The 144,179-nt window shown below is 37.8% G+C and overlaps 4 protein-coding genes across 7 annotated transcripts; 1 reads left to right on the top strand and 3 right to left on the bottom strand.

Annotated features, from left to right (window-relative positions):
• The first annotated feature begins 46,711 nt into the window (after positions 1-46,711).
• ppp1r3c2a (protein phosphatase 1 regulatory subunit 3C2, duplicate a) lies at positions 46,712-48,905 on the top strand. 2 transcript variants are annotated; one of them, XM_082157596.1, is made up of 3 exons: positions 46,712-46,878; positions 47,090-47,152; positions 47,503-48,905. In XM_082157596.1, exons 2-3 carry the CDS (start codon positions 47,139-47,141, stop codon positions 48,482-48,484), a joined length of 996 nt encoding a protein of 331 aa, XP_082013722.1. In that variant the 5' UTR covers positions 46,712-46,878; positions 47,090-47,138; the 3' UTR covers positions 48,485-48,905. The 2 variants fall into 2 exon arrangements, with proteins under 2 accessions (XP_082013722.1, XP_082013721.1); XM_082157595.1 differs by having other exon boundaries at positions 47,087-47,152.
• A 12,223-nt stretch (positions 48,906-61,128) lies between these two features.
• On the bottom strand, positions 61,129-67,666 carry prkab1a (protein kinase, AMP-activated, beta 1 non-catalytic subunit, a). The gene is made up of 8 exons (XM_082158749.1): positions 67,510-67,666; positions 66,321-66,526; positions 66,061-66,230; positions 65,583-65,676; positions 65,379-65,493; positions 65,126-65,259; positions 63,524-63,592; positions 61,129-63,433 (listed from the first exon to the last, which is right to left on the bottom strand). Exons 2-8 carry the CDS (start codon positions 66,465-66,467, stop codon positions 63,356-63,358), a joined length of 807 nt encoding a protein of 268 aa, XP_082014875.1. The 5' UTR covers positions 66,468-66,526; positions 67,510-67,666; the 3' UTR covers positions 61,129-63,355.
• Positions 67,667-74,253: 6,587 nt separating this feature from the next.
• Positions 74,254-112,881, bottom strand: phf24 (PHD finger protein 24). Of its 3 annotated transcripts, XR_014202452.1 has the most exons (10): positions 112,518-112,881; positions 99,819-100,246; positions 92,372-92,557; positions 84,422-84,500; positions 84,035-84,237; positions 83,320-83,486; positions 81,859-81,894; positions 80,857-80,946; positions 75,795-75,953; positions 74,254-75,231 (listed from the first exon to the last, which is right to left on the bottom strand). XR_014202452.1 is itself a non-coding variant. In XM_082158425.1 (9 exons), the coding sequence occupies exons 2-9, from the start codon at positions 100,242-100,244 to the stop codon at positions 75,857-75,859; spliced, it is 1,284 nt and encodes a 427-aa protein (XP_082014551.1). In that variant the 5' UTR covers positions 100,245-100,246; positions 112,518-112,881; the 3' UTR covers positions 75,309-75,856. The 3 variants fall into 3 exon arrangements, 2 of the variants coding, with proteins under 2 accessions (XP_082014551.1, XP_082014552.1); XM_082158425.1 differs by lacking the exon at positions 74,254-75,231 and having other exon boundaries at positions 75,309-75,953; XM_082158426.1 differs by lacking the exons at positions 74,254-75,231; positions 81,859-81,894 and having other exon boundaries at positions 75,309-75,953.
• A 23,373-nt stretch (positions 112,882-136,254) lies between these two features.
• Positions 136,255-137,413, bottom strand: ccl19b (chemokine (C-C motif) ligand 19b). The gene is made up of 4 exons (XM_082158177.1): positions 137,255-137,413; positions 136,864-136,981; positions 136,656-136,765; positions 136,255-136,457 (listed from the first exon to the last, which is right to left on the bottom strand). The coding sequence occupies exons 1-4, from the start codon at positions 137,331-137,333 to the stop codon at positions 136,435-136,437; spliced, it is 330 nt and encodes a 109-aa protein (XP_082014303.1). The 5' UTR covers positions 137,334-137,413; the 3' UTR covers positions 136,255-136,434.
• Positions 137,414-144,179: the final 6,766 nt, after the last annotated feature.

Here is a 144,179-nt window from a genome sequence, read left to right as displayed (position 1 = left end):
TTTGGTCTCACATTAAACTCAAAAGAACTAGGAGATATTTTACAACAACTCATAATAATAATAATAATAATAATAATAATAATACATTTTATTTGTATTGCACTTTACATTTGGGTGTGAGCACAAAATCTGTGGGAATGAGTAAAATGATGCGCAATACGCACAATCCCATGCCGAAATTCAAGCCCTGTTACAGCAACAATATTCATCTGGAGCAAATGAAACGAGTGAGTGAGAGGAGGCGGGTGTGTGTGTGTGTCAACTCGCTGTCGGAGATGAGTGAGCGAGAAAGCGCAGCTGCTATCGTATATTCTGTGGGAAATGAGTTTTGGAAGCGTTTCAGATATTTCAGTATCAATATATTTCACTACATATGAAATATTCAGTATCGATATTATAACACTACCTTGCACTTAGTTCATTTTTTCAGATGCCTTTTTAAAAGACTACAATTGAAAAGAGTATATATTCTACATAAAATTCAACCCGCCAAAGTGGCCAGTAGGAGTGACTGTGTTACACGCCATTGCTGAAATCCACCTGGCGGGTGTTAATGTCAAGCCCTGGTTAAGACCATTAAAAAAAAAACTAAATATTTAAATATTATATATCAGTGTTTGTCAGAATCAACAGTACATCTGAAATTGTCATGGTTTTTAATGCATCATACACAGAGGGGTCCATCTGGTCCTTGATTTGAATGGCAGGTGATCCCTGCATGCTCCTTCCCCTCCCATATGGATGTGGTTGTGGCTCTTTGAGAGAGTTCACACAGGGCTTTGGCTCATGTGACGTTGCTTTGGAGAGAATGGCATCTCTCGAGGACTCAACTTGACAAGCTTGTTTTGTTTGCCATCAGAGAGACCATTAATGAGATGGAAGCCACAGAAAGGCTTGAGATCATGCATTTTGTGGATAAGAATTTACAGCATCACCCCAATGGATTGAGAATGTGTGCAATGCATGATTGCATATGAACGTGTGTGTGTGTGTGTGTGTGTGTGTGTGTGTGTGTGTGTGTGTGTGTGTGTGTGTGTGTGTGTGTGTGTGTGTGTGTGTGTGTGTGTGTGTTCACTCTTATATGCCGCCCAGTAAAGGCCTTTTTTGCAGAGTCAGACCCCAGTCAATTCACCTCCAATTACTGACAGTCTTTACCCTTTGCAAGGAAAATGTCACAGTATTGACTCAACATTGTTTCTCCCTTGTGGGTTGCCGGGCAGATTTTCAAATGCACTTTCATTTTTCTTCCCCCCTTTTAAAAGATACATAGCATTTATTAAAGTTATGAAAGATAAATCAGTATGGCTATTCCAAATGGATTTTATATGTTTTTTTTTTAATAATATGCGTCCTGCAGTAACCGGTTAGGACACATAGAGCCCCATCGGTCATTAATAACAGTTATTTGGTCACAGTAACTGTGCACATCACTTAATGCTAGAGGAAGTTTGGGTAGTACATCTTTGTGTCACTAAACTGTAACATAACCGCAATAATTAAATCATCCAGATGCACATACAGTATTATTTCCATTCTTTCATCTCTCTCCAACTATTTTTATTTCTCTCTCCATTGTTCTGTCATAAAGTCCATTTGACAGCCCTCTAAGAGCCCTCCAAAAGATATCACTGACAAAAGCACTACTAAAACATTATTAAATATTTCATTTATTCAGTCAGAATACACTTCTGTTTTTCAATGGCTGTTAACGGGATAATCCACACTCAAATTGAAAATCGTTCATTAATTACTCACACTTGTGTCGTTCCAAACCCACTTTCGTACATCTTCAGAACACAAATGAAGATCTTTTTGATGAAATCTGAGACCTTTATGTCCCTCCAGCTAACAGCTATGCAACTACCACTTTGAAGCTTAAAAAATGTCATAAAGAGATCGTAAAACTCATCCATATAAATTGAGTGAATTAGTCCAACATTTTCTGAAGAGACACAATCACTTAATATGATGAACAGATTGAATTTAGGCTTTTATTCACATATAAACATTCATCAGCTCACACATGTTGTGGTAAACGGAAGCTCAAGTGTGTTCCCTTGATGTGCGAGAACCAATTAGGTTAATTCTCGTGTTACGTAAAACGTTTGAGCTTCAGAAGTTCATTCTCATGTTACGCAGCACCTTTGAGCTTCTGCAAGAACCAATGAAGTTCATTCTCGTGTTACGCAGCATGTTTGAGCTTCAGCAAGAACCAATGAGGTTCTTTCTCATGTTACGCAGCACGTTTGAGCTTCTGCAAGAACCAATGACGTTCATTCTTGTGTTATGTAGCATCTTTATATAAACTTTAATATAAATAATATAACGTCGCTGTCGGGCGGAAACCTCGTATGTCCAAATTTGGTCAATTTCATATTTTTTCACAAATCGATGCTATTGGTCAGTCCCCACGTGGTTTTGTTATTTTTACAAATAATTAACCAATCTAAAGTGTTGAAAATAGCTTGAGAGCAAATCTCGTAACTCCATTGGACACTTCAACTGTCTGAGAATCCTCGTAACTCCACCTCTTCTTAACTCCGCGGCGGGAGCCTCGCGGCATTTTGTCTCCTCAGGATGAAACTCGCAACGATTAAGAAACCCTCGTCGAGCAACACGTAAAGCAAGCCTTAACTCTGATTTTATCTGTGTTAAACTATGATATCAGTTATTGATGTATTTTAAATGTCTACATATTACTAGGTTTATTATTAGGCTTATTATACTTGTGCATTGAAGTTTTAAAATGTATCTAATATAATACTTGAATTGAATTAAATGTTTTGGATACCAGCTTTAAATTATTGTTTTTATTATTATTTTACTGACTCGAAGTTGGCACTGTGCATATTAAATACCCCAAGTTTTATTTATGGGAGAAACAGGGTCTGTCTACTGGTGCCAGTAAGTTAAGCCTATTTTTGCATAACTCTGTCTGTTTTTTAAACAATAACGAGTGAAAATAGTTAGGTTAGATACATTTGAGTAGGCTTGTTTTGTTACAAATCGATAGCTGTAATGCTTCGGTGCAGAAGGAAGCCCGTGAGCCACGGAGGTAAGTTTGCGTGCAGATTAGGCAAATTTCCACCTAGACAATGTTAGTCAGCTCATCATTTTTTGTTCTGCTTCACTTATAGCTCTTAAACCTTTAAAATGGAGTTTAGGAAGATGTATGTAACCACAGTTGTTAGCTTTGGTTAACTATTGAAGCCTTTTCTCTTGTCAAAAGGCTCAACGCGACCGCCGATTTTGTTTGCGTGCAGATTAATTTCCGCCTATTTTAGACAGCCTAATATTTTGGTATTGCATCACTCATATCTCTTAAACGTTTAAAATGGAGTTTAGGAAGATGTATGTAACCACAATCATTAGATTTGAATAGCTCTTAAAGCCTTATTATCAAAAGGCTGAACGCGACCGCAGACTGTGATAAACACTGCTGGCAGCAGCGCCGTCAGTGTCTGTTCCATTCTAATCAATGACAGCGTAACCTCGTATCTCCCCGCTCCCAAGTCATAAATCTCGTATCTCCGATTAAACATAATTTTAGGGAAATGTTGTGTTAATGTTGGTATACAACAGTATATGATAGCAATATAAGGTATAATACCAACTTTAACGATACAATGTTTAATAACTAAAAAAATATGCAGTTTTTTTCATTTCCTGAAAAATAATGGTTTTGGAGATACGAGGATTCCGCCCGACAGCGACGATAAGATGCTTTTTCCCTAATGGTGTAGTTATACGGCATCTCCCAGCAGGGGCTAACTGGAACAGGAGGGCAGGTGGCTAGAGGGGACACTCTCATTCTAGAGCAGTGGTTCTTAACCTTGACTCAAAGATCCACATCCCACCCCTGTGGTCCAACATACAGTAATATTCAAAGTCCTCATGAATATTTTAAAGTATTTCCAGTTTTTAACATAAAAAAATGACCCACATCACCATCACCCTAAGTTGACATTTTTGTGATGTTTTCTAAAGTTTCCAACTATTTACCACTGTAAACACTGTATCACTGTATTATGTTTCACAGATAAGTGCATTGGTTTTGTGATTTTCAAGTGTTCTGAGTGCTGTCTGTCAGTGGACTGTGGACTTGTAGCACACTAAAGCGTGAGGACGACTGACCTGAAGCTCTAACCAAAAGTACAAAAGTTCACCAATCGAGTGCACTTGTTCATCTTCACCCCAGGAATATTTATGACATTGGCTGCTCTCTTGGTTCTCACACTTTGTAGATTTTACTTGGCAACAGTAAAGTCTAAAGTGATTCTGTCTGCATGTTTGCGCGATGACAGGAGCACTGGAGCCAAACAAAACATGCCCTCTCATGATTCAGAGCTGTAAAAAGTGAACAATTTACGACAAATGCTCTGAGCCACTGCGATCTTGTTAACATGCACCATCTACTTAGTCCAGTAACGATTCCGGCCTGGTTAATTCGTCACTCTAAAAGGAGAGGAGAGAGGAAAAAGACACAATGATGAGGGGTGGGTGGGTGGGGGGGTATCTCACTGGAGATGTGACCCAAGATGAGGAGACAGGTCACGACTGCTCTTAGTAACCTTGGACAAATTGGGAAGGACAGAGGACGGTTGTCCTTCTGAAGAATCCTGAAAGACATAGGCTTTTAGTTTCTCTAATAGTCCTCTTCCATTTAAAGTGCACAGTATTTGAGGCCATCTAAATGCTAATATACTTCTAAATGTTAATTTGGCATTGATGACTCATCCTGCACTCATTTTTTTTTTCCAATAACATGTTCCCTCTTCTTATACTACCTGCCAGCAACAACAATAGCAAGTATCAAATAAGGGTAAATATAAAAAACTAAATGCATAATTACACTGTAACACGGACACATTAAAATAAAGTAGTACATGACAACAAATTCAAGGTGTCAAAGTTTCAGTTTGCCCCTGCAATTTTCTCCATTGATTTAAAAGTGGTTGCATATTACAGCCAAATATTTGTTACATTCATATTTATATTTCAGTGAGTGAACTAGTGTTGTCACGATACTAGAATTTCTAACTTCGATACGATACCTTGAAAAATATCGATATTCGATACTATTTTCGATACCACGGAGAAAAAAACTGCCACAATATTAAGGGGGTATTTATTTTATTTAAAGCTAAATATAACAAGTCTAGAACATGACAATGAGGTATATTTTACATGAACAAAAATGTCCTGAGGTAGTGCACTTGTTCAAAAGCATAAATGCTGGTTAATACATTAACGTTATTTGATGAACAGATTTAAACGCAAACGTGCATCACACGCAAAAACACTGCTCACTGGATCGACATGAAGTCAAGTCACCTTTATTTATATAGTGCTTTTAACAATACAGATTGTGTCAAAGCACTTAACTATCAAATTGGAGGATAGAGTGTCAGTAATGTACAATAATAAGATTAAACATTACATTTTCAGTTAAAGGCATTTCATTATTGAATTCAGAGATGTCATTGTCTAGCTAAGTTTAGTTTAATTAGTATCTGTGTAATCAAATTGATGATAATCGCTAATGAAGGCAAATTGCAGAATTAAATAATACTTTTTTTGAATAAAGTTAAATAAGCACAAGTTAATTTACATTTTACCACAGTTAAAATATTTACTTGTCTAAGATTCCTCAGTCAGATTATATTAACTTTAAGAATTACGGTGAAAAAACGAGACAACATACACTCATATCAACAACAATACTTGGCAATCTTGGTTAATGTTTCAGAAATGTTAAAATGAGAAGAGTTACCAACCTCTCAAAATGATTTATAGATCCGGGTGTCGGCCTTTCAGGTGCTTTGCTATATTAGGCCCCGATCACACCTAACGCGTTTTTCAGGTTTGAATGATGATGCATTTAGAAAAGATGCACTTACCATCACACAGAATGAGCAGTGCCCTGCGTTTTTTATGTTGCTAGGCAACCACTGAAACAGCAGTCCTGTCAGTCACGTAAACATCACATCAGCCTTTTATTAACTTTATTTACTTTCTGTTAACATTGTGGTAGTGACGGTTCGTGAAGTCGTTAAGCTCCTGATAACCCGCGAGAGCACCACAAGTTTATCCTCCATCATCGCACTCTCCGGGCATTCAAGCAACTAGCTTTCATCACTAAAACGGAAGGCCCGCCTCTCCATTCAATCGATTGGACAGTGGAAAAAACGCGATGACGTCGGGTGCTTTTTCCGCTCGGAGTTGCTTTTATTTTCAACTTCAAAAACGCGAGGCGCAGCACGCGCATAAACAGCGCGCAGAACGCTCGCTGCCATAGGAAACCAATTGAAAATAGGCGCCTCTCACTGCAAAAAACGCGTCAGGTGTGATCGGCCCCATTCACTTCACTTTTTCTATTTAACCAGAGCGAATTAGACGAGTGCGCGTGTGGTGTTTGTCAAGAGAAGTGAAAGTGACAGCTCGGCTAGTATCGGTGTATCGATACTTCGGGAAATTAGTATTGGTACCGTTCAGATATTTCAGTATCGATATTTATCGAAATATCGATATTTTTGACAACACTAGAGTGAACCCATCTAATATTTCAATTAACTCCAGGAGCATAAGCAGCCACTCACCTCCACCTCCCTAACTCCACCAACATAATTTAGGCATCTTGCTACCATACTCATTTTCCAAGGTATAACTCGAGTAAGCTGTTTCAAGCTCCTCTACTGCGGACAGCAAGCCAAATACATTTAACCTTAATATCTTAAAGAATATATGGGCAAACAAACTCTTGAATTATAAATGTTTTATAATTTTTCCTGTATACTGCCTTTGACATCACAACTCTAAAAACGTTTTGTAGTTGCCATCAGCATTGTCATGACATCATCTTGTAGCACTAAAATGATTAGTCACATGACATTTACTGTAGAGTTGTTTGGCAAAAAATACATAAATTGAATAAAAGGTACACTATGTAACTTTTTGCCCTTTAGAGGTTAAGAACAAAACTGCATGCATTGTGCAGAAGAACATTGTTTTGGTTGTGCTTCAGCTCTGCTTGTGCAGATGAATATGGGTTTTCTCATAACTAAAAAACAAAGAGTATCCTACTGCTCAGAAAACATTCACCACTACAGTAGGCTTAAGAGATATAACTAGTTTAGATTGAAAGGATTTCAAGCTGACTAGCTGAAGACATTCCTGTATCTATACCAATTAACAGACATGGTACTTCTGTCAGGAATTCTGAACGAGAGAGGGCCCAAATGCAGAGATGAGCGAAGACAATTTATTGACAGGACAAACAGTTGGTAAGGGCACACAATAGGAAAACTGGCTGGTCGGGGTTAGATTTAAAAAAAATGAGACAACCAGTGATGGAGACAAGGCAGCAGCTCCAGAGGCTTGACAGTTGGTGATGAGACTTGATGTAGCACCAGACTAACTGCCAGGCCAGGAGAGTCAATGACCAGGTTGGAACAGGACGCAGGGCAGGGCCCCGAACCAACACTCGACAAGACCACAAGAGATAAACAGAAACAAGAGCAAAATAATAATAAAAAAGGCAAAACTGACAAGAGAAAATGCAAATCAACTATTAAGCTTGAAATTGAAAAGGTAAAAAAATGCAATGAACCAGAAAAGACATGAAGGAAAGGAGCACAATATAAGGGAGCAGAGCACATGAGGAACAGGTGAACACAATTAGGCCAAGACAAGGCCTAAACAAGGGGGTGTGGTAAATAATGGCTACAACAACCATTATAGTATGACCCTTCACAATAGATAATGCTTTAAAATGAACTCTGTTAGAGAGCTACTATGTTATGTTATGCTAATTTATGTTCAATTAAATACCATACTCACCTGTTGATTAATATATAAAAAAAACATTTCCACGTCGCTTTTACAACATTTCAAAACGGTTAGTTCTCGCCAATCTCCAAAAAGCCATGCTCATGTTGATTCTTGTTTTATTACGAGCTCTGTCGCATTCTCATTTTGCCAACAGACTCTCCTCTGTTCACCGTTTTTTAAACGGGTGATTCTCCAGAGGTTTAAGATTTAGTGTGCTCCATGTCAACCTTTCTCGCTCGTTGTGACAACCTATGCCCCCACACCATACACGTGTCAAAGTAGCGAGAACAACTTTTCTCTAATTACAGATATGAAGATCCATGCATGGGCGAGTGACGTTTGTATGCAATTTCTCACAAAAACCATTCCGACAGGTCTAAAATATTTTTGTCTGGGTAAGACAAAAACACGTTTTGGAAGAAGGATTGATGATGTATTGTTCATTTTGAACAAAAGTACTGTACTTCCTTATCCTCCTAGTAATAGGACAAACTTGAGAAGGACAGGAAAGGACAGTTGTCTTTCTGAATCCTGGCAGACATAGGCTGTTAACTTCTAGTTCTATGTAAAGTATGCAGGTTTTTTGAGGTCGTGGCCTAACAGACAATGATTAATGACCTGGTGCTGTGTTTGTGAGAGGATTTTCAGTCAGCTCTACTCCTCTCTGTCTCTCTTGCACGCTCTTTCACTCTTTGTCCATCAATCTGTCTGAGCTCTTTGCATGCACAGTCTGACTAAAACTTAGCTAAAGGTCTGAAAGAACAAGACAGTGGCCTCGGTAACTGTTCTCAAAGGTGACAGTTCCGTAAAGATCAGTTTCCACAGTGTCTTTCTCGCCCTAGGTTTCTGATTTAGTGCGGGGATTCTTAAAGTTTGCTTCAAATAAAAATGTACTTTGTTAGTGCGCATTACTAATCTTGTGGTAAACATTTAATCAGTCCAAGTTAATCCACAGAAAAAGAAAAAAAAATGTTTGTCTTTATAATCTTTAGTCAGAATCTGAAAATGTTCTTCCTCCAGAAATGGCGTACCTTATCTGATGACGTCAGTTTGAGCTTGTGCAAAAAAAACATTAACAGCTTGCCCTCTATTCAATGTTCTCTTTCACTTTGAAATGTGTCACAATTCTGAAGTAAAGTCACAACTTCCAGTACATATCAACTCATATTTAACTCATATTAAAGGGTTAGTTCACCCAAAATGAAATTTCTGTCAGTAATTACCCTCATGTTGTTCCAACCCCATAAGACTTTCGTTCATCTTCGGAACACAAATTAAGATATTTTTTGATGAAATCTGAGAGCTGGCTCACTCCTCCATAGGCTGCTAGGTAATTGATATCTGCCAGCCCAGAAAAGTTAGTAAAGACATCGTAAAAATAGTCCAAGTGACTACAGTGGCTCAACCTTAAGTTTATCAGCAAAAAAAAATAAAAAAAAATAACGACTTTGAACTCACTCAGAGGCCCACACAGAAGAAAATTAATAGTTGAATAAAGTCGTTATATTTGGGGGGGTTTGTGCACAAAAAGTATTCTCGCGCTTGATCAACTCAAGGTTGAGCCACTGTAGTCACTTGGACTATTTTAACGATGTCTTTACAAATTTTTCTGGGCTGGCAGATATCAATTACCTTGCAGCCTATGAAGCAGTGAGCCAGCTCTCAGATTTCATCAAAAATATCTTAATTTGTGTTCCGAAGATGAACGAAAGTCTTACGGGGTTGGAACAACATGAGGGTGAGTAATTACTGACAGAATTTTCATTTTTGGGCGAACTAACCCTTTAAACTCAACTTGGGCCCCAAAATGACATGTGCGACTCACATTTTATGCAGTTTGCTTTAAAAAAAAACAACAAAAAAACACAATAGACACATTCTTTCTTTCACATATTAAGCATGAAATGAAAAATAAATATCTGAAAACATGTATAACAAATAATATTGATAAATTAGCATCCTAGCAAGCTAGCCATTGCCTTTTTTCCATGACTTTACCATAAAATAAAATAAATCACAGATTTGTACACACAAGATCGCATTGAATGTTTGTAACTGGCATGCCCTACTTTGACAGACAGTTCTCACTATTTCTGGCAGTTTTGATAAAAGCGAGAGAAAGAAACTTTGCTCGTTTACTGGTGTAAGTGGGAATGATAACCTGAGCCTCTTCAGCAGCTCACAGCGTCTCAGATGATTGTGATATCTGACTCTTCGCATAACACTCATCACTAACACAAACAGCAATTCAAAGATGATGTAGCGGAGTGATCTCATAAAAGAGCCAAAATGCTCTTCTGATAGATTGCACTACTCAGTCCCACTTGGTTCTGTGAGTCAGTCACAGTCGCATAAACTATGCCAAAAAGTGGACTTAACAGAAAATGGTTTTATTTTAACCACTTCAGTTTTTCTAACTAAGGGAGTCATTTCTCATTTAATTCAAGTATATCAAAACCTCAATAATCTGTATAATGATCGCTGACTGTCAAGATCAACTGCAGTTTTTCATGGCAGTCCTCTTGGACTACTGGTGGCATGGAGGCAGCATCATAAGGTTTTTGGGTACTAGTACCTTTGTTTTTAAAGGGGTGGTATAATGCCCTTTTCACAAGATGTAAAATGAGTCTCTGATGTCCCCGGAGTGTGTATGTATTTTAAAGTTGTCACTTTTTCAGGGTGAGCAAAAACGAACCGTTTTTGTGTCTGTCCCTTTAAATGCAAATGAGCTGCTGCTCCCGACACAGAGGGCGGAGCTTCAAGAGCTTATGTCCTTTTTTCTCACACAGACATGCACTGAAAATGTTTAAAACTTTTAGCCTTTTATGTTCAAACCGGAGTCAGAAAGATGGAGAAACTCAAGAAGTGACAACATGTAGACAACATTTCTGAATGCTTAGTTGGTGAATTTATGTATCTTATGTGTAGCCTAGTTATCTTCTAGTCATTAATTAGCATATTCTGTCTTGATAATCTATAAATTGTGTTCCGGAGGCAGGGATTATGTAAATTTTAGGGTTAGTGATGTCACTAACTCGGGAGGAATGTTGTGTAGTTCCTACCAGCCGTTTGTTGTATTAAAAAGCTATTTCTTTAAAAGAAAATGTCTCCCTTTGCTTTGAACTTTGAGCATTGTAACTTTGCAGATGTTGTTAATGCTCAAAAAGCAACATTGCACACTAACTAAAGTTAGAAAAGTGAAATCATAATCATCCACCCTTTTAAATGTAATTTTAAAAGCAAATCTTGACTTGACTTTAAATTTACATTAAGCCATGATCAATTTATTTAATGAGCAAAAGGGCCAAAAACAGGGCGATTTAGCTATTTACTGAAATAAAGCTAGAAGAATTTGACATGTCTGCTAAAAACTGCTTTGACTTGTGTCTTCATCTCAGGGGAACCCAAGTGACATATGGGGCCCTATCTTGCACCCAGCGCAATTGACTTTGTACACCGACGCATGTATTCAGCATCTTTTTTCAGTGTGAACACATCACTTTTTGTTACTAGGTAAAGGTCGCGATTGAGTGCGTCGTCGAATTAATTCATAAACCGTGATTTTCTTCTTTACACTCTTTTACAAACGAACACTTTCATTTTTACAGCGTGTGAACATATCTGGAATACTATTCTATTTAAAAACAATCGGATTGCTTTGATATCGCTACTTATATCCAACTTTCCGAACTTCCGCTACTAGCCTTAGCCCGCTAGCATTACACGCGTGGCCGCGCCTATCGATCGTCTTTTTTACACCTGTATCACTTAAAGCTATAATTCGCCATTATAGCACATCTGCTATAATGGCGAATATATCGGATGTGTGTCTAACGTTACCTTTGAGTGCAGGTGAGGACACGTTCGAGCTGCATTCTGTGCAGTTAGAGTTGGACTCGGTGGAAAAGCAGATCCGCGACCTACTAGAGAGACAAGCCGAGCTGCGAGATCGGCGATCAGCGCTTGAATACATCACGCGCCGATGCTCACAAGTCAGTGGTTAGTAACCTTTTGACTCCGACCTCGTCTACTCCGTGTGTTTCTCTGCACAGGACGCGAGCAACCAGGACGCGATCATCCCTGGTTTCATTCACTCCGGCACCGACACAACACCACGGACCCTGGGTGATTCCACAGCGGAAGACGCGAGCCAGGACCAGAGCAAGGACCTCTCCGCCCCTCCCGGCCTTCGAGATCTCCACCCGGAACCGCTTCTCCCCTCTTCGCGAGACGGGACGCGACGCTGTGATCATCGGCACTTCCATCGTCCGGCATGTACACGCTACCTCAGGTAAAGGTAAGGTGCGCACTCACTGCTTTCCTGGTGCTCGTGTTCTCGATGTGGCTGCGCAGGTCCCCGAGATCCTGAATGGTGACGAGCGCATCGGAGCTGTCGTGCTGCACGCGGGAACGAACGACATCAGGCTGCGCCAGACGGAGGTTCTGAAGAAGGACTACAGGAGCCTGATCGAGACGGTACGCAGCACATCGCCTGAAACAACGATCATCGTGTCTGGACCGCTTCCCACGTACTGACTAGGACATGAAAGGTTCAGTAGATTATTTGCTCTAAATGAATGGTTAATGTCATGGTGTAACGAACAGAGACTGCTCTTTGTAAATAATTGGAATCTGTTCTAGGAGCGACCTAGGCTCTTCCGTGCTGATGGACTTCACCCCAGCAGAATCGGAGCGGCTCTTCTGTCGGACAACATCTCCAAGGCGTTGCACACCATATGACTAGTAAGTCAAAGTCCAAATCACACTCTTTGCTGTCCAAACTTAATTGATATAAGTACCAATGTAGAACATTATATTGAAACTGTGTCTATTCCTCGTTTAGTGAGGTCAAACATTAAATCTACTGTAGGATCTAGGAAAAATCTAATTGTGATTAAACCAGAAAATCTCAATATTAGTGAACGAAAACAATTTATAAAGCTAGGTCTTCTATACATTAGATCGCTCACACCTAAGGCAGTTATTGTAAATGAAATGGTCACAGATAATAGTTTCGATGTACTTTGCCTTACTGAAACCTGGCTTAAACCAACTGATTATTTCGGTAATAATGAGTCTACTCCTCCTGGATACTGTTATAAGCATGAGCCCCGTCTGATTGGTCGTGGTGGCGGTGTTGCAACAATCTATAGAGACATTCTTAATGTTACTTAATGTTAAAACTTACTTAATGTTAAAACAGGTCACAGGTTTAATTCGTTTGAAGTACTTGTACTAAATGTAACACTCTTAGATGTAAGAAATAAATCCCTATTATCTCTAGCCTTGGCTACCGTATATAGACCGCCTGGGCCTTACGTTGATTTCCTAAAAGAGTTTGCAGATTTTCTATCAGACCTATTAGTCAATGTCGATAAAGCATTAATTGTTGGAGATTTTAACATACACGTAGATAATCCAAATGATGCGTTAGGGGCTGCGTTTACAGATTTATTAAACTCCTTTGGGGTCAAGCAAAACGTCACTGGTCCCACTCATCGTCTTAATCATACGCTAGATTTAATTATATCACATGGAACCAATCCAAGCGATATAGATATTATACCGCAAAGTGATGATGTCACTGATCATTACATGGTAACTTGCATACTACGTACTGCTGAAATTTGTCATGTTGCGCCACGTTATCGACCAGGCAGAACAATCCTTCCAACCACTATAGATAGATTCTCAAATAGCTTACCTGATCTATCTCAGCTGCTCAGTGAACCCAAACAAACGGATGAACTAGAGGAAATGACTAGCACTATGAGCACCATTTTCTCTAGTAGTTAGACATCGTTGCACCAATTAGATTAAAAAAGGTTAGAGAGAAAACTAAAGCGCCATGGTATAACAGTGCTACGCATTTTATCAAGAGAGAAACTCGAAATTTAGAGCGTAAATGGAAACAAACTAATTTAGAGGTCTTTAGAATCGCGTGGAAAGACAGTATGTCACATTATAAAAAGGCCCTAAAAGCAGCCAGGGCTGAGCATCTCCGCAAACTAATCGAAAATAACCAAAATAATCCAAGGTTTTTATTTAACACCGTGGCTAGACTAACAAATAAACAGACATCACCTGAGCAAAATATACCGTTACAGTTCAGTAGTAATGATTTCATGAACTTCTTCACTGAGAAAATAGAAAGCATCAGAAACACAATTGTAAATGTATAATCTTTAATGGTGTCTTATGATTCAGCCTCAATTATCGCCCCTCAAGAACAACTACACCGCTTTACAACTATAGGACAGGAAGAGCTAAATAAACGTATCATTGCATCTAAACCAACAACATGTTTATTAGACCCAATACCCACTAAACTACTGAAAGAAGTGTTACCTGTAGTGGAAGAGCCAGATCTTCTCAATATTATTAACTCATCTTTATTTTTAGGTCATGTTCCGAGAATATTCAAGTTGGCAGTTATAAAACCTCTTATTAAGAAACCGCAATTAGATCATAATAACCTAGCAAATTATAGACCCATTTCAAATCTACCATTTATGTCTAAAATACTAGAAAAAGTTGTGTCCGCTCAATTGTGCTCTTTCTTGCAAGAAAATGATATCTATGAAAAATTTCAGTCAGGATTCAGACCGCATCATAGCACAGAAACTGCGCTCGTTAAAATTACAAATGATTTACTTCTAGCTTCTGACCAAGGCTGTATCTCAATACTAGTTTTACTCGATCTTAGCGCTGCGTTCGACACTATAGATCACAAAATACTCTTAGATCGACTACAAAACTACACTGGTGTTCATGGACAGGCATTAAGCTGGTTTAGATCGTACTTATCAGACCGCTACCATTTTGTCTGTTTAAATGGGGAAAAATCGAAGATAACGTCAGTAAACTATGGAGTGCCGCAAGGATCTGTGTTAGGCCCTCTGCTATTCTCAATATATATGCTGCCGCTTGGTAATATTATAAGAAAACATGGAATTAATTTCCACTGTTATGCTGATGACACTCAATTATATATTTCATCACGACCGGATGAAAACAATAAATTATCTAAATTGACAGAGTGTGTTAAAGATATAAAATACTGGATGACGTGTAATTTTCTGCTATTAAATTCAGATAAAACGGAGGTATTACTTATGGGTCCAAAAAACTGCCCACAAAACCTCTTACAATGCAACTTCAATTTAGAAGGATGTCCTATTACTTTATCCACTACAGTAAAATCGCCCTACAATCCATCGCTCTCTTTAAGATCACTAAATTCGAGGCTTCTGGTCATTCCTAGGATATCTAAGACCACTAAAGGAGGGAGGGCATTTTCACATTTAGCTCCTAAACTCTGGAATGGCCTTCCTGATATTGTTCGAGGCTCAGATTCACTGTCCCAGTTTAAAACTAGATTAAAGACGCATCTCTTTAGCCAAGCATTCACATAATACTTACCTTTTATACTACAGTTGAATCAGATTGAATGCATTAATATTATGAACAGCAGCTACGCTAATTATTTCCCATCTGCTTTTCTGTTGTTATCTCGGGAGTTCGTCAGCTCCAGTTTGTATCCAGCCTCTCATGGAAACTTCAGATGCCCCAACACCCATGCAGAGACGACTCGAAGCCCGTGAGGAGACGACTCGACGCCGGCGATATGTTATGCCCTAAATTAATGCATGATTAACTAACTGTATTTTTCAATGTACATTTCTGAAATGCACTTTCTGTAAAGCTGCTTTGAGACAATATGTATTGTGAAAAGCGCTATACAAATAAATTTGAATTGAATTGAATTGAATGTATCATTCCTATTTTGCACCCGCGCACAGCGGACTTTTCCCTCCACAGAAGCACGTCGGTTAACTAAGAATACACTTGCGCTCCCGGGGGCGGTTCAGCGCAAAGAGGAGGCGTGTTCCGGCGCAAACGTTCCCTCATGCTATTTTACAGGTTTAGAAAACAATTTCGCCACTAACCAGGAAAAAAACTAGTTTAAAGTCAGTGGCGCGTTGCGCATGTTATTCAGATGCTATTTTAAGGGTGCATGCTTGGCCATAATCATTGTGCACAACGCGCATACACTTTGATTCTCTCATCTACACAGAAGCAGCAGTTTTCATTTTTGCAAATCATACATTATTACGAACGATAGATAGATAGATAGATAGATAGATAGATAGATAGATAGATAGATAGATAGATAGATAGATAGATAGATAGATAGATAGATAGATAGATAGATAGATAGATAGATAGATAGATAGATAGATAGATAGATAGATAGATAGACAGACAGACAGACAGACAGACAGACAGACAGACAGATAGATAGATAGATAGATTATTATAAAAGCATACATCTAGCTTACACATTTACCCAAATTATCATACACCTGTTTAACCGAAGTTAATTTGGGTGGGTTTCTCCATCCCCAATGTCACTTCTCTGTGTTTTACGGCCCTGACGAGAACGTCGGTCTCCTCGGCTGTGAACCGCTCCTGGCGCGAGCCTGGCAAATCCACCGTTACAATAGGAATCCGCTTTAGAACAAGCGCGCCTGCTCTTAAAGGGAATGTGAGATGTCGTTCTGATTGGTTTATTTCACGTTACGCCCAAACCACACCTATGAATAATGAAGCTACTTCAGACCAACCCATTTTAGATTTGCGTCGGGCGCAAGAGTAATTTATCCCGCCGGTATAATAGCAACAGCGCCCAAGACCCGCCCACAAAGTTACTTGCGCTTCGCGCTTGATACTTGTGTTTCAGATCGTTAAAATAGGGCCCACGGTATCAATTTTATTATCTTATAATTTATTTGAAAAAGGTTTCATTTGTAAAATTTCTACACAATTTAATATTTTTATTTTTATTTATTTATTTTTTACTTATTATTATTTATTTTATTTTTAATTTTTTTGGTCATGCCTTAACTTTCATTGGACACTAAGTGTGCCTGGACTGCCCCTGGTGCTTCTTCAAAAATCACAGGTGCTCCTGAGTACATATAATAATGGTTAGTTTGAAAGAGCAAGAATTTCTTTTGTGGACCCAGGAACTCTTTTAACACAAAAAAAAACAAAAAAAAACAAAACATCAAAGACACCCACATGCACACAGCAATCAGAAATGCAGTGAGTGATAAGAAATTTCTGTTAAACCGTTATTAAGGTCACAAAAAGTCTGCTTTGTATTTTGCCTGTGTGAGTGTGTTTGCAGTGGAGTGACTCATGTTTGCGAGGCATCTTAAGCGGGAAAATAAATATCGCTTCGTGAGGAGGCAGAGAAGTGAGCATTTATTTATTTATTTTGGCTTATTGATTTAGTCTGAAGAGGAAGAGCTCAGCTTCCAATCATCCCTTTGAATTATAATGAAATGCGGTGGATTGGAGCGTGCAGCCAATCGTCGAGAACTACTAAACGAGGGCAACCACTGAGTGATCAAAGTAATAAATTTAACCAGACGAGCGCTTCTCATTCTCTCTCAGCCTTAATTCACCCAGCCGACACTCACGTAAATGCATTTTCAGTACGTGACTTAAATGAGCATTATGTTGTTTTGGCCCAAATCTTATCAGTATGCACAAAAGGCCACAGTGTCCCCATGCGCGTAGTATGTAAAGAATCCTGCATTCATGGATACTCTCCCAGCAGTTTAGCAATTCAGACCAGCTCCTGTGGGAACGGGTTAGCCTACAGCTTGCTATGCAAAAGGCTGCTGCATCAAGCAGTAGGATCCCTTCATTAAGCACAAAGGTTCTTTTATACGGACATACATTTTAATGTAATCTGGTTTGTGCAGGTTCTGCTGCTCTGTTGATATTTAGTGTAATTTAACCACGTTCACGTGTGCACTCAATGTGGTGCCTGTTTTGTTTCAAATGGATCTGAGATTGATGTTTTCATTCATTTTTATTCATTTTATTTGCTAAGGCAAGCAATATTCTTATTATTGTGCAAACTTACTGATGCCTAGTGTTAAACTTTAACATGTAACATGACCCATAGAAGACCTCTCAAATCATGTAAAAAGTGCACTATTACTTGTTTAAATGATTAACGGGCAGACAATGTCCATGATGCAATAGTCTAGCATAAGTTAAAGGGATAGTTCACAGAAATTAAAAATTTAAATCAGTCACACGCCTCAATGTCACATGTCGATCCAAACCTGCATGACTTTCTTATTTCTGTGGAACATTAAAAGAAGATATTTAAAAGAACTTTAGAATTTTTTTCCTGCATAAAATGAAAGTCATTGTTTTTTTTGTTTTGTTTTTTACCCCCTTGACTTTTTAATGTATGGGAGGGGCGGGAAAACTTTTTTTGAGCTCCACAGAAGAAACAAAGTTATACTAATGTAAAGCATCATGACATTTTAATGTTGAGTAAACTACAATTTTACATTTTGCTCTGAAAATGTTTTTAAAATATATGTTTCTCTCTCGCTTTGCCCACGTCTAAGATGCTGAACTTAGAAAATAAGTGCCATGATTTCTTAGACGTGTATAATTTCCATCAAGAAGACTTTGTGGCTTAATTAATCTCTCTGGCTCGCGGCTCACTTCCTCGCACCCTGTCACTTCTTCCTCCAAAAACACAAACGTCTATTTGTTAAATCAATTATTCCAGGGAGGGAAATGAGGCATTTCACACACACGTATAAAGTCTAGAAGAAAAATGGGGATGTGTTATATGCAGGGCTGTCAATTTAATGTGTTAATTTAGTTAATGGAAGAGAATTTATGGGTCTCAGTGCATTTTTCCTCTAAAATGTAGTATAAATTTGGTGCTCCTGGCGCGAGTTGCTAAAAATGTTGCATTCATCTATCTTATGTTTAAATAGACAAAAAAAATCTAAAACTCAAGTCTACCTGATAAGGAAATATAACAAACAGTATTTTGACATTTAAATCCACATTTTGTCTATTAAATTATTCACTTGTCGGCCATAATAATATAATGTGTTAAAGTGCCACTAATATGCTATTTTAAAGGTTCCTAATTCTGTTTTGAAGGTATCCTACAACAGATTTACATGCATTAATTATAAATTTTTTCATAATATATATTGCACATCACCTAATTTCTCAAAGAGTCTAAAACGACTAGTTTAGAGATTGTCTCTCTAAACCCCTCCTTTCTGTGAGCCTACTCTGTTCTGATTGATCAGATGACCCAGTCTATTGTGATTGGTCGACCACTTACAGCGCATGTCGGAAATTAAACGACCTTTCCCATATCTGAATTTCTGCTCCAGAGGCTTCCTCAGTCCTAAGTGATTGTACGCACTGCGAGGAGAGTAACGATGGTGTAGATTTTTTTTGGAAGAACTTGTTATTTAGCAGGATGTAACATTAAAGTTTGTACACCAAAATCTTGCTCCGTTCTTTATCATTACTCAAAGTAATAAGAACGACAGAAAATCTGCATTAATCAACACCATTTTAGGCAATAGTGGTCCCACAGCTACAGTAGCATAGTTTGCAGAACTTTTTCAGTAAGCCAATAATAATGTGACTTAGCCGATTAGTTGGAGACCCATAGCAACACTGGGTGTACAAAACACAACTGTTTTGTACACTCAGTAGAAAATATAAGCATTAATAATTCATCATAGCCTACTTACAGGTTGTGATTCAGGGAAGCAAGTTGATCCACATAAAGTGGGTACTGTCCCTTCTTTAATGGACTAAGCATTTAGCAAATCCAATTATAGATGTTGTTTGCAGTCAGGAAAATAATCAATTCTTTCTTTTGGGAGACAATAGCTGTCGTGCACTTTGATCTTTAACACTTTCCAGACCTTTTACATTCACAAACAGCTATATTATACACTGCATGAAAGGTCCTTTCTGAAAAGCATAATATGGGGGACTTTATTTCAGAGCTTTTCTCAGCAAATTTTGGTGTATAATGCATTTAATTCAACTAAAATGGATTAATAGCACTTGTTATATGTCATCAGCAAAGGGAGGCTTGTTGACTAGAAGTGTTTATGAAGTGTGGAGTGGAGTGTGAGTGTGTCTCTTCTCAGGGCACACAGCCACATGAAACAGGGAAACAAGCAGCATGGATTAGAAAAGGAAACTAGGAAATGTGGAATTTGCCCCATGGAGCTCTTGAGGAGAATTTGTAAACACCAGTGCTCTCGAATTTGTAAACACCAGTGCTCTCGAATGTTGTCCTTGGCCCTTTCTCCCTCCGTCAGTGCAAACAGAGCCTTAGGCCCCCCAGGAGACCCCATCACCACACAAGGAGAGACACTAGGAGAAAGAAAGAGGCGTGTAGCAAATGTCCCAAACACACACAAAAAAAATTTAATCAAGAGGATCAAGGAGAATAGTAATCAGTGTTAAAATCAACAACAAAATTACTGATGGAAGTGTCTGGTGGTAAATATTTTTTTTGTTTTTTTTCACAAAAAAAAAAAAAAAAAACGTACTGTACCATAACTATAATTAAATGATCAGGACATTCTGTTCATGTAAAAGAAGACACCAGTTACTCCTGATCACCAGTTCCTCCTGCTCCACTGTGATAGTCACCAATTCCTCCTGCTCCACTGTTATAGTCACCAGTTCCTCCTGCTCCACTGTGGTGGTCACCAGTTCCTCCTGCTCCACTGTGATGGTCACCAGTTCCTCCTGATCACCAGGTCCTCTTGCTCCACTGTGGTGGTCACCAGTTCCTCCTGCTCCACTTTGGTAGTCACCAGTTCCTCCTGATCACCAGGTCCTCCTGCTCCACTGTGGAGGACACCAGTTCCCCCTGCTCCACTGTGGTGGTCACTAGTTCCCCCTGCTCCACTGTAGTGGTCACCAGTTCCCACTGCTCCACTGTGGTGGTCACCAGTTCCTCCTGCTCCACTGTAGCGGTCACCAATTCCTCCTGATCACCAGGTCCTCCTGCTCCACTGTGGTGGTCACCAGTTCCTCCTGCACCACTGTGGTAATCACCAGTTCCTCCTGATCACCAGGTCCTCCTGCTCCACTGTGGAGGACACCAGTTCCCCCTGCTCCACTCTGGTGGTCACCAGTTCCTCCTGCTCCACTGTGGTGGTCATCAGTTCCTACTGATCACCAGGTCCTCCTGCTCCACTGTGGAGGACACCAGTTCCTCCTGCTCCACTGTGGTGGTCACCAGTTCCTCCTGATCACCAGGTCCTCCTGCTCCACTGTGGTGGTCACTAGTTCCCCCTGCTCCACTGTAGAGGTCACCAGTTACCCCTGCTCCACTGTAGTGGTCACCAGTTCCCCCTGCTCCACTGTAGAGGTCACTAGTTCCCCCTGCTCCACTGTGGTGGTCAACAGTTCCTCCTGATCACCAGGTCCTCCTGCTCCACTGTGGTGGTCACTAGTTCCCCCTGCTCCACTGTAGAGGTCACCAGTTCCCCCTGCTCCACTGTAGAGGTCACCAGTTCCCCCTGCTCCACTGTAGTGGTCACCAGTTCCCCCTGCTCCACTGTAGTGGTCACCAGTTCCCCCTGCTCCACTGTAGAGGTCACCAGTTCCCCCTGCTCCACTGTGGTGGTCACCAGTTCCCCCTGCTCCACTGTAGAGGTCACCAGTTCCCCCTGCTCCACTGTTGTGGTCATCAGTTCCCCCTGCTCCACTGTAGAGGTCACCAGTTCCCCCTGCTCCACTGTAGTGGTCACCAGTTCCCCCTGCTCCATTGTAGTGGTCACCAGTTCCCCCTGCTCCACTGTAGAGGTCACTAGTTCCCTCTGCTCCACTGTGGTAGTCACCAGTTCCTCCTGATCACCAGGTCCTCCTGCTCCACTGTGGAGGACACCAGTTCCCCCTGCTCCACTGTGGTGGTCACTAGTTCCCCCTGCTCCACTGTAGTGGTCACCAGTTCCCACTGCTCCACTGTAGAGGTCACCAGTTCCTCCTGCTCCACTGTAGCGGTCACCAATTCCTCCTGATCACCAGGTCCTCCTGCTCCACTGTGGTGGTCACCAGTTCCTCCTGCTCCACTGTAGAGGTCACCAGTTCCCCCTGCTCCACTGTAGAGGTCACCAGTTCCCCCTGCTCCACTGTGGTGGTCACCAGTTCCCCCTGCTCCACTGTAGAGGTCACCAGTTCCCCCTGCTCCACTGTAGTGGTCACCAGTTCCCCCTGCTCCACTGTAGAGGTCACCAGTTCCCCCTGCTCCACTGTGGTGGTCACCAGTTCCCCCTGCTCCACTGTAGAGGTCACCAGTTCCCCCTGCTCCACTGTAGTGGTCACCAGTTCCCCCTGCTCCACTGTAGAGGTCACCAGTTCCCCCTGCTCCACTGTAGTGGTCACCAGTTCCCCCTGCTCCACTGTAGAGGTCACCAGTTCCCCTGCTCCACTGTAGTGGTCACCAGTTCCCCCTGCTCCACTGTAGTGGTCACCAGTTCCCCCTGCTCCACTGTAGTTGTCACCAGTTCCCCCTGCTCCACTGTAGAGGTCACTAGTTCCCCCTGCTCCACTGTAGTGGTCACCATTTCCCCCTGCTCCACTCTGGTGGTCACCAGTTCCTCCTGCTCCACTGTGGTGGTCACCAGTTCCTCCTGATCACCAGGTCCTCCTGCTCCACTGTAGTGGTCACCAGTTCCCCCTGCTCCACTGTAGAGGTCACCAGTTCCTCCTGCTCCACTGTGGTGGTCACCGGTTCCTCCTGATCACCAGGTCCTCCTGCTCCACTGTGGTGGTCACCAATTCCTCCTGATCACCAGGTCCTCCTGCTCCACTGTGGTGGTCACCAGTTCCCCCTGCTCCACTGTGGTGGTCACCAGTTCCCCCTGCTCCACTGTAGAGGTCACCAGTTCCCCCTGCTCCACTGTGGTGGTCACCAGTTCCCCCTGCTCCACTGTAGAGGTCACCAGTTCCCCCTGCTCCACTGTAGTGGTCACCAGTTCCCCCTGCTCCACTGTAGAGGTCACCAGTTCCCCCTGCTCCACTGTGGTGGTCACCAGTTCCCCCTGCTCCACTGTAGAGGTCACCAGTTCCCCCTGCTCCACTGTAGTGGTCACCAGTTCCCCCTGCTCCACTGTAGAGGTCACCAGTTCCCCCTGCTCCACTGTAGTGGTCACCAGTTCCCCCTGCTCCACTGTAGAGGTCACCAGTTCCCCTGCTCCACTGTAGTGGTCACCAGTTCCCCCTGCTCCACTGTAGTGGTCACCAGTTCCCCCTGCTCCACTGTAGAGGTCACTAGTTCCCCCTGCTCCACTGTAGTGGTCACCATTTCCCCCTGCTCCACTCTGGTGGTCACCAGTTCCTCCTGCTCCACTGTGGTGGTCACCAGTTCCTCCTGATCACCAGGTCCTCCTGCTCCACTGTAGTGGTCACCAGTTCCCCCTGCTCCACTGTAGAGGTCACCAGTTCCTCCTGCTCCACTGTGGTGGTCACCGGTTCCTCCTGATCACCAGGTCCTCCTGCTCCACTGTGGTGGTCACCAGTTCCTCCTGCTCCACTCTGCTCAGTTGTTGCCCCCTTGTTGACCACCTTGTTGCCAAGGTGCTTTAAATTAAGAAACTGATGGTTGTTCAGGTGGTTAACTGACACTTACATTTCCATAGCTTCAGTCCCCTGTTTCTGTTTTTTTTTTCATTCATTAACTTTCCATTGTACCCATGTATGCGTGATTGTGTGTATGTGTTTTTTTAGACTAGTTATGTGTTCATGTTCAACTTTTGTGCACAATCACACAAGTGTTGATTCTGCTGTCACTGCTTGCAAAACAAAGTCCCTTTAAAGATGTGATTACAGCTTTATGCTGTACAGCACTGTACCCAGTCAGAAACAGTTATGTTTCTGTGGCCACAAAAATAACCTTTCTGAGAGTTGATAGATGATTCATTCAAAGTGTTTGCTGGACAAAAAAGTTAATTGATTGAATATTAATGCTGCAACATCAAGTTAATTTTATTAACTGATCCAAATATTATGAGTTTTGATTAATTAGTAGCCTAGAATATTTCCCCTTGAGCTACTTTGCTGGATCATTAGTCTTGATTGTTCCCAGGTATGTCTTGTTATATTGTTAGTAATTATTAATTAATTAGTAATTATACACAATTATAATGTAAATAAAAGTATATTTTATTAAAAGATTATTGTAAAGTTTTTTGGTAACACTTTATTTTACAGTGTCCTTGTTACATATGTTAAATGTACTTACCGTAGTAATAACAGTAAATTATGCATAATTGCAATTAACCCTCAACCAAAACCTAATCCTACCCTAACCCTATAAGTACATGTAGTTAATTATTATTACTCAATACTTAAATATTTAATTACACTGCAACAATGACACCTTAAAATAAAGTGTAACTGATTTTTTTTATTTAAATGTAGTGTAAACATAAAGGTAATTCTATTAAAGAAAAAAAAAGGAAGAAAAAAAAGAAAAGAAAAAAAATGCAGACTAACTTTACATATTGCATTTTGTGGCTCTACATTTTCTTACCTCTCACAGTTGGTGCACAAAATTAGCAAAATGTGTTCCCTCCTTGTTCTGTGTGTTGTCCATAAGTGTAATTGTATTGAGCAGAGCTGAGGTCATTTATGTCCTAGTTGGCATTTGGAATATGCATTTTGCCTATTTGGAATGACTTTTAATCATTAATTTATTTTTCTCCACAGACTGTCATTCACACAGGGAATCCATTGGAGAGCTAAGCTGAGGACATGAAGACTAAATGAAAATGTTCTTTGCCTTTTTCTTTTTTGCCTGAAAACACATGGTATGTTTCCCCTGCCCAGGGGGCCAAATTTGATGCTACTTGATGGTAGAGCACGTTTTCTGACAGGTGAATTAAAATATCAAAGCTGTATTCACAATGCTGTGTGTGCGTTATTGTCGCCTGTTGTTTTTTGTACTTATTAGAGAGTGTATTCAAATATCTAACAGCTTGTCAAACATGGAAAGCAATTTTCATTTACTTTATCTAAATATTATGCAGAATCAAGTATGTGATGTACACTCTGAAGTGGGGAAATAGACTATTTCTAGGCTCATTTGAGGTAGAGACAGGCAAGCCTGGCTGGTTCAGTTTAAATCACTTTACTCTATCTTGTCATGGGACACATTTCATTAAGCAGACCAGCTGGGGCAACGGCGTGCGATGCATCCGCTGATCCGTCACACAAATACATCTCTCTCTCTCTCTCTCTCTCTCTCTCTCTCTCTCTCTCTCTCTCTCTCTCTCTCTCTCTCTCTCTCTCTCTCTCTCTCTCTCTCTCTCTCGCTTGCTCTATTTCTCCCACTGACAGAGTGTGAGTGATCGGTGTCGATCCGTCTGATGAGATGACTGACTGCTAGGACATATTTATTTCCCTCTCACCCTCCTACTCGCACCCTCCACCTTTTCTCGGCTTTGTCTATTTGTCCATCAGACTCATATGTTGCCGTTTTAGAGCCTAAGTCAAACAGATACTGTCCTTTTTATGAGTATTAATGTTTGTTTGTTCTATTCATTTTGCTAACTCTAGGTTTACTGATTTGAAAAAACTTTAACCTTATGATGCATAATTCCAGTTTGTGCTACAAACATGGATGACTCAAATCATGTAGTTCGCTGACAAGAGGTGTCCTATTACTTTTTTTAAGCGAATGGATATACTGGTTTCGTCTGTAAGACAATGTAAATTCCCGATGCAACAAATTCCCATAGTCCAGGGTTTCCAACCTTAAGTCACGACACACATATAATCAAATGACCTGGGCTAAAAAAACTTTTGTTATCTGAAAAGAGAAGAGTATATAGTTTATCTATCAGAGGGGTGTATTTGGTCTTTGTGTCATGTCTTGCTGTTTATTTCTCTGTATAAGACAATGCGTTTAGTTCAAAGACAGTAAGACTCTGTGTTAAGTTCAAAGACAGTTCAACTGTGAAAAGTGTGTCTCGAGACCCTTTGCGTTCTGTTCCATTCCATTGCGCTCCGTCTGTTTCAAATGCAAGAAAGCATCTTGTGTGAATGGCCTCTAATAGATCAAAAAGCAATGACTAAATACCAGACAGAATACAGCCCCTGCCACAAAGAAAATACTCTGCATGCAAGAGCAAATTCATCTAGGGGTCAAAATATTAAGTGCGTGCATTTTAAATTCCAAAAATTAATTCTTAAATTGGAATTGAGGAATAGCAAACAGGATGCAGAATTGCAATTTGAAAATGAATGTAAAGAAACAATTTACACTCATTAATTGAGCTCATTAATTAAACTACTTTAAACAAATTAGTTTAAATTCACACTCATTATTTGAAAGGTAGCCATTTTAATAATTCTGAATTAACCTGGCCGTCCACATAGCAACATGCTAATGTGTTAGCTCATGTGTGAGCACTCTGGACACCTTACTACACATGTGGTGAATTGTGATAGTGAGTTTTCTGTGGACCACTCAAATTTTATTTTAAAGCATAATTTCAGTGGTAGATACTGTAACTCCTGCTCTTTCATTCTATTTCAGTACATACACCAGCTCTGATGGCTTAATTTAGTCTAATTGGAACAGGCCAGCAGCAGGAGGGGGATGAATTTCAGGCCGATAGCTAAGAAAGGTCAGGAAAGGTGAGTAGACTGGTACGTGAATGAAAGTTGTATGGTTAATAATTAAAGGGAAGTCTCTGAAGCAAATTTAACTTCTTTCATCTAGCTTAAAGTCCTTATACATGAAAGGCCAAATATGTTTGCGACAGTTTGCATCTGTTAATTGTGCACAGGTATCTCAACGGAATATCTGTTTCCAAGTCCGACATTTATATCTTAAGAGATGTCAAATATCCCTCTGAGGGGGAATAGAAAATGGTATTCCGCACCTTCTGCTCCCTCGGGGACAAATACACAATGAGCCCTCCCATTTAAAAAGAATAAGCAATGATTTCCCTCAAGGAATCACCTCATGTGCTCTTCCTTATGGAGGATGCTATGCTAGGGGACATATGGGAGGGGGAATATAAACAGAGGAGAGAGAACATACTGAATGAGTCACAGGCTCACTAGAAGAGAATTCCGTCAGAAGGAGGGACAGGGGAAATGGGAGAGGAGAGGTGAGGTGAGATGAGGAGAAAATGAAATTGCAAGTAAATCCCTCAACAGGCTGGCATGTTACAGGGCAGAAGAGAAAGGGTGGGTGGGAAAAAAAAACAGGGTGGGAGGGACGAATGGAACAAGAAAAGAAGAGGTGTTTGATCGAGATATGGTGGCGAGACTGTTTCCCGAGCCAGCTGTGGAGTTAATCCGTTTAGAGGCCTGAAGATTGAGGGAATTGCGTAGAGGTACGTCTGGGTCAGGGAAAGGTTTCTGCAGCAGTCCTGCAGGTCTCCGACACACTCCGGTCCAGTCGACCTGGCGAACTGAGGTTTGTGTGTGTGTGTGTGTGTGTGTGTGTGTGTGTGTGTGTGTGTGTGTGTGTGTGTGTGTGTGTGTGTGTGTGTGTGTGTGTTCATGCGTTCTGCCTCTGACCCTATTTAACGGAGTATAATCCAAAAGCCTCAGTGAGTTGACTCCTCGACAGCACCAGATGTGAGCCTGAAACCCGGCTGATACTCAGCAGCCCGCTAAACACTCACGTGTTAACTGACTTTTAGAGGACATCCAATCAAATGGCAACATCTAGGTTGATTCTGCCAGTAGAGTATCTGTCAGAATAAGCCAGCTGCATCAGTGAGTCAGTGTTATGTGATGTCCAAGTACACAGGCTGGTATTGACACAGGGATAGTCCACTCAAAAATGGATATTCTGTCATAATTTACTCCCCCTTATTTCTTTCCAAACCCATGTGACGTTCGTTCTTCAGTGAAACACAAAAGAAGATGATTCAACTAATGTTTTTGTCCACACAATAGAAGTCAATGGGGTTCAGAAACAACAGTATTTGACCCCATTTACTTTCATTGTATGGACAAAAAAACTGCTACATTTCTAACCTTTTTTTGTGTTTCACAGAAGAAAGAAATTCATACTGGTTTGGAACACAATTCACTCAGTGGCTCAGTGGGTAGCAATGTCACCTCACAGCAAGGTCCCCATTCAAGCCCCGGCTGAACCAGGACACCTTTCTGAGTTTGCATGTTCTCCCCATTTTTGGTTTCGCCCCACCCCTTACGTCCAGAGAGGGGGAGCTGGATTTCAAGCTCTACCCATTGGCTCTGCAGTGAGCAGCCTCTCCAAGCATCATCCAAAATCTAAAGCTTGTGGCCTGAGATGCTGGGTTAGGTTCAAACATCAGATGGATGGATAAATGGATGTTTGTATATATTGGGCAAATCTGCCAGAGTACATAAGTAAAATGGGTTGCATTGCAATAGCATTTCACATAGACTTCAGGAAAACTCAGCCCTCATTGGTCCTGTGCTGCAGGGTAACGTTAAATCAAAATTTACAGCCGAAGATTTATTTACCATTGAACAGACAAAATTGGCCGCAGAGGATGTTTGCTTAACATTAGAAGTGAGGATGAAGCAATCACTGGGGGTAATTGAGAAAACATCGAAGGCCAGTGGTGCTTAATGGACATATGACTCTATGCATGAAACGCTAGCCTTGCTCATTTGCAAAATCGCTCGCTTCTCTAGTTTGCTGTTTACCCCCGAGGTGCCACATCGCTCCCAATCTGGTTGTCTTAGTCTAGGGTAAACCCTATTAAAGGCATTGAATCCCAGAGGGAATGCAGAGCTCCCTGTGCGCTAACACACAAACTCAAACACAGACACAGCCAGACAGCAGGCTAAATCTCTCAAACACCTCTACTCACCAGCCGGGCTGCAGCAGCGCAACATCCTATTCAGTTGTTTTGACACTGCTGTCAACATACTGTTAGTCCCCATATGAAACCTTGACAGTAAATACCATTACGTAGGTAGCAAAGAGGTCCCGAAACCCATTCCCTATAATTAACATGTGCTTTGTCTTGGTTAGCAACAGTGGTCCACGAAGAGTAGATTGTGTTAAAGGAACCAGTCAACACACTGAGCAGAACTACGGCGAGTGATGAAAGAATTTTTCGGTATGTGTGGTATTATACTGATAAAATCTGACGAAAACAGCAGCAATGTTAAAAGATTACACAGTGGAGTAGGAGGTCTTTATTCTGGATGTGTTAAAGCAGGGCTGCCAAAAACCACTAAGGATGGTTAGGACAATTCCAGGGGCCATGATCAGAGAGCCACCACCCCTTGAACGCGATTTCGAAAGGGCCCAGAGGCAATAAGCTGTCCAGGGGGGCCAGAAAACCTGTCAGCGCCACTAGGTTAAAGGATAGATCACCCACAAAAAAAAAAAAATCTGACATAATTTACTCACCCCTTGTGGTGTTCCAAACCTGTATGACTTTCTATCTTCTGCTGAACTCAAAAGAAGGTATTTTGAACTGTTTCTGTTCATACAATGAAAGTCAATGGAGTCCAGTGTTGTTTTAGACCTCTCTCAAAAACCTGGGCCCCAACCACTTTCATTGTATAGAAAAAAGCAGCGTGAACTTTCTGTGAAACTTCTTTTGTATTCCACAGAATAAAGAAAGTCATACAATGTACGTATACAAAGATTTGAAGATTTTATTGCGGTTTCCATACATTTTCTTGGAAAAGTCTCTTTTGAGATCCTTGAGTTGAGTTCTTTTACACATAAGAGGGATGAACTACAAATTTCACAGTCTTTTTCTCAAAGGAAAATGGCTTGTTTGATTGGAAAGAAAACTCATCTCAGCTCGCCAGCAGCCCTATGGTGGAAGGTCAGGTCTCAGCCAAAGCAATCCCAAAGACTGCATTTGGCTCATCATCTCGAAACACAATCGTCAAATAAGCAGAGGTCCACCGCTATTGCGGTTTATCTTGGCAATGACCAAAGTCATCATGACAAGGGGCGAGGGAAAAAAAAGTATTTACGAATCCAATTACTCAAAGAATACTTTCTTTCAAGAGGTGAAGGGTTGCGAAAGTGGCTCCAGTTTCTGGTAAAATCAAAGTGGATGATATTCATTCCTGGAGCCAATTGCATTTTCAAGTCAAAAGTTCTGCACCAAAGACTGCTGCTGGCCGGAGTGAACAATCACTAGACATGCTTTTCCTGTGACTGATAGCTATGAATCATTGTCTTCGGTCTTTGAATAGTCAGTGCATTTGTCACACATAATGTCCACACCTAATTGGCCTGGGCTGCTATGCAACAAAGTGTATGAGTCATAGCAAATATATCTAAAGCCATTGGGAACATACAGTTTGGTTTAAGAACATTAGCAAGACATTACCTCCTAGTACACCTTGCCATGTACTCACATTTTTTGAAGAGCATGTCTCAGCCTTATAGTGTATCATGTGACGTAAAATTGCAAAAAGGGAAAAGAACATCATTCAAAAGGGTCGTGGGGTACTGGGGACTATCTTTGTGCTCTGAATGACTGATATGTGCTCACAAAAGAGCTCTTTGACAGGAGTGCCATGCTTCAATAACAGCAAGTAGCATTTTCTTTCTCTTATTCTATACTGTGACTCGCTTTTGCTGTCGGGGAGTATCGATGTACTATGAAGCCTGATAAGGTGCGGCCTGTAACCGCCATGATTGCCTGACTACAGCTGTGATTGACATGTTAAGGACAACATTACTCCTGTAATTCACTACATATGATAGGTATGGTTAACTTTGGCATGTTGCCCATTTTTTATGTAAGTTTTAAATCAGCAAACATACAAACCAATCCCAGTTGTAATCCTTCTATTCTTGGTTGGTAAAGTCTAAGGGTTTTGTTGTTATACATATTATATGGCCTTATTGAGTAATTCAAAAGAAAACTGAAAGGAAAGGAAATCATTAGATGCTTTTTAGGGTCTTGGCACTCTAAATGTGTCATAAAAAGAAATCTGTTCCGTTTCAAAACTTAGTGAGCTGCCAACAGGTGCAGCATTTTAAGGCACAAAAAGAATGCGTATTGAGTTATGCTGAATTTGATGGCTGTATCACGTATATCCTTCATAGCGAAAACAATCCTACATGCATTTAGTTTGTTTAATATGGAAAAGTATTCATAAAAATAAATAAGTTTAAAATAATTAAAACAGTATTTAACCCAAAATATTTGTGTGCCATGTACAGTACAGGCCAAAAGTTTGGAAACATTACTATTTTTAATGTTTTTGAAAGAAGTTTCTTCTGCTCATCAAGCCTGCATTTATTTGATCAAAAATACAGATTTTTTTTTTTATATTGTGATATATTATTACAATTTAAAATAATTGGTTTTCAATTTATTATACTTTAAATTATCATTTATTTCTGTGATGCAAAGCTGAATTTTCAGGATCATTACTCCAGTCTATCACATGATCCTTTAGAAATCATTCTAATATGATGATTCATTATCAAAGTTGGAAACAGTTCTGCTGCTTAATATTTTTTCATAACCTGTGATACTTTACAATATACACTACTGGTCAGTAATTTGGGGTCAGTAATTTTTTTCTTTCTTTTTTTGAAATAAATCAATACTGTTTCCAACACTCATAATAAATCAGAATATTAGAATGATTTCTAAAGGATCATGTGATAGACTGGATGTCACATGTGACACTGAAGACTGGAGTAATGATCCTGAAAATTCAGCTTTGCATCACAGGAATAAATTATTTTTTAAAGTATATTCAAATAGAAAACTATTATTTTAAGTTGTAATAATATTTCACAATATTACTTTTTTTTCTGTATTTTTGATCAAATAAATGCAGGCTTGATGAGCAGAAGAAACTTATTTCAAAAACATTAAAAATTGTAATGTTTCCAAACTTTTGGCCTGTACTGTATATTTATGCAAATAAATGTATCATGCTGCGTCACATTTAGAAGCTCTTGACTGACATGCAGCAGGGGATAATATTAATAACTTCATGAGCAGTTGCGGCCAATATATTTCTTTATTAACAAGTAAACCATTTTCTTTGGAAAACTTAGGTTCTCTGGCATGGACCCTGTTTTGGTTTTCTGTAAGAGCTCCTTGTGAAGCTCCTTTAGGAGACTCTTAATGGAGCAACAGCTGTGCTGTAGCAGTTCCTCATTTAGATCACTTAGGGCCTGTTTTCTCTCTCAGCCCTTGAGTAAAGCACAGCATAGCTGTTTTCTCACTGTCTCCTGCCCCCTGACCTGATTGCCAAACTTCTGCAAATAGTAGGAAGTAGATGATATTCTTCTTCATTTGTCACATTCCTGCAATAATGAGGACACCATCTAATACACTCCTGAATAAGGGTTGGTTAGGACTGTCTAAGTGAGTAATTCAGTTCTACTGTTGCTCCTCAAATGGTTCATACATTTTGTTCAGTGTAGTGGTTCACATGCAAGGGACCGGAGCCATTTTTGAGGCCCCAGAAAACGTATAAGGGGCCACAAGATTACTTATGAGGATTTTAAAATAAGTGTTTTTAAAAGAATCTCACTTAATTGAAATAGAAAAAAGAGGGGAAAAGTGCAAAAGATCTACAATATGTAAATTGCCATCACATTTCTCACTCTGGTGAAAATATAATCAGACCATTTAAATGTTTTTCACTGCAATATAAAGGTCTGTGCAGACTTGTTTTTATAGACTACTGCGAATCTCATTCCACACCTGCCCACTCCCACAGAGCGGTACACATGGTCCCTGCTCACAATGAATTTGTTCCTGGCTGAACCTGCTTATTTTAGGTCTCATTACTGTAATCCTGCCTTTAATTATTTAATTATTATTATTATTATTTTACTTACTTTGGATAAACCAAATAAATTGTCAAGTGGACACAAAGCTGTTTATTCTTTTCGATATAATGTCAGTAAGACTAGTGGCCTATAGTATTGAAAGCTACACATTTTTATAGCCTAAAATTAAATTAAATGTTTAAAGGTAGGGTAGCAATTTTTTAACACTTTTTGTTATACTGGTTAAAACTACCTTTACATCCTGAGAGCAATCATCAAAAAAGTGGCCTAAATATTAAATTATGTTCATGTCCTCAGTCTCGGATTTATGCATTTATATGTCAACACCGAAATGAATCTGCAGCAGTCGGTACAATAAGAGCTCTGTAAGTTGTTAACGTTCATTATTATCGTGATGTTGTGTGCTTTGAGACATGAGGTAGGGGAGGATGGGATCTCATGCTTTCAAAGCTAGCTTATTGCTAGCCTCTCCGAACTTGCCTACCCTACCTTTAAATGTTAAGAATTGCAGTCTGTTTGTTTGTGTGGTTCAGACACAATGACATGGCGCAGTTATCACATTTGGGAAGGGGGCTTGGGACCACTTATATGTAGAAATAAATAAACTTAAAAAAAAAAAATGATTGATGCATTAATGCATGATTTGTGGCCGTCCCTCTAAAAAAAACCATCAGAAATGTTTTTTAAACCACTTACCGACAGTGCACAAAGGATGTCATTACAGAAACCTGTTATCAAGCATTGTTGAAAGCCATTTTAAGGGATTGCGCCCACTCATTGAAAATTAATTATGTCCTATGAGCCGTGGATAACTTGTTCCGAACAGCTCTCTGTCTTATACATCCCCTTCTCACTGCAGCTGTCTGTCGGCCCATGAGAAAAGTCTCCTCACCTGCTAGATGTCAGATGTGAAGGAGGAATGAATGTTAACGTGAATGTTAATGTAGATATCAAGTTGAACTGCAATATATAATCCAACCAAATGACTACCAGCTTCCTTGTTTATTAAAAAACAAGAAAAACTAAACATTATAATAAACAATGATCGATTGATTGATTGGACAACTACATATTATATTAAATGCTGATTGATTGATTGATTGATTGATTGATCTGTGTTTGATTGATTTATTTATTTTGAATTGGGTGATCTTTATTTAAATATCTGTGAATTAAAAAAAAAATATTTTAATTTGTTTTGTTTTTTTAACTAGAAACTATATTAAATGCTGATTTGTACACTTACTTTTTTTTATAATTGAATATCATTTAAGGGTGATAATTTGTATATATACTGTATATCTTTGACTTTAAATTGCCATGATTGTAACCATCAAATTAAAGGCTGATGTTTGTATTATTATTGCTATTAATGTAATAGTATTTAAGTCTGATCTTTATATGTATCTTTGACTTTTAGAAAACATTGTTCATTTGGTTTATGAAATGTGGTTAATATAATTATATATATGTGTGAACACTTCAGATGCAAAAGCCTCTAAGTCCGTCTAAAGTTTTTGTTTAATATTAAAATTTGTATCATTTAAAAAAAAAGAAAATCATAATTTTTCTACCCAAGAACCGGTATTTCTGAATGGGCTGAGGCTGGGATTTAGTGAGTTTGAAGTGAAAGAATTTGATGAACGTATACTATGTGCGGAGAGCATTCACTCAATATTATTATCTCATTTTTGACAGAGGTGGCTTCTAGAGGCTTTTGCATCAGAGCTCTTCATATATATATATATATATACTGTATATAATTTGAATATTTGAATATATTTCTTTTTATATTTTATAATATTCATTTGTGATCTATGTATGTATATAAATTTGAGTTACAATTACTTTTTAAGTATTGCACAGTATAGGTTATTGTATGGTAGTAAGGTGGTTATAACATCTTTGATCTTAAGAGACTCGTAAACGTTTTTGTTGTTCATACGCATATAACCTTGTGTCAAATAGTTAACCCTCACCCTTCCCTTTTGAATTTTGTATTATTATTTTATTTAAAAAAAAATGTTAATTGAGTATTCATCAGAGGGGTCCAGGACCCCTTGACTTTTGTTGCACTTGAACCACGGATAAAAAAAAATAAATAAAAAAAAATGTAATGGATTCAAGGAGTTTTGTGGTTGAAATTTAAAAAGTAACAAATTGGGTCAAATTGACCCCCCCCATAGGAATGTACACATAGAAAAACCTAAAAATGCTCAAAATTCTAACTAAAATTGCTAAAACTTTACCAAAAAAAATATTTTATAATGTCTACATGTGTATCTGAATCATAGACTGTAAAAAATATGGACAAAGCGTCCGTGACGTCACCCATAGACTTTCTGAAGAACGGGTTTGAAGCCGTTTATGGGGGGTATGGGCGGCGCCATCTTGGAAAATCTTGGGAAATCCTAACCCCGCCCACCTTCTGACGCAGCGCAGCACTCACTCGCTCTGCTACTCCGGTTATCTCTGTGTATATTTAGGCAACGAAATATGTTATAAAACACCATACTAACTCTTTTCGTTTTCATTTAAAGAAATCTTAAACATTATAGCCACACAAATGTGGTTCAGGCAACGCGTATTGATTATATTCACTGCACATAACGTTTGCCTATTTATAAAAAAACAAACATAATATAAAACACAAACCTGCCTCTTTTCGTTTTAAATATAATATAAAAATATTAAACATTTTAATATGGTCCAGGCAATATGTGCATTTGTACTAAACAACAGATGTTGCAGTAAACAACATTACAGATCATATTCGTTACTAGCATTTAAAATGACAAAACTCAACCCAGTCACTTTTTGTTAAATTTCAGTTTTATCAATATTAGCTATTATAAAAGTATAAGTAAAAGGTACAAGAAGCTATACAAATAAAGCAAACAATTCTGTCAAACATACAAAGTCAGCGCTCGATCTAGTCTAACCATACAATGGTAACGTTAAATAGCTTATAAACTTATGAAACTTCCCCTCAGCCAAACCGATTGGCCAGGGAACAAATTATAGATTTACAAGACCAAAAATCGCCCTTTAGATATACACAAGACAAATTATATCTCATGTTTAACCACTACAGAGACGCCAGAGTCAGCGGCAAACGTCCGAACGACTAGCCGAGGACAGGCTGTTCCAGGCGGGGTACATGAACGCCGAGCGCCCGGTCATCGCTGGATCTCACAACTGGAAACAATTTTCATAAATCTTTATAATTAAACCACAGATTTGAGCTTTAAACAACTACATTCTCGCCTGAAAAACTCTTAAAACTACATTTCATGATACAGAAACAGTAGTATTATATGTCAACTGTATTAAAAAAATGGCACTTCTTATGTTGTCATTCTCCGTGGCGCTGCCTTGTCAGCTGTCAATCAAGCTGTCAATCAAAGTTAACCACGCTGTTATTGTCATACATTTTATATCTAAATACGATCTAAACTAACGAGTTAGAAAAAAATTCACAGCCCTCATGGTTGTCAGGCACTCGGAACCTATCGAAAAATACAATAAAAGTCCATGGGACCAACCTGTAAAAACATGAATTTATGCTGTGAAAACTGACATTTTAACATGGGGGCTATGGACATTTGCTCCCTTTTGGGACCTTCCCCTAGCGGATTTTCGATGTATTGCAGTTTTTCGCACTTCCGGGTAGGCTTCATTTTTCAGATCAGAATGTTGCCGCTTGATCTGAATGCATACTGAAGAAAAACTGACTTTAGGACCCAGCGGAACAGCTCATTTGCTCCAAATAGTGCTATAAGGCCATCTAGTGGCTAGAGTCATGAAATATCATGTTATATTATTTTTCCACAAGAGGTCGGCAAAAACACCCAATGTAAGATATTTTGAGCTGAATTAAAATGTTAGAGTTATTTTCAAAATCGAGTTAAATTAAATAAGCTTTCTGGACAAAAAGAATTAAGTATAATCTTAGGGCTTTGGGTCATTTTGACCCACGAGGGAAGGATTTGTTACAAAACGCGAGGGAAGGATAAGGTTAAAGAGACTGTTGCTCAGTGGCAGATACAGAAAGTGGATGATGAGTGAGCCTCTAAAAGTGTGGGTGGAAAAATTTGCATCACCTAAAGTCTTTCAACCAGCTTAATTTGAAAAAAATTATAATTTGACGGACCGGTCCCTGTGCGGCACTATAAATGTAATATGACATTCATGGGTTTATCTCCCCTAAAGTGTAAACATTGAGCCTCCCAGATGCCATCAAAACATTGAAAGCCGTCCGCTCAGATCTGTTAATCTCTTTCCAGCTCAACCAATAGTGTGAGTTTGGGGGCGTGGCTACTGGAGCAGGCAGAGCCAGAGGGTGTTTATCCACAATGGGACCATGGCTGATGCGTTAAAGTAATTCAGCTTTGGTTACAGCAGTGCAAGACAAAATTTGCTGCATTTATACCTTCAAAGATTGAACAGGTCATGAATTGGGCATTGTAGATTCACCCAGGCCCACACATAGCTGCTGTTGCTACTAATGCTGGGTACACACCAAAAGATTTTTCACATCTTATAAGATTTTCAAAATGTGATAGACCACAAACATGAGGACAAAAAATCCTAGATTTAACCGTTTTTGCTCCTATAGTGTATATAACGAACAGATTTTCAACCAGAGTCTCGACTGTGAACACAGGAAATCTCGCAAAATCTCGCGAGACTTTATAATTAGCATGGCGGACGATATGCAGGAAGAAATTGCGATGATAGTGTTTGGAATGATTTTCACAGAAAATTCACGGGAAAAAAAAGAAATGTTTTTTTTTTCCATCCCTCCATCTCTGCTGTCCACATAAATTTCACTTTGTGCAGCGCCATGACTGCGTTTGTTATGCTTCTGTCTTCCATCATCTCACTTTCTGATTGGATATTGTTTCGTTTCACGTGATAATCTCCAGAGCGCGCGCGATCGGGGCGGCTCCGACGTTCTTCCGAGCAGGTTCGGACACTTAACACACCTCACACCCAGGGAAAATCTGATAAAATAATCTGTAGAACCATCAAGATAATCAGGACATAGCTAGGATTGTCAGAAGGGGGGAAACCGGCCCAAAATCAGCCCGATTATCTTTTGGTGTGTACCCAGCTGAAGTCACTGAAATCAAATATGGAAATAATCTAGTGTGCTCAAATGAACGTGACTAGCACAGACAAAGAGAACAGAATTCAGTGCCATAAAGACAAAACCGATTAGGCAGAATGATTGAGGTATTTTCACAGTAAGAATAAAAATCCAAGTCAAAACCAATTTCTTCTCTATACTCCTCTGCACTCAGTCTTTTCAGCTCCAATATGAGCGCAAGAGACTCACGGCCCCTACTGAGGTTCACCTGGACCTGTAGTTAGAAAACCTCGGCCGGGGTTTCATTCACAGCCCTTGAACACAACCCTCAGCGCTCAACACAAAGGAAGTGCCTTTAGAAAGAGCTTTCGCACTTTACAGTAGTAAATGGTAGGAACGTCTGTGCCTCCTTGACTTTTCCTTTGGTTCCGTTTTAACCTCAAGCCCATTGAGTATCTCAAAAACCATTGCAAACACCAGACTCACAGCAGAGGCTGCTCAATGTGCACAAAAAATGAAGTATCATGAATTAGCACGTTTATCACTTCATCAGCAGCCCATATGTTCTTATGCAAATGGGTTTATGTGCATTATCAGTCCAATAATGTTATAATGAAGATTTGTAAGAGGAGGTTTGCACATGGGAAGCAGAATGGTTCCTATCGAATTGCAGTTCCCAATAAACACCTCTCTCATTTCTCAAGCAATTAAACGCTTCATCATTTAAAACCAACACAATGTGATTTCAATGATATTATTAAAAATCGAGATGGAATTTCTGGTCCCTCTGGTTTTGAGATTCATTTTGAGATAACATCATTACCTTTCCATTTAAACCTTTAAAAAACTCTTTGTATGAAGGCAAAAATTGAAAGATCTTTTTAAAAAAACAGGCTTTGCAGTTGTCAGGTAGCATAGCTGAAGATAAGTGGGCTTCATGACTAGCAGTTGAGCGCTAAGCGTTATTTGCTGATGCGACTTATAGTACACTTATTACAGGGACTGTCCTCCTGTAGCAACTTGAGGTTAAGTGCCCTGCTCAAAGGTTCAATGGTTCATAGATCAACTCTTGCGGGATTTGAACCCACAGCTCTTCTGTTAGATCTTTAACTACTAGGCTTTGCTAATTTCTTTGACCTGTCGCGGTGCTGCTAATAAAGCACAAAAGGAAACCAGTCACTGTGATGTAAGATTTCCTTTCAAACAGAGATGATCAAACAGCTGCCAAGGTTTACATAAAGAGTGAGGGAGCAAAATGAGCTGTGATTTCCCAGAGTGCTCCGCTAACATGCTAATGAAAGGCAAATTCTAAATGGCATTACTATTTTCATCCTCAGAAAGCACTGAGGTTTCCAAACAAGAGCGAACAATGGAATCACTTCATAGACGGCCCTTCGACAAAGCCGTACTGATGTAACTGCTTTAAAGACCAGCTGAAAACAGCAGTTGTATGTCCTGCATTGACTGACTTCCTTTTAAAACAGGAAGTTGGGGCCGATAGATATATCACAGAAGTGAATCGTGTTTTGCTACATGCTTTTGTTAGTTAGGCAGGTCGTATTAGTGGGAGGGGCATTTTCATAGAGAACATTTGATTGGACAAAGATGTGGACACGCCCACAAGTGCAGAATGACTCATCCATATTTTTATTCTGAATAGAATAGAAAGACATTTTAAATGCATATATACATGTCACATTTCAGGTTTTTTTTTTTGTTGTTGTTTTTTTTTTGTAGTGTGAAGGTAACATGTAACATTTAAAAAGAAAAATGACAGTGAGATTATATGGCGCAGGGTGTACCAAATGTGGCATGAGTAGGGAATAGCGCTCAAAAAATGGCACATGTCTCATCTTTGGGAAACAATCAGTCTAGATGCAGCACAGCTGTGACCAAGGGCGGCGAGGGATTTTGTTTTAGCATTTCAGCAGGTTCAAATACCATTGATGGCTTCAAAATCTTTAATGGCAAATTAATTGTAGGTTAAAAAAAAACATGCTTTAACCAGCATTACCTGGAGCGTCACACTTTCATTATGTCAAGATCACACATATGTGAATCATTTGGAAAAATCTCTGATTCCATCAACCATAAGCTTTTCCAGCAAAAACACAACATCATAACCCCCTATCTGTCAAATAAGGAAATAGCTAGACAATGCAATAGAGCCTCACTCAGGTTCTACCACTTACTGCTTATCACAGCCATGAACATTTGAATTCAGTCTGTGATGTTTCTGTGAAACACAACTGTGCAGAACCTCAAAGATTTGATACAATTTTCAAAGGGTGCTGCAATCAATCAACTCTTCCATCAGATCTATTCTATAAAAATGGATCACATAACAGTTTTCCTCCTGTGAGGCATTATTTTGCATGGCCAGTTCCACAAGCATGGCCAAGCATATTTAAGCCTTGATTACGGTGATATAGTTTAAAGGTAGTTTATTTTGTGCTTCCTGTACTGCACTGCAGATTAAAAGTGTGTGTGTGTGTGCGTGTGTGTGCACTTAAAAGTTGTCTGGTGCTTTGCTGCCATCATGTGGTTACACATTGTCATTTGTTGGTTGTGACCATATTGACTTAATAATTCTCAAGCCCCATTGTTTTAGCTCATATTTTCATATGCACCAGAAACTGTAGACTTGGAAAATCTTGTTAATGATTTTATCACCAACAGGGTTGACTATATTGTAATGGACTCCTGCAGCTCATACAGAACGCCTCTGCCAGGATTCTGAGCAGAACCAGAAAATCTGAACATATCACACCAGACCTCGGGTCTTTACACTGGCTTCTAGTTACATTGTTACATCTAGAATTGATTTAAAATACTATTACTTGTTTATAAATCCCTCAATGATCTAGGACCTCAGTAGTACATTGCAGATAAGCTCCTTGAATATAAACAGATCATTAAGATCAAGGCGAGTCCACTTTTCCAACAGGAACCAGATTCAAATCCAGACTCAAAACACATCTGTTCACTGTGCTGCTGTACGTCTGACTGAATGCACTGTATCGATGTAATACTTTTGAAATACATTTTTTATAATTTGTATTATTTGCTTTTATAGTCAATTCTAATGCATTTGCTGTGATTATTTTATAATTATTTTCTTTTTATTCTTTCCACGTAAAGCACTTTGATTTAATTGTATCCGAAATGCTATAAACTTGCCTTGCCTTGCCTGTCTAAAACCTGTTTAAGGACTTCTGATTCATTGATTAGTTTGGCAGATTAATGATTTTTTGGGGGCATGGCCCACATTGACTAAGCCTGTATTTATTTCTGAATGCAACGATCAATCTTTTTGGACATTTTGAGGGCACGCAACAAATTTGGTCAAATTCTGCCTAACATAACTCTACAGCCATTTAATTGAGACTCTTACAGTTTTTCTCGATTGTTTACACACATTTTCTGGTACTTGAGACACAATGACCACAACATGTAACTCATTCACCAACCCCCTGAACCAATTCTGCTAAACTACAAGCACAATTCCTGCTTTACACTCAAATTGTACTTCTAAAACACACTTTTTTCAAAACACTACACACAATTCTCTGCTTTTGGCACAATTTTCATGCAGAAAATATCTTGTTTTCACAAGGAACACACTGCCATTCAAATATGCACACTGACTCATCACATGGGCAAACACCCGTCACACAGTTTTACAATTAGCAATCAGAGCTTTAGCATAAAAGGGCAACAGGTCAGCTCTTCAATGGAGCAATGGATGCCAACATTGGATTTTTTTTTTTTTTTACTGTAACTGTATACAGTAAATTCTTCTGTTGTTTTGTATGTAGACCACTGTATGTACAACTTTGTGTTGGTTGGGATGTACACTGTGTACATTGTTTTTGTGGGAAAAATAAAATATATTTGTTACCATGTATTTGTGTGTTCTGAGTATAAAAACAATATTCTCAAATATTTTACAACACACTTATGTATGTACGGTCTGTAGAAAGTGTAACACTGAGCCAAAAAAAGGCCTAAGTCATTATGATGAATAGAGAAGAAGTGTTTTCCATTCATCATAGTGTTTTACATTGAGCACATCAGTGTTCAACTGGTTCTTATAAATGTCTATTCATATGATGGTTTGTGTGTGTCATTTGAAAACAAAATACCATTTTGAGAAGAAATAACATTGTTTTGAATGTAAAGTTTCATTTTGCAGGAGAATTGAGGGGTTTTGCCCATTGTGTGTGTTTTTTTGGATTTGTGTGTAGAGTTCTGAGAATATGAGGCATGCTTTCAGAAAATGTGTGTAAACAATCGAGAAAAACTGTAATATTCACTCCTCATGTTCAGCCAATTTTTAAAACTGTGGTAATTTCTCACCCCCACCCAGTGCATTTGGAGCCTAGAAATATAATAGAAAAGAAATAGGAAAAATGTTACATAACCTGACCTAAAACGCCTTCCTAGACAACCAGTTTTGCATAATCATCCACATTCCAGATTTAGGAGTGACAAACAAAGGCCTAGTAATTAGAATAAATGAGGCTGCATTCTCGTCAAGTCTTTTGACTGGAAAATACTAATATATATCTGACATAAAAACTAGTTTGAGTAGAACAAAGTTGTGCAGTACATTATAGCACAACACTAATGTGACACTAATATGTCTTTATTTCAGTGGCACAACATGAACACAAGGGAAAGCATTAACCTTCCCATGTTCTTTCTCTAGCCTAACTGGGAGACTGAAACCGATCAAAGTGTGCACAAAGGTCCAGCACCCGCACAGATCAATGCAGAGATTAGTAGCGGAATTGGAGAGCAGAGATGGTGACATTTGCTTTGCCGGTGCTGCTTTTCCGATAAATGAGAATTCCCAGATAACAGTCTACCTGTTGAGGAGAATTGATCACCTGAGTTAGCTGAGGCAATCCTTATTGATTTCGTTCAATCAGCGCGCGTGCAGTGGTTTTACAGACTAAGATGATAGATTCAGTGAAGTCCACACAGCCAATTACTACTTCAATAATGGTGTGTGTGTGTGTGTGTGTGTGTGTGTGTGTGTGTGTGTGTGTGTGTGTGTGTGTGTGTGTGTGTGTGTGTGTGTGTGTGTGTGTGTGTGTGTGTGTGTGTGTGTGTGTGTGTGTGTGTGTGTGTGAGAGAGAGAGAGAGAGAGAGACCAACCTGAGGCCTTGTCCACACTACGTTCGCATTTTTTCTCTGCGTTATGGCCTTCAGTCCACACTGAGACTGCGTTTTTATTGATAAAAAATTAGCTTTTTGAAAATGCTCTCCAAAGTGGATAAATTTGAAAACGACGTAGACTACGATTAGTCATGTGACGCATATTGTACCAATATATCTTCATGTTTATACCGGTAATTGTGCTTGTTATGTGCTATTCACTTTCACAATGTTGCTCAAAAATGTTACTTTGCATACTCTTCATATCACAGTCCTGCAAACATGACAGAAAATGTACTCACATTTGCTGTCCTGCGGCAAAACATGAGAGCATGTTGTGACTAAGTGCGACCTGGAAGCAGAATGGTGAGATCTTTTGCAAAATAAAATGATCTTGTCAGAAGAACTGCGCGATAACGTTATTGTTAATTTTTCCGTCTGTATCATCTCAGTGAGGTTTTACGCATGCGCAGTAAGGTGAATTAAGTGTTTTCGGGCGTTTTCCAAAAGTTTCTCATCCACACTGAAACGTCCAAAAAATATATAATTTTTTTTTTACAAACTGCTAGTGTGTGTGTGTGTACAGAGAGTGTTTTTAAATGAAAACTCAGTTTTCAAATGTATCCGGAGCTTACAAGATGTGAAAAAAAAAAGAAGAAGAATGATGCTCTTGTAAATGTTTCATAAAAACCAAGCTCACCTCATTATGCTGATGAACAGATGCAAAACCATACAGACATTGACACCAAAAAGTATTTGATTGCTTTAACCACTTTTAGCAATGTATCAATGTCATTGCACACAAAATAACAAACCAAGTGGCATCCAGATCCTATGACAACATAACATCAGTTGGGATCTGCATTCCAAAAGTCATAAGGAGTAAGCGAAACTTGTTTAATGAGAACATAGAGGTCTTGGTTGCACAACCAAATGCAAGATCCAGGCTACTCCTTCACATAATTGTGATGTTATGAAACAATAATGCACACACCTCTATACTGAAGTCACAGCTTTTGTATTGTTGTAAAGTTTTAAATAAGTTATGCCAGACATTTTCAAAATGAGCATGTGAAAAACTGCTTTCAAATATTTCAAACCTGCAATAAAATATTGATTTATTTATAATTAAAACTGTATAGAATTTTGCATCTTGGCTTGCAGTCTTGGATCTTAGATGTTCCTCTTGTTTACAGGAGCAATTCCATATGAACTTCCAAACAGTTTTATAAGTTTACTTGCTAACTTACAACAAATTCAAGAACCCTACAGTGAAAACAGTTCATATCAGAGGAGGGTCCTGTACTAACCCTAATACTGCACATTTTATAGTTTATCTCTCTTCACCCACTGATTTAAGCACATCTGATTCAGCTCAATGTGTCAGATATATATTATAACGTCAAGAGATGATTTCACCCAGTTTACAGATGCCACAATGATATTTTCAACATGAAGTCACCACATGAATCATGTTTCTGTGGAGCTATTCCCAATGTCTTTTGTAATACCAACCTATTTTAGCCAGAAGCCCTAGTAACAGTTCTGATGACATACACAAATAAATGTCTTGATTTCTATATTTTAAAAATATATCTGCCAATCCTTTGTTTGCAGGTGTAATGTAAATAAAAAAGAAAAAGGTGAATTTTATCATTTGCTTTGCTGTAGAAATGAGCTCCATAGAAAAGTAATCACTATAATAATGTTTTGAAGTTTACATAAATGTATTTTTTTTTTTTTATCTTAGGGACCGTTTAAACGTTAAAAACGTTAAATGTTTTACGCATTTTTGGCCATTCATTTACTGTGTTTTGTGGGCCTGAAAGTTAATCGTGTAAAAGTTAGTTTTTGAAAACGATACCGTTATCGTCTCCATGTCGCCAACTACTGGTCTGGCATGAGTAATACAGCGTTTTTAGTTGTTTTTGGGGATCCTTGTGAACAGAGATTGTTTAAACAATGGTGTTGCCTGGAAAATGCAAAGGAAAAACGTTTCTAAAAATATTTATATTATGTAAGCATTAAATGTTGCATTTGAGCATGAATCTTGTTAACAATTGTTATGTAATCAAAACTTAGCAACCAGTCCTCACAAACTGCAGATGGACAATGGAAAAAATCAGAGTAATTAACGTTTAGATCATCAGATAGGGTGAGGTTTTTTTCCAGAGCTTTTGGAGATTTGTGTGTTCTCTGTAACTCAAATCCTCTAGATCACCTAAACTTTATAACAGGCCTGTAAACTGAAACGACCTCATTTCAAACTCCAAAAATGCAACATGTCTTATTTAGCTTGTAATCTATATAAGTAAATTTTGTGTTTCTTAGAAAATGAAAACTCATTACTTGTGACCTCAAGTGACTTTTTTTTTCTAAAAGGACAGCGTCATTTATATTATTATGCACATGTGCTTATCTGCATTTTACAGTGACCTCAAATATAGCTCAACCAGTTAAGAATCGAATCACCCAATCAAAATGAAATCTGTCTATTTTATAATAATTGTTTAGTTTAGCTCATCCAAATTATGTAATGTTATGCAATCATGCATTGTGTGAGTTAACTATTTGCCCTATTGTGTATTGTGAGAAGTCAAGAGAAGTCATTGTTTTAAATATAGGCAAATATTTTTTTTCACATACTATGTACATATATGGAAGATACGGGTGATTCTTTAACTATGGTCCTGTACTGTCAAAGAGGTTGATTTAGATCTTTTTATTGAGTGAAAATGACATAAATTGTCCCAACAAATTTGCACCCTAATACAGTTTTTCAAATGTGCTTATTTACCAAGAAGACAACAGATGAACATTCCTTAAATAAAAAAAATTGATGTGAAGTGTGAAGAAAAGAAAGAAAAATCAAGGTATACATATAGTCAATTCATGAAACTTTTACCAAGAACACATCGGTTTTTCTAACGCCGTGGCATTAGCCAATCAGACGTTCTTCCTAATCCACATAACCATATGTTTTGTACCTTAGCATGCGATCGCCCTGGTGCGCTATTACAAAAAATGTATGTTTACACACAACAGAGACTTTTCCAGTGATTCATGTTCAGTGTTGGACTTTTTAAGCAGTCGAATCAAATCAACTAGAGAGTGAACAGAAGAGTGTTCTTTACAACAATGGCTTCCAACTGTGGCACTGTCCTATAACACACTATCAAACACACCTATCCATCTCAATGAGTGTGTCAGATAAGGGGTTTACTACATGTTTGGTGTTTTATATCACTGATACAACATGATGATTTCGCCTAGTCTAGATGCTGCAATAATATTTGCAATATGAAGTGACGCCACATTAATCATGTTTCTGTAGAGCTTAATGTATTAATGTCTTCTTCAATAACGACAGATCTTAGTCAGGGGGGTCCGGGGCCCAGAAACCCTTGTGACAGCCCTGTTAGCATGCAAGAAAATGTATGCTCCTTAGTACAAACCTTGCTAATAATAATTTTTAAACCAAAGGAACTTAAATTCCATTGTAGGTTATTTCTTTTCTTTTTTTTCTTTTTTTATAAAAATTAGTTGAATCTTGTATAACATATAAAAAAGTTTAAACTTATTTTAACTAGTATAAAGCTAAACATGTGGTCATAACTTGTTGATCATATATTTTTTTACTGTGTAGTTTTGTTTCAACATTTTATTAAAATAAAATTTCTAAATGTTCATCTTTTTTTTTTTTATGTTCATTCTTTCATAAAAATAATTATCCTGTTATTTATGTTCACCGATTACTTTTTTTAAGTAAAATTATATTAACTAAGTACTAAGAGAGTGAAAATTCATGACTAACTGTTTTGTTTTGTCAATCCCAATTGTTACTCATTCAATGTAAAATGATTAGCATTAATATGAACTTGAGGATGGTAGGGCTTCTTGGAGCTTGCGCTACTTTCGTTGAGACGTTGATACGTCATTCGTTAAGCCACGCCCCCTTTGAGTGCGCTTTAAAACACAGCTCTAGCTAGAACACACACTTTAGTTTGAGGAAGGTTGCCAGTGAGGGTTCGTTGAATGGAAAAGAGTAATGTTTACTTCTCATAACTACTTCTGCAGTACATTTCTTTGGCATTGACCGCGTTTATACATTGAAAAGTAAAAGGAAAATACATTTCATCGCATCTTTCATTGATAGGTAAGTTAAGGGCTTTCAAATAATTCTGCATGTTTTAACATTGAAGACATACTAACGGTCTGGCGTACGTGAATAGTTTGACTTGACACTTTTATAAAAATGAATCGTTTTCAGTAAATAGATTCACCCACAGGTCTAAGATTGTTCCCCCTTCAGTGTTTACTTCAACTTTTACTTAGGTTTTTTTCTTCTTCTTCTTCTTTTCCAGCAGACATTTCACTATCAACAATCCTCTTCATCCGACGTTCATCTGAGCAAAAATGAGCATCACAAAGTAAGTTGAGTAGTTCACTGCACATCAGAATGCATGTGATAGCCTATTACAGAAAGTAAATGATTTGCTTCAGTTAAGTTACAGTTTGGATTAAAATGGATTTTCGTATATTTTATCACAAAACTTTGTCACATTGTTCCACATTGTCTGATAAAGAACCTTTATTTTTAAGAGTTTATAGCTAATAAATTAGTAATTTATTTTTTAAATCAACAAACTAGTGCAGAATTTCCAGGTTTAAATTAGATTTTATTATATTTTCAATGTCATCTCAGACTTTTGGACCCCACTGTATGTCTCTGTATTTTCCAAATTGTCTAACATAGCTTTTTCTCCATGTGTTTTCACAGACCATATGGATTCAGCAGTTACTCTTTCCCTGAGGTTGTGATGCCAGTGGATTTGGGCATGCATGCGCAAGTTAGCCCACCGGTGTCTCAGCTTCTTGGCATGTCCTCTCTCAGACCCTCTTCATCCAACATTTCCTCACCGGAGCTTCAAAGAGCCAGACTTTCGCCTCCTTCCCCAACATCTTCAGTGTCTTCCTCCAGCTCTGGCAGCTCCCTGTCCTCGTACTCTCCTGGAAGCGGCACGCTACGCAAGAAGAAGCGAGTCGTATTTGCTGATTCTAAAGGCCTCGCTCTCTCCACCGTGCGCATCTTCACAGCTGACCCATCGGAGACTGAAACAGAAGATGCCCCACAACCAGAGGAGCGCGTGATGGCTAGAGCGCCCATACAAAGCATGAGACTGCGACTGAAGCTTGGTTTTCCACAGCCTGTTGTAGACCGTGCAAGCTTGAAGGAAAACTTTGTGCAGTTGGAGAGCTGTAGCGTGACCGAAAGGGTGTTGAGCGGAACTGTACGAGTCAGGAACTTCAAGTGTGACAAGACTGTCTTTGTCCGAATAACTTTTGACTCATGGAGAAGCCACAACGACATTGCATGCACTTATGTGAGGGAACAACATACAACTTTGGAGACCAAATTGTTTGCTTTTAATGTGTCTCTACCGTCCGAGCTGGACCAAAAGGACCGCCTGGAATTCATAGTGGCGTTCCAACCCAGCAATAGCAACTTGGTACTCATAGACAACAACAAAGGTAAAAACTACCAGATTTATGTGGAAAACGTGGCATCGGAACCTCGGCTGGTGATGCCAAGCAAGCGGAACTTCGTTATACCAAGTCCTCAACGTCTTTCTGTGTGGCCCGGGGTCAGAAGTCATAATCTACAGATCACGAAAAACCTGCCATGCAAAAGCCCACACTACCCAGACCGTCTGGTACACAGGACCTGGGGAAGAATGACAAATGTTGCCCCATTGTGTTAAGATGGGACTGAGACACTTGTGTGGTCCATATTTCTACCTGATCTTTATTAGATGTAATTGCTGATTCAACGAAGAACGAAAATGACTTTATGAGCCCCAGTGTTGTACATATCACTTACTTGAATCTTGCTCAGTGCTTGCTAGTTTGCACATGCTGCCGAGGCGGTGAAATGTGAATGTTTACTATGATATGTATATTTAAATATGTTTGAATTGATTTTAATTTGCACATTACACTTAATAATACAATAATACAAGTTTAATGGGGAAACTGGCTCTCTTTCCCTATCGTCACCTGTCGTGTCTGAAGAAGTAAATTAACATGTAAAAGTGAAGTGCAGAAGAACCTTTTGTATGTATGTATATATAATTGTTTATTTATTTTGAACTCTGTCATTAAAAAGGAACAGCTTTATATTAACTTTTGCATGATTTTTGTGTCTTGCACTGCAGGAAAAAAAAAAAACTGCAGGAACTGTCATTCTGCCAAGGGTTGTTGAGAAACATTTGTAGCACAAAAGTTAGTACGTGCCTGAGGCTTTGTCATGCCTAAACTGGTCTCACAACATAATGTATTATATCAAGACACTCCTCTGGCCTATGATCTAACTGAAACCACACCTAGCAACCAAACAATTAGTGTGAAAGAATGTTCCAGATGTTCTCATGGATTAGAACATTTCATAACAAACCACAAACCCATTTACATGTTACTTTATGTCTGTCTCCTGACAGGTTATCAATTTAAGTTAAATAATAATATAATAGGTTACACTTTATTTCGATACTCCACTTCAGGCTTCTACTAACTATAAGTAACGTGTCAGCTAATTCTATTTGTTTGCAACTCTTATTAGAGTTTTAGTAGACTGTTAGGTTAAACAGTAAAAACAATAATAATGTGTGTATATATATGTATATATAAACATTTCACTCACTGACTGAATAAACATTCACAAAGAGATAATATATATATATATATATATGTGAAGAGCTCCGATGCAAAAGCCACCTCTTTCAAAAATGAGATAATAATATTGAGTGAATGCTCTCCGCACATAGTATACATTCATCAAATACTTTCACTTCAAACTCACTAAATCCCAGCCTCAGCCCATTCAGAAATGCCTGTACTTGGGTAGAAACTTTTACACAGGAGCCTGATAAAAAATGTAATAGTAAACAAAACTTTAGATGGAGTCTTTTGCATCTGAAGTCTTCATATATATATATATATACCGTATATATATACATTTGTGAATGTTTATTCAGTCAGTGAGTCAAATGGTTATCGTGTAAAGAATCGTTACACTGATTCAAAGTGAATTCAAAACAAGTTTGTGAGTGCAAGTTTAATTAGCCGTGCAGGAAACAGTCAGTAAAAGATCTTGCTGGATCAACATCTTTGTTGTTTCTGGAACTACATTCTAATGCATTCATTGCCCAAGGGATGAGAGTAGAGTTTATAAGTTGAAAGAATGTTGTTAGGGGTAGAATAGAAAAAAATCATATTACTGTAAATTTAAAGTAATTAACTGTTGTGTCTTTTGCTTGTTCAGTGTGCAGTGGAGTGTACAGGAGTTTGTCATTGCACTCACACGTACATGTATGTGCATAAATACACTGCTGAACTGATGAACTTTACAGTTTCTGAACTGAACTGAATCAACACTGAACTGACTTGAAATTAAGAATGACTTATTGGCTTGTTAGAGCTGCTTTACATTTGAATTTGTAACTAAAGCTGCTTTGAAACAGTCTGTACTGTATTAAGTGCTACAGAAATAAAGATGCCTTGACTTGTATCCATTGTGATGGATTTTTTAAATTGATCATAACTAACATTTCTTTTTCTTGCAGGAATAACATTTATATGCTTTTGAAACCTAAATGTTTCCAGACACTTTGGTCAAAGTCAGTCAAGTGTGTGTTTGTCTCAATCATGTCCGAATAAAGTAAATCAAGAAATCAGGGTTTGCTTCTAGTAACAGAATGGGTTTCTGTAAACACTGAGTTTTGATTTCTAAGTGATCAATTTATGTAAAAGTGTTTTCACGCATGATCATTGAGTGTAGGTAACAGGGAAATGATTGTGGCATTTACATTTTTCTAAATGAAACACAAGAGCTGTTAGTTTTGAATGATGTTTCTAATGTACAAAACTGTGTAAAACATTTTGCAAAAAGTTTGTTTTACAAATGCAAACTGAGTGTAAAGCATATAATATGCTTGCAGATTAGGTATATGAGTGAATGGTTTCACTGAGTTGGCCTCAACTCAAGTATTACTTTTAGTGTGTAAGCAATTGAAAAAAAAAAACAGTTATTACTGTAAATGGCTTTCCTGAGGTAGGCTAAATAACGTTACGTGACATTGTTTACAAGCTGTATTATTGACTTCTTGCGGCTGAAACACTGATTGAGCGATAACATGAGACATGATTTCGGTAGTAAAGTATACGCGCCGCTTGAACTGAGGAGCTACAGCGATCTGTCACGTCACATTTAAGAGTATTAATTGTTTGAATTTCGTAATAAAATTTACAGCATTTGAAAGTCGAGACTTTGTTTCATATCATAGTAACCTGCTCTGTCTTGTCTGTCGGCGTCTTTGCTTTGCGATTTTTCAGAGATTGTGAGATTGTGAGAACAATGTCAGTTGTGTGAGTCTCACTCTGAATGAATGCATGAGAGTTGGCAGCCCTGCCATACATTCAATAAGGCCTACACATTGGCCTAGGTATTGTGATATCAATGCCTCTGAAATGAGTCTTTCCTCCATCACATTCTTTCCATGTTCTGTGCTGAGGCAATATTGAGAAACTAAATTCCACAACCATTAGAGGTTTCGTGAACCAAGTGTGTGGGTGAACACCTCTCTCAGTTCTCCATCTCAACTCCAGACTTGAATTTGTGATATCAAGTTTTTGTGTGATCTGTCCTGCCCAGGACTGGAATGCTCTAGGCGTGAGAGTTTGTCATATAAACCTGTCCCTTGTAGTTCAGAGTGTCTCCAGTTTGCACTTTTAATTATGTAAGAATCTAACCTGGGCTGTGTTTCTTAAAATCATTGCAAGCCTAAGTTGATCATAGAGACCATTGGTGGCGATTGTTCTATGATCAACTTAGGCTTATGATGCTTTTGGGAAAAGCGGCCCTGTTCTATCTGTGAACAACCTACAACCACCACACATGTGAACATGCACACTAGCAGTCTCTTATACCTTATCTTATATCTTAGATAATGGGGAGATAGGTGGGAACATTTCTAGGTCCTCTCAAGTCTCCTGAAGAGAATGATCCAATGGGAATGCTGTACATAATAGAATCCCTTTACAAAGGTCCAGTATTCAAGCCTGTTAGTGAAGTGCACAGACAGAGCTGCTCTGCAGGGGCATTTATTTAAGTAAATGTAATTAGTTACTGGCTACTTTGTGAATTGCATGTTTATATCTCACAATTTTGACTTTATAACACGCAATTGAGACTTTATATCATGCAATTCTGACTTTATATCTCCTTAGAATTGGACTTTATATCTCACAATTTTGAGAAACGATGTCAGAATTGCAAGATTTAAACTCGCAATTGCATGTTATAAAGTCAGAATTGCGACATATGAACTCGCAATTGCGAGAAAAAGTTGTGCGTTTATTTCTTGCAATTTTGAGTTTATATCTCGCAATTCTGAATTTATAACACGCAATTGTGAGTTTATATCACGCAATTCTGACAATATCTTGCAATTCTGAGAAAAAAGTCAGAAGTGCGAGATGTGAACTTGAGATAAAAAGTCGCAATTATCTTTTAAAATGTTTTATTCTGTGGTGGAAACAAGCTTCCATAAATATGAGTGCATTAGCAGGTGTTTTAAGTTTGAGATGAGGACATGGAACAGCCAAAACCAGCTTGTCCAGTACAAGTAGGCTTTACTGTTTCACTTTATAATATATAAAAATATATTATTTTCCTTATTTGTTTTATTAAAGATAACTTTTTGAAGGATATTGGTTTACTTATGCCCTTTTTGAGCACTTGAGCTTGACTGAGTGAGACTTGAGTGTGTGTAGACGTTTAAGAGGCTGTTGTGTCGACCTTGATTTATTGCAATATTGAGGTGTTCTGTTTTATTTTGATTCCTCACAAATCAACTGTTTCTTCTATTTCACTGGCATGTCTCTTAGGTGTTGAGGACACCTAACATGTCCCATAATGTGCATCTTTGAGCCTACATTCAGTACGAGTAAGATACTTAAGTAGCCTACTGTTAAAATCAGATAGGCCTACTCTAAAGCCTGGTTTCACAGACGGGGATAGGATTAAGCCAGGATTAGACCTTAGTTCAATAAGGGCATTTAAGTAGCTTTTATAAACATGCCTTAGGAAAAAAAAGCATTACTGGTGTGCATCTTGAGACAAAACAATGGCAGTGACATATTTTAAGATATGCAAGGTGCTTTCAGTTAAAACAGCGGACGTTTCACAGACGTATAGGCTACTTTTAATCCCGCCCGAATCTGTTTTCCCAACCTCTGTCAAAAATTCCATCGCAAATTACCTATTGTTTTTCGGCAAACTCAATCCGTCTGAATGTGAATGTCTGTGATTGCTGGTGTTGTGTTATAACGCTTCTCCTCGTGCGTTTTTTGACCTAGTACCGTTTACGCATTTTATTTCGTTTCAAAATGGATGTATTCGACGATCAAAAAATAACATATTACAAAGCGTAAATAAAGCCAAATCGTGGAAACTGCGAAACCCCATTTTAATGTCAGTGTCCAGATTTCTCTGCTCACTTATGCAAGTTTATTATAAACAGCCACTGCTATAAACTCATTAGTGTATGGTTAGGGTTAGTGTAAGTGGATAGAATATACAGTTTGTACAGTTTAAAAATTATTTTGCCAATGAAAGTCACCATAAAACATGAAAACGCAATGTGTGTCATATTCAAATTAAATAGTTTTTTTTGTTGTCAAAGTATCAATTTTAAGTTGTCAAAGTAACATTGCGATTAAGAATGATGTGGTGATTATGCATTTGATCAGAATGAGTTGGCCCTTGTAAATCTTACTTACAGATGTGATTCATTATATGATGTGATTCATTCTTACAGAAATGACAGGTTCTGCAGGAACCTTCAGGACTGTCGTCACTACTGACATCCCTACTGTATAAACAGCCACCTCTGATTATATATGCAAGCGAGTTCTTAGAAAGGCCAGAAAGTCGACATGAGAGCAAACAAATCATGGTCACCACAGCTACCCATTTATTTATTTCAATGGACAAACTGAAGATAAATTAAGGCTATACATATATATATCATTTTGCCCATAGAAATGAATGGGTATCTGGCCACCGTATAGACCACCCACATGTGGTCTTTCTAGAAAAGGAGAAACTGAAAATGAGTTTTCCCTCTTTCTTCTCCTGGAAACTCTAAAACAGGGACAAGGGAATCATTGTAAGTCCCAACCCACCCGGACTGAAGCAATATTGCGTAAACAGATACCGCAGGCATTAGAGTAAAAGGTTTTGTGCCTGGATGGTGTGAATATAAAGCAGTGAAAGCCACTATGTTCTCCACCTCCCACGAGTTATAGTGATTTGTTCAGCCCAGTGCAGTGAGGCAAACACACTGGAATGTCCTCGTATCTGTGGGAGTTTGTCATTCACGCATGTCCCTTGTCATCCGAGTTGATTTATGCGTTTTCGAAGTGTCTTCCCCTCTAGCAGTTTATGTTTGTAGTGATGTCAGAAACAAACCTGTTTAACTCCACAATCGATCTGCATCCACAACCACTTCATTTACTACTTACAAAACTCACATGCTTTTCTCTATGGGTGTGTATTCAGTTATGGGTACATATTGTACTGAGGACACACCTAAAGTCCCCATGAAATCAAAATTTAAGTTTTTGGCTTTTAGTATGAATAAGTTAGTCTTTAAGCTACACTCTAAACAAAAATGGTGCTAAATAGCACTAAAAGTGGTTCATTGGCTTGTAATCATAGGGGAACCACTTTAAGTGCCACATAGCACCTACCTTTGTCAAATGGTGCTATGTAGAACCATAAGAGGTGCCATATAGCACCTTAACCACCCCAAAGAACCGCTGAAGAACCAAACTGGGCTTAACAGGTTCTTTAAATGGTAGTGGTGCTATATAGCACCTTAACCACCGCAAAGAACCCCTGAAGAACCGCTGAAGAACCATTTTTTTTTAGTGTGTAGTGTGCTCCAAAACAATGACAAAATTCGCATTTAGAAGATATAAGCATTCAAAACGTACAGTTTCCGCCAACATGGATCAATGATTTTGATGACATCACTCTGCACTTCAGCTTCTCATCAGATTTTCTGTCCAATCAGATGCTCTCTAGAATCTAAAGCGTCCCGCCTCCTACATTACAAATAGACACTGAAGCTGCGGCTAAAATCGGTCATTTGTTCACACGTGTACTATTTTCTATATGGGTAATGGCACACAGTGCACTATATAGGGGATATGGAAGGATTCCGACTGTGCAATATGCTTTCTATTGGGGTCTGGTTATAAAGTCTGGTTTTGCGTTAGTGTCACGCGAACCGCACAGCGCACACACACAGTCTGCTCTGGTTCAGAGACATGATAGCACAGAGCAGATATGCGCGGATCGGCGCAAACCACAAAGCGTATTGGATCTTTTGAATTCTACACATGAAAGCTGTATTTTAAAGCGAAATGGAGGAGATAAAGAGGAGAACTGGTTAGAGATTAAGAGAAAACATGCGGCTTTACGGAGCTCAACGGCTCTGGCCGAGCTGTGATTTAAACAAAACACTATTGGCTATTTTTGAAAAGGGGAGGAGCTGCTCAATGTGTCCCGTCCTGTATTCCTGTTTCAGTGGAAATTACGTCCACACACTGAATAATTATGCGCTTTACAATGGACTTCAGTGAGCCTTTAAAACACCTTTTTTACAGTCTCAAAATGTAATTTGTCCACAAACAATGTTTAAAAGTGAATATAAGAATTCTGTCATTTTTCAATCAAACATCATGGACATTACCACCATTTTCATCACAAATACATATTTGATAGGATAGGAGCTTTCTGATGCTCACGTGAACAGTGTCTGAGACTGTCATGGAAGAGAAGAAAGTCGTTTTTGGGGCACAAAAAGTATTCTCGTCACTTCATAATTGTTATTTTACATTATGATAATATTTCTCAATATTAATGTTACTGTATTTTTGATCAAATAAATGCAGCCTTGGTGAGCAAGAGACTTTCAAAAAACCTTTGAACGGTAGAGAATGCTCAATGCTAAACAGAGACACGTAGAGATTTGTGGATTTGGACTCTGTATAATCTCTCTCTGTAACCTCATCCTCTCATGCTAAACCTCTAAGTCTGAAATGATTCATGTGATGATATATAAGCAGCATCTGGATTCACGACTGAGAACATCTCGTCTGCTCTCACTGTCTGTGTGTAATTGAGTTCTTCGACGGGCCATCATCCGCATGATGAAATATGACTGTACGTCATGTCTTCCCACAGCAGGGACGACTGTATGGAGGAATGCTACATGCAAACAGATGAACTGGGTGTATACTATCTGTAAGACATACTCTATAATGCTTAGTTTCTCATTCAACCATTACACTCAATGTTTTTTGTTTTTTTTTCTAGTCCCAAGATACCGCAGTCATGTCAGGGATAGTCTCTCATTCCTCCACCTCCCTGAACATGATTTCTCCAAGTTTTGGTGATTTAATTTAATGAAGCAAGCAGACTGGAATGTCCTTTGTGACAGTTTGACATTCTCTCCCTTGTCATCTGAGGTGGTTTATGTAATTCGTAGTGTTTCTCCTCCAAATCATGCTTGCATTTATTTAATGTTCGGTCTATGTGTGGACTGAATTAACTGCCTTATTAAATATTATATGACTCACAATCATACGCGGTGTCTTAGCACCAGCTGCACAGCACAGATTCTGTGTGTAACACCGTTCTTAGACAGGGCTTCATTCTGACAGAATGATATATGATGTCTTCAGGAGAGGAGGAAATATTGCTGATTATTCTCAGGTGTATTGGAAAGATCATTGGTGCATGCTGGGATGTTGATGTTCCCTGAGTTTAGTCAAATTCCCCAAAGGCTTCTGGTGTAGTGCCATATCTTCTTTTGCTCTTGGCAAATGTGATTCCCCGAATGAGGCTTGTCTGTGCTTTAGGAATTTCTACGAAAAGAAGAGACACTCTCACGTGGTCAGACTCGGTAACCTGATAGCACAAGGGAATTGAGGGCTTTGTTGTCATGGACAAAGGAGAGGCAGGGGAAAGGAACATTGAAAGAATGCTTTTTTTGTTGGTATGTCCTGTAGGCTATACACATGTTCTTTGATGCAGAACATAATGTATATTATATTGCCAATACAAAATGTCTCGTTGTAACACCTGGTAAAGAATAACTGAAACCCCAATGACCTAACCAAGGACACATGCAATGTTTTTAGAATCATCAATTCATAATGTAAGTGCATACTGCCATATAATACAAACTAACAAGCATTTTATAATAAAATATAAAATACAATATGTGTGTGTGTGTGTGTGTGTATCGTATATATGTCACAATACTCGATTGCAACCTGTCTTTTGAAAATCATATTTCATATGTTACAAAAACAGCCTTTTTCCACCTTAGAAACATTGCTAAGCTACGTAATATGCTATCAGTTTCTGATGCAGAAAAGTTAGTTCATGCATTCATGACCTCGAGACTGGATTACTGTAATGCTTTACTAGCTGGTTGTCCTGCATCCTCAATAAACAAGCTACAGTTAGTCCAAAATGCCGCCGCTAGAGTTCTTACGAGATCAAGAAAATATGATCATATAACACTGATTTTATCATCACTGCATTGGTTACCTATAAAGTTCCGTATTAATTACAAGGTATTGCTACTGACTTATAAAGCCCTAAACGGCTTAGCTCCAGTCTATTTAACGGATCTTCTGTCGCCCTACAATCCATCGCGCTCTTTAAGATCACTAAATTCAAGGCTTTTGGTCATACCTAGGATATTCAGAACCACCAAAGGAGGGAGAGCATTTTCACATTTGGCTCCAAAACTCTGGAATAGTCTTCCTGATACTGTTCATTGCTCAGACTCGCTCTCCCAGTTTAAAACTAGATTAAAGTCGCATCTCTTCAGCCAGGCATTCATATAATCCCACAGTTCAAACTACAATCCGGCCTCTAGCTCATAAATGCCAGAGGAGAACTGGCCCCCGACTGAGCCTGGGTTCTCCCAAGGTTTTTTTTTCTCCATTAGGTCACCTGATGGAGTTTTAGGACACCATTAGGTCACTTGATGGAGTTTTTTCGGTTCCTTGCCACTGTTGCCTTTGGCTTGCTCAGTTGGGGATATTTTGGGGATATTTAATTTAATTTTATCAATCAATAAATTCCTCTTGAAACAAACTTTGTTGTATTATTTAAATTTAATACTGTGAAGCTGCTTTGATACAATCTGTATTGTGAAAAGCGCTATACAAATAAACTTGACTTGACTTGACTTGACTATTATGTTCAGTCTTGTCTGCACCTGTTCTCGTCAGTCCCTGATTAGTTCATCTTCCTCCACCTGTGTCTAGTTCCCTCATTTCACCCTGTTATACTCCCTGTTCTGTTCAGACCCTTGTCAGTTATTGTTGGATGTCATGCTGTTATTCATGTGAGTCACCAGTAAACTATATATTGTATATTTTAAATATGTAAAATAAATTATTATTTGATAAATTGAAATTATTTAAAAAATAATGATTGCAAAATTAACATTATATATGAATAAAAATCTTTTTTTTTTTTACTTAAAAATATCAAAAATCATTTTTAAATCATTTTAATTTATCAATGAATAATTTATGTTTTATATATATATATGTATATATATATATATATATATATATATATATATTTATTTATTTATATATATATATATATATATATATATTTATATATATTTATATTTATAAATATTTATATATATTATATTTATATATATTTATATTTTTATATATATATATGTATTTATATATATAATATATATATTTATATATATTTTTTTTTATATATATATATTTATATTTAATATTATATTTATATATATATATATATATATATATATATTTATATATATATATATATATTTTTTTTTTTATATTTATATTTATAAACCCCCATTTCCTTCCCCCTTACTCCCTTTATTCATAAAACAAACACCAGCAACAAAAAAATATAACGTTATAACACATTTATTCCTCCGCCTAGCAATGTAGTCCCAAAGAGGTTGCTAAGCAACACATGCAGCAACAAAGAATCAAAATCAAAATCAAATCAAAATATATAAATTAAAATTAAAATGCGGTCAAAATAAATATAATTTTTACACACACACACACAAATATATATATATATATTCAAAATACGATATTTTATCATTAAAATCATATATACAAATATATGATACACACACACACATAAATGGGGAGTATTAATAAATAAAAAATAATTATACGATCAAAATTGTTTTATAATTTTATTTTATATCGCATTATTGTAAAGAAAGTGTTGAAAGAAATTATTACTTTTATTCAGCATGCAAGGATGCGTTAAACTGATATAAAACATAATGTATTTAAAGCAAGGACTTTGTCATACTTACTTATGGCCAAACTGAAGTAGAGTCAGATGAGTCAGAGATTGTTTCGCCTCACCTTTTCTTTTTGTTATGGGATGGTATCAATTCTATTTTCTGTCTCTCACCAGAGAACTGCCTCTTCTCCACCTTTTCTGTTAGAAACCATTCACCCACCTTTAGAATGCCACTGACTCAGATAGAAAGGCTATTCATAAATTCTAATTCTTTATAAGGTCAGGACATTTACTTCAGGACAGTATGGTTATACAATGAGACCTGGCTAAATGGCATATAATCTGGCTGACACTACACGTATGCAATCTTGCAAACCAAGTTTAAAATAATACTTAAGTAAAAAATATCAACAGAATGTCAGATAATAATTATTTCAAAGTTTAGGGTTAAAGTGTACATCTTTGATATTTTCATCTTTGATTTTTTACAAACCAACCAAATATCTGTTTTTGCAGAAACTTGCATTAATCAAGAAGGTATTCACTTCATTTTTTTTTTTTTTTTTTTTTTAACTGTTCTGTTAAAAGTTGCATAGATATAGCATATAATCAACATATTTAAATCATTTAAAATGATTTTAAAGTCCCAGAATGATCAGCTGGTTAATTGCCTTTCTGCCTCACAATCTCTTCTTGAAATTACATTTAGTTTGTAATCTTGTTTGGTTTAAAATGTCATCCTTTTTTTCAACTGTCAGACCATTTTTTGCATTTAATTATATTTATCATATCATTCCTTGTAGTAAATTATTCCATGACAAAGAATATTTTTTAAGTTAGGCCTTAAATATTGCATAGGATTGTACACCTTCCTTAAACCTTAAAGTTGATTATAGTGTCTTCTAGTGGTGAACTTTTAAATTACAACCTAAGAATTTGTTAACCTTGTTCACAAAAGTATATTTCTTCTCGATATTTCCTCAGAACTGGAATCTAATCATGTAAGTTAGCTTTACCAATTCATGATATCCAGAGTTTGACCCGACATACAGTTCCTCCACGGACTAACTAACCTGATTTTACACTGAAGCCTCGACTGAAACCTCAAACTTTCAATTTTAAATGAGTCACAAATGGTTACAAGCACATTATGTCCTTGGCAGACACTTAATTATCCCAAATTGACCTGCAGCGCAGCATTTAATGAACTGTCATTTAAAACATCTGAAAACAAAAGGTTTTAATGTTCAGGAATTCAAACATTCCTGCTGATTTTGACGTGTAGTTTTACCAGCTCTTTTAAGACAGCAATAGCATCAATAGCAAATTTGAAATGTGATTTCATCAGTGAATGCTTTCAGCCAACAGATCCAATGTGAAATGTATTTATTTTCTTTCTTTCTTTTTTTTCTTTTTTTTTTTTTTGCCATGCACCTGCACAAAGTATTGATTGCTTGTCAAAGAAAAGTTTACCAGCATATATGAATCAAAAGACATTATTTAATGGCATCTACAGTATATATCTACCAAGTGTTTGGACACATTTGACTACATTTCTCATTATTTTAACAACCTTTTGATATAAAGGTTATGCATATATGCGTCTCGCCAAGTAAATAGTTTGTAGACAAATATTCAGTTTTCAAATTATTTTGCCAGATGAACCTTTAAAATCCATGGAACCTTTCAATCACACTAAAGGTTCTTTGTACTAGTGGAAAGGTTTCTGTAGATTTGTCAAATGCTCTTCACAATAAGAAACAATGGTTCTTTTAAAAATTGTTCACTGAAAGGTTCTTTGGGGAACTAAAAATTGTTCTATATGTCATTGCTGCAAAAACAACCTTTTTGAACCTTGGATTTGGCTTGGAAAGTTGGATTTTTGGCAAATTTGAAGGCCCACTTTATAGTCCTACGTCAAAAGTTCCACAAATCCAAACATGTACAGTAGAGGGCGCTGAATAAGAAAAATTAAATGATGAAACACAAATGTGATGTTTGTCTGAAGTCATTTTTTGTTTATTGGTATGGTTGAATTAAATACATAAAGTGTATTTGTATTATTTAACAGACTTAATTACTTCAGGTTTGCGTAATATTCTGAGTTTGCATTTCACTGTTTTTATTCATTTTGAGGAATACAGAATCAGTTTTTGTGCATTTAAATGAGAAAACAAAGTAGCTTGCATTACTTTAAAAAAATTATTTAAAAAAAACTTGACCGCATTACACTTCCATATCACTTCGCGTAGTTGACTGTAATAGCGGAAAATAGGATACAATTCAAAACAAGAAAAAACATGCAGCCTCATGCGCTTGATCTGCAATTTCACAAAATTGTCATGGCCCCCAGAATATTGGGTGGGAAATTTCCAAAGGGTTAATAATGCTGATGCAAATGGTGAAAATAACCAACTAAGATTAATAAATGTGTTTTGCATTGTTAGTTCATGTTAACTAATGTAGTTACTAATGAAAACAAATAGAACCTTACTGTAGTGTTACCAAATTTTGTCAAGAACATTGTCTGTTAAGATTTTGATCCTATTTACTGCCAACATTTCAGTGTGTGCTATTAAGCCATGCACATGTGCACACACACATGCACACACACACACACACACACACATAATGAATAACGCAACATTCATGTGGCCTGGTTGGATGTTTTGCGTCAGCACTCCCATAAACTGTAATTATCTTTTTTTATTGAATACACCAAAGACTGCAGACAGACCTGTTTGTACTGCGCACCTTGCGTCATGAGTGACCTAAAAATAAGCCATTATATCCATCTTCTGTGCTAGAAGTGCCAAAACACATTAGGATTGTAATTTACTTAAGCCTTTATATGACCGTGCAATTGCATGAGTAACTACTGAGGAGTGCTATAATATGCTTTGTTCTCACCTAAATATTTTCTGTAATCTAACAATGTGATAAGTAGGCCGAGCGAAACATTATTCACTGCAGATGACCTTCTTTCCTGGCCCGTCACCGCTGTAGACATAGGGTATGTTGTACGGGTGGTCCTGGATGGACTAGCATTTGCATAATCTTGTGATGAATTTGACAGCATCTATAGAGGAAATTGATCAAATGTTAGCATGTTAACGCATGACATTCTGTACATTAGAAAATCAAATATCCAGGCTTATCAAATGGTCTCAAGGTGCTTTTGAGTGGATTTATGAAGTCAGTTAGCACAGGTGTTGTTCATCACAGGAATAGATGATAATCTGAAGAACCTTTTTCCACTATAAAGAACCTTTTATGCAATGGAAATGTTCCATGGATGTTAAAAGTTCTCCAAGGAACCATCAATGACTATAAAGAACATTTATTTTAAACTGTAATGACAGATCCATGAGCATAACATTATGAGTCAATAAAGATATTATTATGGGGATGTTTTTTATTTATATTTTTGGAAAGATTTCCATTTGCTGCTGTACTTACCCAGAAAGTCCAAAGCCAGCAAGAAGAGCATGAAGGGAATTCACGGTTTCGAGAGCATAACATTTCCACAACTCAATCCACCCTAATACGACTGTAAACGCCATAATGAAACGGAGCCAAAATTGGTGGAATCATTTATTAAAAGTGATATTTAATTTCAGAGAACGTAACACAGATTAAAACTTAAATCAAGATGTTTGCAATAATTATTTTGCTCTGTTCTAATAAAAATGTAGAAGATTAAAAGATGGATTTAAAAAGATCAACTTTTTCATGAAATTGAAAAAAATGTAATTAGTTTCTTGAGTGAAACATTTTCTTAAACCCTTCAGTTTTTCTATATTAGGGTCTCAGACACAAACTGCTGATAACAGGCCTTTTTCTGGCCGATAATCAATATGCTTACTAATAATATATTAATATTTATCTACACAGCTATATAATTTTTTTTTAACACTTAACTAAACAAAATAATGAACATTTCAAGCTCTATTTACACTCATTTTCACATTCAAGAACACCTCCTCTTATCCAAATACTGGTTTAGATTGAGTCAATTTGGCCCAGTTCCACAGAGTAATAATTTTATAAAGTGTACCAACCTCTAAAAGAGCAGATATGTCCTGTAGTTTCTGATTAGTGTATACCAGTGCGGTGGGATTTTTCTCTAAAGTGCATCTCTGTACATCCCTATTTACAATAATACATACTACTGATATAAGCTATATCAGAGGTCGTATAAACTGAGCGGCCATGTTTCTCAGATCGGCTTGTACAGCAGGGTTGTGACATATTTCTTCTTATACCGGTGGGTGGCACTCAGAACCATTACGCCATCCTGTCAGAGAGCCAAACGAGATACACAGTCATCAGAACAGACTTGAAATCAATGCGGGTTCATCTCACAGAGCTCTTTAAGTTGCTTTACCTTAATGGACAGAGCGTACAGGTGATTAAGCATGACGTGATTGGGCTCAGGGAGCAAAGCTGGATCACACTGGAAGAAAACAAGAACGCATTTCTATTAGCAGCATCTATATTGGACCTTTCAATGCAATTATGCAAATGAAACACTTTTTAAGTAATAAAGTGTAGAAATAAAATGAACACAATTACTCTAATTACATCAGAGTTTCCCAAACTGGGCCTCGATCCCCAAAAGAGGGTCATCTGAACTACGCCATTTATAATGGGAGTCTATTTTGACCAATTCAACTTTTTGACCAATTAAATAACATGACTTTTTTCATAAAAATATCCCATGCTTTTTCAATAATTAAAATCCAAATCAATTTGCTAGTTAATCATGTGATTGTGATCAACTGTGAACCAGAATGACTCACATCACTATGGCAAGCAAGTTGTAAGGTCCGTTCACACCAAGAACAATAACTACAACTATAACTATATTAGTGTCCACACCAGTGGATGATATCGGTCAGATTATTCTAAGCACTGCAGTTTTGTCTCTGTCACTTTAAATGTTTGAGCTCTTTAAAGCAGGATGGATACTGATTGGCTGTCAAATTTTTTATAGCATTCATCAGCTGGGGGGGAAAACGCTCTGAAAGTGATTCCAACTATAGTGTTCTTCTGTGCTTGTTATAGTTGTGGTGTGGAGGTCTGCGTTCTTTCATATTCAGAATGATTTTTAGAACTATATCTTTATTGTTATAGGTATCATCCTTGGTGTGAACGGACCTTTACTCTATACAAGAGCAATATTGGCCGATAAGAGCTATAAGTGCACATAATGTTATAGATTCTAAAGTTATAGATAGAATTGTGTATATTTAAGCTGACAATTTTATTTTATAAAAATTACTTTTGATATTATTGATACTTCTTGAGTGCTATGAGAAAGTTTCCTAAACTTTCTTTTTTTCTAATTTCTTTGTTTCTAATTTTTTTTTTTTTTTGGGGGGGGGGGGGGGGGGGGGGATTCTGTGTTTTATGATTTAATAACAAATGAATTTATAAAAACAAATTTAATAAATCTTTAAAAATGTAATTCAACTTCTTTTTTGTCAAATAAAGTACTGCACATCTACACTTTTATTGTATAAATTACAGCAAGGATTGGGAAAAAACAAAAAAACATTTTAATTGTGAGATATTCCTTAAAAATATTTTTCAATAAATTTTATTATTATAATTATTATTATTATTATTTAAGAAGTACATTTTACTACAAATAGTCCATTTCGGTCGTAACTTCCAAGTTAAACAAAACTTTTATTTTGGCGGGATGTAGGGAGTTTCTGTGAGTATGTGCAGTAGACAAAAACACAGAGCATGGTGACTTCGAATTATTTTATAATGTGATTCAATAACCAAAGACACTAGTCAAAATATCACTATTTGAATTTGATTAATTGTAAAAACCCTACTTTTGATATATAAATTCTTTACATTCCAGTAAAAATCATACGGCCTTTCATCAAATCAAATCATTAAGTAGAGAATGATACTATGATGGTTATCTAACCATTTTTACAGGCCTGATGCAAGGTCTTTTGCAGATACTCACTGAGATGCCTGTGTCCTTATTGAGGATGACCTGTAGGAGATGAGGGGGCAGGATGGGGGGAGATTTGAATTTCTCCTCCTGTTTGGGGACGTAAGAGTCCTGATGGTACGGCCCAGGAGGAGAGCTGGACAGGTCTATAATCAATAAATACAATGTGTCATAACAACCCACGACTGACCATTTTTGGCCATTAACGATACATCATGTAGCAGATCGTTTGGAAATGGAAATGTGGGAATGGTTGTGTTCAAACCTGACATGTCAGAGCATTTCTGTGAATCCACCATGAGTGCATCGAACACCTCAAAGTCTGTCTTCTTCACCTGGATGATGTTGTTGACCGTGCCGAGCTGGTTGGTCACCACAGGCTGAAGAGAAAGAAGGTCAATATTATGCTGGTTTTATAGTACTAATGGAGGATAACGATGATGATGATGATGATTGACGTCTCCGTCACCTCTGTTGGGTCATGTGTCCACTGTCCATCCACGAAGAATTTATACTGGTGTTCACCCTCAGGCAAATCCACAATCGCCACAAAGTTGTTTTGACTATTGAAGAAACAGAGGTGAACATTAATGTTAAATGAATGAATTTGTAGTTAAAAGATATCAGAAGAATACTTTCAGCAGAAGACTTCTCCATTTGTAACAGTCAGCATAACCAATCATCTGTGCCCTATAGAGAATGGTGTGATTTAAAGACCTATCAGCGCCATCTAGAGTTTCATGACAGAACTTTGTATTTATATACTATTATATTTTTTATTAGCTTAGCAAAAAGTTTTCATTTTGATTTTAGTTTAATTTTTAGCAATTTGGCATTATAATTTCTCTTCTTTTTTATTTTAATACAACTATTTAGGTTTAATTTTATTTATTGATTTATATACTAAACTTTTTTAATAGTTCTAGTTAGCGTTAAATGTTACTTACCTCCTAATCAAAGGAATCTTATTGCTCCAATTATTAAAAGAGCCAGAAATATAGACTTCTCTTCCGGCTCCCGTCCACCGAAACACAGTGGGTCGATCTAAAGTGAGAACCTTTTCACTGGTCTCCAGGTCTGCCCTCCAGTCAATGAATTCCTCTTTTACCAATGGTGCCTAATAGAAAATGAAAGACAGAACACATGGTCATCATATCTAAATTATGATATCTTCATAAGCGAACAGATATTGTGAGCCAGCACACACTTTGATGTCCTCCCCGTGAAAAATATCGGCATCTTCTGGGCTGTCCATTAGGATTTTGGGACGGTCTCCTTCCTTAGTTCCTCGACTGTCCCTTCTGTGGGCCTTTTCCTGACCCATGCCTGCCCTCTCACTGCTTGTGTTCCCCATAGTGCTCTTAAAAACAGGTCACAGAGGGTAAGCAGCCAGCTGGTTGGGCTAGAAATGATCTGTAACCCAAAACAAACACCACAATAGTGTAAGAAACACGGTGATCTTAATGGAATGCATCACTTATCCTATATAAAACATGGATTTCCATGTTTGGTAAAGAACTTAAAAAAAAAAAAAAAAAAAAAAAATATATATATATATATATATATATATATATATATATATATATATATATATATATGTAAAAAACATTTTGATTTCATTTTTGATTGGGTCTTTAGGTGTGCTTAGGGTTTTTGGATTTTAATACTTACACTTCAGATTTTAAAGACTAGTTTTAAAATCTTAATTGAATTAAACTGATAATTTGATCAAATCGATGGCTGTCAGGTCATTGTAATTTTAGCATACTAAATAGTGATTGGTCTTAAACATCTGAGTTCGTAGTCCAAATTGGTGTGAATGTGTTTTAGGTTATTCATCTTGCAAGCTCTGGCATTTCTGATTCTTACTGCTTACTCAACAAAACAATATTTTGACAACGCTGACAGCCCCATTAATTTAACTGCGTACCTCGAGGCAATTTTTTTTTTTTTTGCATATGTTTTTAGAAAACCTTAAGTTGCTCTACTGCAAGGTCACAAGCTCTCAAAGGAAGTCTGGCAAAAACAAGATAAAGAAGAGCCAGTAACTTCAGCTTCAGGTTCAAACGTATGAAAGAAGATGTATCGTCCTGATATTAAATGCATTATCCAGTGGAATTGCCTTTAGTGGCAGCCAGCCTTCATCTAAATTTCAATATCAATCTTCACTATGACGGGGAAATAATGCAAACGCTTTGACTGTGAAACTATGCAAATACCGTTATATCGAAATTATAAACAACCCTACGCTGTCGCGCGCCACTGCAACAACACTGTAGTAGTGCTATATAGTTAGCCGCATCGAGCATTCTTATCGACTGCAAGATTGCCACACATTTTTCATTTTTTGAAATAATTTAAGTACGGTTGCACATTTTTCATGTGACAGGACTTACATTCCCTTTTGCGCAGTACTGTATGAATTGTATTCACGAGTCGCGACCGCTACTAGCCCTCGATCAGTTATTTCGTCATTTTTTCATTCACATTGCTTATCGTCACAAACTGTACATCCTCGCAACCACTCCGCCCACCGCGGACTTTAATTCCACTGCGCATGCGCGACTTCAACTACTCCCGCTAGGGGGAGAGACGCAGCTGTTTTTTCCGCGCATGCGCGTTTCTTATAACAAACTAGGGGAACAACACACAAGCAGTATGAAAGGGAGACTTCGAGGGTCAGACTTACCGTGTTTTCAATAGCGTCCGCTGTAGAAAGCTCCTAGATCACTTATAGTTTTCCACAGCTCAAATTTTCAGTTTTTTTTTGTCTGCTGAATAATTAACCCACTGAAGAGAAGGCTATCCCTCACAGCCTTGCTTTCATTCCCGTTAAAGGGATAGTTCTCCCAAAAATGAAAATTCTGTCATCATCTACTCACCCTCATGTTGTTCCAAACCTGTATGTGTTTCTTTCTTTTGCTGAACACAAAAGACGATATTTTGAAGAATGTTAGTAACCAGACAGTTGACAGTAGCCTAGCCTATTAATAGACTGGCGCAGATATGAGGTCACTTTGCAGGCCAACTGGCAGTTAGCATCACACTGGTTCCCTCAACAAAAACCCAATAGGAATTTTCCATAGGGTTTTGGATTATCGCTAAAAACAAGCTCTGTGATCAACAAAAGGTTACTTGAACGTTTTGTCCATCAAGATAATTATCACAGATAAACACAACTTTTATGAATTTTGAAGCCTAAATGCAGTCGCCAGAAGTAAAAAGCTAAAGGTAGGCTACGAACTACACCACGGTCACACGAATTCGACGTCACCATCACTAAGCTTCCGACAATTCTTAATCTTATAAGTTTTTATGTAAAAACATTTTCACAGAATATCTGAGTTAGAATAGTTTAGCACAATTATAAGCATAACGAGGCTGTAAAAGTGGACTGAGTTTACCTGTTCAGCGTGATGATGTTTAATCTCCTAGACAGCCTCTGTAGTCCCATTTAGCCACTTAGACTGCCTTTTTCAAGACACTTAACAGCTTTAAAAAAAATCACGAGTGAGGTAATACTGATGTTATGTCGTAGAATAAAATGTGTCTTGAGCTTGTGTTCAACACAGACCTCATTTCAGCCATTTAACCAAAACCCTATTCAAAAAACCCACTGACGACGATGGAACCAGAAGTGCTAAAATGCTAACTCGCTTGCGCGTTTTGGCCTACAAATTGATGTCATACCTGCAGCTGCCGTTCTCTATTGACTTCCATGGTATTTTTCTTTTCCTATACCGTCAACTCTCTCGTTATAACATTCTTCAGAATGTCTTATTTTGTGTTCAAAAGAAGAAAGAAACTCATACAGATTGAGGGTGAGTAAATGATGACAACATTTTCATTTTTTGGGTGAACTATCCTTTTAAAAATCAAAGATGGCGCTCTGTGAATATGGTCTATTGGGGACTCCTTAGAAGCTAAATCTTTATTAAACCATGTAACATAGTAATAGAACACCCATGAAATGAAGTGTGCAGCAGTTTTCACATTTGTTTCCACATTAAAGGTCTTTTTATTTGTTTTCATGGCATTTGGAATGAAAAGTGCCTAGGTATTGTCCATATGGGAATATGTGCAATGTCCATTAACCGCCACTGGATGGAGACATTTAACCACAAGATAGAGAAGAGACTAGGAGAGATGATGGTCTCGGGAATTAAATTAAATTGATTTTGCTTTCATTTTAAGATCCCAAAGATATCTATATTGAATGTGTATAACTTATTTGATAACAATCATCTTGTGTGCATGGCATGTACATGTATCTGAGTTATCTGCTGTTAATGCTTTTCCTCAGTCTCAGTGTGTCATCAGATTCACTGTGTGTCATGCAAAGTGCAATTACTCCCCCACTGGCTTTCCCTCTGTCATAACCAGTGTTGCAGACCAACCACTACACACACACACACACACACACATTCTTTCTCCTCTTTCTCACCCTCCCACTTAAACATGCAGTGAAAAAAAATGCTGTTTAATTATGCATTAAAAAGGAAGATTGCTGTGCAAAAACAAAAATGTATAACATCTTCTGCTTTTGCAGTGCTTGTCTGAGTTGAGCGGTTACCTTACAATCAGAGATGGCAACATTTGAGTACCAGAATTTGCATTTGTGATCCCCTTCAATTTCATCCTATTAGACACCGTTTTGCTCACACACATAGACACGCTATACACGAACCAGAAAATACTATAGGAAAAGAGTGGGAGACAAGTATCAAACCAACATGGCTTCAAAGTCAGGAAATCTAGCATTTTAAGGGCGGAAAATTGCAGTTCAACCAGAGTTCCATTTCATATTAATCTTCAACGCCTGACAATTCACATACAGCAAAAGCAGACTGTTGCTTTTGAAATTACAGACTCTCTGTCTCACTTCCTTTTAGACATGCACTACTGGAGCTTCAGTGCTATTTACGTTATAGCACTTGCTTTATTGGTTATTGATAACCTAGCTTTACATCAGTATACACATTACTGTACGTCTCTTGGTTTTGGCCATACAATAGCAAAACAGATGTAATGAACTTGACTGACTAGATAGTCTACTTTTGGTCTGGTAAATGGTCTAATGCAGCTCTTGAAGTAAAAACCACTATGAAATAGGTGTCAAATGATTCTGTGTAAAGAAGGAAATTATAGATAGAAATCTGTGGCACTGAATTTATAATCAGCCTGTGAAGGTGAGGGGTAGCCTATTTTTAAGGTTACTGTGTCATATAGACAAAAAGAGGTCAGGAGAGTGCATTATAGCTGAAAACGCTGAAAGAATTGGTTGAATAATTAATGAGATGTGCTTTTAAAAATAGAGACAAAGATGTGGGGCTAGACGAGTAAGACTCCGTCAGCTGCATCTCCTGCTCTGTCTGATTAGTGTGTGAAACTAAATGTAGCATTAAAAAGGAAACTGGGTTTCAAAATCCAAAGGAAAAAAAAATAGAAATTAAATTTCATGTGATTTAGTTTTGATTAGTTTTGATTTGTGATTAAATTAAGTTTTAGGCATTACAACATTACGACATTACGTTTGCAAAAAAACAAAACAAAGGCAGTGCAACATACTGTATTCTGTAACACATAATATTCTATTAATATTATTTCCTTATATATAGCTTATATAAACATGAAAATGTATGTATCTCTCTCTCTCTCTCTCTCTCTCTCTCTCTCTCTCTCTCTCTCTCTCTCTCTCTCTCATATATACTGTAGCCTATATATATATATATATTGTAGCCTATATATATATATATATACACTGTAAAAAGTGTTCAGTTCACTTACTTAAAATCTTTTAGTAAAACAGTTGCCTTAAATTTATTAAGTAAATAAACTTAATGCTTAATTAAAAAAATTAAGTTATGTAAACTTGAAAATTCTACATTACTTAATTTTTTCGATTAAGCATGACATTTATTTACTTAATAATTTTTAAGGCAACAGGTTTCCTAAATTTTTTTAAAGTTAAGTCAACTGATCACTTTTTACAGTATATATATATATATATATATATATATATATATATATATATATATATATATATATATATATATATAACATCTTAAATTCTTAAACATTCCAAAATTAAGCTGAACTTTATTAATTGGCATATTACATGTATTTTGCATATTTACAAGATAAAAATACTGTATTTGTGTTTTAATTCAAATAACTAACAAATAGCAATACAAAGCACCCCAGTAAACATTAAATAAGGGTAAGCTGATTGTCATGAAAATGCAAATATTTTAATGGACCTAAATTAAGCCAAATTTACTTTAAAAAATATATGCAAAATCTACGTTTTTATTTTTGTCTGTTTATTTTATTTTATTTTTTATTTATTTTTTATGAACCCTGCTGGTATTTTGTAGTTGATGCTATGTTGAAAGTTCAAGTTTTATTTATATCTTTAAACGAATCCTTCAGAAAAATAAGCACGACAAGTGTGTGCTGCTTTAGTTTTCCTTCTTTACATTTAAGCTACACTAACAACAAATTGACGTCTGCTCTTTAATCTAATTCACCTACTGACATTCCAAGCTGGTCTAGAGAGCATGAATGAGTGCTGAGGAGACACCGAGTGCTGAGACTGTCCTCCAGCTGATGAGTGATGCCGTCTACTGCGCTGTGAAACGTCTTCGCTTCAGTGGATCTCATGACACAACTTCCCTCAGAATCAAAGGAAGGTGCTGTCAGTAACACATCACCATGTGTGTGAGTTATCCATTACTCGATATCCAGACTATCTATTCTAGAGAAATGAGCATCTTAGCTGATTCAGGGTAATGCAAAAAAAAAAAAAGCACCGCAAGCTAAGTGTTCACTTAGAGTCCATCAACATATTGTTCCGAATGGCAGTCTGATATTGCCAAGAGAATGTCAGATGCAGGACAGGCCCCATGGGACAGCGCAGAGGCAGTGACGCTGTGCATTACCAGATGTGTGAAAAGCTCCCTGCCAGGGGCCATGTCTGTCACATCTGCTACTGCAACTTCCCTTAGTGCTCTCCTCTGAGCACAACTTTTATTAGTTTCATTACGGCCATCACCATTTCCAGCTGTTCCGTCCCGACAAATATTCTGTACATCATGAGGGCCGACATTACACATCTCAGTTTTTAATGGCATTTCACATGATCGAAATTGTGAATTTGTTTTGAATCTCTGTAGTAAAGAGCATATAGATGGAAGTGAAATTTGTTGAGCAATTTGTGCAGTCTTTCTATTTAGTACCTGCGTTCCAGTCCACTTTTAGACACGCACTTGCGAACTTCCCTAAGCACTTCCCCTCGGGGGAATCCCTGCCGCCATTTTGAAGTGCGTTCCACTTCATGAAGTGGACGAGGGAAGTTTATATGGACAGACCCTCGTTCCCTCGATTTTGACCGAGGGAGCGAGTCTACTTCATATGTACACTTCAGGTACCTATATGTCCCACAATGCAGTACGATTGTGACGTCACCACAGATCTCGTCTAATCACCACCACAACAAACAACTCTATAATATATTAATTCAATTTTTTTTTAAATTGAAAACAACCCAAACACACCTATATACATTTGGATGCTGCATTAAACAAATTCTTAAAGGGAAAACAAATGTAAATAATAAATCAACTCCACAGCTGATTCCAAGTGATCAAGGGCTTAGGACGTTCCAATTCATTGCAGTTTCTGCCAGTAGTGTGCACTCGCAATGATGACATCCGAGTGAACGAGACGGAGGGAAGTTAGCAAGTGAAGGGCATGACAATTTTGGACTGGAACGCAGCCAGGGTGCTCGGCTGTTTAGGGTGCTATGAGTGTCCTCAGACTGACAGACAGGTCGGCAGGCAGGCAGGCAGAAACACACACACACACACACACACACACACACACACACACACACACACACACACACACACACACACACACACACAGAGAAGGAGAGTCCAATTGGCAGGTAGGCAGACAAAATCAATCTTTTGTCAAATCAACTTAGAGCATTTATGTGGTTCAGATAACTTGATATTTTGTGTTTCTGTTGATTTATCCAATCTCCATCATTGTATTAACTACTTTTTTTAATTTCAATGAACGTAATATTTTAAGGCAACCAGGTTACTCCCTTTTTTAAGTAAAACCAACAGTAATGTTTTTACAGTGTATAAATGACTCAGACCCACACAGCTGAAGAGTAATTTTTGGAGTTAACGTCATGCATTTATTTTCAACACTACCAGCAAAACTCAAGAGTATTGCACAGTCCCTTGAAATAACTGCCTAGCACAATCCAATACAAACCTTCTATAAGCAAATACAGTGGATATGACCATATAAACAAGAGCGGATATGTTTCATATATACCCCCCTCAAACAGTTCGATATAATGAGTGTTTTAACCCAGGTGCCATTTTACAGGAGTGTGCATGATTTACGCCTAATAAAAAAGATTTTAGATGTTATAAAGTGTTTTCATCTTCAACATGATCGTACAGGAAGGAAGGAAGGAAGGAAGGAAGGAAGGAAGGAAGGAAGGAAGGATGAATGAAAGGAAGGAAGGATGAAAGGAAGGAAGGAAGGAAGGAAGGAAGGATGAAAGGATGAAAGGAAGATCTGAGTCGTTTTGTTTAGGCAGTAAGTTCTAATCCTTTCAGGGCTCTTTCCTTTAAATTAGCATTTTAATCTTTTGGAAGATTGTACATTTGCATCAGCTATTTTAGGTAAACACTGAGTAAAGTCACCTCAACAGGTGTTACATTTTTTACAGACCCAGTAAAATATAATAATTCTGAAAGTAGTGAGTTAAAGAAACATCAAATGAAAAGTAAAACAACAGGTCATGATGACACAAAGAATGCAAGGAAGGATTATGGTCTTACGAGGCCCCGTGTTATTGCTTTTTCCCCAGGGATAAAACATTTTATAAAATTAAATCTTATAATACTTTTTAATTGCGACTTTGCATTCCACAATTGCAAAAAAAAAAAAAAAAAAAAAATCATTTTTTAGACTTTTTATCAACCTAGTGAGCTGCTTTGCTATAGAATCCTGAAATGAAAGCTTACAAGTGACCAATTTGAACTGATTTTCAAAGCAACTATGATGACTGGATGAAACACACAGGATAGACTTGACTGACAACTGATTGTGTCACTCGTATTGTTTTGAATGGGGAAAAGTCTAACGATCAATATGGTGGAATAAGTCCCGCCTTCTAAATAAGAGCCAATTGCCGATTGGTAAAATCATCAGCTTCCACTGCACATTAGCTTGAACATTTTTTTTTTCTGTCATGATTTGAGCGTTTAGAAACAAAATGTATGAGACAGTTGTTGTCACATTTCATTGGTGATTTCAAATATTAAATTTAATCGTAAGCTTGGCGAACAGTTTTGAAAAAATGTATGTTTTCCCATTCAAAAAGATATGCACTTGCATGACCGAGAGGAGTTTCAAAGATGGCCGCCGAGTGAAATTACTTGTCTTAAAGGGACTTTAACTGATTTCAATGGAGTTTTTCAATTGGCATGTTGCTAAGATAATGACATAATATTCTTAAAACTATATAGAACACACAGATATTGGGTAAAATAATTGGATCTTTAATTGGAACTGTTTTATTTGTGTTCTTTAATATTGAATCATATGATTTTTGTCAAAATTAGGTATCTTAGAAAGCTTCATAATTAAGTTTTTGGTTGCTAAACTAACTAAGAAATAATCTAATAACCATAAATATTCACAAACAAATACTGGGTAAAATAAGATTCAAATAGATTAAGTTGGCAGCTCACTAAGTTTTAGAAACGAATCAAAAAGACCTTATTTCACAATCCAATCAATTCCCCATAGATAGAAATCAAGTTCTGCCCTACTTTTTCCACATTACATATCCTCTTCCACTCAGAAATATAATATGGAAGTAGAAAATTAAGAATCACAACTCAAAATGCGACTTGTCATGTGACTGAAAACTGATGTCGATCTTCTTACTATAGTATCTTAATAGTAATGTTTAAAAGTAGCGTTTGTCTGTCAATAACAATTTTTACGTTTCCTTTGTTTTCACTTGACTCAGCTTAAGGCCCCTGGCAGTCTGGAAGCTCCTTGGCCTGGTCCATGATCCATCCCTGAATGTATGGGAATAAATACAAATACAATATTTCGTATAATATATATATATATATATATATATATATATATATATATATATATATATATACTGTATATAGTATCAATATATAGCATCTCACTTTGATTCATGTGCCCACCATATTCTCTGTATATTCATATTTTATGGTGACTGAAATTAGATCATCAATAATCCGACTACTGCTCACACATTGATCCCACAACTCATTCGGCTAGAGCCACAACTGGAAAATGGTATAACACGTCAACATCAAAAACACTACGCAAACACTGTGGTGCTGTAATTTTGCAAACGTGTGACAGGTTCTCCGATCGAAACAAGTTACTTGGTCACAAAAATCAAAAATCAAACAAGCTCGTGAAAGCTCAATTCTGAAGTGCTGACAGATGTGCTATTGTTCAAGAGCGTTGAATTTGTCAGTGTGTCGCTAGATTGGGTTTTTAGAGGAAAAATCCATCGATGGCTTGTACAGTCTTTGAGTGTGGTGGCGCACTCATTTGCTTTTGACTCTCGTGTAACTCTCGCTTTAGTCCTCTGTACCTCTTGCTCGTGAATCTGGACCCAGGAAGCCCCTCTGGAAGTCTCAGGCTATGTGGCCGCGGTTAGAGTGGCAAACGGATGTGCATGGCTGAGCTGTTGGGCCTGGAGGCCAGGATGTAGATGGCGCTCTCCCTCAGGAAGTTATCCCAGGTAAACGGTCTGGAAAACATGATGGTACAATTGCTGAGAAAGCTATTAAACCACTTATGAAAGCCAAATCTTACAACTGTGATAATTATAGACCTATTTCAAACCTTCCTTTTCTGTCCAATTTTTTTGGAAATTATGTGTCCGCCCCCAATTCTCCTTCTGACAGAGACATGACAATCTTTTGTTAAAGTATTTAAACCATGAAACAAGCTAATCAGCCACGAGGTGAATCACAACACAAACTGTGATTTGAAGCAGAAAAGTTTTAGAAAATCGGACAAAAAGATAAAAGTACAAGACTGTACTTAACAGTTTTAGTGGGTTAAAGAACTACAATCCCATGAAGCATTGTGTACAGAATCATCGAATTAAAAACGATGGAGAAATATAAAACTGCTCATTTACAAATGTTGATAAATATATTTTAAGTATATTGCTAAATATGCATATATATTCAAACATTTCAGTATTTTGAGTGTAGCGAGATCGACTTGATTACGTCATTCGCATTGCTTCGTGGGAGCAGAGGTGTAAAATACTTGAGTAATTTTACTTGATTACTGTACTTAAGTATTATTTTTGGGGATTTTTACTTTACTTGAGTACAATTAAAAATCAATACTTTTACTTTTACTTAATTACATTTTTTAAGAAAAAAAAGTACTTTTTACTCCTTACAATTTTATTTATAGTCAAAAAGTACTTCTTTTTTGGAGATCACTTCATTCTATTTTCCCTCGCTATTACCAAACCAATTGAATTGCGCTCATGCCTAGTTTAATTTAAATGTCATTTATTCTGCCAATGAGATTCGTTTTCACATTCCATGAAATTGGTCAGACATGTTCATTGGTCCTTTGGAAGTGACTTCATGTCACATCTATTGCCCTTCACTAAGCCCCGCCCTCCTTAGTTACTGTTGCTACAGTACGCCTGTCAAGCTTTTGCACCTGGCACGTCTATTACAGTATGTATGCACCGGTTTCAGACATTCCCAAGGAGATAATTAGCCATTTTTGGCGAACAGGTGAAAATCTGAGAGAGCAAGACAAAAGGGACTGCAGTATGCATTCGAGGGATATATCCACGACATAATATGCAACCGATTAGGAATAATTTCATCAAAATTGAAGCTAAGCCTATACTGTAGGTCCCAGCGCAAGCAGCAGCCGCCTAATACGCTGACCATTCAAATGGGAAACACACAAATTGAGGAACAGCTATGTGCATGCACAGCAGGGTAAGTGACATTTGAAAATTTTCTAATATTTATAAATCAAACAGCTTATCCAATAAGTATTGTGGAATTAACACAAGACATTAGCCTGACCACTTTGCAATGATAACATTCTCCCGCTTATATTTTTAGCGCGCCAGGCTACCGCTCACAGGTCGTGGGTCACATAAGTGACTAACTTACTGTTATGAACTGATTAAGTTTGCATACCAACCTTTTCCTTGGAGATCTCCGGCAAGCCCCCTGATGTTCCCTCCTTTTACTAACTACCTTTTACTTTTACTAGAACTAACACCGGGACAGTCGCGATCGGATTGGGGTACTAGTTTGGCCGTCGATTAACAAAATGCTGAAATATATTTTTAAGTAACGTTAAGTTATGTCAGTGAGCCTCCGTCTTGCCTTTAATCACACTGCTTGATCCACGAGCTGGACAATAACTTTATTCTAGAGCTGCTATAAAGCCAAAACACTTTATTTTAAATTTCCTATTATCAATGTAAAGCTGCTTTGGAACAATCTACATTGTTAAAAGCGCTATATAAATGAAGATGACGCCCAGCATTTCTCCCCTTGGGTTTTAGGTTTCGGGAAGGGAACAAAATCCACCACCCCGTCCAAACTTTTAAGATAACGGGTATCAGATTTGCACAATCCATACACACAACGCTTCGCATGTTTCCCTCGCTCGAAAGCTTGCCAGACCTCCCGCGCCTAGTTATGGTTGCTAAGCCACGATTGGCCTGTGGCGGTTTTCGGGCGTGGCTTAGCGAAGGGTCAATTACCACAATGCACAGCACCTTGACCTGGAAATTAGAGAAATTATAACCAGGGGGGCAGGGTTTCATAAAATATTGAAGCTTCCCCGGGCGCCGACATTGATTAGCGGACCCCCACCTGCTGTTAGCATTCCATTGACTCCCATTCATTTTGGCGTCACTCTGACAGCGAATAACTTTACATCTGAGGCGTTTAAAAACTCTATTTGTCAATTATTTATTTATAAAGAAACACGAAAATGTATAAAAGGCTCCATTACCTTGTATCTTACGTTATGGCCCTGTAGAAGCAGTTTTTGTAAAAATAGGCTAACGATTGCGTCATAACCACGCGACTCTCTGTCACACAGTAGAGAGATTACCGTATGGACAGGAGGAGAAGCTCACGGGCAATCGGGGGGACGTGGAGGCAAAATGACAAAGTAATTAATCAGAATACATAGCAAAAGTTGCTCCTGCTCCTAGCTCATGGACACTTCCTACTCACACTCTCCGTCTCTGCAAGTTTCGGAAGGGAATGATTCAGATTTCTCTCGGCACAGCTACTAGAAGACAGACGGGTTGCTCACGTCACATCTACGTCGTCAAGCTCAGTTTGAGTCTGCGCAGTACGCTCGACCCCCAGGAAGTGAGTACTTCTAATTGACTTTACTTGTCTCCGTTGAATCCAATGGGGTCGCTGTGTCCAGTTTATATACTGTCTATGATTATAACAGTCAATCAGTGGAAGAAAATGGAGGAAGATTGTGATTCAGCTGCGAACCCGTGGCCGTACCGTAGCGAATTCTTTTCTTTTAGTGGTAAAAATATGTTTAGTGGATTGTTTAAAGCATGTTGCATACTGGCATTAGATAGTAGTCTTATAGTTTGATAATTAAATACAAACAGTTCTAAAGCAGGATAAAACCTTGTAAGTGGTTCATTCACTTCATGTTTTTAGAGATTAAAAGCTTAAACAAGAATCTCTAGTTTTCATTCTTGCTTTTACTTTTACTTCTTTAATACTCAAGTACAATTTTAATGTGGTACTTTTTTACTTTTACTCAAGTACGATTCTGGCCAGATACTTTTACTTTTAATTGAGTAAAATTTTCCCTCAGTACTTGTACTTTCACTTGAGTAACATTTTTGAGTACTTTTTGCACCTCTGCGTGGGAGTGGGCAGAGCTAAAGAGCTTTTTTTGGAGCGTGTTGCTTTTTCGACTATAATTGGTGCACAGTGTCTGCACAGCATCATGGGTAATGTAGTTTTTCACCAGGAATTCTGCTGTTAAACAATTATTTTAATATAATGTGGGCTGATGGCTTCAGTATAAGCAAATACCATGCATTTACAAACTCTTAGTTCACATTAGGTCTAGGTCTGTTCTAGGTGCTAACTAGAGGTTGATTGACAGCATTGTTAAGTGGTTGCTATGGTGTTCTGGGTGGTTTCTATGTTGTTTCTAGATGGTTGCTAAGCAGTTGATGGGTGTTCTGTATGGTTGCAAGAACATTTCTATGTGGGGCTTATGTTCTAGTTGGTTACTAGGGTGTTCTGAATGGTTCTCTAGGACATTGCTAGGTAACGTTAGTTACTAGATGGTTGATCGACATAGCATTGCTAAGCAGTTGCTAGGGTGTTCTAGATGGTTGTTAGGGCATTTCTACACAGTGCGTTGGGTGTTCTGATTGGTTGCTAGAGCATTGATAGGGGTTACTTACGAATTCCAGTTGATTGAGGTGGTTGCAAGGGTGTTCTGGTTGGTTACTTTGCTGTTGCTAGGTTGTTGCAGTTATGCACCATATATGCACCATATAAACTGCAGTTTATATGGTGTTCTGGATGGTTGGTAGGGACTTTTCAGGTGGTTGCTAGAGCACTGATGCACTCTAAAAAATGCTGGGTTGTTTCAACCCAATTTTGGGTCAAATATGGACAAACTGGTTTGTCCATATTTGACCCAAAGTTGGGTTTAAACAAACCAGCATTTTTTTAGAGGGGCTTACTAAAGAGTTCTGGTTGATTGACTTGGCATTTCCAGGTGATTTCTATGGTATTCAGGCCGGCTTCTATACTGTTGCTAGGTGGTTGCTAAGCAGTTGCTAGGATGTTCTGGATGGTTGGTAGGGCGTAGTAGAACTAACAAGTTCTGGTTGATTGACTTGGCATTTCCAAGTGGTTGCTAGGGTGTTCTGGATGGTTGGTAGGGCGTTTCCATGTGGTTGTTAGAGCATTGATAGGGGGTTACTAACGAGATCTGGTTGATTGGCTTGACATCTCCAGGTGGTTGCTAGGGTGTTCTGGCTGGTTTCTATGCTGTTGCTAGGTGGTTGTTTAGCAGTTGCTAGGGTGTTCTGGATGGTTGGTAGGGTGTTTCCAGGTAGTTGCTAGAGCATTGATAGGGAGTTACTAACGAGTTCTGGTTGATTGACTTGGCATTTCCATTATGTTTGCTAGGGTGTTCTGGTCGGTTTTTATGCTGTTGCTAGGTGGTTGCTAAGTATTTGCTAGGCTGTTCTGGATGGTTGGTAGGGCGTTTGCAGGTGATTGCTAAAGCATTGATAGGGAGTTACTAAAGTTCTGGTTGATTGCTTTGGCATTTCTAGGTGATTGCTTGAGTGTTTTGGGTAGTTTCTATACTGTCGCTAGGCAGTTGCTATGTTGTTGCTAGGCAGTTGATAGGGTGGATTTGGGTTGTTCCTTGGGCGTTTCTAAGTGTTTGCTAGGGTGTTACTAGGCGATGCTTAGGATGTTCTTACATGGTTCAGATTCCTCCTATATTAGTCTATGATTTTTTTCAACAGATTTGAATGGGAATCATGGAAAATGGGATTTGATCATTATGGGAGCATGCAGTGCATCTTGGGTGATAGACCATCTGCATTGTAAGTGAATATACACACACACACCAACCTGTTGTCATTCTCCATGGCTTTATCTCTGCTTCTCTCGCTGCTGGAACTGGCAGGACTGCTCTCAGATATTGGACCAACATGGCTGATACTGCAGATGAAGAAAGCAAGCTGAAACACACGCTGTTTGATTCAGTCACACCCACACATACATACACACACATACTACTGGACAGCTCACAGCAGGCATCACTTCTACCGGCTCTGAGTTTTCACAGTCTCATTTATTGTTCTCATGACACCTCAGAGCCTGGGGAGACGATACCTAACCACCGGCAAGACAAAACTAGCTCACTCATGCATTCAGGACTTGAATTGGAATTCAAAATGCATTCTCAATTCAACTCTGAATGGCCCACAATCCTTATACAGTAGTCTCACAAACTGCAGACTTTGCATGCCATTCAGTACACTGAAAGGATCTGACAAACTTAATTGAGTGAAATAAATTCATTTGAAACATGAACTTCTTGTAATTAAGTTCAATGATGTGTGAAGCAAAACAGAGTGCCACCATGACCAGTGCATTGAACATCGACCCAAACATCTCCTGCAGAACTGGGACCGCTCAGAGTCGAGACGGTCTGCTTTGATCTCAAGCTCTCAGTTGATTTTAATGAGCGTAAATTAGGATGCAAGCTTAATCATGCCATGAACAAGCCAAACACCCACAACCCCATGCACCCGCACACTCAGGCGCTCATTTAACCTGCCGTTCCCCTTAAAACTATAAGGTTTATAAAAAATATAAGGTTTTCTCTGAGGGGAACAAAAGCTCCTCTTTTGATCTTGATAATGGGAGGACAAGATCTCATTTAATACAGCCATAGTGAACAACCATTACAGTTAGTTTAGCTTTGATATTTTTAGCCACTGATTCCTTGGCCTCCATCATGGAATATTTAGTAATTTAGGTGATAATGATTATAATGAGAATAATGATGGTGATGGCAGGGAACGTAAGATGTTTCCAGGGGAGGCCCATGCATATAGAGTGACTTACCCCATACTGAACAAAGGGGAACACAATCCCATGAGTCTGCAGGGCAAATGGACATTCAGCAGTGGTGAAAAGGATGGGATGGTTGGTGAAAAAATAAAATAAAGCATGGAAAATGATGTCAAAACAGACTGTCCAAATACTGAACTCACAGATATGTTGATAAGTTAATCAAAATTCATGTTTAAAAAAGTAAATAAGCTGATCAAAAGTGGCTGTAAAGACAATTATACTTTTACAAAAGCTTTTATTTCAAATAAATGCAGTTCTTTTGAAATGTCTATTTATCAAAGAATCCTGAATAAAATCGTATCAGTTTCCAACATATTAAGCATCACAACTTGTTTCATTATTGATGATAATAATAATAATAATAATAACAATAATAATAATAATAATTTTTCATCAGCAAATCAGAATATCAGAATTATTTCTGGAGGATCATGTGACATCAATGATGCTGAAAATTCAGCTTTGAATACATTAGCCTACATTACATTAAAATAAAAAAATAAAATAAATTTTCTATTACAACATTATTGTTTTTCTGTATTTTTGATTAAATACAGCCAGATTACAACAAGAGACTTCTTTCAAAAAACATCTTATTTAAGTATCAACCTTGTCTCAGATATTTCTCCACAAATTCATAATGAGAATAAAAAAAAAATGATATACAGTATAGCACCACTAAAAATGTAATTATATTATTATATATATTTAAATTACATATATAAAATCTAATTCATTTAATTTAACCTCACTGCTGTCTAGGAGAAAGATTTAAGCCATTAAAGACGTCTCATTTGTGATATTTCTTTCTGGGTGATGGCGCTTGAGGAATGAAGGATTCAGGAGGACATATTCTATATTTGAGGTACCTGGCTCCATTTTTGCCCACAAATCTCAGCAAAAATGCATCATTCTGACTTTTGGGCTCTTCGAGAGAGGTTTGAATTATGATATGACTGGCAAATTGCGCTCTGTCAAAGTAAGTCCTTGTCCTTGGATTTAGCCTGTCATTGAGAATCTTTCTCCTTTCCACAGATGACTTATCCAACCGGTTATATCATCTAATTTACGTTATGCATTAATCCCAAAGTCAGAACTGTCAGCAAATGCGCTGCTTAAATGATTCATATTCCCCCGGTAGAGTTACTGAACTCAAAGTTAGCCAGTAATTCATGAGAAGAGATGGGGGATACATGCTAATAAAGTGAGAGCAGTTAGCATTGGCTAGCAGCTTGTGGAGGCATTGGCAGCTTGACATGGCTATAAAAACTGCCGAGCTTGATCCGATTTGTTGCTCCCAGAGGACAGGCAAATTGGACGAGTCCCTGAAATGATTTTGAAGTGTTTTTCTGAAGTTTATTGTTGATTATGTAGGAGGCTGTGATTGAGAACCGTTTAGAAATGTCCCGCTAACTGTGATTAGCTTCAATGTCTCTCATATAATTGGCTCACCTGACACTGCAGGACTGTGATTCTTTGTTAATCTTGTGGAACCAGGAGGTTTGGGCTCTTCTGGCTTCTCCGGCAGTAATGATCCCATCTTTGTCCTGGTCTAGACTCTGGAAAACGGCCCGTGCCCGATCCCTCTCCTTTGCTGTGAGGATTCTCACCAGCGAATTCTGGATTGAAAATAAACACAGAAAAAGTTCCATAATGCTTTTGGTTGCTTGCTTGATTTTTTGGGTGTAATTCAGCATTTTGAAAGTATTGAACATTAAAAAAATGCTTATAAAACAGATGGTTACGCTTGTAAACTCTGATTGGTTTAGCCACGTTTAAAGCTGTTTATTCATATAAACGCACACCTCACATGTTAAGTTGCTATGTTGTAATATGTAATGTGCAAACTGTAATAATATTTCACAATATTACTGTTTTTACTGTATTTATTATTAAATTATATTTGATTGATAAACATTAGTTTAAACGTTTTGCACTTTTTTTGTTTTTACAGGCAGTCATATTATTTAATTGCTTTGAATAAACATTTTAATGCGGTGCATTCATATTTTACTCATCTTTTGGCCTCAGGAGACAAGTCAAAAGCATTTTTTTCCCCTAACTGAAATTATACCTTTTTAATTAAAATATATAAAATATTATGAATATTAGTAATATTCAAGTAAAAAGTTCTAATTTCGTTTTTCAGCCATTTTGAAAGCCCTACCTCAGTCCGGAACTTCTGCAGCACCGAGAGTGACTCGTGGTAGAGGAAGTCAGACCACTCAATCTGACCCTTCTTCTCTGGATCCAGTGCTGCAAACTGAGCCAGAACCTCCTCTTCCTCTTCATCGGTCAAGTCTCGTTCAAAGAGCTGCTTGGTCACAAAGTGCCTGTACTGAAGGAGTTCATCTGACACCAGGCATGACTCTGAGCAGAAAGTGGGTGAGAGTGAAGTTACAGCATCAATCAATGGAAACAGTTCAGGGCTAATTACAGTACTGATGTGATAAATTAGTAAACCTTTAATTAGCTTCCTTAGTTTACTCCCCAAAGTCACATATTTAAAGCATGACTCTAGAAGAGGCTGTTAAAATGGGACTGAGAGAAACACCTGGAATGATCTTGCACTGCTTGAAGGTCTCCATCAGACTGTACATCTCTTCTTCAGTAAGCAGCAAGTTCACATTATCCTGAGGGATGAAGAGGAAGAGTCTTTCAGTTATGATAGAGCAGGTAGTTCACTTTAAAGAGAATATTACATTACACTGCTTCCTTTTGCTCATGGACTAATTGTTGAAACAACTGTTTCAACAGGAAATGTATTTTTAGATGCAAGAAAGCAAGTTGAGAACATTGTGCTTTCACTGATAAATTGTAAGATATTTAGAGATGATTTTAGCATTTACATGATGCATAATCCAATATTTACAAAGTGGAATAAATGGAAACATTTGCTAATTTAGTGAGAGCACAACATTTTAAATCGTGAAAAGGTAAAATCAGTAAGATCTAGTTTAACTTGATGTACTAAAATCACTAAAAATGAAATAAAAATGAATAAAAAAATAGACAAAACATTTTTATAATGACAAAAACTCATTACAAAATGAAAAAAATAAAAATAAAAAATAAATTCAAAAGTATCTCAATTATACTAATATACACTACACAATATTTACTGATTAATAATACCAATCACATACTGTACATCAACATTTGCTGTAAAAAGCCTAAGATGTGGCAGATTATTAAACCATGGAATGGATATTACAAAAAGTGGTTTATTTGTTGATAAGAATTCTAAATTAACACATTAAACTGACAACTCTTGTAAAAAGATTTTTTTTTTTTTTTTTAACGACTTAATGAGAAAAACATCTTACATAAAGCCTCTGGGCCCTTCAGACTGAGCCTTAAAACACTGTTACATTAATTATCTTCAGCAGCAGGTGATTCAATCTTTCTCTCTCCCTTTATCTTTCTAAAAAGGCAAAAAAATCTCTGAACTAAGGGTAATGAACGGCCTGACTAACTCGCCTCTTAAGGAAACCTAATGAGTTTGAGGTGTAAGAGGTGCAGGAAAAAGCTCTCAATGATCAAATGACAGCTTGTCCTTTCATATCAAATTCAGAGCGAGATTTCTTTCCTGGCTCAAGCTCTGCCTTCAAACAAATGCTGTCAGAGCCCAGTAGCACTGGGAGTAGCTGTATGTTCAATCAGCTTTTCTCAGCCTGATGAGAACTCATCTGAACAATGGCACTAGAGCAGATGGGGAGGGTAATTCTCAGAGGTTCCTCCATTTCCTGTCAGCGGTGACTGTGAGATACACTCCTTTTCTGAGGACGATCATTGAAATGAGATTGGATTTCATGTCTATTGTGTTTTCTATGTCCCATTCTCAACAGACACGGGTCAGAGACCCCAAAATGAAGAACAGATGTTACAAACAATGCTTAGCGAAAGGTGGGATTTACCATGGTCTCGAAGGCCACAAACATACTCTGAGCAGGTACACAGATGAGAATGTTTGCAGTCTGTTGTTCATATCTCAGTGGTAAATTCTCTGACCCTCTGGAAGTATGTGATTTGAAATCTGCCATCTTTGCTCATGGGTGAGCAAATTTTCCCATTAGTTATGCGACTATGGATCAGCGGGAAGTTTACATCATGAGAACACTGATTGGCTGATGGCACCGCGAGAACATGCAGTTCCAAGTCACCAGTGATTACCCAGCGGCCAATTCTCCACAACACAAACTGACAAACACATCTTAATAGCAAACACACACACACACACTCCCCTCCTTCTCTCTGCTCTCGGAGACAGAAGTCTCCAAACTCATCTCCTTCAAGCCATTTCTTCTTCAGTTGTACCCGCACTCACTCACATGATCAACACCTCTCTTCACACTGGTACCGTTGCCACAGTAAGCAGGCTCGGGTAACCCCACTGCTTAAGAAACCCATTCTAAATCCAGCACTTTCATTACTAAAACACTTGAACAAGTCGTGTTCAACCAAGTGGACAAGAAGAAACTGTGGAACATGTTATGCTATACTGTCGGAAATACAAGGCTGAAAGATGGATTCGAAACGCAAAATCTAGCAAAAATAAAAATGCAATTACAAAATAACGCGGGAAATGAATGTTATAGTTTTATTTTTCAATATCTTAAAATAAATAATTTGTGGGAGAGGATATTATTTATTTATTTATTTATTTATTATTTGTAAAAAGGGTGAGAGTATGTCATTTCGATCCACACTCAATACCAGTCGGTGGCGGTAATACACCATTTCGTTGTTTGTCAACCGCCAATCAAATTTCAAAAAGAAGAAGAAAAAGTTCAGTGTCCGGTATTATCTATGTTCAGTGTGTGTTGCTTTCCGTTTGCCTTCCTGTTAGACCTTTAGAGAATAAACCTTTTGAATTGAATCGAGAGCAACCGAGCACCACATCGCCATGGAGCCTGTGAGCCGGCCAAGCCATCCATCGCCGAGGGAGTGCAGGTGGATGTCGAGAATCGGAAGTGAGCTCCAACTCGCCCTCAGACCTCCTGATCCCCACCTCGCTCTCGGACCTCCTGATCCCCACCTCGCTCTCGGGAGGTAATCGCTGCGGCTCTGTCGCGGCCTCCAAGATCTTCACCATCTCTCCACTACCTCGGCTCATCGGCTGCGCGGTGGGCTCCATCCTCGCCGTGACATGGTCTCCAGTCAGCCCCATGGCGGCCCTCATCAGTGTTCCTCCATGGCTCCTCCCTCCGTCAACGCCGCCGTGAGGCACCACACTGGCTGTGGCCTGGATGAACAGCCATCATCCCCTGCTCAATGCCACCCCTTGGCTCACTCCACCTTCATCACCACCCTGGACTTTGTTGTTTGTACTCCTCCCAGTCGTACGTCCACCCCCAGAACTTTCATCTGCCTATCTGTGCCACCCCTTCGCCATCCCCTCATCCTCTTCATCTGCCTGTCTGTGCCACCCCTTCGCCATCCCCTCATCCTGACTACTGTAGGAGCACATCTGATCTCTTCTGGAAGGTGCATAATAGCTAAAAGCGGACTCACCATGCTTAGAGTGAACCCTTAGTATTTCTAGCTGATGTGATCCTAATGATCTGAGCCTACCGGGAGGAAGCATTCTGTCACATTCACGTTAGTTTGGACTCATTATGTTTTGTCATCACCTGCCTTTGTCACTCATTTGTTGTCACGGACACTAATCAAATTCAGCTGTGCACTCATCAGTCACCATCATTAACACCAGTATGTTCAATTCTGTTTCAGTTCAGTGTCCGGTATTGTCTATGTTCAGTGTGTGTTTCTATCCGTTTGCCTTCCTGTTAGATCTTTAGAGAATAAACCTTTTGAATTGAATCTTATACGTCTTCCTCATCTGTCTGCCAGCAACCACCCGTGACACTCGCAAAGGGGAAAAGCTAGCTAGCAAGATAATACACAGCTTATTCCTTTTGACTTTGTGCATATGTTGCTTCAGCTCAAAGTTTTCTTTGTTGACGTTCCCTATCATCAAAGACTTTTGAAGCTCTTTATAAGCATATCTCCACACTAGGTTCATGTCATATCAGTTTGAGATTTTATTGCTGTTTTTGAGCAAGAAAGGGCTGTAATAATCTAAATTTTCACACGACTAATCACAGTGCTTATTCTATTAAATAGCAAATCCCATATTTGACGCCAAGTGCCAAAATCAGTTTGACAACCAAGCCTGGACTCTTAATTAATTTTCCACCACGGTCTTCTTGTTAACACTTACTGATGCTAAATTTCATGCTAAGAGTTCCCCATCCCGCTCTCATTTCACATTAAGCCCTAGTTTGTCCCACTGCACTGAAATACTCCTGAAGACAGACCAGCTTTGTTTTTCTATGTTCTCTAGCTTTAAGATGTAAGGTGGACCAAGTGACATTCCTGGTAGGACGGAGTTTATACATAATTTTATTTTATACCCATAACAGATTTCGTAACTTTGTTTTATAACAAAAAGGGAAGGTCTTAAAAGGGACAATAAACACACAGAGCTCAATGCGAAGGAGATTACTGGTTACTTGCCCTGTCAAAATCTTCACTGGCCCCCCCCCCAAATTTTTTTTAAAGAAATAATGTTAAATAAAGTGAAGTAAACAGTCTGTAATAAAATAAGACCAAATGAAAAAATTACTAGCAATAGCACAAATAAATACAAAAGAAAAAATGTACACATGAAATAAACAGATTTCAGGTAGGTCGGGTAGGGTATTCAGGTACAAAATACTATAATGTATAAATTAAATACATATTATTTCAATTAAAACTAAAGAGGTCATTCAATCAAGAGTAGATTTGAGCAAAGTTTTAAAGCTGCAGTCCGTAGCTTTTCCTCTTTGTCGCCATCTCTGTTTGAAATCTGCAATTGCAGTCATTCGCGGAATTATCAGCTTTACGTGGGTTGTGCCTCGACACAGCACAGCGCGGATGAATCCAATGTTTTGAGAATGTGTGTCTCTCCGTCACCGCGCCGGTGTGGATACTGTCATTCAGAATCACAGATTATACTTTTTGGAAGTATGACCAACATAAGAGTTTTCACCGGAAAATGTCGTTCTGTCCAACTAAGGGGAAAAAAGCATTGCAGTAAATCACGCTGATTAAATCTAACGATCGCTTCATATCACGTCAAACCACGCAAATTATACTTTGTTCTCAAATTGTAGTGTTAACAACATCAGCATTGCGTGACTACATTTAATGCCCTTCCGATATTTATCCTTGTTTTCGCATGGGCCGGTTGCAGTGTCTTTTTTCTCCGAAGTCCGAACGAAGTCTTTTGCATTTTACAACGGGTGAATCTTGTCACTGGTGATTGTCATTTGAACCTTTCTGGATCCGCCATCAAATTAATAAGTTTAATTACTGTATTTCAAGTGCTGTGAGAAAAAGCTATACATCTCCACCTCCAACAACCTCACACGCAATATAGCCTCCTAGCCGAGACTCCTTCTTTATGTGTACAGATGTGACGTAATGACGCAGAGACAAGCTCGAGTTTCCCGCGGAAATCCACCAGTACCACTGGAAATAAAAACATTATTACAAGCTTACCGTTTTGAATCGAGCTAAGGCAAGCAGAGAGTTTTGAACTCTGGCTGGTTATGTACTTGCTCAAAAAAATTATTTTGGATAATTTTGAACCCAAAAAAGTTACGGACTGGAGCTTTAAATTAGCTTTTGTTCTTTAACTAACATTAATGACACAAGACAGCAGCAGGTATTAAGCTACTGTCACTTTACATTTACATTTACATTTAGTCATTTAGCAGACGCTTTTGTCCAAAGCGACTTACAAATTGGGACTAAATTAAGCAAGTCATCGTGAAGAGGCAAAAAACAACGCAAGAAGTGCTCAAAATACGAAGTTCAGGCATTATTCAGAGTAGCATAAGCCCGATAAGCGAGAATTTACCGGAAAATATATATATATATATATACTTTAAGACCTAATGCACGGATCTGACACACATTAGATTTTTCTCCCAACTGTTTACGTTCATTAAAAGTTTTTTATTTTAACTCAGTTAAGACTGTGCTTTCGAGGATACTCATCAAATCGGGCATTTTAACATAATTTTGTGTGTATTCGTCTGTTTAAGCATAGTAAGACGCAAAAGAGTGTCGCACTTTCTGAGATGCAGCTCTCGGTGTGTGTGGTTTGTGTGTATGAATTGAATTTCTTTCGCGTCTTCTTGCGCTTGAATGGTTTAAAATTGTTAGAATTTTTGAATGTTTGTGAAGACCGTGGTCACGTACTGCTTTCTAGTTTCTAAATAACAAGTGGATTTTTACCAAGTGGCCGAAAAGCATCTGGAGCTGATCTGAACATAGCACCAATTTTGCAATTGGACTTTTTTTGGCGTGGGGCCAGAGTGGGCCAAGCTCCTGACTGAGTGACCAAGCTCCCGCCCATCCTGGCCCCCCTTTGAAGCAGGGCCTGCTTGAAGATATTTAATGGTATTACATAAAGTAAAACACGTGTGTCCCTTGAAAGCTATATGACAGCGTAATCCCTAGTCTCAACATCTCTTGTCCTCGACACGCACACACACACACACACACACACACACACACACATGTGGATTAGGTTGTAGCGAGGGCAGAGTGAGAAAACCAGACACATAAGCTGTGAATTAGCCCTCCAAGGAAATACACGCCAGACATTTTGCCAACAACAAGCCGCTTCACATATTGTTTTGAGGGATGTGTCCACAGCTGTTAATATTTGCAATGCAGCATGGGATACATCCCATTTGATGGTGTGAGTCTACTGGAAAGCAGCGAGTGCATCTGGAGTGTGTAGCAGCATCCTCAGAGTGCTACAAAAATGTCTTACTCGCTCAACAAATGATTTAAGCATCAGCAGCCTGTGCGACCAAGATAAGCACTCTACTTCATGCTGAAGGACGCTTGCACGCTTTGGCAGCCCACTTTTTAATTTCAGAGCCAGACTCCTCTAACGCTGGGAGAAAGAGCACTTTGAACAAAGCCCAGACTCTCTAGCATTACACCATCATCTTGACACGCTCGCTACGCTGACCTTTGCGAGGAGCTGCACAGGGTAAGGATCTGTGAATATATGCTGGGCAACAGGTGGTTTATATGCTTGATCACTTTATCAGCACTTTTTAAAGAATAAGGATATTTAAAAGAAGCCCTAGTTTGTCCCTGGTCCTCATAAATGGTCCACAATAAATGTCATTATTGTCCCTCTCAACTTTGCTCTTCTGTTGACGTATCTATAATTTGACCAACATAAATCTGCTTGGTTTGAAAGTGACTTTTGTGTGAGCTTCAGAGATCAGCACACTATTGACCTTTCTTGTCCTCTAAATTTAGCTGAAATTACGCTAATGTGACTGCACCTTAAGGCTGAAGGAAAAAACATATGTAGACAAATATACTGTACATTGCTTTTTTTATGTATAAGGACCCATTTATAATTAAAAACAGTATGTGTGATATTACAATAAAAAAAATCTATCTATCTATCTATCTATCTATCTATCTATCATCTTTACATTTGTCTGTCCGTCCGTGTAAATGACACAATCCAATCAAATCCCAAAAGATACAGTATATTCATTACCTCCCACTGAATATTTCAATTGGAAATATGTCATGTTACAGACGTGATATGCTTTGTGAATGCTATTTCATAATGCTATTTAAAGTGGAACATGACAACTCTAGCCAATTCTTCGCTGATTTTCCCTTTTGTTTTCTCAACAAACTTCCCCTACAGCTGTGGGATGTATATCTCACAACACTGTGGTAAAAAAATCTCACTTGCGGCACCCTCCTCCCCATTTCTACCGCTGCTCTTGTGCATTTGTTATTATCGGAGCCGGCCAACTTTATCGTGTGGAGCTATGTCTACCGAGGTGGGTAATACATCATACACAGTATCTTCCTACTTCCTATCCAGTAGACTTCCTATTTTCAACTTACCGTCCCCATGTTGCAAGGTTGGTTTTCCGCCGGGGAACGCTGGGGGGAGCGGGGAAACTCACCATTCTCACCAGAACAGGTTATTGAATCATCCAAATGATTTCTAAATGGATTTATTAAGTTGAAATAGTTGCCAAGTTCCCCTTTAAAGGGACAGGTCACTCACGCAAAATTTTATTCAGCCATTTTTTTACTCGCCTATTGTTCTAAACCTGTGCATCGTTTTTTTGTTGTTTTTTTACAGGGTGACTGAAAAGTTTCTAAAGAATCTAGATGAATCTTTTCAATAAAATGCCAGTTCATAGTGACCATGACTATGTCACAATCATGTTGTTGTAATTTCTGAGTAAACTGTTCCTTTGAGACAGCCGCACAGATAATTATAGGCTGAATATGCCACTAATCCCTCTGGAACAGGTCATTGTTACAGACTGAAAGACATGTACTTTACAGTAACAGCTCTGAAACAACTTCAAACAGCCAGTGACGTGAAATGTGCTTGTAAATATGTTTGTATGTGATTTTGTGCATATGTATTGATGAGAGAGTGACTCACGCAGTAATAGCAGCTCCAGCCGGTGGTGGTGTGGGCCGTCTCTCTCATTTCTTGCAGGGCTTCAGTGCTCAGGTAACCCATCTCCCGCAGACAGCCGTCGTGGAAGACCCGCGTGCACGTCCCGCAGGGGAACAGATCGTCCGCCGTCCAAACCTCACACACCTCGCACATCTCATCATTGATGGGCTGACCGCAAAACAATGAGAGACAAGACAGATCAAATCATTCCTTGCTTAGCAATGAGACTGTTATTGATCCACTGAGAAAAAGGCCCAAGAGCGCATTGAAAAATGCATAATTGCACATGAAAGGAAGTGTAGTGACTCATCAAAAAGCGAACACTTCTGTGATCAAACTTCTATACCTCCCTGCATTAGTTGCTTTCCATTAAAGGTCACCAAATATAGAAATAATCTTACTTGACATTCACTGCTCATTTAAAGTCTCCTGTGGTGCACTGGGCTACAGCATCTGAATCTGCATGTGGTTTGCTTTCATCTCGTGATATGAGGACGTCATGCTGGTTTGATGAATGCAGCACAAGATAACGTTTTACTGATCCCAGGAATTAAATTTTTTAAAGTGTTATGAATACTAAACTGTGATTAGAATAGAATAGAAAGAATATAATATAATATAATATAATATAATATAATATAATAGAATAGAATAGAATAGAATAGAATAGAATAGAATAGAATAGAATAGAATAGAATAGAATAGAATAATTTTGCTCTTTTAAAATGGTTGGCCCTTTATCTTTACTGCTTTAACTACCGCAGTATTGAAACTGCAGCTTGCTCAAACCAGTGTTGTTATTAAAAACTAAAACTATTAAATATCTTTTTTTATAAATCTTAAATAAAATAAATAATAAATATTGGTTGAAAAACTTCAAATTAAATAAGCTTAACTAAAATTTGAAATGGTCTTGGCAATTAACTGAAAAAAATAGGTGAAAGTTTAAGTTCTAAATTTACAAAAAGCAAAAACATAAATAAATATAAATTAAATTAAAGCTAAAAAAATAAATAAGGGCAAAAGGAAAAAAAACACAAAACATTAACTAAAAATCAAAAGGAAAAAATAGCAGCTATTAATTAATAATAATTAATTGATTAATAAATACAATAATAGCGAGCAAGATAGTTTAAGAACATAGCTTAGCAATGTTTAACATAGCAAAACAGCACTTCTAAAAATATCATTAGTAAAACTTAGGAGCATTGTTACTTTTAGTTAGTTACTTTCCAACAGGTATAAATCCAATTCCAATTTATTTATAAAGCATATAATAATACAACAATGCTGACCATAGTGCTGCACAAACAATAAAACATTAAAATATAACAAACACAAATAACTATAAATAAAGAATATGCAAAATATCTTCTCTCAGATTATCATACCAACAGACTCTTAAGAGTCTTAAATACACCTAAAACATCTTCAGACTTAAAAAAATGATTCCTGTGACAACAGTACCTCGACACTAAAAGCTATCAGTAGCTAACATGAAAAAAATATGTTTTTAAATGCCTTTTAAACTCACTAAGAGTTGATGATAATCTAATAAATTGTGGTAAATTGTTCCATAACCTTGGGGCGGCAGCTGCAAAGGCACATTCCTCTTGTGTTCAGATTCGTCCTTGAAACAACTAAAAGATTCTGTGACTGAATCAGGTCCGCAATATACGGAGGGGCTGTACCATGTAAAGATTTAAAAACAAAGAAAATCTTAAAATTAATCCTAAAAGAAACTGTTAACCAATGCAGCGATCTTAATACGGGGGTAATATGATCCTATTTGCGAGTGCTTGTCAACAGTCTTGCGGACGCATTTTTGACCATCTGTAATCTGTCCAAGATTTTAGTTTGAACACCATTATAGAGTGAGTTGCAAGAGTCTAATCTCTAGAAGATAAATGCATGAATAACCTTTTCCAGATCTTTCCGGGATAGAAAAGGCTTAATCTTAATAATGAGTGTTTGACGTTAAAGGTGGTCAATCACTGATGGAATCTACAAACTGCATCTTGCATCGTCTTATTTCATGCTGCTCGTCTTTGCTGTATAGTGTCGCCCATCTAGAGACAGACTGTGGAGACTGGACATTATTGACAACCTGTCACATTAATGCAACTCAGGGTCAGACATTTTAAAGCCTTGGAAACGTGTGGAGACAAAACATTTTAAGGACTTTTGATGCAGACCCAAGTGTCTCCAGAGGAGTTTAGTTGGTTTGAGAGCTTTTTTTATGATGAGTCACTACCCGGTTACAGCATTACCGCTAGATATGATGAGACACTACCCGGTTACAGCACTACCGCTAGATATGATGAGACACTACCCGGTTACAGCACTACCGCTAGATATGATGAGACACTACCCGGTTACAGCACTACCGCTAGATATGATGAGACACTACCCGGTTACAGCACTACCGCTAGATATGATGAGACACTACCCGGTTACAGCACTACCGCTAGATATGATGAGTCACTACCCGGTTACAGCACTACCGCTAGATATGATGAGACACTACCCGGTTACAGCACTACCGCTAGATATGATGAGACACTACCCGGTTACAGCACTACCGCTAGATATGATGAGTCACTACCCGGTTACAGCACTACCGCTAGATATGATGAGACACTACCCGGTTACAGCACTACCGCTAGATATGATGAGACACTACCCGGTTACAGCACTACCGCTAGATATGATGAGACACTACCCGGTTACAGCACTACCGCTAGATATGATGAGTCACTACCCGGTTACAGCACTACCGCTAGATATGATGAGACACTACCCGGTTACAGCACTACCGCTAGATATGATGAGACACTACCCGGTTACAGCACTACCGCTAGATATGATGAGACACTACCCGGTTACAGCACTACCGCTAGATATGATGAGTCACTACCCGGTTACAGCACTACCGCTAGATATGATGAGACACTACCCGGTTACAGCACTACCGCTAGATATGATGAGACACTACCCGGTTACAGCACTACCGCTAGATATGATGAGACACTACCCGGTTACAGCACTACCGCTAGATATGATGAGTCACTACCCGGTTACAGCACTACCGCTAGATATGATGAGACACTACCCGGTTACAGCACTACCGCTAGATATGATGAGACACTACCCGGTTACAGCACTACCGCTAGATATGATGAGACACTACCCGGTTACAGCACTACCGCTAGATATGATGAGACACTACCCGGTTACAGCACTACCGCTAGATATGATGAGACACTACCCGGTTACAGCACTACCGCTAGATATGATGAGACACTACCCGGTTACAGCACTACCGCTAGATATGATGAGACACTACCCGGTTACAGCACTACCGCTAGATATGATGAGTCACTACCCGGTTACAGCACTACCGCTAGATATGGAGTTGGGGCTCCACTAAGGGGGGGGAAGTTAGGATGATTCTAAGGGCTCCCCCAGAGATCGATTTTATTAGTGATATGGGTGCGGTAGGGGACCCAACCTCATATTCTTTCATAGGGCCCAAAATTGCTAGGCGGCGCTCCGAGTTGGTATGATGCAAATGTAAAATCAGAGCTAAATATTACAAAGTGAAAAGAGACCCCGAAGAAGGGGAACTGAAGGGGGTGGAACTAATCTCTTGTTCATAACCAAACCAAGCATTAAAACAGCACATGCAAAGTTAGCTTTTCTAGAACCACTCCTCCAGAACCATGGCTAACTAATCGGCTTAGGTAATTCATTCCTTTGCTTATTAAATTGGAGCATTACACACTTTTTAAGTATATTGTGGCTCTAGGAAACCAGGGATCAAATTGTCAGACATTCCAGATGCAAAATTTACTGGTGCCTTCTTGTGTAGGCACCAGACACTCCTGCTCTTCAGATTGTGACATGTGTCTCAGAGGAGAGTGAGGATTGTGATATGAGCGCTGGGGAGAGGTGCTGTATTTAGATCAGAAGAGCCAAAGGACGTCACCTTGGCAGTGTGCCTCTGAATCTGACTCCAGCTCTGCATCAGTACTCTGAGCATCTTAATGGTGTTTAATACTGGAATGGTAATGGACTCCATGAATGATCAAATCTGGGCATTTTGTAGGGTTATCATCATCGCCCTGGTTATTTATAGGCAGTGGTATCATTTCTGTCAGGACCACTACCGTCAAATACGATTGACAATTAGCATACAGTGTGGATTGGCGGTATGGTTCCGTTCTGGGCGAGAACTCCCTGCGCATCCATGCAGCCTAGCATGGATAAGAGCAGGGAGAGCAGCAATAACCCCCCTTGGGGTAAACAGAACAGAACCAACATGAAAGTTTGCAAATATATTTAATTCAAGATTTTAAAGTACAACATAATTCGAGAATTTATTCTGATTCAGGGGAATCAGAATGCCAAATCCTGACAGGGCGAGAGGAGGAGCTGGGGATGGAGGAGGGTAATTAGCTCCTGAGAAACGCGATAGCTGCTGATAATACTGAAGGAGCTTATATGTATACGGTGATAGGTGTCGTATTCCTATAGGTAGATGTGCATCAGCTGATAGTCAGCTGATGCGAGCTTGACTAACGTGACCTGCCAGAACTAACGCTACGCTTGATCGTTAACTAAAACTAAAACTGTTTAAAAACATGTTAATTGAAATAAAACTGAAATAAAATAATATACTGTATATATATATATATATATTATTTTTTTTACATTTAAAAAATATATATAAAAAAAATAACTGAATGAATAAATTCTTACAGTTTTTAGTAGATTATAGTTGAATAGATAAATTATTCAAAAACGGACTTACAATGAATGAGTGTCATGAAATGTTCAGAAATTTACACTCCATCAAACTATTTAAATATAAACACACATAAGTATATGTTTGCTCTGTTCTTGTAACAACTTAGCAATGCCAAAGCAATCACAATAACACCCTAGCAACACCATAGCAACCATTCAGAACAACCACTCTGAAGCCCTTAAATGTCAGCTAGCAACACTCCAGCAACCACTCCAGAACTCTTACCAAATGTCTAGTAACACCCGTACAACCACTCAGAACACCCTATCTATCTCCCAGAACACCCGAGCAATCACATAGTTAACCACTCTGAGGCCATTGGTGACCAGTTAGTGACACCCTAGCAACCAATTCAAAACTCTTAGCAACTGCCTAACATCCTCCTGCTTCTCAGATTTCTCTTCTGATAAAAAAGACCCATATAATCTCACAAGTATCACCTCAGAGATCATTGTCTGAAACTGTGCTTAGATTTGCCAAGATACCAAATCTGCAATCAAACATTAGAAATTTCACTATGGACTCAAGCATGTCTCATCCAATTTTTCCAAATTCAAATAATCTGATGCTAAGTACTATTGTAGTTCTGTACTATATGACAAAGAAAAGTTCTTGCATGTGTCTATTTTTATTTATCCTAAGGTGATCTAGGATAAAGTTTATTCCCCTTTGCCGAAGTGAAAGAGAATTTTTTTTTCCTTTATCACAATTACATTCACCAGCTGTTCTGTTTTTCTTTCATTGCAGTTCTGTCTGTTTTTTTTATTTATTTTCCTGAACCAAATTTGAACTTCAGCAAATGCATCTAGACATAACTCACAAAGACAAGCCCAATTGCATCTCATTCTGCCTGCTCTTATGTCTTTTATATCTGCTGAGAGAGAGACTGGAGGTAATCAAAAGCATTCTGTTGAGTGGAGTTGTGTGGAGTGGCTCTTCTCTGGCTCGCTGTGAGGCCTGGCCCCATCACCACAAGCTTCGGTGACCCCAATTAATTTCGGACTGATCTCAGACGCCACTGCAGCTCACACAGCCAGGTTTTTCCTGCACAGCCGTTACCCACAGCCCACGTACTGTCAACAAAAACCGGGCTGCCATTTAGGCTGAGCTGGGATCAGCTTACCTAACTAACAATCTTGACATTTCCTCACGTATGTGCGTCACAGAGCAGGTTTCAGCTCCGAATGAAAGGATTACCTCCACCAACACCCCTCCATTATGAATGTTGAGCCATGAACCAAACCCATATTAATTGTTTGCTGCCAAAAAGCTCTGAAAAGCTTTGAAAAGTAACAAAGACACTACTGGAACTTCAAACGGGACAGGTTCTATGGTCAGATAAAAAAAAAAAAAAAAAAGCTTTTTTGGCAGCAAACACTTAAGATGGGTTTGGTTCATACAGGGATAAAAAAAGTACCCCATGTGTAAAATGAAATACTCTGCTGTATCTTTAATGCTGTGGGCCTAATTTTCTGCCAGAGGTCCTGGACATCTTGTTCAGAGACATGGCATCATGGATTCGATCAAATTCCAACAGGACAGTGATCCAAAAACAAATATCAAAATCAAATAAAAAATGGGTCACTGAGCACAAAACCAAGCATCTGCAATGGCCATCCCAGTCCCTGACCTGAACCCTATAGAAGATGAGTGGACTGAACTGAGGAGAAGAAGCGCCAACATGGCATGTTCATTTCAACATTTCTTAATTCAATATTAAAATCAAAAGTTGCATCTGTTAATATTATTTAATGGAGCTCACGTGAACTAACAACGAACAGTTGTATTTTATCACCTAACATTAACAAAGATGAATAAATACTGTAACAAATGTATTGTTATAAGGATGTTTATATGTATTTTAACAAAAGATAAAAACTTTTACAGTGAACACACTTCTAATGACAGATAAAGAGAAAAGCTAAGATTAAATCCTCTCTCTCTAAGAAAACCTTAGAGATTGCTATCCATGTGCTCATTACATCTCGTTTGGATTATTGCAACTCTCTTTACTATGGCATGTCCAAATACTCTATTGCTCGTCTCCAATTAGTACAAAATGCCGCTTCAAAGTTCCTCAATTTTTTTTTATTTGATCACCTTTCTCCAATTTTGAAATCGCTGCATTGGCTACCTGTGCATTTTAGAATTGAGTTTAAAATTCTTCTCTTTGTTTTTTAATCCTTAAATAATCTGGCACCGAGCTATTTGTCTGAGCTTCTCTGTCCATACAATCCCACACGAAATCTGATAAGAGATTATTAATAAGAGACTTTTATCTGTCCCCAGATCACGATTAAAGAAAAGAGGAGATAGAGCCTTTGCCATTGCCGGCCCTAGGCTGTGGAACAGCCTTCCGCTTTACATCAGAACAGTCTTTAACTATTTTTAAATCTTCTCTTAAAACCTACTTTTTTTCTTTAGCTTTAACTCATTCTGAGCTTCTGTCATGAATGTGTGGTTTGCCCTTGTCTCTTTATCTTGTGTTTTGTTCAGCACTTTGGTCAGCCATGTTTGCTGTTTTTAAATGTGCTATATAAAAAATGTAAAAAACGGGCAGCACCAAAAAAAAAAAAAATCATCATTATTTACAAATATGGATCCTTTCAGCCATTTTACCTGCTCGGTTTGCCCAAGCGAGACATCTAGCGGTTGGTCGTCGTTGACCTCTCTCTTCGGCCGCACAAACGTCGGAGGAGTGAGCTGATGTGCCTTCTTTAGATCCTCAGGCTCCACCCCCTTCCCATCACGGAGACGCCCCCAAGCCTCCTGATTGGCCCTATGTTCCTCTATGGATGAAGCTGACGCCTGCTGATTTGGTAATGACCCTGGTTTACTGTCCTTGTCTTTCTGCTCAGTGTGGTCTTTGTTAGCGTGGTGGGATCCTTCAGCAGATTCATCCCCGTTCTCCGCTATGACCTCTTCAGTCCGGGCCGCATCTGCTGGGACCGGCCGATCCTTCAGACCCTCTTTAAACGCTGATACCACCACACTGCACTTCTGCACCTTCTCCACCTGCTGCTTCTTGGACATCAGCACACCCATGGCTGCAATATAGTGACACAACATTATTATAGCATATCAGGCCATGCAATCACCTATGCTGATCTTTTCAGCTTCAAATCCCTCATTATATTAATATAGTAAAGAGAGACAGTCCTCATGCTTGCTGGGTCGGTGTTAGCACCCTGTTGCATAACAAATATTAAGGTTGAAAACAAGACAATGTTCTATCGACTTTGTCTCTAAACCATTGCTGTGGCAATTTACGCCCACATGCTGGATCAAGCAGATTTTGTGATCCACGGCGAATGTGTTGCAAACGCTTTCCTCACACAGATCTCTCATATAATTGACACTGGAAAGATTTTCTTTGTATTGGCGTGCTCCCATCACAGATCATCATCTTCACTAATGGCAACCTGTGACGATTGCAGTGTGAACAGGGAGCAAAACCAAAGCAGAGTTGTTCATTCGTAAGGTTTTCTGATTCAGAATCAGGAGCTGAGAAAGCCTTTTGTAGTAGTTATTCAGATAGGAAGAATATTACAATGAATTCCTGAAGAATACAGAACATTAATTTGATTTTAAGAAAGCAGAATTGAAATGGAATGAATTTTAAAATATATACTATAATGGTAGTTTTTAAAAATAAAATGAAAAATCATTTTAAAATGAATTAACCATAAATAGGTTTTTATAAAGAACATATGGCCTACATTAGAACAGATTACATGATTAGATGATATTATTGATCATTGTATATTTGTGACCCTGGATCACAAAACCAGTCACAAGTAGCACGGGTATATTTGTGGCAATAGCCAACAATACATTGTATGGGTCAAAATTATAGATTTTTTTTTATGCCAAAAATCATTAGGATATTAAGTAAAGATCATGTTCCATGAAGATATTTTGTAAATCTCCTACCGTAAATTTTTGTGAGTGAATGCAGCACAAACATAAATGGACAACTTTAAAGGCGATTTTCTCAATGTTTCGATTTTTTGCACCAAAAAAAGTTTTATCTCAGCCAAATATTTTCCTATCCTAACAATCCTTATACATCAATGGAAAGTATATTTATTTAGCTTTCAGATGATGTATAAATCTCAATTTCAAAAATAATTGACCCATGTGACTGGTATTGTGGTCCAGGGTCACATATAAATATATACATATACACATTTAATATAATAATACAATTATATTATTCACTGTAAAAAACTTCAGTGTCACATGATCCTTCAGTAATCATTCTTTAATATGCTGATCAAGAAACATTTATCATTATTATAAATGTTGTAAACAGTTGTGCTGCTTAATATTTTTGTGGAAATCGTGATACTTTTTTTCAGAATTCTTTGATGAATAGAAAGTACAAAAGAACGGCATTTATTTGAAATTGAATTTTTTTGCATACAATGTAAAAGTCTTTACTGACTTTTCTTCCAAAATCCAATTCAACTTCCTGTGTCTATTTCAACTCAAATTCACACACTTTAATTGCAGGCGAGCCAAATCTTGTGTTTTGCTTTGGTCCGTTCCATCCCTGTGTATGGGGCCGATTCAGCTGATTTAGCTTGTCCGAGGCAGACATCACATAATCTTGAACGCTAGCTCCATCTATTCAGCCTTTAATCAGGGTAATGGTGTGAAACTGCTTCAGTTGGCATTCTGTCGCCTTCTAAACGCAAAGCACAGCATGCTTGTGAATTTCAATAGATATTTCCTTCTCTCATTTATTCTTAACTATCAACCCAAGCTTTGACCCATCGCGTTCTTCTCTCTCAATACCCACCTAAAAAAGCCACACTGTAATATCGCTGTTGTCCCTAGGCACCGTTCCGAGAATGAACTTTAATTATGAGTGAAATCAAGGAGGCGTTCCTGAGCCTCATCTCATCGAAGGCTTGGGAGTGACAGAGTTTTTTACACAAATTACCCGTGGTAGTATGATGTATTTTACCCTGTTAAAGCTCAGTGTGTTCTTGCTCTCCGGTTGATAGATGCCACATTAGCTGGCTGAGGGAGATGTGGTTTAATGGTTTGTCACTGAATTAATTTATGTGTATCTTTTAGGCACAGTTTCAAAGCTGCCAACAAGCAGCATATATTACTGTCTAAGAATAACATTATTTTTCTCTTAAGGAAGTCGATAAAAAAATGCACTCTGTCTACCCATGTTGAGGAAGCTACTTCAAAACTGTATATTATCAAACAAACAATTATTTTTCAGTGGGTAAATGACAGTTTTTACAATCAAGATTCCTAATTAGGGTGACAGAATTAAACTGCATTTAAACCTATTTATTTACATGAAAAACCACCAATAAAACAAACACGGTCATTTAGAAAACATTTGTAGAATTGATGATTAAATATCTTGATGAATAAATATTTCGTACACTGCTACAATAAAGAAAATGTAGGCTAATGAATGAGTGTGTCAAATGTTTGTATTGAAGGGGGTGGATTGGAATCCACTGCTGCTTCAATGTATATGTAATGAGTGATTATAATCAAGGTATTAATCAATATTTTTCCTTCTAAATATCAAATGATTTGAATGACTTCTCTGGAGATTTTACTTTGTTATAGAAGTTACCAGTGTGATTACTGAAATGTTCTTTTCATGTATTCTTTAATGTCTGTATTTGATATCTGAATGCAGTAACAGTGTTTGCTCATTCAGCCCGGCTTCCAGAAATGAAATAGGGACTTGTTTTGTATTTGAGAAAGGTCTTCAATGTGAAGCCAATTTAAGGGACCATTTCTTTGTTAAAGCCTTACTTTCCAGTTAGACTAAAGTGCAGCTCTCCTTGAGAGAAAGAACGCATTATTGATGTTTTGAGAGGACTCTCCTGTTTATAGTTAGAGCCTGGCAAAATCCAGCCTTGGAAAAGCTATGCGTCGGTGTGTGTGTGTTAGTCCTTTTGGTTACAGGTTAAAGAACCACTGGCATTATTGGAGATTGACTGAGTTGTTGTTCTGGACATGCTGGCGCTCTGAGACCTGGAAGGTCACGACGTGCCTAACTTCAGGGTCCGAGTGACAGCTGCATAATCGATGGAGATATACTTCCGTCTATCTGTATCTGTGTGGAAAATTACTATGTTTATCTATATTTCTTAGCCAATCAGAGACTGCAACCTGAAGCAAGGATGTAGCTTAGACCTTGGTGAAGGGTATAACTGCTGTGATCTTTGTAACTGTAAGTGGGGCGTCCTACAAACTCCTTGTGAGTCTTGAAGCCGACTTCTGCTGATGAAACAGCAAACTATCTTCAGTAAAACTTTTCTTCAATTTATTATATATCTGACTCTGGGTATTTGGTTCTGGGTATTTGACTGTTACCCCCTAACAGTATTATCAGGGCCGTCCATAAGGGGGGATAAAGGGGAACGATAAAGGGGGGGGGCCATGCAGTCCAGCTATAATAATGTTCATCCTAAATATAAGCAAAGGTTACCATATTTTATTTTGAACCAAAATAGCAACATTAATTGTTGAAAGTGAGAAAAAAAATGCATTTTATTTAATGTTGCTCGAGTAAAATATAGCCTGTGTCATAATGAAACACCCCTTTCCTGAAAATGGCCTGAGCAGGCTGGCGAGCGGGCGCGGGCACGGGCGCCGTGAGCGCTGAGCGAGCAGCAGGAACGAGTAGTGAGTTGTCGTCGAAAAAGATGGATAAAGCAAAAAAGCTGTCGGGGGCTAAAAATAGAAAAAGAAAGAGGGAAAAGGAGATGGCATGTCAATTGATGCGACAGCAGCTAAATAAGTGGATGGTGAAAGGCAACAGGTAGGATTTAAAGTGTGACGTCCAGGCATGTAGGCTACTGGCCATCGGGACTACCGGGAGATTCCCAGTGGGCCGACATGCTTTTTGGGCCGATGCATCTCATGTAGGAGAGAGAGAGAGAGCACACGCATGATATGAGTAGCCTATAGCAGATTTGGGGAGGGCCCATTCACTGGACCTTTTCAGGGGCCCAGTCATTTCTGTGGGTGGGCCTGAGTATTATATATACATTTATCTATACATTTGTTTGTTTGTTTAGTAATGTTTGTTAAATGAATTGTTTGGAACTGGTTCATTTAGAATCAGACTTCACAAAACTTTATATGTGGGCGTTTTAGAAAGTCTGTGCATTCAAATAACGTTACCAAGTACTCCCTACTTTTTTAGGGAGTAACGTAATATTGTAATGCATTACACTTAAAAGTAACTTTCCCCAACACCTCTGCATGAAGCCTAGTCCTCTTTGGCTTCTTATGTAACAAAACCAATGTCAGCTTATTTTTAGTGACGCTTAGGTGCATGCATCTGAAAATCCTTTTCAGAAGCACTCATTGTATCAGCCTGGGAAAGTGTAAATGCTACAAAATGCTGTTTCCCAGCAGACCTGCACAGCCCGACGGGCGGATGTTGCATAGAAGCAAGTCAATCAGTTCATGGACCTGATGATTTCAGCCGGCAATATGCATCAGACAGTGCATGAATGGTCTGAGGCTAGACTTACTCTATGACTGTAGTGACGGATGAAAAGTCCTCAGAGACAGGAGGCAGAGGAAGAAAGGGGTCACTGCTGGCCGCCTCTAGGAGAATAAAAGATGAGAATCTCTCGGGCTACAGAGCTTCTGTTATAACGTCAATCCCTTTGTGAAACCGTTATGAAAATGACTTCTGGCAAGAAATCCCACTGCATCCCGAACTCTCAGCACAGATTAAAATGTTCATTTCAGTGACGACTGGTGCCTCAGATGCAGGAGAAGCAATTACTGCTGAAATTACTGAAGGAAGATAATTGACCAGACACGATTTTAACAATATTTACAAATGGCAATTTAAATTTTATTTCTTCTTGTTTTTTTTACTTGTTTTTTTGTCTTTTTAATTTCTTTTTTATATAAATAATTTTCAAATGGATTTTACATGTTTTTATTTTTCTCTCTCTCTTTATAAATCTAATGTAAAGAACTTTAATTAAGCATTGTCTATTAAAAGTGCTATATTAGGTAAAATAAATTATCATGAGCATAAACGTAAATGACACACTCAACAGACATCAAATCCAAATAAAGCTATACCAAGCTAATATACCTTTTTATTAGAATCAAAATGATGTTAATATACCTCTTTAATAAGTTACTGGTATCATAATGCACATTTCATAAGTGCATCTTATTTTAAAAAAAAAAATGTCTTCAGAATCTTCAGAAAGGTAATAATTTGCTCCACATTAGAGACATCTTTCCTTTTTGGAAAAGATCCAATTCCCCATGGATAAAATTAAGTCTGACCCTACATTTTAACACACAAAATCAGATTATAGAAATAAAATGGTTTAAATTGCCAGTAAATGTAACGTTTGTTCTGTTTCGGGTTACTTTTCACTGTTTCCTCTTCTGGTTTGCCTGTGTTAATTGTTCACTTTGCTTATAAGTTTCCATGGTTATTAATAAGTTTAACGCACCTGTTTCTGTTCAGCTGAATATCTCAGTATTTTTTCTTGCGTTAACGTTGCATGTTTGGTCAGTGGTTATCATTCCTGTTCCTGTATTCTCCCGAGTCTCAGTTTATTAAAGAATATATATTGAACTCTCCATCGTCTTGTTTACTGACCAGCATATTGTGACAGTAAACAATCAGATTCTTTAATCTCTGCCTGGATTTTGCCTCGGGAAATGGAAAGGAAAAGACACCATTTGTATTCTGAGCCACACTTATGAAAGATTTGCTAATGTTCCATTTTGTGGTGAGTTGGCACCAGAGCTGTAATCACTTATTCAGGAATGAGGAGGATGAAATGTAATAATTTGAGAATCAATTATTTTAAAAAACAAAACAAAAAAAATATTGTTTGAACTTTCATTTGAATATGGAGGTTTTTCCCTTCAATGTCTATGGTGATTGACACCAGAGAAAGTGCTTTTTCTGTAACAGATGGGCTTCCATATGTGATTCGGCAAATTGATTTTTATTAAATAGACCTAAATGTTGCCCAATATCCAATACTAAAGATTTTAAATGTGTCTGCCATTAAGATAATAATAAATTATGCATTACTATAGCTGATGCAGGTCAGATTTTTTTTTTAGAAGCACTTACTGGTTTAAATTACCACGTTAATAAGTTTTAAAAGGTCTTATATATAGGATCAGGTATTATGTAACGCATAAATGAATACATTGAATAAATGATTATTTTATAAAATCTCTGCTCAAGCAAAAACAATGTTCATTGACCTGAAATTCATAAAGACAGAATATTTGTGTTGCTAAAATTGAAAAAATTGTGGTCCCTGAGAATGTTTAGATTAGGAGATGCAGCTTTGCGCTAACGGATGTCAATATCCAAGTCAGCAATCTCACAGAAATAGAGAGAAAAAAGAGAGCAATAACTTTCCCACAAACTCGAAGGCAGCTGTCTCTCCAACACAGCTCACTAACTAGACTTCCCTGAAAAATTTTGATGACTCTACTGAAAAAGAAATGAAATTGGTGGCGGTAGGGAGACATATATGAAAATTAATAAAGGCAAAGCCATATGAACATGGCTCTGCTATATCTGTCTCTCTTTACACAACATTTGACACAGATTGCAGCACACATTATGGTCCTGACCTTAATCTGCGATTTGTGACACTTCAGGACTGACTTAATTGGTTGAGTATTTCTGTATATTACAGTTTTTCCAGATTTAAATTTCTTGTTGATTTGAACAAATTGCATGTTGTGTAAAAGAGTAAGTACAATTGTCTAAATTGTCTAAAAGAATGCTAGAAGGAGTCAGTAGTTGTGGCTTCTGCCATAGGGATCCCAGTTCCTCAGTCACTGACGATTAACCTAGAACGTGACTGACCGATAAGGAACGTCAAGGTTACAAAATTTCCCAGTAAATGTTTGCCAACTGTATATAAAAAGTATTACAAAGTATAGAAAGCAGACAGTGTCAACAAAAATGTATAACAAACATGAAATTTGTATACAGTATAACAAATATTTCCATGGTGGAAAAACATTTTGACCAGTGTGGCTGACATGATGACAAAACACTTTTTATTTTATTTTAGTGGCATTAGCCAATTCACTGATACAGTACTTGGGGTTTTGAAGCATGCATTAAATGTTTTGGGAGAGTTACTACATTTTGCAGACATGCAATAGAGTTCTGATGTTCCAGCAAACAGTTGTGACAATTGAACTTACAGTTTAGAGAATGACTGACGGACTCAAAAAAATGTGCCAAAGTGAGAGAAAAACTGTTATATACGAATTTTAAAAGGAGTATAGTGTGTGTTTTTTTTATATATTTTTTTAATATATTTACAGACAGACTGAGATAGATAGATAGATAGATAGATAGATAGATAGATAGATAGATAGATAGATAGATAGATAGATAGATAGATAGATCTCTCTCTCTCTCTCTATTATCTATGTAAAGTGTGGCTTTACAACCAAGTGAACTGAGGCAATAATCAAAGCTGATCAACTAAAAAACTAAAATATTCACTCTCTCTCTCTCTCTTATGTATTAAACTTGATTCATTTTATTGAATCAGTTCATTTAAATAAAGCAGCTCGAAAAATGATCAGCTGATTCCCTGCACAGACATTTGCATGGCATTGTACATCTTTTTCTAATATACCAAATAGCATCAATAAAAAAAAAATATATATATATATATAGCTGAAAGCAGCGATTATCAGGGGTGCAAGCGCTTTGAGGCATTTAAGAATACACGTAAAAAGGTATTATGTATTATATAGCGAGCATGTAATCACTTAGATCATAGATGCAAAAGATAATTTACAGCTAATTCAAGCAGTTTACTAAGGAAATACATGGTTTTTAAAGCCTTTTTCACCTTTATAACAGTTAAAGTGACACCTATGGCCCGATGTCCATAAAAGTTTCCATGCTTCTTTAGGATCATGTGCTGCATGTGCACACTCAATTTTGTTAAGTTCTATGCAAATCAGGCAGGAAGAGGGCCAATTTCAGCCATTTAATGGTATTTAATCGAGCATTTTACACCTTTTTAACAGTTATAGCGCCATGTGCATGCTTCTTTAGGATCATGTGCCGCATGTGCTCACCTAATGATGCGAAGTTCTGAGTTTTCGTTTAGGAATGATAGGTTTTTGGGTGGACTTGGCAACGCCTGTTTTCTAAATGACACAGTTATAGCTATCTAAAGGCCGAAGTAAAAAATTATTTAGCTAATTATTGACCTAGAGAGTCCCAAGAATTGTGCCTCAATGGTTTTATCGAGGTTGAGCCAAAAACCTAGGACTGGTTCGCAAAAGTTGTTTTTTGAAATTATCTCCAATATTTAAAGAACGATTCGATTGACAGCGGTCCTAGAGGCAAATTTGCTCAGAATGAGGAGTTCTCCCTTGCGGTTTGAATGACGTGGGCGTGTGCCAAAAATCACGTGGTAAACAATTCTTTACACATGTGAAAATCGCGAAGGTGCCCCCTGGTGGCCGTTTTCTTTTGAATTTCTCACAGGCCTCTAGGGCCATGATTCAAACAGGCCCAGCGAGTTTCATTCCGATCGCCTCCGTTAACCTTGTCTGCTGCTTTTTTTTTGAGAATGTCTTCAAAGGCAGTCTTGGCACCTTGGACGAAGACACTGCATGCCAATTTTCAAGTCAATCAGACTTAGGGTTGCGTAGTTGTGGCAATGTTTATGTTTTTTCCATGTTATAGCACCACCAAGTGGTCAGTCGCCGCATACTTTTGAGCTCTTACATACAGTATGTTCCCATTCACGAGTTATAGCCATTTTAGTAAAAGTGGCTCCTCCCTCTTTGAATGTTTTGGCGGCCCTTAGAGGCCGTGAATCGAAATTTCAGCTTTTTTTTTTAGATAAGTATCGACAATCAGACTCCAGAGAATCTTGCTGCACTGCAGGTTCCGATCACGCCAAAAACCTAGGACTAGTTTGCAAAACAAGGTTTTTCAAAAAAATCCAAAATACCACAAAAATCAGAAGCATGTCCGTCTTGAGCCTAGGATTCCGACGATATATGACACTTGAGTCTACGTCTAACTGTTTAGGAGTTATGAGCGATTTCGTACTTTTCACCATTGTAGCGCCCCCATCAGGCCAATCGGGGGAGCCTTGGTGACGTTGTAAGCGGTGTGAGTACTACCAGCCCTCAAAGTTTTAAGTCTCTATGACTTATGGTTTAGTCTGCCCGATCACTTTTATGGGAGAATGCTGATCCTTGGAAATTTTACCAATTACAATAGGGTTTCAGCGCTACATGCTTCAACCCCTAATAATAGCTTCAAAACAGTTAGCCTTTTATTAGTAGCTTGCTAACTAAATATTTTTTCAAAATGGTAATGAGCGAAGAACAGATGCCGATTTGTGAACAGTTCGGTTCAGAAAGACAGTCTGAATGAATCATTCATGAATCGAAATGATCCGGTTCTCTGATCAGCATCCTCTCATGATCCATAAATGAATTCAGAAGTGCTAGTCTCCAAACAATTGAAAAATAGCCTGCATGGATAAAAACAGCAAGTATTTCTTGAAAATATAAATTTTTTGCAGTATAAAATTCAAATGGCAACACAAGGGTGACTAAGTGAAGAGGTTTTTGGTTGAACTATCCCTTAAAATTATGAGTACCTTTTAGTGTGTTGAGCTGCAGTTTCAAAAATTCAAACATTTCAGAAGCTACTCTTGTTTACTGCAGAAAAACATCTGAGTTTGTGTGAATGTTCCTGCTTCAGATGCATTGCACCTACATGTTCATCAGCCTTTGTTTTCCCCTCTAATATTATTGTAATACCATGTTTCACAAATCGGCTTCGCACTGTCAAGTTGTCGCTGACTTGAATCCCAACAATCCTTGCCTTTCATGTGTTACTCCTGTGAGGAACCGTTCTGTGAATAGGATGGCGACAAAGCTTTCTTTTCTTTTTTCCATGGGAATGCTTCCCATTGATGTGAATATCCCATCCCCAAAGGCCTGGAACTAATCACACTAACGAGTTCACTAAGGCCACCTTCTGCCAGTGATTGGAATCACAAACACCCACCGAAAAAAAGAAAAAAAAATAGCAGCCAAAATTCTAAAATAAAATCGCCAACGCTCTCTGTAAAGGCTAATGAGTAATAAAGTGATAAAACACTTAATCACGTCTTTCTGTGCAATGTGGGCTTGTAAAAATGGATGAGCGCATATACGCTCATAATGCCTGACCTTGGACACTCAGTAGCCCAAAAGCAAAGTACGCTGGCCAAACTAAGAGTGCTGGGAGTTGAAATTCCACTCGCACGCTGGCCTATGGGCACGGAGGCGGCGCAATGTGGAGGAATTTGAATGTAAATGCCTCTAGAGAGAGGAGCCCCCACGTTGGCATTCAGTTGCTGTCAGGCACAGAGTCTGTGCCAGGCAATCTTCTGAGAGGAGTTGACAATGAGCGCTGTGAGAGAGACGAGGGAACCTAGAGTGTCTGCAGGGTTCCAAAGCTGACACTCGTGGTGCATTGTGGGTAGAAGGGCAGAAAGGAGAGAACCGAGTAGTATACCAAAAGGTGGAGGACAGTCCTGAAGAGCTAATAGAGGGTGTTTGTGTCAGATCAGCTGAACCACTGCTAAAGCTGAACCATTACTAATAGTAAACACATAACTAGAAAGGCCAGAAATAATATATCAAATGTTAGCTAACATTTAGTCACAAACACGCACATGTGTTCAGGGGTTATCAAAAATCAATCTGATTTGGAAAATGTTAACACGGTAAAGAGTTAAAGAGTTCAAATTCAGTACACTCCAATTAACCCTTTCATTTGGTTTAGATCAACTTTTTTATGTTCTCTGTTGTTAATAATAACATTATGTTAATATAGTTTCTTATATAAAAAAAAAATATATATATATATATATATATATATATAAAATAATAAATAATGGTTTTGTATTATTATTTTCATCATCATCAAGTTCTGTTTAAATCAACTTTATGTTCATATAATAATCTATCATTATATTGATGATAATAATCATTACGGTTGTGTTGTTGTTTGTTGTTGTTATATTTATTGATAGCAGAAGTAGGAGTAATAATTATACAATTATTATTATTATTATTATTATTATGCAAGTACTATAAAATTGCTCCTTAATTCTGAAATAGTATTGCTTACAATATGTATTAAATTATATTAAATGATTATTAAAAATGTACACAAGAGTTCAAATTCAGAACACTCCTATTAACCCTTTCATTTGGTTTAGATAACTTAATTTTTTATTTTCTCTGTTGTTAATAATAACATTAATATTATTTTCAATAATATAATTTCTTATTATGAAGAAAAAAAAATCATCATCATTATTATTGTTATTTTATTTTATTTCCATCATCATCAAGTTCTGTTTAAATCAACTTTATGTTCATTTGAGAATCTATTGTCATTGATGATAATAACCATTACTGTTGTTGTTTTGTAATTGGGGAAAAAACCTTTGCACACTTGAAAAAATGAAAAATAAAAATATATTTTCCATGTAATACTAATATATTACTTATACTAATTATTAATACTAATGGTTAAAAATATTGTTATCTAAAACAAATAAACAGCATTAAAAATGAATGAATGAATGTTTGACCTTGAAATTCTATAAGATCTACATGATCTTCCGATTCTTCCCTAAATCTGATCTCCTCAGTCCATCGCCTCAATGACTACATAACACCCTGATCACTCCGGACTGTGACGTCAGAGGTGATGCACAAGGTCTTACAAAGAGACTGCAAATGATCCAGCAAAACTTACCTCTGCAGTGCTGCTCAAAGGAGCATATACACTTCATCACGCACAACTTATCATGTGTAGTGAAATCTGAGGAAAATGTCACTGCATCCATCACAGTACAGCAAATATGTAACGTGTCAGTGCAGCAAAAGTTATTGCGTAAAGTCTGGCTATATAAACAGCCTCATCTTACATTTCAGTGGAAAATCATAAAATATAATGCATGGCTCTCTCATCCACACCCGTCTAACAGCACTGACCTAGATCGAGTGGTATACACTGGGTATTTTTCTACACCCACACACAACTAATGCATGAATGATCCGTCTCGTGATATCTAGCAACATATATAAGTTGCGTGCGTTCATAACCAACAGTTTGAATGCATGGTAATATTCTGTTGCATACAATGCACGTTCTGCAAGATTTACTATTTGGCGTTAAATGTGGGACTGTGAAAATCATGTGAGTCTAGATCTACTTAGTAGCCTACCTATAGTTAGAAAGGAACTAAGACTAACCTGGATGAAATCGGATGGTGCTCCGGTACTTGGGACTGGATTTCTTCTGCTCCTCTCCTCACGCGCTGCCAGCAGTCATTTCAAGCGTTGCTTTCGTCAGTGAAGGCTATGCGTGTGTAATCGCGACGGTCACTGTACTACTGCTGTGTGTGTGTGTGTGTGTGTGTGTGTGTGTGACCCAGTCAAACAAATATCCCGCAGCCGAGGAAACCGCTTTGTTTGTGAAGCGCGAGCTGAAGGCGCGGAAGCTGGACAGCTCCAGTGCTGAATTCTGGAGAGCAACTTTGCTCTGGAAAACCTACAGCTCTTGTAAATAAACACAGCCCTGCTAAAAGTTGTCCTCTGCTTCAGCTGACGAACCGGATTTACCAGGGTCCAATGTTCTTCGAGCCTCTTATGGAACTTGTTTTCAGCCTACGAAAGGAGACGTTTCATTGGTCTGTTCAAATGACGTTGGCACTGGGAGATGAGAGGAGCCAATGCACGGAATATGGATGCAAAAACTGCTTTAATTAGAGATTAGCATATATTACCTTGCTGATTTTGTGATTGTAATCATTACATTACTCGCTATATTAAAAATAATCAATACCAAATACCTAGATAACAGGGTGTATAAGCCAATTAATTTAATAATCATGGTCGGTTAATTTAACACACCCAATAGTGCACATCAATTTGTCTTAAATATAGGCTATTCAGCTAAATATAATCAGTATAACAATTATGTAAAACAAAATTCAGGACTAAAATAAAAAAAAGTAAAAGTTAGCATACAAAAACATCAAAACATTGTTTTGGTAAACAGATATTGTAAAATATGAATTAAATAAAATTATATAACAAATAAAGGTGTGGCATATTTTTATATTTATATAATCTATTAATGCAGATTTTAATGCACCAAAGTTCTCAGAATTCCTCGACTGACCAATCAGAATCCAGTTGTCACTGTTATGTTCTGTCTAGTATGCACCTGTTCTCGTTAGTCCCTGATTGGTTAGTCCCATCTTCATCTAGAGACCTGTGTCTAGTTAGTTCTCTAATTTTTTTCCTTTGTATTTATACTCCCTGTTCTGTTCAGACCCTTGTCGGTTCTCGTTGATGTTTGATGTGGTTGTTTCTGTTCTGCTTGAATTTAACAAGTAAAGTCTGTGTTTCACCCTCATCTTCATTGAGTGCTTTCAACAACCACCAGAACGTTACAGAATTCCAGAGAGCTCAAAATTCATAAGATTGTATTGTATTAAATTAAATGAACGTTTATTTTACAAAACATTTACAAAATTAATTGTCTGATGTTTAAACTTTTGTGTATGGGCCAGTGGGGCACAGTTAATGTTATGATGATAAAAAAATAATCAAGATTTTATATACAAATGTATGTATAATTATGTATAAGTCAAGGGTGTAATTCATGAGCTCTAATTGCCTTTTTATAGTTTAGCAGTTTAATAGTCCTTCAGTATGACAATTTAATTTTGATAAGTAATACATGTCTTTGTTAATAACATGAGGTCATACAATCTTTACTTAATTATCTTGAACAAAATTAGGTTGAGGGGTTATCACACATGATTTGAATAGTAAATTATCCTAACACCTCTAATTTGTCACATTTTGTTCTTGTTTGTACATGTAATAATTATGACCACCAAAAGTTTGTGGGTTACTTTTGAATCGATAAATGTTTCCATACACCTTCATGAAGATCTCAAATACCAATGGGGATCTCATTTTAATCCTGCGTAGGCAGTTATGTCCAACACTTCCCAGTATGTGGTCCCAGTGCATGCTGGGTCAAATGGAGACACATACATAATTAATGCTGAGGTAAATGCACATTGAGCAATGGAAGCCCTAAGGACCACTATACCTTACTGTCAAAAAGGAAATCAAAGAGGAGACTGTGAGCTCATAAATTAATCCCTGTAATAAGACCAAACTCATGTTCGAATGAATATTACTTTATTGATATGTTGAGGCTAATTGATGCTAATGATGTTTTGTGTGGGGGCATTTTAGGTGAAAATTACATGGCATCTGGGGTCAATTGCAGGGTGTTTTTAATTGAAGGATTATTCTGAAACAGCAGCATTTGTGGCATAATGTTGTGGCATAAAAAGTTGAACTCATCGCTCATTTTTTGAAGTAAAAACTGAGGCTACTTAGAATGGAAGTGAATGGGGCCCATTTTTAAAGCATCTAAAAGCCAAAATGTGAAATTTATAATAATTTTAAGCACTTACATTAAATGTTCTCATAAAATGAGTATTATTCAAGATATAAAGTTGTTCTCGTCATTTTTATGGTTGTTTAAGGGTTTTACGAGGTACATTGTGGCAATGGAATTGTAAAATTGGATAAAACTTTACACCGAAAATATTTTTTAAACTAAAATAATCTTAATTAGTGTTGGGGGTGACGTATTACAAGTAACGCAAGTTACATAATCACATTACTTTTCCAATTAACTAGTAAAGTAATGCTTTTAAATTTACAACAAGACATCTGAGTTGCTTTCTCAAATAAGTAATGCAAGTGACTTTGTTTTCACACTTATTGATTGACTCCTCTCTTGCCCCCATGTTGAGAGAAATTGGGAGTACGTGCAGAGGTGTTGTGTGCGCTGTGTTAACATGATGGTTAATGTAGTTCCAGACTAAATGTGAGCAGGCATTTACTCATCTCACTTTTGGTTTGAAAGGGCATTTACATTTGCTAAAGACATAACTTTTTGTTATGAAAAGGGTCATGAACTGCATTGTTTTATTGTTTTATAATCCTTCCTGGGGTGCTCTTGATTTTTAGATTGACGGTCGTGCGAGAAACGCTTCTCTATCATCATCGTGTTAAACCCACCAATAGTGTGCCAGGTGGATAAGCCAGTTTGTGATTGGTCCCCGTATTTGTAATGGAAGCAGGATAGAAAAATGTACAGGTTTCCAGCCTGAGCTGCAGGTCGAAACCAAATCGCCGGCAGATCAGGCTGGGTTTACCCAGTCTACATTTTTCCTATACCCTGATTTTATCCCTCTGATTTGAACGCTCTGTTCGAAGGGGCGTGTCTGCTGAGAGACTTCAGTGTAAACGCCCACTGCTGTGATTGGCTGACAGCTTTGGATATGAAACAGCTAGTATTACATGTGGAACTTTCTCGAAAACTTTTAGCACGTTTTTACTATAACAGCTCTCAAGGTTAACTAATCGTGTTGATTATGGCTTTATATTTAGATCTATAGCATTATGTTTAGATATATGCATGAATGCATATGAAAGGTTGCGGTGCATTGTAGCCGATCACAGACATGTTGAGCGCATGAATGCTGTAATCTCATCATTTCAACTCGATTTCTGCACTCTCACGAATGCTTTCATCATAACTAACAGTGCAAACACTATGTAAATAAGAGATTTGTTGATTAAAACGGGAGTTTTGGCGAGAGTCCAGAACTCTTAGAAACTTGCGCTGTTTGATTGACAGCTCCAACGATTGTAAAGGGAGCATTCTTGATTGCTTTCATATATATAATTTAATCACAGTTTAAATAACAGATTATTTTCATCTTACTGAGAGAAACAATGTGAATTTGAGTTGACTGTTAAGTCACTGATTAGATTTACTGACACATAAACAGCAATAGGCTACAGTCCAGTGGTTCTCAAGCCAATCCTGGAGTACCACCAGACCTGCACATTTTGTATGTCTCCCTAGATATAGGGAGACATACAAAATGTGCAGGGCTGGTGGTACTCCAGGAAAGGTTTGAGAACCACTGGGCTACACGATTTTGAGACAAAGCACATCTGACTGTACATGAATCATTACATATCAGAAATCACTGGTCACGGATCAGGCGTTAGAATTAACACAGTTACTTATGTTGTCGTATTACTGTCAAGTTCATATCGTAAAAGTCTATTTGCAAAGCCTGCACCGAAACATTGACTGATTTACCAAAGAATCTACAGTGAAATGTTCCGAATACAAATAAATAATGCTCAACTGAGACATTCACATTGTTGAATATAAATAACCACATTCCAAGCATTAGGATCCTTTGGTCTCAAAAGTAATGCAATTGGTTACTTTTTTTATGGAGAAACACGGTACTTTTAAACGTAACATTCTCCAACACTGATCTTAACACACATTTTAATGTTTACAAGTTGACCCCATTTATATCCATTGTGAGTGCCTCACTGTAACCCAGATTTGAGCTTTTTTAAAGAAAAGGAAGGAAAAGTGGGAATTCATTTTTGTTGTCATCAACATAATGACAAAAGTGTTATTGATTGGTCTTAAAACTTGTACTGAACCCAGAATGTTGCATTAAAATATTCATCAGCATCTACAGCGTGTATATTTTAGTCGAAAGTTGCTGTTTTTTGTCATGGTGGTAAGTGTATAAATGTGATAACTTTGTCTTTGTATTTGCTTCATTTTAAAACATGACACTTGATCAACAGCTGGTTATAGTTCAGGTTATGTTTTTGTTTTCTCTGGTGGCAAAATGCTACATCTTTGTCAAGTTCATATAAGGTGAAAACATGTCATAAATGCTGCAAGGGCAGCCAAACTTCAGTCTTTCAACAAGTGCTTCATGGGCCCTTTAATAAAGACAAATGTTCCTGACAAAAACACAGGCACAGTGGAGCCAGACGCGGTGCTTTCACAACAAATCTCAGGGAAGACAGCATTTGCACTAGCTCCATCACCATTAGCAGCCCATCCGCAGCGTGATCTCTCGGCCATTAGTGTTCATTTGGCGGGACTCTGGGGAGGAGCTCGCCATCAGGCTCTCTGCTAACAACCAGATGAATGAGAATGCAGCGCAAACAGATACTAGTAATGGAGACTTCTCTTTTGTTGCCATTTGTTGTGGACTGTATATGCCATGGTTCTGACCCAAAAAATAAATGACACACTGCGGTGTTCTAGCCACTCTTATAAACATTCAGTTGCATCACTATGAAAATATATGTCTGTAAAACCTTTTTTTCTCTCTCTCTCTTTCTCTCTAATTCAGAATAAATCTCCATTATGTTCTATCAACTTTAAAAACAACCAGTATGACATTTTTCTGATCCTTAACTATAAACCCTCTTTCTTAACACCTAACAGCAAGCGAATGAATGGGTTAAGGCTATTTCAGTTCACTGCTCCATGCGTTTATTGATTTCAAGAAGTGACGTCATGGATGCTGTCTGTGATTATGGTGAATTGTGACTAACACAAAGCTTTGGCAGAGTTAAAGTAACAGAGAACAGCACAGTTTTGAGAAACAACCAAAACAAAATACAATATGCTTTTAGCATTTGAAAAATTCCCCACCTCTATGTTTCTTTAAATATTTTAGCATTTGCTCGTGCAGTTTCCCTTATGTATCCTATTTTTGCCTATTTTTGCCCCCAAATCTGCCTTGCATTAATTTATCTCCTGCTGTAATGGTTTTAGTCTACCGCCACAAGCGAAGCAGGGCAAAACTGTAACGAAAAATGAATGAATTCAGATCTGGCACACTGTGAGGCACCGCTGAAAAAAGAGCATGATTTTGATGCCAAGTTTGTTGCCAAGCAACTCTCTCTCTCTCTCTCTCTCTCTCTCTCTCTCTCTCTCTCTCTCTCTCTCTCTCTCTCTCTCTCTCTCACCATGGACTGCATTTCCCATATTTCCAGGACTCATTATTCTTGATAACTTTCAGCTGTTTCTCATTGTTGACTGGCCTATATGTGTATTCACTCTTTCATTGCGAAGTCTTGTGTCACTGCATTTCTAAGCGCTCTCTCGCTCTCTCTGGTTTTCTGTGTAATGACTTTCTGCCCGGTTTCCTGGATTTCCCTGTTTGCCTTTGTTTTTCTGTCCTGATGCCTTTTTGGATTATCTGCCCTGTGTTTTGAGCTATGCCTGTTTTATGGATTATTATTCTGGATTGCCCTAATAAATTTGCATTTGGATCCTCAACCTGTGTGTGTCAGAGCAGTTCCGTGACTGTTGTGTAAATGAATGGCCAAAACGCTTTTTAGTTGAAAACAGTGTTGTGTAAATGTCTCCTAAAACTAATTTCTCATGCTGTCCTTTCTGGGAAATCCAAGTTAATATGGTAAAAAGTGACATCGTCATTCATCAACTTCTGGCCTGGCATAGCCTGGCCAAGTACTGGCCACACATTGAGGACACAATTGAATATTAATCTTTCCAAAACCAGCCCGAACACAAGCTGGTAGCTGGTTTGTGTTGGTTTGTGACCAGATAGAAACCAGCTAGATAGCAGCTACCATCAGGATTTAATGTCACACGTTAATATTCAACTCACCACATCCTCAATGTGTGGCTTCTACCAAAACAAGTCCAATTAAAATGCTCAAAATGCCATTTTTTTGGAGTAAACTAAACTTAATTTGCTGTGTTTATCCAAATGAATATTTGAACTGACAAAATAAAAAAAATAAAAAAAAGTTATCTCAACTTTTCAAAGTAAAACTCTAAAATATAACAATAATATCATGTGTTTTAAAGATGTAATGGGCAGTGTAGTTTCCCAGCATTTTCAGACGCTGGATATGCCTTCCTGCTTGGCCTAATCGAATGGCTTCGTAATTATATTACGGCAGCAATGCTGAAATTTGATAGAGTCAATGGCAATATTTCCTCCTTTTCCTCTTCATCCTGATTCCTGCAACAGCAGTCCAGTAGTGCAAAAACCTCTTGTGAGGAGACGCTTTGTGACGCCACATAATTCAGAGGTACGCTGTTTTCACCAAAGACATTAAGACTTAATCAGATGAATATTAGATCATGATTGTTATTATCAGCAGATATTTCCACTAGGCAAGGCAAGAGAACATTTGTTTTAATAACCAGAGATAGGAGACCGATATGTGACAATAACCCTTTATCAGTATGATTAAGAATTTAAATATGAACAAAAAAATTAAATGACGATTAATATGATTTAGTAATATGGTGATTAATTCCTGAGCCAAAAACTAATATTAAAAATTGTTTCAATTATAAGATGCTCTACTGTCTGAGAAAATCTTGCCGTCACTTGCCACCAGCCTTTTTAGTCTCTAATATCATGTCAACACATTATACTATCATGTTACTCAAGGAAGTTTTCCAACAGATAATTCAAAGACTGTCTTGGGAATGAAAAACCAAAGTTGTTCCGTAAGTGGGCGTTTGTCAGTGACTCATTGCACAGATAACAACCAGAAAACCTTTAAGATTTATTTATTTATTTAAAAATGCTGTTGAGTTCATGTTTACAAGGAATTGTGTGGCTCATTTATTTTCCTCAGAGTAATTGGGGGCAGATGGTTATATATCAGCTATGAGTCCAGTCTCTAATTAAGACCTTCCCATAAGGTTTATAATTATAAGACATGTTTATAAGACTTCATGGTACTGATTCATTCAAAAAGGTGTATAATGACAACAAATATCATCGTTGACCCATTTTCTTGAGCTGCCAGACTACTCCATGTGTGTTTCCCCCTCAGTTCAATCTGGCAAAGTGTTTTATTTGCACCTCTGGAGGTGGAAAGCTGTTTATAAACTCTCCGGCACAACTGCCTCCATCTGCCTCTCCCCGACCGTCCGCTATAGATCAAACCCAATGGATCTGTCTGCAGTGATTTGATTGGAATGGTGACATAAGCTGGATTTGGGAATGTATGACCTTGACAGAATTTTATGCAGAGCTTAAATGCAAGACAGTTTGGCAAGATGACCTGACATTCAGCCAGTGTGGAGCGCAGATATCCATTAGAGGTGTTGGAAAGGATGGCAAGTTGAGTCTCTGACAGCAGCTCGGTCAGTTCCCTTCTTTAATTAAATGTGATGGCCTTACAGTCACAGTGCTAGAACACTGAGCATCATATTTATTTTAGTTTAAATCAAAAAGACACAAAAACCATGCAAGGTATAAAAAAATTATAATGGGTTTAAAAAAAAAAAAACATTTTATTATAGTCAGATACATATAAAAAATATTCATAATTAAGATATACATACAGTATATATATTAAACTAGGAGTTAAATTAGGATTTAAATACAATAAAAGCAAAGGAAAGAGAGTCTAAAAGAAATAATATAACTGGGTTAAAAATATTGGACAAATTTACTGCTAGCAAAATACAGTTTGCATGAGACAGTTAACATTACCTAGCCTCTCCAAAGCATTTGCAAGGCTATTTATGACAGAATCAATAAAAACGAACATGGAAATATAATTGTTCAATTTTGGTGTTCTCTGCAAATTGATTCAAATCATTAGAGACAGCAAATTTGAAAGCAGAACAGCCAGAATGTTTTTATTTAAGATGGATTCAAAAGGATATTGGATACTGGAATTGGATATAAGGATATTGGAAATATATATATTGGTATACTGTATATTATAGCACATACTATACACAAAAATAATGAATGGTCCAAACAAGTCTTGGATGTCTCCACATTTTCACAGAAGATGGTCTTGGTGGTGTTGGGGGTGTATCAAAGCATTTGTGCAGGATTTCAGATTAATGCCTCGGGCTCACACTACTTCAAAAATAGTCATGCTCTGGATGTTTTCACAATACATACCTAGAGGCAGATATGTGGTTTTCGGCTCATATTTAAATCCATGGGCTTTTAAATGTATTTTTGGTTTCACTCACTGCCTCTGAAATCAGATATGTGAGAGTGGGCAGTGGGTAAGATGTGCCAGCTGTGTCAGCCCACTTAATGCAGGAAACTGCATAATTTTTGTCACATCACCATTTTTTTTTTCTTTCTTTTTTTCTTCTTTTTGTTATCTATAAAACCATGAATTACATTGCTGAAGATTAACCATGAAATATTAAAGCATATGGGATCAATCAAGTCAGATGACTTTGGGTAAACTGTGTCATTGGCTCAAATAGCTAATTAGTCCAAACAAAAAATCGTATTTGTAAAGACCACATGAACTAAATTAAAATATAAAATCTTTGAAATAATTCATACTTTTGCTATATAAACGTGAAATATTTTACGGGTTTCTGACACGCGTTGTAATTGGTAGTCCATCTGACCAGTCAGAGCACAGTAGACCAATCACAACAGTCTGGGTCGTCTGACCAATCAGGGCAGAGTAAACCAATCACAACAGACTGGGTCGTCTGACCAATCAGAGCAGAGTAGACCAATCACAACAGACTGGACCTTCTGACCAATAAGAGCAGAGTAGACCAATCACAACAGACTGGGTCATCTGACCAATCAGAGCAGAGTAAATCAGTCACAACAGACTGGACCTCTTACCAATCAGAGCAGAGTTAACCAATCACAACAGACAGAGTAGGCTCTCAGAAAGAAGGAGTTTCGAGAGAGACCTAATCTTTGAACAAACTCTTTTCAGACTCTTTGAGAAATTAGGTGATTTACAATGGATTCATGTAAACCTACAGTATTTATAGGAGACCACAAAACAAAATTAGGAACCTTTAAAATAGCATAATATATGGGCACTTTAAAGCAAGCTGAAGGTGGTTTCAACCAGCAAGCTCTGAAAGGTGTCTCTTAGCAGCACAGGACGAGGAGACTGAAAACTAGTCATAACCTACTTGTGCAGCCCGGGCCTCTGAAGACGTGCATGAGCTGATTAATTAGAAATGAACTGACAACGAAGACAAATCCACTCTCCTCCATGCAGGCCTGAGGAAGGGCTCTAGCTTTTTCTGTGCCTGAATGGAAATGAGGCTTGTACATAAATCAAAACTCAATCAACATTTTAATCTCAGGGAAATATGAATTTTAAAACACCCCTCAATAATGCTAAGGTGCCTTTCTCATCCTTTTAGGTATTTTGCATAAACATTATGCCATCTACATCTTTAATTTATCATGACAGCACTTCACAAAGTTAACAGATTTATAACAGGAGGTGCTCTTAAAACTTTAAGTGCATAATGGAGTGAAATGCAAGAGGGGAGGGAGGGAGAAGGGAAAGAGAATGAGGAGAGACATCAACAATCATAAGCTGACGTCAATACCTCATGCAGTTTACTGTAAGACACATCCCTATCATACTTCGACTAAAAGCATATCTGTAATACTCATATTAAGAGCTTCCTTTCAACCCTATTAGACTACTTACCTAACACACAGTATAGCCATACTTGAAAACAAGAGACCACCACTACCCAACAATGCTTAGTCTTTATAAGCATTGCAATGACTGATGACTTTGTATACCTTCATACATCACAGTAACTATAAAGATGTGTTATTACATATCCATCCTATTATAAATCATGCTTTTCAAAAGGTCTCTGAGAAAACTTCCTCTGTTTTCCATATAAAAGTGGAAAATACCTGAAGGTGCTCGGTCGGTGAAAACTGCAGCTACACTACTGGACCGAACGAGCGGAAAATACACAATCAAGCTGATCTGATTTCCACCTCCGCACATCCTCAACAATTAGGCTCCACAGCGGATGTCCCCGGAGATGACTCCATGCTATGGCAGTCATCATATACTTCACTGTGGCAAATTGACGGGAAGCTGGAAAACACTGAACTGATTGAGGTTTAACGGCACATTATAACAGTACTGGAGGCAAATATGTTGTGATGGAGGTAATCAGACACGCTTTAGTGCTTGAGACGTGCTGAAACAACACATATAATAAATAGTGAGACAGCAAACCTGTGGTGCACTTCAGTTGGAATGACAGTATATATTATTCATTAGTCTTGTTCATAAATGAGACTTGGGTGCATTTCTATTGAGTTTGGCCAATTATGGCAGCCAATTATGAGCGCTAACAGGTTACGCCCCCGACAAACGTTGAAAATTAGGGAATAATATAATGAGAATGACTTTGAGGGGAAGAAGCTCAAGTAGCTAAATTAAACATGGAGGTGTACATTTGGTGGAATCTTGAAGACCCTGTGAAATCCCTTTCCCTGTGCCCTGTTTTATCCTGTGTTGATGAATTTACTAGAGAGTGCAATAGCGCTTGTGCACTTTTTCTGTGGCCTTAGGTAGTTTTTTTATTAGAAGCAAAAAAAAAAAAAAAAAAATTAAATGAGATAAAAAGGTACAAGACTGCATTCTTAAAGGCTTTATTGAAGGAAAGAACTACAATCCCATTAAGGATTGCGAATGACATAATTGAATAAAAAACCTGGTGAAATATAAAACTATTGACTTAAAGATGCAAAATATGCATATGCACATAAAAATAGTTTAAGAGCATAAAGGGAGACTGACTTAATGACGTCATTCGCGCTGGTGCTAATGCTAAAGAGTTCTTCTGGTGCAATTTGATTGCTGCAATGCTCTAATTGGTGAAGATTTCTCTGCAGAATCATGGGTAATGTAGTTTTTCACCAGGAATTCTGCTGTTAAACATAATTATTTAACAAATGAGTTGAAATAATAGGGGCAGATGGCTTCAATAAAAGCATAAACCATTGATTAACAACCGCTTATCTCACAGATCTATCTTTTATAAAGGATTATAAGTTATGTTGTATTTCTAGAAAGCATTTGGTTAGAAATTTTTTTTTAAATGTATAATGAGTCATTCATATTTCGGTCAATTATAAGAAGAGGAAGACTGTTAATTATACATTTGTAATTCCACTAAAGTTAAATATGCATGTCAAAATTAAAAGCATTAAATGTTGTCAAAATTAACTAACATATAGATGACCTCTAACACACACAAATTAAAAGTCACAAAATGAGCAGTGTTGGGGCTCTTCAATAGCAGGATTGAAAAAACACTGTTTGCGCCATATCCAACTACTACTTGTCTGGGCATTACCATTTTTTCTGATCTCAAGATAGTCCTATTCTTGTAATGGAAATTCCATAGAAGATGGAAAATAATTATCTTTTTCCAGGGCATCACAAAATTACTTGATATCATGTTATGGTTTTTCTTTTTTCTTTTTCTTTTTCTTGAGAAAGATCTCTTTCCATGAACTGTGTAACTGAAAACTGAAAATAAACCAGGAAATATTTTCCAATATAAAGGCTATTAGCATGTAAATAAGATGCCTTGAGTTACCTACCAAAATACACCAATAAAACGCTATTGCAATAATATGTATTTTAGGAAACTGTTTAAAAAAATGTTTTAAAAATTAAAAAAAAGGATTTTTAGGGAGGCTGCTATTAATTTACAGCCTATTAAAATTTTACTTAGAATTTCTACATTCAACAGAGTTAAAAAATAATGAATATTAAAAGTTTTGATATGGGATTGATATTTCCTAAATCCACACAATAGCTTTGCTGGGATCCCCGGCACAATGTTTGACAAGAGCAGGGGAAACTGAGCTTCAAAGGAATAACATTCATACAGACGAAAGAAAAAAGCCCCCAATCCATTATCCAACTCAAGTCAATGCCCCAGATGTCATGTAAAGCCTGCATGCACACTGTCTAAAGACAGAGCCAGATTGGGCCCAATGAATGCCAGATCTCACCCTAAGGATATATAAGTAAAACAAACAACCACATCCCTATAAAATACTTGACCAGAATAAAACTCTTATAATGGCTTTCTTATTCATGCTACAGTGCTTTTGAATAGAGGTAAAACAACTGCCTGCTTGCCCGTGATGGTCAAGGTTGTTTGCATTGTTTTTCAATATATCCTCTAATGCATTTGGTTTATGTTTCCGGGAACTCAAGCCATAAAAGACATAGAGATCTTTAATGTGGTCTGCAAGTTCACACCCTATTTCTTCAATTGAACGTTTGCTTTACTGCCATGTCTTTTATTCAGTAAATCTTTAGAGTTTATTGATCATCATCCTCTTGTCCTTTTCAGTAGAACAGACTGACCTTTTCTCGCAAACATCTCTGGCAGCTCTCTCCATAGATATCATATAATAAAGGCTAGATGTCTTGTGCGCGCTGCTGGCCAATGGAGGTCAACGTCCGCACGTGGCGGCCATCTTGCCACAGGCAGCTCGCTCACTCGTAACATTGTGTTTTAATGCTGCATATATATATATATATATATATATATATATATACATATATATAAAAGTCATGTTCCCTCATTTTTAATCAAATTAAGTTCCAAAATAATCAAATTAAGTTCCAAAATAGTTCCAAAAAACAAGGCATGTGCTTGTTGACATAACATTAAATTTAAACATATTCCAGTGCATTGTAAAAAAAAATGATATGATCAATAAGTTATAACAACATGTTTTTAGGTTGCTTTGACTCCAAATAGGGTTAAGAAGTTTTCTTTTTTTTATAAGTTATACAAGAATCAACCTTTTTTTTTTTAAGTCAGTTTGATTTGATGTTTTAAAGCTACAATATGTAATTTTTTTCGCCACTAGGGGTCGCTAACCTCTTACAATAACAAAGACGTAGGTTGATGACGCTTATGCAGAATTATGGAACTTGTGGTCATGCCGATGGATCTAATGTTTATAGATGAGTAAATACATTCATGTTTTTTAACATGACTGTATGAAGCAGGGCGCGATTGCAAATGAGAAACAGATACAGTATGAGCGCCACACGCGAGTCCCGTGGATATAAAGGAATAAGGACGTTTAATTCTACCGAACTACCCGCAAGTGGTCGCTAGATCAACATTAGAATAACATGCTGATCATATTCTAATATTTCATCATGTTGAGCTATATAACATTGATTCGTTTTATGTAAGTTTGCTCACATATCTAATAAAGTACATACAAGAGCGGCGTCTCTGTCAAGTCGTGACTCGTGAAGCTCTGTCAAGTCCAAGTTAGTCGCGGACATGGAGCTCTCGGCATCTCGAAAACACCACTCCTCGTTTTATTTCTCCTTTTGTCCCAAAGTCTGCTTGCCATGGTCCGTAATGTTTGAACGAAACAACAACAGCGTGAGCTAGACGTAACACAGTTGTCCACGTCTGTCGCCATGGTAACTATAGCAGTACAAGCAGAAACCAGGGATAACACAGATATTACATCATTGACAGGCGACAATGACCAGGGACGAGCCATTATTTAAAATTGGAATTTCTCTTAAGTTAAAAATCTTTAGGAACTTTTGGGATATTGTAAGTACACAACTGCAGGAAATATATCACACCGTGCAAGTGATTTTTGGATATTTTATTACAAAAATCATACATATTGTACCTTTAAGTCAGTGTAATTTAAGTTGAAATTACTTAAACATCCAAGCTGATTGCAATTTTCTTTTTGTTTTACAGTGATATGGTACATCATTAGTTACTAGATGAGAAATAAAAACGGTCATTTTGATAGTCTGGTGAGTTAAGGAGCTAAATACACTTCGGTTGGTTTTACTTCAGGTCAGGGCTTGGGAATAGGTGGACTAGGGTGGGCACTTAAAAAGTCCGCCTGCCCTGCCATTAAGGCATTGTGCTCATCTTTAAAATGATTGCTAGCAAAACCAGGTCACTGTGCTATTAGCATGAGAAACGTCCTTGCTTTGACTGTCCTAGAGCTGCAGCCAGAGGTAAAGTCAGTAAATATGAAGGTAAAACATCTCACAGAGTAATTCTTAACTGCAAATTTAACATTTTTACTCATCATTCCTTACTGGTTATCATAATGACATTGGGTAAAAACACCATATGGTCAGGCACTTCAGTTTAAATGTCACTCTTTGTTTGTGGAAAGGTCTCTGTGGCTTGACAGCAGTTCTAATAGCACATGATTTATTTTGGGCTTCTTGATTTAGATCTCAAAGCCTGATGTGTCTTCCTTTTATCCAGATGAAGTTTGAGAGGAAGTTAACCACAAAGCTTCATCTGAGAGAGTTGCATTATCTTTTTTTGCAGGGGTGTGCAAATTCATTTTTAATGGTTGAATTATCTTGTCACAGCATGTCCTGTACAGGCACTATCCACAAGTTATTGTCAAACTGAAATCGAATAAACTGTGTGGTGCAATACATTTACAGGAAGATTTAATTGTGGGCAGGGCTACCCAAGTGCAACACAACAGAAATAACATCTTGTCTCTCATCACAACTGGTTACATACACCACTGTTCAAAAGTTTTGAGTCAATGAGTTTTTTTTATTATTATATTTTATGTTTTGTTTTTTAGAAGAAATTAATACTTTTATTCAGCAGGGACGCATTTAAAGACTTTCGTTTCTTCGGAAATCTTCGGAAACCAAATAAAGATCTTTTTTAATGAAATCTAAGAGCTTTCAGTCCCTCCATTGACAGCTTACGCAAGTTCCACTTTTAAGCCCCTAGAAATGTAGTAAAGACATCATAAAAGTAACATGTGACTCCAGTGATTTAACCTCAATTTAATGAAGTGATAGGAGTGCTTTGTTTGCACACAAAAAACAAACATAATTTACCACTTGATTTGCAAATTATTAATCTCCAACAAGGGCTGGAGATTGATATTTTGTAAATAGCAAAGACAATACAGGACAATGAACTGAAACAAACTAAGGGCTACAATACACAGGCTAAAAAAGGACCCAAACAAGAACCAGGTGAACATTATAAGAAATCACGGAAACCAAGCAAACAGGAACTGAACACAGGAACCACAACATAGGAGTCTACAAACAGAACATAACCATTACACACAGGAATAAATATATTAAAACAGAAAACAGTTCATTTAAATTGTATTAATATTTCACAATATTCGATTTAACATAAGAGACATCTTTCAAAAATATAAAAAAAATCGTACCAATCCCAAACTTTTGAACGGTATAGACTTTATGCCGAACATCATATGCACAAACAGGAAAACAGGTCTTGTTGCATCCGCTTGTTGGAGAGTGTTAACGGCTGTATGAACTGACAGCGATATCTATGGATTATTAAGGTAATCAGCCAACTTAGCTAGTTCACTTTATTGTTGCCATTTTATTCGATTAAAGGGCCCCTCTTATGGATTTTTGTGTGTAACATAGCTCTAAGTGAATGAAAACATCCTGCAAAGTTTTAAATCTGACAGTGCACCGTATATAAAGTTATTGTCTTTCAAAAGTAAGAGTCGACTCTGAGTCAATAAAATGAATCGTTTTTTAAAACGAGTCATAAGCCGTTTCGTTGTGACGTCAAGACGAAACATTAGAATATTGCTTGCCCACTTATTGCACGCAAACACCAGGGAAAACTTGAACCTCACACTGGCAGCTGATTCCTGTGGATAGCATCATGTCTAGAAGACGGCGCTGTGCTCTATAATGTGAAGGTAAAGCCGGTTTTTTTTTCACTGCCCAAGGACGAGCATGTGAAGAATCAGTGGTTAAAGTTACTCTTTACCATGATATCACAGCAGTATAATCCTAAACTTTTGCTGTGTTCCCTTTATCTTACTGAAGAATGCTTCTCAAATCTCAGAGTTCAATGCAGGATTCTCAAACCGCTTGCTCTTGAAAGATGGTGTTCAAAATACTTAGTTTTGAGTTTTATATTATGTAGGTCTCCTGCTAACTCACATTATGACTGTCTTACTGAAAAACTTATGTTAATCAGTTGTGGGCCACGATTACCTATAACTGTGTCTATTAATGCAGATTTTGTCTGTCGTTCTCACTACTTTGAGGAAATATTTGTTTTACCAACGTTTATGTAACATCAGATCATTCACTCTAGAGCTCGCTAATGTATGCACTGTTATTGAAACAGTTTCTACGTGTTCACCGCAATATATTAGAAAAATACTCGGTAAATAAATTAGTTCAAGTAAAATAATTGGTTTGTTGATAGACATGCACTTGTTAATGCTGATGGTGAGGAATTACAGTTGCAACATCTCATATAATGTACCTCAAACTGTGTATCACTGAGAAACACTGAGTCCTGCTCGAGTTGTCCTTGCGATGGAGGTTCGGGTTGAATAACAGTTCTTCCAGTGTTTCATCATCGGACTCGTGCTCGCATTGATATGGTAAAATCAACGTCATTGTTCGTTATTGTGTTTAGTTTATGGTGTAGGAAGCCTCAGGACAAGCAGAGCTGACGTTGTTATGACAATGGGCGGTTTTGTTTTCGAAGCGCTGTACACGGTAGGCCAATCACAACAGACTGAGCTGTCTGGCCATGTACACGGTAGGCCAATCACAACAGACTGAGCTGTCTGGCCTTGTAAGCGGTAGGCCAATCACAACAGACTGAGCTGTCTGGCCAATCAGAGCAGAGTATATCGCGGAAAGGAGGGATTTAGAGAGACTGATTTATTTGACGAGTTGTTTGAGAGTCATTGAAAATGTGATGATGTGCAAATGTATATTATGAGGAAATTAAACAGTTTTTTTTACCTTTGATGCATGAAAACATGTTGTTGGAGACTCCACAACAACATTAGGAAACTTTAAAATAGCATAATAGGGGCCCTTTAAATAGCCTTTCTAAACGTCAGTGAGAAGTAGGCTTCCTGCGATAGTCGGTGTTACCGGTGTTCAGCCGCAACAACAGTTACATCACTCACCCACCGCGACACCGCCCCCTATCGCCGTTTTGATTATGATGATAATAAAAATAATTTAGTTCAGTTTGAGAACAGACTCTGCAATTAAAAACTGATCGTGTCTGCTCAAAGCAACGTGAGCCGAACAGATCAGCAGCAGGAGACAGATTTCATTTATCACGAGAGTGAGGAACTGACTGACAAGACAAAGATGGAAGATTTGGTTTCAAAGCCAAATGTAGCCTAAAAGCACCTATTTGGCAATATTTAGAATTTAAACCCAATGTTAATAGGGAACCTGCAAAGGATTAGGCCTAGCTGTTATTAAGAATAATAACCCGGCAAACATTTGGACGTTTAATGACTGTTGAAAAGACGTCCCTCCGACACATCCCGTCATGGTTGAAATAGTTCCAAAATGAAAGTTGAATGGACATCTTTGACGTTATCTGTTCTGTGTTACATATTTTTACCAATTTATGCCGTCAACTTCCATAGTAATTAATTGAAAACGCTCACTCTGCTTTTATAAATGCAGTGCGAATTAACGATTTAAAAGCTAATACGCCACACTTCGATTAACCGGTGGGAAATGTCCTTACCGTCACATCCCTAGTGAGAAGAAGAAAAAATAAATAAATTTAACTTTAGATATCAATCTACATATGCAATGGACATACATTGATTATGCTAACCTTTTTCCTTTGAAAGCATCTTGAGTAAAACAGCTCTATATTTAACAAAGCACGTAGAAAAGACCCGAACCAAAAGCGATGTGATCTGTTTTACAGAATACGGAAGTTTGTTGCACATAACCCCCATTTAATTTTGTCCCACATTCTTTATTACAAAAAAAAACACATTCATTTTCAAATCCAAAGCCTATAAAACATGTTTTTGTCAGTTAGGCCTAATTATGGATTTTTCTGGCAGGGTCACTTGAATAACAGAACATTCAAATCTTTGGAAGAGAGAAAAAGTCATTAAGGCGCAAGATGGATGACGCAAAATCCAGAGAAATACGGCGAACTCCATCTCATCATTCCCTTTCTCTACTGTTCAAGGGTCCAAATGATGCTATAAACTTCCCACCATTATTGATCTCTTTGTATTTTATTATTTTACTCTCAGGAAGTAAACTAGAGCAGGAAAAAGGCTCTCGCTGTTTCTCAAGCCCCTGCTTTGAGTAGTTTGTGTAATGGCACCTGACAGATAAAGAGTTTCAGAGAGCCACTCTCACAACGTGCTTTGTCCTCCACTCCACCATCAATAAGAACAAGAGACACTCTTGCTAATTCTACCATCATCACTTTGCTTTTGTAAGGTTTCCAGGGCTATATGTACATGTGTATGGCACTTAAGGGAATTACAGGAGATGAAGGGCCAATCAGAGAATCCATTCAACTGTCACGAGACTGCAAAGTGTCCGTCAATAAAACTGCATAAATTAGACAGGAACCTTAAAGGAACAGGTCACCTAAATAAAGAAACAAAAACCCACCCTCATGTCTTAAACCTGAATGAACTTCTTTCAAATAGATGAATTAACGAATTAGCCACCTCGTAAAATACGTACGAATTGCCGTGAGATCAGGTTGAACAAACCCAGTCCTCATTTTAGAAAAGACTTCCAAGGATACTCCTAAACAATACACCTCGTACAGGTTATTTTTGGGGCGAACTGTTCCTTTAAACACCCTTTGAGAACTCAGCTTGATGTAGTGATAACTCTGAACCTTTGCATTTGGAGATATGAGCAAATTATTGCTCTTTCAACATCGACTATTATCATAATTACAGAGGGAATATCAGAGAACGCTCAGTACTCTTTTTGTACGGCTGTTCAACTGTACCAACGTGGAGAATAGCTGCATGGTGAGCGAATGCGGGGGAGGAAGGTCGTAATTGGCCTGTGAATAGATTTGTCATTAGAGGCGCGGTCGGGGAGACCCCAATCATGGTCGTCCTGTGACACATCTGCCTGATTAATGAGGTCAATAAGCCATTGCTACGACACAGATTGCCAATTTCGACTGTCCTCGCCCCGTTGTTACATAATAAGGGTTAAAAATATTCTCTACACAGATATTTTTGTGCTTTGTTACCACCAGTTGGTGTTTTTGTCCTAAAAGTAGCACTAATCAAAGATATTGATTTTGTACAAATGAGAGAATGATTGATCACTGCCAATATTGGTTATAAGTCCAATTATATCCTTGGGAAAGAAAATCAACATTTACAGCACGCCTCCTGGTTTCATATGATGCTTTCTCAAGGGAAGTCAAGGGGAAACTGACACCTTTGTCACAGAGGTCTGATGTCTATGTATAGCCGTAGCTATTCATAAATGTTTCGAATATTCCCCTTGTTCTGTAGAGATTGACCTTCATATAGGGAGTCCCATGCAGACACCTCAGAAAATGTGTGCAAAAAAAATTGTAATTAACCTCTTATTTTTGTCTATAATTTTTGTATCATGTGAAAATGTATTGCATTATATTCATGTTTTATATTCTGGGGTCTGTATGTATAAATTATATAATTATTATTTTTTTTTATCTAACTGTTGAATGGTATTTCACTAGGACACTGAAGACTGGAGTAATGCTGAAAATTCAGCTTTGCATCACATGAATAGATTATATTTTAAAATGTTCTAAAATAGAAACAGTTATTATAAATTGTAATAATATTTCACAATATTACTGTTTCTCAAATCAACTTAGATAATTGATGTGGTTTAGATAACATAATATTTTGAGATTCTATTTATTAAACCAATCTCCTTCATTGTATTAACCAAGATTTGCATTTCAATGAACTCAAAATTTTAAGGCAGCCAGGTAACTTACTTTTTTTTTTTTTTTTAAGTTAAACCAACAATATTTGTTTACAGTGTACTGCATTTTTGGTCAACTAAATGCAGCCTTGATTAACGTCTTTCAAGAACATTTAGAAATCTCTAAACTTTTGTATATATAATCATCTTTAAATTATTAGGATGAAATCATGAAGTGTCAACCTTTTACTGATGTTTTCAAGCTATTAAAATGATCCCAGAACGTGTATGCCAAAGTATCTCCTACTTTATATTCTTCCTCCTGTTCTGTATCTATTTCCTATGAAGGTATCCATCCACTAGATTTCCCTATGAAATATTAAAGGGATAGTTCACTTTGAAATACATTTTTGGTATGTTTTAGCTTACCTCAAGGGCATCCAAGATGTAGGTGTCTTTTTTTACGCAGTAGTTTCAATTTTGATATTTTTAGGTCAAACCGTTCTTGTCTGTCAGTCATATAATGCAGGTCTATGGTCATTATCTCAAAACACAAGCACAGAGTCCAAATTAAAACAATTCCCCGTCGTCCAAATTAAACAATTCCCCATCGTAAGTACACATTGATGGCCTAAGACACGAAACGAGCGGTTTGTGTGAGAAAACGAACAGTATTTATATTGTTTTTACCTCTTGAACTCAGCCATGATCTGACGCGTGATCTGATCTGATGCGTGCGCAGACTGGTGCATAGATATATACACTAGATGTCGCCTTAAAGACATTCGTTCCAATGAACTGCCGTAGACAAGGCGACATCTAGTGTATATATCTATACCCGCCCGCGCTCTCAGATCATTTGGACGCAGCTGTGTTCAAGAGGTAAAAACGATATAAATACTGTTCGTTTTCTCACACAAACCGCTCGTTTCGTGTCTTGGGCCATCAATGTGTACTTACGATGGGGAATTGTTTAATTTGGACGACGGGGAATTGTTTTAATTTGGACTCTGTGCTTGTGTTTTGAGATAATGACCATAGACCTGCATTATATGACTGACAGACAAGAACGGTTTGACCTAAAAATATCAAAATTGAAACTACTGCGGAAAAAAAGACACCTACATCTTGGATGCCCTTGAGGTAAGCTAAAACATACCAAAAATGTATTTCAAAGTGAACTATTCCTTTAACATGATGCTTGCAAGGGTGACTGACCTCTCGAGCACAATTTAGCTCTCATTTTAAACTTCTTTTCAGGAGTACAGCGAGATTGTCCTTCTGGTGGAAATTGTATAGTGAAAACACTGACCCGGGGCTATACCTGAATTGAGTCGAAAACAGTCTTTCAAAACATGTCAAGTATTGCTCTGAAAGACATTTTGGTGCATTAGATCAAACTCAAATGTAGATGAAATGCTTAGCTTAAGCTAGGATAAATCTTTAGCTGCCATGTGATCCAAATCATTTATTATCCCTTCGATTAAAAAACTATGTGTCCTAGATTAAAGTACATCAAACGTTGCAGGAGAACACACGGCCAAAGCTACCGCAGCAGCTTTTAAATGTATGACCTTAAGTAATAATTAATTTTAAGGTAATACTTTTTGCTGTTGACTATGGGGATTTAGCTTTTTACTACTAGGGGGTTTTGCTAATTGCTTTTTATACAAATTAAAACATAATCTGTCAGCATTACAAACAAAAACATTACATACAGTTTGCAAATAATATTCTTTTTTAAAGTATGCTAAAGGGCATACCTGTAGTGCTTAGTATAAGTAAGCGAATTGGGATTAGGCCCGGGTCTCTTGACCATGTGGTGCATTAGCGCATGTGTAGGAGGTCCAGGAGCTGTAGCATACTGAATGATCTGACCCCACAGGCTTCATCCATTAGATCTAATGTGCCTCACTAGTCCATTTAGCCTGCTAACCCCCCCCCCCCCCCCCCCCCCCCCCCTCTCTCTCTCTCTCTCTCCGATCATTCCCTTGCTCCATCAGACTTCTCCTCCAGGATACAGAAAGAGAAAGCAGGGCAACAGAGACCGGCTCTTTTATTCTCTCCCAGGTCTGCTGGGCACTGAGCGATGCTGAGCCTCGAAGACTGAAAGAGTGGGAGAAAGAGAAAAGACAGAAACAAAAAAAGAGATTCTGAGAGGATGTTTGAGAAGCATTAACTCAAAGAGGAATGAAAGGAAAGAATAAAAACGAGAAAAAATAGAATACAGAGGCTGTATAAAGGGCAGGAAGGGCAGTTGAGTCAGTGAGACAGTTCCTGTCAAATCTAAATCCGGGGAACCGGAGACAGTTCCTGTCAAATCTAAATCTAACTATATCTATCTATATCTATATCTATATCTAAATCTAAATCTAAATCTATATCTATATCTATATCTATATATCTATATATCTATATCTATATCTATCTATCTATCTATATCTACATCTATATCTATATATATATATATATATATATATATATATATATATATATATATATATATATGAATAATCTATCTATCTATCTATCTATCTATCTGCCTACGAGTCTTACTCTTCATGTTTGTTCCGCAACAGAATCCAGTGATATTTCACTTCAGTGATCAGTCCATTCCTTGCTGGAGGGCTGCAAAGAATTCTGGGGCATCTGGATTGTGGGTTTCTGGGTATTTCTGTGCACATTTGTATGTGTGCATATGAGTGTTTGTGTGTACAAAACCACTATCCATGGGGTAAAACTTTCTCCTAATCCTTCAGAAAACTGGAATCAAATGCAGCTTCATCGCACAGCTGAAAGCAATTAACGCCAGCTGATGGGATGCCACAATGTCGGCAATAAGAAATAGTCAACGGTCTTCTATCACATGCACAGAGCTGATATTACCACATATGTACATAAAAGATTAGTCATATAATTGTTTAAATATTGCACTTTTTATGATTTAAAAGAATATATAGAGAAAAGCACAACAAATAAAACTTGACATTTTCCATTAGTGGGAGTGTTTATATAGAAAACCGGCATGGCCAAAAGATGCTCTGCTTTACTGTGCATTGGTTGAACTATATAGAAATTATAGACAGTTCAAACAGGGTTGAATACACCTTCATAATAGTATAGAGGGTAAATACTTCATATAATAACCATTTTAAAGGTAACTTTGGCTGCTTGAGCTGTCAAGATGTGAACGCTGCTGTTACTTTATAAGCAGTGCTTGTGTCGCACATATCGTACATAGTTCGTTATTTTTATTTTGAGAATGATTTGTTTTAAGGTCATTTGGTCATTTGAAGATTATGCAAATTGACCACACACACAAAACAAAAACAAAACATGTGCCAATTTTCATGTTTAAAAATTTATTTATATTCCCAAATACAGAGAAAAATATATATTTTCATTCAATGGCTCAGGAAACACACAGTAACTTTATACAATGTAGATAAAATACAAACTCCACAAGTGGTGGAAATATTAGCTTAAAATCTCTTCATGTAGACCAGTGGAGGAAAGTTCACATAAAAAAAAAAATAAAAAAAAATCTCATCTTCCTATTATATGACAGTAGATTCACACTTTGACCTGCTCTAGAGTACACATGTAGTAAACCTGAGAATGATCATTTACTAAGGATGAGTGTTATCAACTATCTGTTCCAGGATCAGTTCTGTACATGCACATAGTGTGCGAGAAGGCTGGACCTGCGAAATCTGATTCACTGTTGTCTCTGTTTATTTCCTGTAAGAGAAGAGAGAAAACTTGAGTTACGTGTTGAGTTCAAAATGTTATATTATGTTATGTATTGTGTTTTATGTTTGTCACATTGTAATGTTGTGTCATAAATTATATTATTTTTGTCATGTGGTGTGTTTTCTATTATGTTCTAAATATTATCTTTTACATACATTTGATGATGAAATAGATACAAACACATACCTTTAGGTTTTCTTACAGGTCTTGCCAGTATGTCGTTAATCAGTTTGTTTACCCAGTTATTCTCACTGGGAAAGGGTGCACAGAGCTTCAAGCCCTTCTTTGTGACAAATCTGTGGAAATTCATCCATATTTAAATATGCAAAATCCTATACACCTTGAAGTCTGTAGCACTATTGAGGCATTTTGAAATGCATGTAATGCGACTTACATAGTGGCAGGAATCCTGCAGGCTCCATCACTGGTCTGAATGGTGAAGGACGTCACCACCCTCTGTGGGATGCGCCGGCTGCTGGTGGTTAAACAGCAATCCGCCGCCCCATCACTTGCTGTGGTAGTTAAACAGTGCACAGAATGTTAACCATTAGCCATTTTCACAGTCTCGCCTGCTAAACAATGTAGAAATAGCCAGATTATCTTTACAGATAGTTAAGAATTGTAAAAAGTTGTTTTATAAATGATTGTAAAGACATTGTCAAATAAATAAAGCACTTGCATTCTTGTTCGTGTAACCTTCAGATGCGTTCAAATACATTTTAAAACATATCCATTTAAACCTCTTGCACAAGGATATTGATAAATAATGGTAAATTTTCCCTCACCTGTTGTACAGCTCCATAGACTGACGCTCAGTATAAGCAGAGCACATGTCCATAGTGTCATCGAGTTAGAGAACATCATGTTGTCCCTCTGTAGGTGTTATTTCACCTGTCCTGAACTGATGTGTGGCTCACTGGCGCATGCACTCCCTTTTTATACGTTTCATCACTAACTTTCACTTTCTTTATTCTTTAAGGTAACCGTTTCCTGTAAATCCATCCCCATTAAAAGAGCCCTTTCACCTTCTTTTGTTAACTGGAAATGAAGGCGCCTGCCAAGCGAGTTCATTCATCTGAAGCGAAGGGAAATTTTCGACATGTCTTCGGGGCTTTTAAAATGTGCTTATCAATGTCACTGTCTCATGAGAAACAAACATGGTGAAGGTAAAGTTGTATTAACGCGTGTCGCTCATAGCTGGAGGGAACAGGTGGCACATAAGTGGCTTTTGAACAAATTAGATGTTGCTTAAATTCCACTAAGTGATCATTCTAGTGTGCATCAGCCCACTGTTAGGTTTCTTTTGTTTTTTAATCAGAGGTGTCCACACTGAATTTTTGAGTGGATTCAAATACATAAATTCAATTAAATAAAAAATAAGAGCATGCTGCTCTGCATTGGATTCTCAATTGCTCATGGGTTTGCATCTGGTCTTATCTGCATATATCTAGACAGTATCGGGTTAATCATGAGAGCACTTTGCTTGTGGATATCTGATGTGATATACCAATTATTGTCATAATGGTTGTGATAATGTTCACCTTATTGCTCTTTTATGTAACATATTAACTTTAAAAAAAAACACACCTTAATATCAAAGCTGGCAAATTCTTACCAAACCACGTATGGTTTGATTGACAGCACCACTAATTTGTGGGTTCATGTGCTTTTGGATGTGACCCAATAAAAGCTGCGAGAACATGTACCCGCTACTGCTGGCAGGTAAGCAATGATCGCTGTTGGAAAATGATGCACTTTGAGAATTATTACCTAAGTTCCTTTCAGTCATTGATGACTACCTATATTTTATGTATCCTACATTTCTCTGCTAATGTGTTTTGAGCCACAAATAAAGAAATACTTATTTTCTGTGAATTTCTAACCTGTTCAAAGCAGCTGAAATGTGCATCATGATATTCTTATGCACAGAAATGTCCAGTGTTTTGGCAATACTGGTAGTGTTATGTTTCAGGCGTGCATCTACATGTGGAAGCTAAATATATGCATGGAATGCAGCCAGCAAACTGTCTAAAGGCCTCAAACATGTTAATGATGCAGAACTAAAATCAGGGTTTTTTTATTTATTTTTTTTATGGTCCCATAGCCTGAAATCCTGCTCGATGAACAGCCCTTCCACACGCCGGCCAGGTCTTTATTCTGTGATGCGATCCAGTGTATCTCATGAGCACTAAAGAAGCGTGAAGAGGGGAACAGATGACTTTGATCCTCTACTTGAGTTCAAGCAGTTTAATTTCTAACTACAGCTGCGTTCACTTTTCACTCATCACTTCAGGATTGTCGGGGAATGAGCAACATGCCGTGTCACTTCCCATTTGATGGCTCACTTCCACCTGGGCCGCAGCAACTTCAGCGGGTCCAGAGGTAATCAAGCCGCTTTGTCAAAGCATGTGACGAGGAAATTACAGACAATCAGGACTATTTGAAGGCTAGTCAAAGTGTGCGAGTGATGAGAGTCTTCTGCTCATGTTACAGCACCTCTAATGAAAGTTTTTTTTAATATGAAATCTATAATAAATGATATAATATAAATTACTTTGATTATGCATTATGTGTTTTGCATATTACACATTTTGTATATTGGTCAATATTGAAAAAGAAGCCTGTGAAAATAAATCTGCATTGTTAATCCTTTTGATCTTTCATTCAAAACATTGGCAAAAATCGAATCTTTCAAACGAATTGAAAGTGGGGGGTAAATTACATTATGAAATAAATGTTTTTCTCCAACTGGCCATAATTTCATTTACATTCAATCATTTAGCAACGCTTTTGTGCAAAGTGACTTACAAATTAGGAGAACAATAGAAGCAATCAGACCAACAAGAGGGCAACAAGTGCTGTAACAAGTCTCAGTTAGTCTAGCACAGTACACATAGCAAGGTTTTTGTTTTTTATCAGAAAAACCAAACAAATAGAATAGAAAAGAAAAGGTAAGTGCTAATTGGTCAGGTTAAATTTTTTGAAAATGGCACAAGACTCAGCTGCTCGAATTGAGATAGGATAGATTAATAATTGAATGGCACCCTTTTATTCAGTACTGCAACCTCCTTTTTCCAAGATAACAGCTATGAGTTTTCTCCTATAATGCCTGATAAGTTTGTAGAACACCTGACAAGAGATCAGAGACCATTCCTCCATACAGAATCTCTCCAGATCCTTCAGATTCCCAGATCCATGTTGGCGCTTCTTCTCTTCAGTTCACTCCACTCATCTTCTATAGGGTTTAGGTCTGGGACTGGGATGGTCATGGCTGAAGCTTCCTTTTGTACTCAGTAACACATTTTTGTGTTGATTTTGATTGTTTGTTTTGGATTGTTGTCCTGATGGAAGATCCAACCACGGCCCATTATAAGATTTCTAGCAGAGGCCGTCAGGTTTAGATTTTTTATCTGTTGGTATTTGCTAGAATCCATGATGCCATGTAGCCTGGCTAACGTCAGACCTCTTCTCATTGAGACGTGGTCTGGGAACCACATGTTCATTTTCTCGTATTTGAGGCGTGGTTTACGAATGCCCAGAGCCATTTATTGGGCGCTACGAATGTCTATCAAATGCGCCTGTACGTAGCTCATAGCCAATCGTTTCAATTATACCAGATGACGTATGTAGAGCGACAGAAATTCGACGAGGAAGAAGACGAAATAAACGTGCGTTCTAAACTACTTAGAACACTATCTAAGGCTGCATCGAAAGGTAACTTCGCGTCTGATGCCATGTTGGATACATAGATATAAACAAACTGCTTCGGTGTGTCGCATAGACGTCGTCATCGTCTTGCTGCTCCCTCCCCGTTCTGTGATTGGTTCCCTTTTTGAGGGGAAAATCTGGTCCATGGTGTCCAGGCTGCCTAGCAGCATGGGGAAACCCAGGCTAGATGCCATGTATCTGAACAAGATGTCCAAGACCTCCAGCAAAACTTTTTATCCCTGTTTGCACCAAACCCATCTGGTTTTGCTGCACAAAAGTTCTTTTTTTATTTTCATCTGACCCTTTTGAAGTTCCAGTCGTGTCTGACTCTGACAACTGAATATGCTGGAGTTTGTTTTTGGATGAGCGAGGAGGATTTTTCTTAAAACCCTCCCAAACAACATGTGGTGATGTAGGTGCTGTTTGATTTTCTTTTCCTGAGGCTAATTTCCTTAATTCTCCATCTGTGATCCATGGAGAGTCTATGGCCACTCAAACTATTTTCTTACAGCCACTTGCTGTTTTGTGAAGCTCAACAATCTTTTCCTGTACATCAGAACTATATTCTTTGGTTTTACTCATTGTGTTGGATGATTAAGGAAATTTGGCCTTTGTGTTTCTTCATATTTACACTCCTGTGAAGCTTTTTTTCTTCAAGTAAGTGGACGTTTACATGATAATGATGTACTAAAAACAGGAAAGTTTTTCCTTTGCGTTTTTCGCGTACAGATGACAACGTTGGCAATATGCCACTTTGTAAAGAAACTACGCACCTACAGACTGAACGCATAATACGCATGTGCATGACGGCACCGTTTTCACAAATTTGTGTTTTTAAAACTCTGCTATCGTATAAATGAATGACCAAAAAGCATTAAAAGATTTCCATTTTTAGTGATTATTATTACTGTTTTAATGTTGATGGCAACAGACCTCCACAACTAGTGTCACTCCTAAAATATTGCATTATAACATTCATCCAGTTACACAATAAATGTGTTATATAACATGTTTCTTTCATCAGTATTGATTTACTTTTTCCCATCTACTGTTGAACATTGGTTGGCTTTCATTTACACTGAGAACAGATGTACATTTGAAAGAGATGTTTTATGTATTCTCTATCAACAGATATAGACTTGTCATAAGTTCCGAGCAAGATTGATGAAATATTTGCGGTTAGTAATTTGCCAAAGATGTTTAGCTTGCAAAAGGCTCCAATAACAAAACGTTCTGTTCGTTTGGAGGTTCAACTTTCATTGTGCTCATGATGAACAGCAATGATCCATCTTCCTTGTGTAGACTCGCCCACGTCTCAAAGCGCTTGTTTATACTGGAGGCTCAAATTCACTTTCCTTCAATGAACAACAGAATTTTTTTTTTTTTAAATCAAGCCACTTCCCGCAGTCAGGTTGTGCACTTGCCAGATCTGTTTGGAATCTATACAAGATAAACTCATTGCAGAAATCTACAGGTCACCAAACAGTTTGTTCCTTATCATTGATGCCCTAAAGCTAATGAGTTTCAAGTTAGTCACGTAGACACAAACCTCACACTTACAATTACTAGTTTGCAGGCTGGGTAAAGTTTAATGGCATTTTCTATTATAAAAGCATTATTTTTGTTTTTATTATTGAGATGTATATGCATAAGATGTCTAGGGATGGAGATACAAATGTAATCGAAATTATTCACCCCCTGAATAATCCTCTGGCACTGGAAACCTGCAGCGTGTGGAAGGCAAGATGGATTCATTGAAGTATCAGAAAATCTGGGGAAAACGTCATGCCGTCAGTGAGGAAGCTGAAGCTTGGACGTCATTGGACCTTCCAACAGGACAATGATCCAAAGCATACATTCAATTCCAAGAAGAAGTCCTGGAAGATTCTACTGTGGCCATTACAGTCACCTGACTTGAACCCCATAGAACATCTCTGGTGGGATTTGAAGAAGGCGGTTGCAACACACAAACCCAATAATATTACAGAACTGGAGGCCATTTCTCATGAGGAATGGGCTGAGATTCCTCAGAAACGCTCCCAGAAGCTGGTGTCTGGTTATACATCTCATTTGCAGCAGGTCATGACAGCAAAGTGATGTTCTACAAGTACTAAAGATGCTTGCCATGAAGGGGTTGAATACTTTTGAGACTGCAGAAGTCATTAAAAGTTTGCATTTGGGGAAACTTGAAACATTTGTCGTGTTGAGCTATTTCAATTACTTTTGTTTGATTTGTAAATTGCAAATAGTTGAAAATCTATACATTCTGCCAATAAACCTGATTTGCAATGGGGGTTGAATAATTTCGACTGCAACTGTAAACAGACAACGGCAATCTTCACAGTTGCATAGAATCGAGCTATGTTTGCGGAAATCCCCTTTTGACTGCCAGATAAAGTTACACGGGAGTTTTCAAGAAGTCAGCTGTCAGGCATGCAAGATTTTATAGATCTTTCTCTGCAGATAAGCAGGATATTCCGAGCACACTTTGCACCCGTATAACACAGACCGGACCTGAGGTCTGACTTTAAGCACATTCAGAATCGATGAAGGTATTTCTGTGAGTAGCATTGGTTTGCTAAATGAAGCTTGGAAGTTTACCGTCACGTTTACCGTACTGTCACCGACGTTTCATTGATAAAATGCACTTAATCTCCCATCTTTCCTGGTTTTGAACCTGTTCTTTTTGTTTGTGCAATGAGCCCGCTTTGATATGAGAGATCTTTTGTAGTGCAGGGACAAAGGCCACTGGAAAGTCCGTAAGATTAGTTTGTTTATGTGCCAACCACAGGTGGTCATTTCTTAACATGACGGATGGGTATTTCCCACTTTGATGTAGGGCACAAAGGGGGACGTCTTTTGGTGCCCAACTTGTATTGGTTAATTGTGTTTTGTAGGGGTGGAAATGTGAACGTGTTTTTTTTGTGTGTGTAACAAACAAACTGAAGCTGGAGGGGAAAACACTGATCATTTTTAAATAAATAACCTGGTTTGGTTTTGGTTGCGTTTCTGCAATGCGATCAGAAACATCACGGGTCATTCCTGGAACATTTTCATGTCCCGATATATAGGATAAAAAATGTAACTCGTATTCATTTGTTTTCTTTTATCATTATTTTACTACTTTGATTGGGTGTTGTAATTATGTAATTCTAAGAACTCGCAATTTGTAAGCAAATAATTTTTAATTTCTCTATTCAAAATGTCTAAATTAAAGCATGTTTTCTTGTATATATTCTTATCTGTTAATCTTTCTGATGACTTTCTATCCTTTTAGTTTCTAGTAAAAAATAAAATGACTACATAACTAGTTATATTATAGGTGTTTAATAACAAAATCCAGCTCCTAGATCTGTTTTTTATTTTAGTTTTATTCATATTTTTAATTAGCTTTTATTTTTCATATTTTTCCAATTTAAGTTTAATTGTTAGTCATTTCTTCATGCGATTTTGTAATTTTGTTATTATTATTTAAATACTGTTATTGGTTTAATTTATATTTATTTCAGTTTTAGTTTTAGTAAAGTTTTTGTTTTTATTTAATTGCTTCAAATTAAACTTATTACAGTTTATTGCCAAGGGAACATTTCTAATTAATTAAGTTTACCACATATATTCTATTTGATTTCAGCTTTATTTCAATTAACAAATATGATTTTAGTAGTTTTAGTTAACGATGATATTCCTGTCCTGAATGACATCATATTCCATGAGGTGACTCCATTAATGGTGGGAAAACAATAGCACAAACTGCAGTAGATATTAGCAATGTATTTGATGAATTATACGTTTTTATGAGTGTTCTCATTTTAAACACTGATATACAATAATCTCAATTTAAAAAATGAAAATAAAAGCATCAAAATGAAAAAAGTTGAGTCCCTCATGTAAGCAAATTTTCAATCTCTCACTCAGCATTGACTAACTTTATTTTTTCCATTCTGTTTGCTCCCCTTTTATCCATTTTCTTGGCATTGTGTATTTAGACACAGACAGACTATG

This window comes from Leuciscus leuciscus (assembly GCF_965113295.1).
Source record: "Leuciscus leuciscus genome assembly, chromosome: 24".
In the NCBI taxonomy this organism is placed as follows: domain Eukaryota; kingdom Metazoa; phylum Chordata; class Actinopteri; order Cypriniformes; family Leuciscidae; genus Leuciscus; species Leuciscus leuciscus.
Note: the sequence above shows the minus strand (reverse complement) of the source record. Positions and strands in the feature narration are given on the sequence as shown.

Excerpts from the sequence above, each read along its gene's own strand:
- prkab1a (XM_082158749.1), bottom strand. The coding sequence starts at position 66,467 with ATGGGGAACACAAGCAGTGAGAGGGCAGGCATGGGTCAGGAAAAGGCC. Across the intron at positions 66,231-66,320 it reads TTCACGGGGAGGACATCAAA|GCACCATTGGTAAAAGAGGA; the intron begins GTGTGTGCTGGC and ends ATTTTCTATTAG. Across the intron at positions 65,677-66,060 it reads AAGATTCCTTTGATTAGGAG|TCAAAACAACTTTGTGGCGA; the intron begins GTAAGTAACATT and ends TTTCTTCAATAG.
- phf24 (XM_082158425.1), bottom strand. The coding sequence starts at position 100,244 with ATGGGTGTGCTGATGTCCAAGAAGCAGCAGGTGGAGAAGGTGCAGAAG. Across the intron at positions 83,487-84,034 it reads TGCAGAAGTTCCGGACTGAG|AATTCGCTGGTGAGAATCCT; the intron begins GTAGGGCTTTCA and ends TTTTCAATCCAG. Across the intron at positions 75,954-80,856 it reads GCCATGGAGAATGACAACAG|ACCGTTTACCTGGGATAACT; the intron begins GTTGGTGTGTGT and ends CATGTTTTCCAG.
- ccl19b (XM_082158177.1), bottom strand. The coding sequence starts at position 137,333 with ATGATGTTCTCTAACTCGATGACACTATGGACATGTGCTCTGCTTATA. Across the intron at positions 136,982-137,254 it reads TCTATGGAGCTGTACAACAG|CAAGTGATGGGGCGGCGGAT; the intron begins GTGAGGGAAAAT and ends TAACTACCACAG. Across the intron at positions 136,458-136,655 it reads ACCTGTAAGAAAACCTAAAG|GAAATAAACAGAGACAACAG; the intron begins GTATGTGTTTGT and ends CTTCTCTTACAG.